At 36.2% G+C, this 144,179-nt stretch overlaps 1 protein-coding gene and 2 non-coding genes across 3 annotated transcripts; all 3 read right to left on the bottom strand.

The window, feature by feature from the left end:
* Positions 1–86,084: 86,084 nt before the first annotated feature.
* Positions 86,085–141,437, bottom strand: LOC141665436 (uncharacterized). Its single transcript, XM_074471420.1, has 6 exons — positions 138,830–141,437; positions 138,467–138,742; positions 130,827–131,696; positions 130,244–130,575; positions 86,523–86,618; positions 86,085–86,384 (listed from the first exon to the last, which is right to left on the bottom strand). The coding sequence occupies exons 1-6, from the start codon at positions 141,435–141,437 to the stop codon at positions 86,085–86,087; spliced, it is 4,482 nt and encodes a 1,493-aa protein (XP_074327521.1).
* LOC141669138 (small nucleolar RNA R71) lies at positions 89,260–89,366 on the bottom strand. The gene has a single exon (XR_012553430.1). It is a non-coding gene; the product is annotated as a small nucleolar RNA R71 (small nucleolar RNA).
* Positions 133,690–133,796, bottom strand: LOC141669969 (small nucleolar RNA R71). Its single transcript, XR_012554223.1, has one exon. It is a non-coding gene; the product is annotated as a small nucleolar RNA R71 (small nucleolar RNA).
* Positions 141,438–144,179: the final 2,742 nt, after the last annotated feature.

Genomic DNA, 144,179 nt, shown 5'->3' with positions numbered 1-144,179 from the left:
TCTTTTCAGTTTATTTTACTCGAGAAATGAAAATTCCACTCTGAATATAAAATTTGTCTATCATATAATAAGTTACATCAATTAATCAATCAACGATACCCAGTATATACCGGTTAGAGCAGTGTGTGGGGGGTAAGATATATCCAGACCATGCCCCTACTCCGAAGAGCTGAGAGGCTGTTTCCATGAAGATCCCTGACTTAGTGCAATAAATATATAGTGTGCTATATATATGCGTGCGAGAATAAAAGTAATACCTCATCCCATGGTTGTATTCACATGAGACTTACCCATGAGAAAATAACAGTCATCCAGTAATTATTAAAAGTTGTATAGGCATCAAAATATACAGAAAAGTCATTGAGGCACACAACCCTAAATACATAACAATAAGAAAAACTCTACAATCGAAGTCATTGCAAATCACTAGAAACACCTTCAACTACACGAATTCGTCATCGCCAAGAAACCCTATCTAAAGTCATGTCACCGGTGAGATTTAAAGCTTCCATATACAAACTTAATTAATCTACCCAACTCCTACGTGGTCTACCTCTCTTTCTCTTTCCCCATACTATTATATGCTCAACCCCCTAACCGGGGCTGATACATGACGTCGCCTAATATGTTCATACCAACGTAACCCACCTTTCCATACTTTCTTGAAAATAGACTCAATACCTAAAACTTGCTTAAAGGTGTCATTTGGAATATGATCTTCCATTGTACGCCCATACATCCATCTCAACATACGTATTTCTGCCGTCTCTAACCGCGTTCTTGAATTTTCCGCAATGGCCAACACTCTGAACCATATAATAATGTCGGTCAAACTGAAACTCTATAGAATTTATCTTTCAACTTCAAAGGTACATTCTGATCATACAACACCCCTGTGGCAACCTCAATTTAAGCCATCCGTCTTTAATACGATGAGTTCCATCTACTGTAATATCTCCACTGCTATCAATGACCGAACCTAGATACTTAAAACGCTTTGTCATCGAAACTCTATCTTCAACAATACAAAGTTCAGCCTCTGACTAATAAATTTCCTCACTAAAATTTTCCCACATGTATTCCGTCTTAGAATGGCTCAAACGCAAACCCTTAGCCTCCAATAAATCACGCCACTTCTCTAATTATACATTAGTCGCACTCCTATTTTTTGCTATTAGCATAATATCATCATCAAAAAGCATACACCATGGCACGTTAGTTTGGATTTCATGGGTGATCACATCCAATATAACAATTAAGAAATGTACTTAACACTGATCCTTGATGAAGGCCAACCTCAACCGGGAAAAACCTAGTATCTCCTATTGGCATTCGGACACATGTCCTTACCTCTGGATATCATGTATCACAAGTATATATATATATATATATATATATATATATATATATATATATATATATATATATATATATATTGGTGGAACCCCTTTAATTTATAGACACCTCTAAATAACCTCTCTCATTACACTACCATAAGATTTTTCAAGATCAATAAACACCATATGAAGGTCTTCTTGACGTTCTCGATATTTTTCCATGAGACATCGAATAAGATGTATAGCCTCAAGTATTGATCGGCCAGACATGAAACCAAATTGATTTGCTGAGATATTGACAACCCTGCGAATCCTGGACTCAATAAAACATTCCCAGAGTTTCATGGCATGAATAAGTAACTTAATACCACAGTAGTTATTACAAATTTGAGCACCCCTTTTGTTTATATATAGCGGTATTACAACACTTGACCTCCACTCACTTGGCATCTTGCCCGTCCGAAGCATCTTATTAAAGAGATTTTTTAACCATCTTATACCATCTTGTCCCAAAAAATACCACACTTCAATCGGTATCTTAGCCATACCAACTGCCTTGCCCTTTCTAATCATGCCCAGTGCTGCTCCTACTTCTTCGCTACTAATTTTTATCCCAGACCAGCTTCAACCTCCATAATTTATAAGATTTCTTGATCTCAAACAACTTCTCTCTCTCTGGATGCGTTAAATACATCATAAAAATATCTATTCCACCTCGCCTTAATCTCCTCGTCCTGTAACAAAACATGGTCTTCCTCATCCTTTATATACCGTACCGAACTAATATATCTACATCGCCTATTTCGCATTTTCGCAAGTTTAAAAATTCCATTCACTACCTCTTTGGTGTTATGATGTCCATACAAATCATTCTATGCCTTAAATTTAGCTTCTTCAATTGCCTTTTTAGCTAATCTATGTGCTACTTTTTACATTTCTTTCTTTCTCTCTTTATTTGCGCCGTCATGACATGATAGGTAGTCCAAAACATATTCTCTCTTTAACTACACTATCGTTTGTATTTCTTCGTTCTATCACCATGACTCTTTGTGAGAATTTTTTTGTTTGAAGTCACCCCTGTTAGGCCCTTAATCAACTGTAGAAAGGGGGGTGAATACAGTTAATACAATCAATTTGACAAAGCTTTAACAGAAGCAACAGTTTTTATATTAACAGATAAAAACTGATTACAAACGTACTCTCTCGAAAGGATGAACAAATATCCTTGAGAGCTGCTAGGTTATGCGAAAGATATAACAATGTTCACAATGCTTATAGCATAAACCTAATATGTGCTTTATATAGAGCACAACTACACAATGTATAAGGAATCCTATTCTATCAACAACAAGGAAACCTAATACAATGCTTTTGAGATAAAATCATTCACCACCTTGAGTTCCTGTTTCATTTTCCTTATCGAAGATCAACTGATGTGACAAATACCGATTATATCATCCGTTGAGATCATCATCCGTCGATATCATTATCCGTTGATATCATCATCATCTATTAATATAAGTTCTGATATGAACTTCTGATAATTTCTTCTTGATATCATCAATTGCTCCAAACAATCTCCCCTAACTTGTTCATTATGGAAATATGGACAAGTTCCAATTGATGATATCAAAACTATCTAAATGCAGTAATCAAGTACGCATATTCAATCTTGCTTTAGTGAATATCGGACTTTACTCTTCCTTCTAAACTGCTTCTTTAACTTGAGTAATGTCAGAGGTTAATTTCAATTTATCAGCCCAATCAGCTCCATAAATCTTCCTTCTTTGGTGAGCTTGGTTGATTTCTTCTTCTTCATATTTTTCTTCAGTATCATAAGCTTAAACTACTGTATAGATTGGATCTATCTGTATTTGAGATTTAGTTTCCTTAGATACTGATTTTTTCTTTACAACAGCTTTAGCTTTAGACTTTGAAATCTTTGACTTCTGTCATATCTTCTCTTTTCCTTTAAGCTTCTTGTCAGCAGTTACAATAACTTGTGATCTGAGAGATCATTCATTTTCTTCCTGACTAATTTCCCATATAACTACACCTCTGGTTGGTCTTTTAGAAGGATCATCTTCATAAAGTACTTGAGAAATAACAGCAATATCATCATTTTCTGTCTTCATGGAATTCTTGATGTCTTCCTCCATTTGCCTTAGTTGTTCAAGATCAACTCCAGAATTTTATATTGCAAAGATTCTTCTACTCACCTCAGAGTCAAATAATTGAATCTTTGGATCCTTGTAGAACAAAGTTGTCTTTCTTCCTTTTACTTTCAGAGTTTGAAGATATTGACTTGCTTCAGCACCAGCTTTTATCTCCAGAATACTTTGGTCTTCATTAGCAGCAATTGTGACTTGTAAAGATTGTTGCATATTTGTAGTCACAGTCAATTCTTCTACTCTTCTTTCATTCCTCTTACTCTCTCCGCCTTGTCTAGATTAAAATCTAGTGATTGCTTTTGATGAACCACCAACTCCAACTAGCTCTTTACCTCTTCTCCTTTCACTATCCTTATGTCTCTCCTTATTACCTCCGTCAGGATTTTCATCATCAGAATTTATCAATGTCAGTTGTTTGCATTTATATTTAATAATTTTCTCCCCCTTTTTTTGGCATCATCTCCAAGAAGTAGATAAATAATCATCCCCATTGAATTCTGTACTTATGTAAGTTGATCAGACATTTGAGCTTGTTTAGCTTCCAATCTAGCTTGAGTGGCTTTAATTGCAGTTTGCCTGAAAACTATTGGTGAAATTTGTTTCTGAATTTCCTGATGAGTAGTCATCTTTGAAGCAATCAATGATTCTTTGATCTGATTGATTTGAGTAGTAGTTGCTTCTTGAGCTGTATGTAAGGATCTGACAACTAAATTTGATGCTTTCAGATGATTCAGCATATCAGGATTCTTAATCTTCTGTTCTGCTGTTTCCAGATCCGCAACAACTTTTGTTTTGGATGTAGGATATGTATCATCTTTCCAATGAGCATTCCAGAGATTATCAAAATAATCCTTTATTTTCTTAGCATCTAACTCTTTGAGCTTCCGGTATCTCACATGCAGGCATATCTTCAGGTAAGAAAAAATCATCCTCAGGATCTAGAATAGCATTAAAAATATTAGCTTCTACACCATCATTAGATTCTTCAATAGCAACTAGATTTTGCACTAAATGTTGAACTTCATCACCAGCTTCAGCATGTAGAATAAAATTAGAAATTGGTGCAGTATATGATCCAGCAGCTTCAGAAGCTTCCACACCTTCAGCAGTTAACTCCGCATCTTCAAGTACTATAGATAAATGAATTGGAACTTTGAAATTCACTTCCAGGACCTCAGTTCCTGTAGTATGCTGTGGTGATTCTGAGATGAATGGAACTTTATGAATGGACTTTTGTGCTACTTCATCTTCAGCAACAACAAGGATTTTCTTAGGTGATGGAAAAGTAAAGTAAATGGACTATTTTTCAACAAAAACAGGGATTGTCTCATGTGGTGGAATAGTAGAATGTATGGACTACAAGAAAGTATCAGTACTTAGACTTGTAGGGAGATTAATAGCACTTGGTACATCAGAGTTTACTTGAGGTTCAACAAACTGTTGTTCAATATCTGTTTCCTTATTACTCTGTGCCCCTTATGAATCTGAAGTTGTAGACTCTGTGCAGACATTCAGTTGTGGTACTGATAAAATATCAGTAGACAGTTGAGATGGATGAATTCTGCCTTCAGTATCTATAATAAGAGTCACTACAGCAGGAGTAAGGCTTGTATTGCAACTTTGATGCAATGGTTCTTGTGTAGATGGAGAATCAAGAGTTGCTGGATGACTTTGACAACCAGGTTCTTATGTACTCTTTTCCACAATCGCAGTAATAGACTCTTGAGCAGTTTCAATCAGAGGCTCTTGTTCTTCCAAATCTGCTGCACCACTTTGAGGTGCAGGTTCTTGTGGGATTGGATTAGGAGATGTAGTTGTTGTACCCCTTTGAGATACATGTTATTGTGTGTTGATCCAGGGAAAAGTCCTTTCCCTTACAGCCTCTTGACTCTAGCTTCCACTTGCTCATGAGAGACTTCCCTCGCTCTCTTGTGATATTGTGTGACTAGAATTTCAGACAGTTCTCCAAGCGCCTCAGTAGTAGACTGGATGTTAGAATTTTGGTTTGATTCACTCTGTGTCTCCTCATCAATTTCCTGTTTAATCTGGAACAAGTGTAATTGTAATAGGCTTTGACCAATATTCTTTTCTTTGGTCTGGGATTTGCATCAGTATGTTAGGACCTGTCCAGTCCTTATATTTGTGTATATATATATATATGAATTCTTTTATTGATAAACATACACACAACTAGATGGTATTCGAGAGACCACCACTCTCCACAAACACACATAAGTCAATCTTATTTCTTTCTCTCTCAAACATATAAATGGCTTCCCTATTTATAACCCCAATCTCAACTCACAATCCCTAAATTAAAGCTAAAATATTATTATTCCCACCAAATCCTCCCTTTGAAATTCATAACTGATACACACACTAATTATTCAGATTCGTAACTGATTTAATATTTATTCTATTTATTATGTTTCCCTGGAAGTCGTCGATTCGATTTTCAACTTATTTTGTACTTGTCGTTGCCCCAAGAACAGAGGTGCTCTAATACCACTATTAGGACCTATTCAGGCCCACGCTTTGGATATATATATAAAAGAAATGAATTCTTTTATTGATAAACACATGCACACATAACTAGGTGGTATTCGAGAGACCACCCACTCACCACAAACACGCATAAGTCAATCTTATTTCTTTATGACTCAAATATATAAATGGCTTCCCTATTTATAACCCCAATCTCAACTCACAATCCCTAAATTAAAGCTAAAATATTATTATTCCCACCAAATCCTCCCTTTGAAATCCATAACTGATGCACACACTAATTATTCAGATTCGTAACTGATTTAATATTTATCTATTTATTATGTTTCCTAACACAGTATCGGCAACTGTGTCTTTTGCAGTTGACGGAATAACTGGTCTTGGAGAAGAATCAGATGAAAGGTTTGGAAATCTGGAAGATAAGGTAGTATTGTCCTCATCTGAATCTAATTCTAATCCAGAAAGTACAAGTTTCCTATTTACAATTTCTGAAGGTTTTAAAGAATGAGGAACTGGAGATGCTTCATTTTTTGTCTTAGCTACAGCAGGATTTGTAGCTCTTTTAGCCAATTCTTTCTTTCTTTTTACAACAAGTGTCTTTTGAGAGACACCTGAGGTGGCCTCTTGTCGAGATTTTTCTGGTGGTTAAGTTTGTGTTTGGATTTGTGTTTGAGTTATTGTGTTGGGGTGAGCTAAAGGGGGGGTTTCCTATGGTGATTTCCTGCAGCTTCACTCTGGTTGTTAAGCAAACCATAAGTATCAGGAAGCCTTGCTTAAAGCAAGTTTCTTGCAACTAGTGGTAATCTCAAAGGAGCTAAATTCAAACGCTTCTCATCTTGTGAAATTAAGTCGGAAAAAGCCCTTATTGTCAACTTAAACACTGACACTATTTGATTAGAGGGCATAGGTGAAAGGAATATGTCTTAAGTCCAATCATGTATGAGGATTTAGGAATAACTTTTATGTAATCTGTTTTGATTTCATTGATATTAATAAAAGACTTGTTTTGTTTTTATTACGGGCTTTATCTATTTAAGTGTTTAAATAAGATATACCATAGTTTAGAGTAAAGCTTTTTATGGATTATGATGAGATCATAATAGTGAGACCTAAAAAGATGATAACTCTAAACTTAAATAGTTCCTGGTCATAGGATTACTAACTGGTAATTAATAATCCGCAAAGATCGGTACATACTATTCTTGCTTCATTATGAAGGATATCTGTTCTCATAGACATTTGTGTGGTGACACTATAGCTAGTATGTAGGTGCTTATTATAGAATAAGTTCACTGAACATGACTCGCACAGCTGAACAACTGATGGAGTTCACTCACGTGTCAGCAGTTGTTCGCTTAGTGATAGTTGTACAAGTATCCTTAGACTTGAGGTCATCATAGTCATCTTGTGTACACTGAACTATGATTTGGTTTAGTTCTTAGTCTCCAGGGACAATTATTAGGGCTCTTCTGGGTATAGGAATTTATACACGAAGATAGTGTATGATCAATAAAGGATCTACCCCTTCCAGTGAAGGAAGCGAATGTTCAAGGCTGATCCACTTATGCTAGTTCAGGAATCTCTGGCCAGAGTGAATGAAATTAGAAAGGAGTTTCTAATTTGCATAGAACTACGCATAGTAAATGGTAAGCAAGTGATTAAATTAGATAGGCTTGACACGAGATCCATGCCTTGTATTTAATCGGGACATTGTAGGGTAGAAGGAGTTTATTGTATGGTAACTATTCACTGACAGGTTCTTGGTATTCTAAGCAGTGAATTCATATTATCCGGATAGTCGCGATATGTTGAGAAGCATCACTCACGATGTAGAATAAATATGATTAATTAATTAATCATATTTAATAAATTAGAGAATTTATATAAATAATGATAAAATAGTTTTATTATTATTTATTTCTACTACCGGCTTAATATTGAACCTACAGGGTCACACCAAAAAAAGAGAATGATTTTTTGGTGGAGGAATTAATTAATAATGGCTAATAATTATTTATTTGTGAAATAAATAATTAATTGGCAAATTTAATAATTGATTAAATAAGATTTAATTGATTATAAATTAATTAAGAAAAGTTCTTAATATTATTAATTAAAGGATTTAATTTTTGGAAATTAAATCAAGAGAGAGAATTATTTCTAAAGTGTTTAGAAAAAGGATTAATGATTAAAAGGTGTTTTACTTATTAATGAGAATAATAAATGGGATAATAATAATAATATTTATGGGAAAATTTCAGCTGAAAATTTTGCCTATAAATACACTATTATAGACCCTAATTTTATTCGAACCCACATCAAACCCGAAAACCCAAAAAGTTTGGAAAACCCAATTCTCTCCACCTCCTTCTTCCTCCTTAACATCATTTTCTTGGTGGATACCGGTGGAGTGCTTCACACTTGAGGAGCAACTGCTAAGGATCTCTGATCGTTGTCTCCGAATTATTTTTAAAAGGTTAGATTTGATCCCTCGAATTTTTATTCACGATTTATATGCTTTTATTTGGATTTTGTATGTGTAAAAGTGTTTTTCCATGCCCCGCTGCGTTAAAAATCCAACAATAGGGATATCAGGAAAATAAACATTGAAAATCAACTAACAGAATCTAGCATAATATACTATATTTCTATCAATATTTATCTTATCAACAATAAAAGACAGAACTACTCTACTATAATCATAATGTGAGCCATGAATTAGAAAGTACCTTATATGTTGTGTCATAATGGGAAAGGCATCTAAATTTGAAGATTTGTTGTTGAAGGCCTTTATGATGTAATCAAAGAAGAAACTTCATTCCTTCCTTAGCCCATTCTTTTTTAATTGACCAAGGTTCTTCAAATCATTGTCATATCCAATCTCAGTTAAGAATCTCCTCATTTCAGTATCATCTACCAGACTTGTGTATGAGGTATGAGTAGGCAACTGTAATGCATCCCTTACACTTTGAGGAGTTAGAATCCTTGTTGTATTGTCAAATTCAAATACAAGGCTAGGAGATCCATTAACTCCTGCATCATCAAATACTCCAGTCCTCCATATAGCAAGTACCTGGTCACTAGAGATTGTGGGTGGAGCTGTGAGAGCAAACCCAATCTCGCTGGATCTAAAAAAGTCCTTAAAAATGTGAAAATAAACTTTTACACTGTTGTTAGTCAGGATAGCTAAATAATTGTTAGTCACAAACTTTGTTGTGGCGCCCTCCAAACCCGGGTCAGAAGTTTGGGGTCCACACACACACCATATTTATAACCTGCTTATAACAATAATAAAGATAATAATAATATGCAGTGACCATACTTACCAACTACCATAGATCGCAACAGGTTAAAGTATGCACACAAGCCAAACACATCTACTTATATTACAAACCGTTCAAATTCCAACTATTCCAAACTCAGAACTGAGTATTAAACATTATTTCAAACTTTTACAAACTTAAATTATCCCAAAAGAAGCCTACTAGCTCAGCTCAATCAACCTAAACCCCTAGCTCTCGCGCTGGACTGGGGATCCTCGGTACCAACCGGTTCCTTCTAAACTGGAAAAGAACAGAAACAATATCGCACAAATGAGCTAACTAGCTCAGCAAGTCACAATGACAAAACTGAGAGTAATGATCATCAGGTTAACATGGTTATGATATCAAGTGAATAATGGATTATGATTTAGAATTGGATATTATATTTTCATGTTAAAAACCAAGGTTAGGCTGCTGATCAGTCACGCACTAACCCCGAGCAAAGCACACAGCACTGCTCTAACTACTGGATCCAAGGCACACTTGGCCTAACTTGACCATTATATGGTCTGACCACGAATCTGGTCCACAATTTTATAAAAACAATCCAATTCTAACACAATAACAGAATAAGCAATAATAAACAATAACCAGAATCATTAACAACATTTGATGTTCAATAATGAAATGGTTTTAATCTGCATAAGGATCAAAAGAGCATTTTCAAAGTTTGGATGCTAGGTAATGAAAGAATTGGATAACAATGAATCAATATTTCAGGGTTTCAAGGATTTGGTCTTTCAAAGCATAAATATAATGGTTTGAATGTGTAAGCAATCTAGTTCAGGGTTTGATATGTAGTTTATATATATTTGTGGAGTAGTATCGTATATTTGAGGTTCATATTTGGGTGTACAACAATTGATGGTCTAAAAAGAATCAGGTTTACGGCTCAAGATCAATAACTTGTAGTCAAGGTTTAGGGTTCAGTGCTTCAAAGCACTTGCAATATAAAACAGGAATATCAATCATGACAATATCTCGAGAAAGTTCAGAACACTTGCCTGGTACTAGCTTACTACATTGCACTTGCTCTCAATCACCACTGTTTTACTCCTTGACTATATGTTTCCCTTTTCTACGCCTTGTCTCTTCTGCTCACATATCATAAACATCTATCAATATTTAACTCATACGATTCTATTCGACACATGCTTCTATCTACCCTTCGTTTCACCCAAATCCGATTAACGGATTGAAAGTTACGCAATAAACAAGTAAACATCGAATATACACACCGACAGTCAACCAACAAGTCACATATTACAAATAACACATCACATAATCAATGATATATCATTTATAAAGAAGTTTCGGGTCATAAATAGGCTTTCAGATACTTAAAATGATTTTTAAAACATTTTTCGGAATTAAAACGGGCCGTTGGATCAATTTCGGAATAATAAACAAGATTCGGTTGGCCAATTCTGGCTTCAAAACAATTTCATAATAATTATCGAGCCTTGAAAATAATTTAAAATAATATTTTAAAGCTCGAAACTATTTTTCGGAATTTTTAAATCATTTTTAAATTATTAAATCTAATTAAATAATTAATTAAAATCAATTAATAATTAATTAAATCAATTAATCAATTAATTTTCAAATTAATTAACTAATTAATCAATTAAAAATTAACTAAAATTAATTAACTAATTAATTCAGATTTAATTTTTGAATTAAAAATAATTTTCGGAATTAAAATAATAATTTTTTGAATTTTCAGAAATTAAAATCAAATTTTTATAATTAAAATAAATAGGAAATATGATTTTTGAATATTTTTAAAACAGGAATCCTAAATTTGCAAACTCTAGAAACTTCAGGGACCAAACTTCATCGTCCCCAAAAGTCCAGGTACCAAACTGTAATTTTACAGGGGTCGCTGGAAAAACTTCGGGGATGGCCGGAGAATACATTTGCGGCATCCTTACCCCACCACAAGCTCCAGATATGATCTTCAGGCAACCAGGAATTGATTCATGCAATCAAAACATAACAATCATCCCTGTTATGGCCGAAAAATGGCCAAGAAATCGCCGGTTTCCGGCGAAACATCGAAAACTTAAAAAGACAACTCCCAACGATTCAAGCATCCTCTATTAACGAGCTATATACCAATCGATTGCAAATTTCATAAGGAACATAATCCACTATAAATCAACAGCTAATAACCCCTAAATAAAAAAGCCCCAAATTTCAATTGAAAACATTCATACGGGTTATAAACCTTAATTTTGAAATTCGAGAATTAAACCCACTTTTGAGCATGTTATTGAACTCCAAATCAGACGTATGACATATGAAATCATCAGGAAAACAAGCTCTATAACATGCAAGCATTAAATCATACAAACAATCATCCGAACAAAAATTCATATTTTTAATAAAATTAATTCTAAAATAAATAAATTTTCAGAAATTAAACCTTGATTTCTGCAGTGATTTGGAACACAGAATCTGATAGAACACCTCAAGACCTTTGGATTGAGTACTCGAGCTTTGAAAACAAAGATCAATAACACCTTCGTTTTGCTGTTTGTTTCTTGGAAGATTATATGAATATAGGGTTTTTCTCTGGAAAATTATATAATTATCTGTCTGCAAATGATTTTGATACGAAATAAAATACGGGAAAAGACTATTTATAATTACGGAAAATTAGTATCCCGTTGGATCATTCCGGATATAAAACGGTACATTTATTTATAAAAACTGATCTAACCGATATCGGTTTTCGGGATAATTATCCAAACCAGTACAATTTGTACTGCGGTCTTGGTCTCAGCGCCTGGTTACACGTACTACGAGGTGATAATTGGGATAGTTTAATAAAAAGCTCACGTTTATCAAAAATACGAGTTTTATTGATTTACCGAAACGAATATTGTATCGAAAATATTGCGGCGGGCCCCGCGCAGGACAAATCGTACGCCGGATCGAAAAAGTCGAAACATCGAATATGCTCGAAATATTACAATTAGGTTAGGAAGGAGTTCTCGGAAGAGTTTCGGGTTCCAAAAACGTAACAACGGATGACGTCGGTTGGTTCCCGTTTTTATAAAATAGATTTTAAATACTCTGAAAAAGATTTTATAAATTTCATATTATCCTTATAAATCCATAAATCAACATAAAATAATTAGGAAGATATGACAATTAACTATATTTTATTTTTGACATATAAAAATTAAAATAGTCAATTAATAATATTTTTAAATATCCAAACATATTTAACACTTAACAATTAATTCACAAAACAGACACTGAACACATATATTAATTATTTATTAGCAAAAATACTTACACGATATATCCCGGATATTACATCCTTCCCCCTTAAAAGGATTCTGTCCTCAGAATCTCCTAAGAAAACAAATGAGGGTACTTTTCTCTCATATCACTTTCCAATTCCCAGGTTGACTCTTCAACCTTTGGGTTTCTCCATAATACTCTTACTAGCTTTACCACTTTATTCCTCAATACTTTCTCTCTTTCCTCTAGAATTTCTATCGGACTCTCTACATATGACAAATCTGCCTGAAGCTCTGTTGGCTCATATTCTATTACATGCCTGGAGTCTGGATTATATTTCTTAAGTATTGATATGTGAAAAACATTATGAATGTGCTCCATGTGCGGAGGTAACGCCAACTCGTAAGTTACTTTGCCAACGCATTTTAGAATCTCAAAAGGTCCGACATATCTTGGGTTCAACTTTCCTTTCTTTCCAAATCTCGTTATTCCTTCCACGGTGATACTTTCAGTAATACCAAGCTTCCTTCTTCAAATTCTATGTCTTTCCTTGACTGGTCTGCATATTTCCTTTGACGGTCTTGTGCGGCTATCAATCTCTTTTGGATAATTTCAATCACTTTTTTTGTCTGCTGTACTAGTTCAGGTCCAAGTATTTTGCGTTCTCCTACTTCGTCCCAATACACTGGAGATCTACATTTACGTCCATAAAGGGCTTCATAGGGTGGCATCCCAATACTGGCATGATAACTGTTGTTATAAGCAAATTCTGCCAGAGGTAAATGCTCGTCCCGACTTCCTTTAAAATCAATAGCGCAAACACGCAACATGTCCTCGATTGTCTGGATCGTTCTTTCACTTTGGCCGTCCGTCTGGGGGTGATAAGCCGTACTCATATTTAATCTCGTTCCCAAACATTCTTGAAAACTTTTCCAAAATCTTGAATTAAACCTTGGGTCTCGATCAGATACGATAGACACAGGAACTCCATGACGAACTACAATTTCCTTCAGGTACATATGGACCAACTTGTCGAGCGAAAATCTTTCATTTATAGGCAGAAAATGAGCTGACTTGGTAAGTCTATCCACTATAACCCAAATGGCATCATGATTAGCCCTTGTCCTTGGTAATCCAACTATGAAATCCATGGCAATATGTTCCCACTTCCACTCCGGAATCTCCAATGGCTGTAGCAATCGACTTGGTCTTTGATGTTAGGCTTTAACTCTTTGACATGTATAACATCTGCTAACCCATTCCGCAATTTCCCTCTTCATATCTGGCCACCAATAATTCTCTTTTAAATCTCTCTACATCTTGGTACTTCCTGGATGGATTGAATACCTTGAATTATGAGCTTCCTGTAAAATTTCATTCTTCAGCTCCGTCACAGGTGGAATCCAAATTCTTGAAGAAAACCTAAGAATACCTTGATCATCCTTTTGCGTGCACAATTCCTCACCTACCAAACGATTTATATCTTAATCCATTACATCTTCCTGACACCTCTTTATTTTCTCCAGCAACTCCGGCTGAAAAGTCATACTGTACACTTTTGCTTCATTGGGCCTGCAAACTTTAATCTCCAATTCTAGTTTCTGAAATTCCTTATATATCTCTTCAGGTACTGATAACACATTTAACTTTTCCTTCCGACTTAACGCGTCTACTACAACGTTCGCTTTACCGGGATGATAATTAATCGAGCAGTCGTAATCCTTGATCAATTCTAACCATCTCCTTTGCCTCATATTAAGTTCCTTTTGTGTGAATATATACTTTAAGCTTTTGTGATCCGTGTAAATCTCACACTTTTCTCCATACAAATAATGTCTCCAAATCTTTAAAGCAAAAACTATGGCTTCTAGCTCCAAATCATGAGTAGGATATTTCTGTTCGTGTGGTTTCAATTGCCTTGACGCATACACAATCACCTTATCGTGCTGCATAAGAACGCATCCTAGTCCTTTATGAGAAGCATCGCTATAAATTACAAAATTCCCTTGATCGTCTGGGAGTGACAAAATGGGTGCTGTGATTAATCGTTGCTTCAATTTTTGAAAACTTTCTTCGCACTTGTCGTTCCATATAAACTTTTCATTCTTCCGTGTAAGCTTTGTCAATGGTGTTGCAATCCTTGAAAATTTTTGAACGAATCAACGATAATATCCAGCTAATCCCAAAAAACTTCTCACCTCGGTGGGTGTTCTCGGTCTTTCCCAATTTGTAATTTCCTCGATCTTTGCTGGGTCCACTTTGATCCCTTCCTTACTGACTATGTGTCCTAAGAATTGAACCTCCGATAACTAAAACTCACACTTTGAGAATTTAGCATATAACTTCTTTTTCCTTAAAATCTCCAAAGCTGTTCTCAAATGTTCCGCATGATCCTCTTCCGTTGTTGAATAAATTAAAATATCGTCTATAAACACAATAACGAACTTGTCCAGATACTCCTTGAAAATTCTATTCATCGGGTCCATAAACGCTGCCGGGGCATTGGTCAATCTAAAAGACATCACTAAAAATTCATAATGTCCATACCTTGTTCTGAAAGCTGTCTTTGGTATATCTTCTGGCTTGATCTTCAGTTGATGATATCCCGATCTTAAATCAATTTTGGAGAAAAACTTGGCTCCCTTCAATTGATCAAACAAATCGTCAATTCTGGGTAACGGATACTTGTTCTTGATTGTAAGCTTGTTGAGCTCCCTATAGTCGATACACAGTCTCATGCTTCCATCTTTCTTCTTGACAAATAATACCGGGGCTCCCCACGGGAATACACTGGGTCTGATTACTCCTTTCTCTAACAGTTCTTGCAATTGCTTCGCTAGCTCTTTCATCTCAACAGGCGCCATCCTATACGGGGCCTTGGATACCGGTTCTGTTCCAGGTGCTAAGTCGATTGCAAACTCAATTTCTCTATCTGGAGGAAGTCCTGGTAACTCGTCGAGAAACACGTCTCGAAATTCATTCACTACTGGAATGTCTTCAAGTTTTGCTAGCTCCTGACTTCTGTCAATCACATATGCTATGAAATGCTCGCATCCTTGTCGTAATAACTTCTTGGCTTGAATCATCGTTAAGAACTTCTTTACTTGTTTCTGACCCTTGAACGTTGCTATTCTTTCATCTGGCGTTTTCACCATTACCTTCTTATTTCGACAATCTATCTGGGCATCGTGCTTAGATAACCAATCCATCCCTAATATAACGTCAAACTCCCCTAACTTAAATGGTATCAAATCTACACAAAATTTACTAACAGAAATCTCAATCTAACAATTCCCACAAACTTGATTAACAGATATTCATTCTTGATTTGCCAATTCCACGGTCATTATTTCATTTAAATACTCAATTGGACAATTTAACTTACTAACAAAATCTTGTGAAATAAACGATCGAGTTGCTCCCGAATCTATTAACACTTTGGCCCATAAAGAATTCACATTAAGCGTACCTGCCACGACATCCGCATCCTGGATAGCATCCTTCACAGATATGTCAAAAACTCTAGCCCTTGAAGTCTCATTCACTGCTGGGGTAGATCCCATAATCCTCAATGCATTACTGACTGGGGCTGGTGTCTTGCAATCCTTGGCTATATGTCCGGGCTTTCCACATTTAAAGCATGTATATCCAATGGCGGGAACCTTCACTGCTAGATTCCGGATAGGCTGATCTTTATTTGCTGACTCTCTGGCTGGCTGATTTCGGCACTCCCTTGAATAGTGCCCTTTCTGGTTACATTTGAAACAAACTACATTCAACTTATTACAAACTCCCCCATGCTTCTTCCCACATACTTGACAATCTGGAAAAGTTAATCTCAACTGATTCGACTGATTCGCATTAACTGGACGGTTGCCCTGGCTTCCGTCGCCTGCATTTTGTCTCTTGAAATTAAAATTCCTCCCAGCCTGAAACTTGCCCTTCTTAAAATTTGGAACCTTCCCTGGTTGTGACTGACCTTCATTCCCTTCAAATTTCCTTTTCTTGCTTTCCTTTTCCTTCTGGAACATCTCACTCTCTGTCTCTGCGATCATAGCCTTCTGTACCACTCCTGTATAGGTACCCAATTCAAAAATGCCTACCTTCCCTCTGATCCATGGTTTCAAACCCTGCTGGAATCTTTTAGCTTTCTTCCTGTCAGTATCCACATACGACGGCACATACATTGACAATTCCTCAAACTTACTCTCATAATCTGCCACCGATATGTTCCCTTGCTTTAATTCTAAAAACTTCAGCTCCATCTGATCCTGGATAAACTGAGGAAAATACTTTTCTAAAAACAACTCCTTAAACCTCTCCCAAGTAATAACATCTGTACCTTCCAATGACTTCACCATCTTCCACCAATAGGTGGCTTCATTCTTCAAATAGTAACTTACAAACTCAACCTTCTGTTCTTCCTTTACTTTCACTAAGGCAAATGCCTTCTCTATTTCCTTTAACCAAACATTTGCTTCAATCGGCTCTAGGGATCCCTTGAATTCTGGTAGGTTTATTGCTTGAAAAGTTTTTAAAGTTACCTGGGGATTGGTCTGTCTTTGTTGTTGTTGTGCCAGGTGAACTGTTTGTTGGGCCAAAATTTGGAGAATCTGGGATATTGCTGGGTCCATGGGTCCTGGGTTCATATTTGGATTTGTATCATCTTGGTTGTTATTGTTGTTGGTTTCTTCATTCTGGGTATTGGTGCGGGTATTTCTTCTAGGAGGCATTTTTCCGTAAAGAATCAAAGAACTTATTTAGCTTTTAAACCAAATTCTTTGTAAAAAAAGAAAAGTTTTGTAAAACAGAAATATCTCATTTTTGAAAACAGTTATAACTAAGTAAATTGCATGCTTCTTTACATAATATAAACGGGTTAAATATCAAATTGGTCACTAAAGTGAAAGTGATATATCAATTCCTTCACTGATCTTAACGGGGTATCATTTTGATCACTAAAGTCGTATAATTATCAAATAGATAACTCCAAAAATGTGACGAAAAAATAAATATTATCATTTGTTAAGTTCTCCACATTTTTCGTCAACGCTACTATAATCAAATGAAAAGTTATGAACTCTAGTATTTTAGATAATATATCTAGATTTTAAAACTTTTATTTATTATTTATTTTTAATTAAGTAAGATAAAATAACTATAAAATTTAAAATAAATAGTAAATAATTTTTTTAAAATCTAGATATATTATCTAAAATACTAGAGTTCACAAGTTTTCATTTGGTTATAGTAGCGTTGAAGAAAAATGTGTAGAACATAACAGATGATAATATTTACTTTATAATCGCATTTTTAGAGTTATCTATTTGATATTTATATGACTTTAGTGATCAAAATGATACCCGGTTAAGATTAGTGAAGGAAGTGATATATGGCCTTCACTTCAGTGACTACTTTGATATTTAACCCTAATATAAACAGTTATGAAAAACAGGATACATGGTATCACAAGGGTATAACTGGTGCAATAAATAAGGTAAAGTAAAACAGGTGCAATAAAGTAAATGACAGTGCTGGAAAGGAAAAGGTACTGATATATATAGATCCAAAAGTTTTAGGTAGTACAAGCGTAAAGACGCTTCGGAAGTAAAAGCAAAAGGGTACAACAACCTACTCACTAGTCAGCATAGCTAGTCTATAAGTACAACCCAAAAGTCTACTCATACACACTACACACTACTATACATACTATATAACCATCATAATACTGCTCAGCATCTCGGAATCTCTAACTCATGGCAAGTCTAGACCTCCAATCTCCTCAAGCTCCTCTAGCACCCACTTAGCCCACTCCACTAGAAAATCAGGGGAAATGTCCTCATGTGTAGCCTCAGCAATCCTCACCGCAGCTGCTCTACAAAATGCCTGGAGCCTCTCTCTGAGTCGCCTCTCACCACTCCCAACCTCTCTGGTACGCATAATATGCAATAACTCCTTAATCTGACCCTGTAGGAATCGATGCTCCATAAGGAAAGCCTCAAACTGATGATATGGAACAGGATAGGAAGAGAACTAGAAAGGTACTCCTGTAAGTGAATGATCAGTAAAGCCCGAATCAGCAGGTGGGGGTCCTCTGATAGGTGGCCTCATGCCTGGGGGTGGAATACCCTGCAGTGGTACGGACTGCAACATAGGTGGAGGCAGTATAGCCAACACTGGTGGAACAACAGGACGTGGGTCCGAAGACGGTATTCCAACTGAAGGCTCTGAGTGATCAGCTGATACGGGAATAAAAGAGTCGGCCATCGTTGCTATCTGAAATCATATCGTAATATAAGAATCTTGAACCATAACACGAATTACACTAATACCTGTTATACCGAAGCACTCAACCTCTCGACGTTCTATCTTTCTATTCCTTACTTCTAATCCTAACCCTCTACCCATTCCCGTCATCCTAGGCTTGTGTCAGTGACTTATAACCTGTAGCTCTGATACCAAACCTGTGGCGCCCTCCAAACCCGGGTCAGAAGTTTGGGGTCCACACACACACCTTATTTATAACCTGCTTATAACAATAATAAAGATAATAATAATATGCAGTGACCCTACTTACCAACTACCATGGATCGTAACGGGTTAAAGTATGCACACAAGCCAAACACATCTACTTATATAACAAACCGTTCAAATCCCAACTATTCCAAACTCAGAACTGAGTAGTGAACATTTTTACAAACTTTTACAAACTTAAATTATCCCAGAAGAAGCCTACTAGCTCAGCTCAATCAACCTGAACCCTTAGCTCTCGTGCTGGACTGGGGATCCTCGGTACCAACCGGTTCCTTCTTAACTGGAAAAGACCAGAAACAATATCGCACAAATGAGCTAACTAGCTCAGCAAGTCACAATGACAAAACTGAGAATAATGATCATCAGGTGAACATGGTTATGATATCAAGTGAACAATGGATTATGATTTATAATTGGATATTATATATTCATGTTAAAAACCAAGGTTATGCTGCTGATCAGTCACGCACTAACCCTGAGCAAAGCACACAGCACTGCTCTAACTACTGGATCCAAGGCACACATTGGCCTAACTTGACCATTATATGGTCTAACCACGAATCTGATCCACAATTTTATAAAAACAATCCAATTCTAACACAATAACAGAATAAGCAATAATAAACAATAACCAGAATCATTAACAACATTTGATGTTCAATAATGAAATGGTTTTAATCTGCATAAGGATCAAAAGAGCATTTTCAAAGTTTGGATGCTAGGTAATGAAAGAATTGGATAACAATGAATCAATGTTTCAGGATTTCAAGGATTTGGTCTTTCAAAGCATAAATACAATGGTTTGAATGTGTAAGCAATCTAGTTCAGGGTTTGATATGTAGTTTGTATATATTTGTGGTGTAGTATCGTATAATTGAGGTTCATATTTGGGTATACAATAATTGATGGTCTAAAAAGAATCAGGTTTACGGCTCAAGATCAATAACTTGGAGTCAAGGTTTAGGGTTTAATGCTTCAAAGCACTTGCAATATAAAACATGAATATCAATCACGATAATATCTCGAGAAAGTTCATAACACTTGCTTGGTACTAGCTTACTACACTGCACTTGCTCTCAATCACCACTATTTTACTCTTTGACTATCTGTTTCCCTTTCCTATGCCTTGTCTCTTCTACTCACGTATCATAAACATCTATCAATATTTAACTCATACGATTCTATTCGACACATGCTTCTATCTACCCTTCATTTCACCCAAATCTGATTAACGGATTGAAAGTTACGCAATAAACAAGTAAACATCGAATATACAGACCGACAGTCAACCAACAAGTCACATATAACACATAACACGTCACATAATCAATGATATCTCATTTATAAAGAAGTTTCGGGTCATAAATAGGCTTTCGGATACTTAAAATGATTTTTAAAACATTTTTCGGAATTAAAACGGGTCATTGGATCAATTTCGGAATAATAAATAGGGTTCGGTTGGCCAATTTTGGCTTCAAAACAATTTCATAATAATTATCGCGCCTTGAAAACAATTTAAAATAATATTTTAAAGCTCGAAACTAATTTTCGGAATTTTTAAATCATTTTTAAATAATTAAATCTAATTAAATAATTAATTAAAATCAATTAATAATTAATTAAATCAATTAATCAATTAATTTTTCAATTAATTGACTAATTAAACAAATAAAAATTAACTGAAATTAATTAACTAATTAATTCAGATGTATTTTTTGAATTAAAAATAATTTTCGGAATTAAAATAATAATTTTTGGAATTTTCAGAAATTAAAATCGAATTTTTATAATAAAAATAAATAGGAAATATGATTTTTGAATATTTTTAAAACAGGAATCCTAAATTTGCGAACTCTGGAAACTTCAGGGACCAAACTTCATCGTCCCCAAAAGTCCAAGTACCAAACTGTAATTTTACAGGGGTCGCCGGAAAAACTTCGGGGATGGGCGGAGAATACATTCCCGACATCCTTACCCCAGCACAAGCTCCAGATATGATCTCCAGGAAACCAGGAATTGATTCATGCAATCAAAACATAACAATCATCCCTGTTCTGGCCGGAAAATGGCCAAGAACATCGCCGGTTTCCGGCGAAACATCGAAAACTTAAAAAGACAACTCCCTACGATTTAAGCATCCTTTGTTAACGAGCTATATACCAATCGATTGCAAATTTCATAAGGAATATAATCCACTATAAATCAACAGCTAATAACCCTAAATAAAAAAGCCCCAAATTTCAATTGAAAACATTCATACGGGTTATAAACCCTAATTTTGAAGTTCGAGAATTAAACCCACTTTTGAGCATGTTATTGAACTCCAAATCAGACGTATGACATATAAAAATCATCAGGAAAACAAGCTCTACAACATGCAAGCATCAAATCATACAAACAATCATCCGAACAAAAAATCATATTTTTAATAAAATTAATTCGAAAATAAATAAATTTTCAGAAAATAAACCTTGATTTCTGCAGTGATTTGGAACACAGAATCTGATAGAACACCTCAAGACCTTTGGATTGAGTACTCGAGCTTTGAAAACAGAGATCAATAACACCTTCGTTTTGCTGTTTGATTCTTGGAAGATTATATGAAGATAGGGTTTTTCTCTGGAAAATTATATAATTATCTGTCTGCAAATGATTTTGATACGAAATAAAACACGGGAAAAGGCTATTTATAATTACGGAAAATTAGTATCCCGTTGGATCATTCCGAATATAAAACGGTTCATTTATTTATAAAAACTGATCTAACCGATATCAGTTTTCGGGATAATTATCCAAACCAGTACAATTTGTACTATGGTCTTGGTCTCAGCGCCTGGTTACACGTACTACGAGGTGATAATTGGGATAGTTTAATAAAAAGCTCACGTTTATCGAAAATACGAGTTTTATTGATTTACCGAAACGAATATTGTATCGAAAATGTTTTGCCGGGACCCGCGCAGGACAAACCGTACGCCGGATCGAAAAAGTCGAAACATGTAATATGCTCGGAATATTACAATTAGGTTAGGAAGGAGTTCTCGGAAGAGTTTCGGGTTCCAAAAACGTAACAGCGGATAACGTCGGTTGGTTCCCGTTTTTATAAAATAGATTTTAAATACTCGGAAAAAGATTTTATAAATTTCATATAATCCTTATAAATCCATAAATCAACAGAAAAATAATTAGGAAGATATGACAATTATCTATATTTTATTTTGGACATATAAAAATTAAAATACTCAATTAATAATATTTTTAATATCCAAACATATTTAACACTTAACAATTAATTCATAAAACAGATACTGAACACATATATTAATTATTTATTAGCAAAAATACTTACACGATATATTCCGGATATTACATCGGTCTCCCTTAAAAGGATTCTGTCCTCAGAATCTCTTAAGAAAATAAATGAGGGTATTTTTCTCTCATATCACTTTCCAATTCCCAGGTTGACTTTTCAACCTTCGGGTTTCTCCATAATACTCTTACTAGCTTTACCACTTTATTCTTCAATACTTTCTCTCTTTCCTCTAGAATCTCTATCAGACTCTCTACATATGACAAATCTGCCTGAAGCTCTGTTGGCTCATATTCTATTACATGCCTGGAGTCTGGATTATATTTCTTAAGCATTGATACGTGAAAAACATTGTGAATGTGCTCCATGTGCGGAGGTAACGCCAACTCGTAAGCTACTTTGCCAATGCGCTTTAGAATCTCAAAAGGTCCGACATATCTTGGGTTCAGCTTTCCTTTCTTTCCAAATCTTGTTAGTCCCTTCCACGGTGATACTTTCAGTAATACCAAGCTTCCTTCTTCAAATTCTATGTCTTTCCTTGACTGGTCTGCATATTTCCTTTGACGGTCTTGTGCGGCTATCAATCTCTTTTGGATAATTTCAACCACTTCTTTTGTCTGCTGTACTAGTTCAGGTCTAAGTATTTTGCGTTCTCCTACTTCGTCCCAATACACTGGAGATCTACATTTACATCCATAAAGGGCTTCATAGGATGGCATCCCAATACTGGCATGATAACTGTTGTTATAAGCAAATTCTACCAGAGGTAAATGCTCGTCCCGACTTCCTTTAAAATCAATAGCGCAAACACGCAACATGTCCTCGATTGTCTGGATCATTCTTTCACTTTGGTCGTCCGTCTGGGGGTGATAAGCCGTACTCATATTTAATCTCATTCCCAAACATTCTTGAAAACTTTTCCAAAATCTTGAATTAAACCTTGGGTCTCGATCAGATACGATAGACACAGGAACTCCATGACGAACTACAATTTCCTTCAGGTACATATGGACCAACTTGTCGAGCGAAAATCTTTCATTTATAGGCAAAAAATGAGCTGACTTGGTAAGTCTATCCACTATAACCCAAATGGCATCATGATTAGCCCTTGTCCTTGGTAATCCAACTATGAAATCCATGGAAATATGTTCCCACTTCCACTCCGGAATCTCCAATGGCTGTAGCAATCCACTTGGTCTTTCATGTTCGGCTTTAACACTTTGACATGTATAACATCTGCTAACCCATTCCGCAATTTCCCTCTTCATATCTGGCCACCAATAATTCTCTTTTAAATCTCTGTACACCTTGGTACTTCCTGGATGGATTGAATACCTTGAATTATGAGCTTCCTGTAAAATTTCATTCTTCAGCTCCGTCACAGGTGGAATCCAAATTCTTGAAGAAAACCTAAGAATACCTTGATCATCCTTTTGCGTGCACAATTCCTCACCTACCAAACGATTTATATCTTGATCCATTGCATCTTCCTGACACCTCTTTATTTTCTCCAGCAACTCCGGCTGAAAAGTCATACTGTACACTTTTGCTTTATTAGGCCTGCAAACTTTAATCTTCAATTCCAGTTTCTGAAATTCCTTATATATCTCTTCAGGTACTGATAACACATTTAACTTTTCCTTCCGACTTAACGCGTCTGCTACAATGTTCACTTTACCGGGATGATAATTAATCGAGCAGTCGTAATCCTTGATCAATTCTAACCATCTCATTTGCCTCATATTAAGTTCCTTTTGTGTGAATATATACTTTAAGCTTTTGTGATCCGTGTAAATCTCACAATTTTCTCCATACAAATAATGTCTCCAAATCATTAAAGCAAAAACTATGGCTGCTAGCTCCAAATCATGAGTAGGATATTTCTGTTCGTGTGGTTTCAATTGCCTTGACGCATACGCAATCACCTTATCGTGCTGCATAAGAACGCATCCTAGTCCTTTATGAGAAGCATCGTTATAAATTACGAAATTCCCTTGATCGTCTGAGAGTGACAAAATGGGTGCTGCGATTAATCGTTGCTTCAATTTCTGAAAACTTTCTTCGCACTTGTCGTTCCATATAAACTTTTCATTCTTCCGTGTAAGCTTTGTCAATGGTGTTGCAATCCTTGAAAAATTTTGAATGAATCGACGATAATATCCAGCTAATCCCAAGAAACTTCTCACCTCGGTGGGTGTTCTCGGTCTTTCCCAATTTGTAATTTCCTCGATCTTTGCTGGGTCCACTTTGATCCCTTCCTTACTGACTATGTGTCCTAAGAATTGAACCTCCTGTAACCAAAACTCACACTTTGAGAATTTAGCATATTACTTCTTTTTCCTTAAAATCTACAAAGCTGTTCTCAACTGATCCGCATGATCCTCTTCCATTTTTGAATAAATTAAAATATTGTCTATAAGCACAATAACGAACTTTTCCAAATACTCCTTGAAAATTCTATTCATCAGGTCCATAAACGTTATCGGGGCATTGGTCAATCAAAAAGACATCACTAAAAATTCATAATATCCATACCTTGTTCTGAAAACTGTCTTTGGTATATCTTCTGGCTTGATCTTCAGTTGATGATATCCCGATCTTAAATCAATTTTGGAGAAAAACTTGGCTCCCTTGAATTGATCAAACAAATCGTCAATTCTGGGTAACGGATACTTGTTCTTGATTGTAAGCTTGTTGAGCTCCCTATAGTCGATACACAGTCTCATGCTTCCATCTTTCTTCTTGACAAATAATACCGGGGCTCCCCACGGGGATACACTGGGTCTGATTACTCCTTTCTCTAACAGTTCTTGCAATTGCTTCACTAGCTCTTTCATCTCAACAGGCGCCATCCTATACGGGGCCTTGGATACTGGTTCTGTTCCAGGTGCTAAGTCGATTGCAAACTCAATTTCTCTATCTGGAGGAAGTCCTGGTAACTCGTCGGGAAAATGTCTGGAAATTCATTCACTACTGGAATGTCTTCAAGTTTTGCTGGATCCTGACTCTGTCAATCACATATGCTACGAAATGCTCGCATCCTTGTCGTAATAAATTCTTGGCTTGAATCATCGTTAAGAACTTCTTTACTTGTTTCTGACCCTTGAATGTTGCTATTCTTTCGTCTGGCGTTTTTACCATTACCTTCTTATCTCGACAATCTATTTGGGCATCGTGCTTAGATAACCAATCCATCCCTAATATAACATCAAACTCCCCTAACTTAAATGGTATCAAATCTACACAAAATTTACTACCAGAAATCTCAATCTCATAATTCCCACAAACTTGATTAACAGATATTTGTTCTTGATTTGCCAATTCCACAGTCATTATTTCATTTAAATACTCAATTGGACAATTTAACTTACTAAAAAAATCTTGGGAAATAAACGATCGAGTTGCTCCCGAATCTATTAACACTTTGGCACATAAAGAATTCACATTAAGCGTACCTGCCACGACATCCGTATCCTGGATAGCATCCTTCACAGACATGTCAAAAACTCTAGCCCTTGAAGTCTCATTCACTGCTGGGGTAGATCCCATAATCCTCAATACATTACTGACTGGGGCTGGTGTCTTGCAATCCCTGGCTATATGTCCGGGCTTTCCACATTTAAAGCACGTATATCCAATGGCGGGAACCTTCACTGCTAGATTCCGGATAGGCTGATCCTTATTTGCTGACTCTCTGGTTGGCTGATTTCGGCACTTCCTTGAATAGTGCCCTTTCTGGTTACACTTGAAACAAACTACATTCAACTTATTACAAACTCCCCCATGCTTCTTCCCACGTACTTGACAATCTGGAAAAGTTAATCTCAACTGATTCGGCTGATTCACATTAACTGGACGGTTGCCCTGGCTTCCGTCGCCTGCATTTTGTCTCTTGAAATTAAAATTCCTCCCTAGCTGAAACTTGCCCTTCTTAAAATTTGGAACCTTCCCTGGTTGTGACTGACCTTCATTCCCTTCAAATTTCCTTTTCTTGCTTTCCTTTTCCTTCTGGAACATCTCATTCTCTGTCTCTGCGATCATAGCCTTCTGTACCACTCCTGCATAGGTATCCAATTCAAAAATGGCTACCTGCCCTCTGATCCATGGTTTCAAACCCTGCGGGAATCTTTTAGCTTTCTTCCTGTCAGTATCCACATACGACGGCACATACCTTGACAATTCCTCAAACTTACTCTCATAATCTGCCACCGACATGTTCCCTTGTTTTAATTCTAAAAACTCCAGCTCCATCTGATCCTGGACAAACTGAGAAAAATACTTTTCTAAAAACAACTCCTTAAACCTCTCCCAAGTAATAACATATGTACCTTCCAATATCTTCACCATCTCCCACCAATAGGTGGCTTCATTCTTCAAATAGTAACTTGCAAACTCAACCTTCTGTTCTTCCTTTACTTTCACTAATGCAAATGCCTTCTCTATTTCCTTTAACCAAACATTTACTTCAATCGGCTCTAGGGATCCCTTGAATTCTGGTGGGTTTATTGCTTGAAAAGTTTTGAAAGTTACCTGGGGATTGGTCTGTCTTTGTTGTTGTTGTGCCAGGTGAACTGTTTGTTGGGCCAAAATTTGGAGAATCTGGGCTATTGCTGGGTCCATGGGTCCTGGGTTCACATTTGGATTTGTATCATCTTGGTTGTTATTGTTGTTGGTTTCTTCATTCTGGGTATTGGTGCGGGTATTTCTTCTAGGAGGCATTTTTCTGTAAAGAATCAAACAACTTATCTAGCTTTTAGACTAAATTCTTTGTAAAAAAAGAAAAGTTTTGTAAAACAGAAATATCTCCTTTTTGAAAACAGTTATAACTAAGTAAATTGCATGCTTCTTTACATAATATAAACAGTTATAAAAAACAGGGTACATGGTATCACAGGGGTATAACTGGGGCAATAAATATGGTAAAGTAAAATAGGTGCAATAAAGTAAATGACAGTGCTGGAAAGGAAAATGTACTGATATATATAGATCCAGAAGTTTTAGGTAGTACAAGCGTAAAGACGCTTCGGAAGTAAAAGCAAAAGGGTACAACAACCTACTCACTAGTCAGCATAGCTAGTCTATAAGTACAACCCAAAAGTCTACTGATATACACTACACACTACTATACATACTATATAACCATCATAATACTGCTCAGCATCTCTGAATCTCTAACTCATTGCAAGTCTGGACCTCCAATCTCCTCAAGCTCCTCTAGCACCCACTTAGCCCACTCCACTAGAAAATCAGGGGTAATGTCCTCATGTGTAGCCTCAGCAATCCTTACCGCAGCTGCTCTACGAAATTCCTAGAGCCTCTCTCTGAGTCGCCTCTCACCACTCCCAACCTCTCTGGTACGCATAATATGCAATAATTCCTGAATCTGACCCTGTAGGAATCGCTGCTCCATAAGGTAAGCCTCAAACTGATGATATGAGACAGGATAGGAAGAGAACTGGAAAGGTAATCCTGTAACTGAATGATCAGTAAAGCCCGAATCAGCAGGTGGGGGTCCTCTGATAGGTGGCCTCATGCCTGGGGGTGGAATAGCCTGCAGTGGTACGGGCTGCAACACAGGTGGAGGCAGTATAGCCAACACTGGTGGAACAACAGGACGTGGGTCCGAAGAAGGTATTCCAACTGAAGGCTTTGAGTGATCAGCTGATACGGGAATAAAAGAGTCGGCCATCGCTGCTATCTGAAATCATATCGCAATATAAGAATCTTGAACCATAATGCAAATTACACTAATACATGTTATACCGAAGCACTCAACCTCTCGACGTTCTATCTTTCTATTCCTTACTTCTAATCCTAACCCTCTACCCATTCCCGTCAACCTAGGCTTGTGTCAGTGACTTATAACCTGTAGCTCTGATACCAAACCTGTGGCCCCCTCCAAACCCGGGTCAGAAGTTTGGGGTTCACACACACACCTTATTAATAACCTGCTTATAACAATAATAAAGATAATAATAATATGCAGTGACCCTACTTACCAACTATCATGGATCGCAACAGGTTAAAGTATGCACACAAGCCAAACACATCTACTTATATTACAAACCGTTCAAATCCCAACTATTCCAAACTCAGAACTGAGTATTAAACATTATTACAAACTTTTACAAACTTAAACTATCCCAAAAGAAGCCTACTAGCTCAGCTCAATCAACCTGAACCCCTAGCTCTCGCGCTGGACTGGGGATCCTCGGTACCAACCGGTTCCTTCTTAACTGGAAAAGAACAGAAACAATATCGCACAAATGAGCTAACTAGCTCAGCAAGTCACAATGACAAAACTGAGAATAATGATCATCAGGTGAACATGGTTATGATATCAAGTGAACAATGGATTATGATTTAGAATTGGATATTATATTTTCATGTTAAAAACCAAGGTTATGTTGCTGATCAGTCACGCACTAACCCCGAGCAAAGCACACAGCACTGCTCTAACTACTGGATCCAAGGCACACATTGGCCTAGCTTGACCATTATATGGTCTGACCATGAATCTGGTCCACAATTTTATTAAAACAATCCAATTCTCACACAATAACAGAATAAGCAATAATAAACAATAACCAGAATCATTAACAACATTTGATGTTCAATAATGAAATGGTTTTAATCTGCATAAGGATCAAAAGAGCATTTTCAAAGTTTGGATGCTATGTAATGAAAGAATTGGATAACAATGAATTAATGTTTCAGGATTTCAAGGATTTGGTCTTTCAAAGCATAAATACAATGGTTTGAATGTGTAAGCAATCTAGTTCAGGGTTTGATATGTAGTTTGTATATATTTGTGGAGTAGTATCGTATATTTGAGGTTCATATTTGGGTATACAACAATTGATGGTCTAAAAAGAATCAGGTTTACGGCTCAAGATCAATAACTTGGAGTCAAGGTTTAGGGTTTAGTGCTTCAAAGCACTTGCAATATAAAACGTGAATATCAATCATGACAATATCTCGAGAAAGTTCATAACACTTGCCTAGTACTAGCTTACTACACTGCACTTGCTCTCAATCACCACTGTTTTACTCCTTGACTATCTGTTTCCCTTTCCTACGCCTTGTCTCTTCTGCTCACATATCATAAACATCTATCAATATTTAACTCATACGATTCTATTCGACACATGCTTCTATCTACCCTTCGTTTCACCCAAATCCGATTAACGGATTGAAAGTTACGCAATAAACAAGTAAACATCGAATATACACACCGACAGTCAACCAACAAGTCACATATAACACATAACACGTCACCTAATCAATGATATCTCATTTATAAAGAAGTTTCGGGTCATAAATAGGCTTTCGGATACTTAAAATGATTTTTAAAACATTTTTCAGAATTAAAACGGGTCGTTGGATCAATTTCGGAATAATAAACAGGGTTCGGTTGGCCATTTCTGGCTTCAAAACAATTTCATAATAATTATCGAGCCTTGAAAACAATTTAAAATAATATTTTAAAGCTAGAAACTATTTTTCGGAATTTTTAAATCATTTTTAAATAATTAAATCTAATTAAATAATTAATTAAAATCAATTAATAATTAATTAAATCAATTAATCAATTAATTTTCGAATTAATTGACTAATTAATCAATTAAAAATTAACTGAAATTAATTAACTAATTAATTCAGATGTATTTTTTGAATTAAAAATAATTTTCGGAATTAAAATAAATTTTTTTGAAATTTTCAGAAATTAAAATCGAATTTTTATAATAAAAATAAATAGGAAATATGATTTTTGAATATTTTTAAAATAGGAATCCTAAATTTGCAAACTCTGGAAACTTCAGGGACCAAACTTCATCGTCCCCAAAAGTCCATGTACCAAACTGTAATTTTATAGGGGTCGCCGGAAAAACTTCGGGGATGGCCGGAGAATACATTTCCGACATCCTTACCCCACCAAAAGCTCCAGATATGATCTTCAAGCAACCAGGAATTGATTCATGCAATCAAAACATAACAAGCATCCATGTTCTGGTCGGAAAATGGCCAAGAACATCGCCGGTTTCCGGCGAAACATCGAAAACCTAAAAAGACAACTCCCTACGATTTAAGCATCCTCTGTTAACGAGCTATATACCAATCGATTGCAAATTTCATAAGGAACATAATCCACTATAAATCAACAGCTAATAACCCCTAAATAAAAAAGGCCCAAATTTCAATTGAAAACATTCATACGGGTTATAAACCCTAATTTTGAAGTTCGAGAATTAAACCCATTTTTGAGCATGTTATTGATCACCAAATGAGACGTATGACATATGAAAATCATCAGGAAAACAAGTTCTACAACATGCAAGCATCAAATCATACAAACAATCATCCGAACAAAAATTCATATTTTTAATAAAATTAACTCGAAAATAAATAAATTTTCAGAAAATAAACCTTGAATTCTGTAGTGATTTGGAACACAGAATCTGATAGAACACCTCAAGACCTTTGGATTGAGTACTCGAGCTTTGAAAACAGAGATTAATAACACCTTCGTTTTCCTGTTTAATTCTTGGAAGATTATATGAATATAGGGTTTTTCTCTGGAAAATTATATAATTATCTGTCTGCAAATGATTTTGATACGAAATAAAATACGGGAAAAGGCTATTTATAATTATGGAAAATTAGTATCCCGTTGGATCATTCCGGATATAAAACGGTACGTTTATTTATAAAAACTGATCCAACTGGTATCGGTTTTCGGGATAATTATCAAAACCAGTACAATTTGTACTGCGGACTTAGTCTCAGCGCCTGGTTACACGTACTACGAGGTGATAATTGGGATAGTTTAATGAAAAGCTCACGTTTATCGAAAATACGAGTTTTATTGATTTACCGAAATGAATATTGTATCGAAAATGTTGCGCCGGGACCCGCGCAGGACAAACCGTACGCCGGATCGAAAAAGTCGAAACATGGAATATGCTCGGAATATTACAATTAGGATAGGAAGGAGTTCTCGGAAGAGTTTCGGGTTCCAAAAACGTAACAACGGATGACGTCGGTTGGTTCCCGTTTTTATAAAATAGATTTTAAATACTCATAAAAAGATTTTATAAATTTCATATGATCCTTATAAATCCATAAATCAACATAAAAATAATTAGGAAGATACGACAATTATCTATATTTTATTTTGGACATATAAAAATTAAAATACTCAATTAATAATATTTTTAAATATCCAAACATATTTAACACATAACAATTAATTCATAGAACATATACTGAACACATATATTAATTATTTATTAGCAAAAATTCTTACACGATATATCCCGGATATTACATTTGCACCACCATTATCAAATAATTTAGAAGCAGTAGGTGAAGTCATGGTAAATTTTCAAGAAAGATTTACGAACAGGATTTAGGGTTTCAGAGTTTACGGCTTTGAGAAGGGTAAAGTAGTAGAGAGAGAATAATGAAAATAAGTAAAGTATTATCTAAAATCAAATATTGATTTTATATAACACTTCTCTCCACTAATTTAGTCACAATTCAATTTAATGGGACATGTGAGAATATATGATTGACTGTAAAAGTAATCATGTGAACGTGTGTTACTGAATACACAGTTCCCGAGAATAAAGTTATGCATTAAACGAACGTGTTTCATATCCTTACTCAACATGTAAACATCTATAACCATGAAAAAATACCCATTTGTGGCTAACTTCAATCCTGTAATTACAATAATGACTAAAGAACTATCTTCATAAAAATAGTTAATCAAAGTTTGACCATTATCAGAATGCAATCACAACTATCAAGATTTATCAGTCAACACTGGTTTGACTAATATCAGAATTTATTAACTACTGACAAAATCTATTAGTCAAAACAAGTTAAACTAATAACAGAGCATTTTACGCACAATCAGTAGTTCAACATATAGTTTTCATATAAGATCATGGAAGATAATTGCATGTTATCATGGCATCTACATTTAGCACAATAATCAATATCTAACAAGTACTGACACATAATAAGATACCATGCTTCAATATACCAGCAGTCTTAATTATCAGAGTTTGAGAATTATCCTGATATCATTCCCAATTCATTCACCAATCTTGTGAAAGTAGCTTCACAGAGAGGCTTGGTGAATATATCTGCTACTTGATGATCTGTTGGAACAAAGACCAATTCCACTGTACCTGCTTCCACATGTTCCCTTATAAAATGGTACCTTATGTTGATGTATTTAGTCATTGAATATTGCACTGGATTTCCAGTCAATGTAATAGCACTTTGATTATCACAATATATATGAATAGAAGAATAGTCTAACCCATAATCCGGTAGCTGATTCTTCATCCATAGAATCTGAGAACAACAGCTTCCTACAATAATGTATTATGCTTCTGTAGTTGATGTGGAAATTGACTTTTATTTCTTGCTATACCAAGAAACCAATCTGCCACCTAGAAATTGGTAGCTTCCAGAAGTGCTTTTCCTGTCTATTTTGCATCCTTCAAAATCAGCATCTGAATATCCAATTAACTTAAAGTCTGAATCTCTAGGATACCATAATCCCAGATTCATGGTGACTTTGAGATACTTAAAAATTCTCTTTACAGCTAATAGATGAGGTTCTCTAGGATCAGCGTGGAACCTTTCACATAGACAGGTAACATACATGATATCAGGTCTACTAGCAGTCAGATATAGGAGTGAGCCAATCATACCTCTGTAGTTAGCTATATCTACTGAAGAACCAGTATTTAAATCTAACTTGGTTGTAGTGGCCATGAAAGTTGATACAGTTGAGCAGTCTTGCATTCCAAATCTTTTGAGTAAATTCCTGGTGTATTTGGATTGATTTATGAAGATCCCTTCATCAGTATGTTTAACTTGTAACCCCAGAAAGTAACTCAATTATCCCATCATACTCATTTGATACATTGTCTCCATTAGCTTTGCAAATCTCTGACAGAGTCTATCATTAGTAGATCAAATATGATATCATCAACATATATCTGTACTAATAACAAGTCCTTACCATGGTATTTATAAAAGAGAGTTTTGTCAATTATACCTCTTGTGAGACCACTCTCTAGCAGAAATAGAGCAAGTGTTTCATACCAGGCCCTTGGAGCTTGCTTTAGTCCATAGAGTGCTTCATCCAGTAAGTAGACATGATCTGGATACTTTGGATCAATGAACCCTGGAGGTTGTTCAACATAAACTTCCTCTTCAAGTTCTCCATTGAAAAATGCACTCTTCACATTTATTTGGAACTTAAACTTCTTGTTAGCAGTATAGGCAAGAAAGATTCTAATTTCCTCAAGCCTTGCAACTAGAGAAAATGTTTCATCATAATCAATGCTTTCTTGTTATGAGTAACCCTTTGCAACCGGTCTTACTTTATTCCTTATGATAATGCCCTCACTGTCAGTTTTGGTTCTGAACACCCACTTTGTGCCTACTACAGATCTGTTCTTTGGTCTTGGCATAAGAGTCCAGACTTTATTCCTTTCAAATTCATTGAGCTCATCTTGCATTGCTGTGACCCATTCAGCATATTGCAGAGCTTCTTCAACCTTCTTAGGTTCAGTTTGAGATAAAAAATAATGGTAGAGACATTCTTTGTGAGTGGTTTTTCTTGTTCTTACACCATTGTCAGGGTTTCCAATGATTAAGTCAGGTGTATGTGCTAAGACCATTTTCTTGCAAATGAAAGTTGACTCCTTGAAGATGAACCTCCCCCTTGATCCATGAACTCTCTATTATTCCTTTAATTAGTACCACTATTGTTTCCTGATGCTCCCCCTGAATCATTGTTCTCATTGTTATTAGTATTTGACTTATCAGATTTTGATGAAAATGAGTCTGATGATCTTTCTACTGATGCTCCTTGAGTTGAATCACTTGTAGTAGTCTCTGGATTTGAATCATATTGCTCCCCTCAACATATGCTTCAGTTTTAGAAGATTTTTCACTGTTTTGTGGAATATCAGAGCTTTGAGTGATATCAGGATTTAAAAGTTCAGCATAAGGTACTTCATTTTCAAATCTCAATTAATCATGGTCATTTGCATCTTCTAGACCTATTATCTTCTTATCATCAAAAAATACATGTATGGATTCCATGACTGTTCTTGTTCTCAGATTGTAAACTCTGAAGGCTTTTGTAGATAATGGATATCCCACAAAGATTCATTCATCAGCTTTTAGATCAAACTTGGTCAGCTGCTCCGGATGAGTTTTGAGAACAAAACACTTACAACAAAAAATATGAAAGTATTTCAAATTTGGCTTCTTTCCCTTCACCATCTCAAATGGCATTTTTCCATGCCTGTTGATCAATGTTGCATTTTGAGTAAAGCAAGCAGTTTGCACAGCCTCAACCCAGAAGTAGGTAGGCAATCTTGCTTCTTCTAGCATGGTTCTTGCAGCTTATATCATAGTTCTATTCTTTATTTCAACAACTCCATTTTGTTATGGAGTTTAGGAGCATAAAACTCTTATTTTATCCCCTTGAGTTTGCAAGACTCTTCTACAGAGCTATTCTTGAATTCGGTTCCATTATCACTTCTGATGATCTTCACTTTGTATGTTGATCCTTTTTTCAGCCCCCTCACATGATCAAGAAGAATGGATGGATATTCATCCTTGGTGTGCGGAAAATAAACCCATATGTATCTTGTATATTCAACAACAATTACGGGTGCATACCTCTTCTTGGAAATTGACATAACATTCACTGGACCAAAGAGATCAATATGAAGTAAATGATATGGTTCAAGAATGGAAGATTCAGTTTTACTCTTGAAATATGTTTTCCTTTCCTTGCCTTTCGGGCATGAATCACATAAGCCATCAGGAGTAAACACTGTATTGGAAAATCCTCTCACAAGATCTTTCCTCATAAGTTCATTAATATTTTTAAAATTGAGGTGAGAAAGTCTTTTATGCCAGTTCCAGCTGTCTTCCACAGATGCTCTACTCAGTAGAAAAACTTCTGATTTATCTGTACTTATGGAGACCCTGGCTTCATATAAAATTATGTCTTACACCAGTCAATGCAATCTTGCCATCAGACTTGTTGACAATTTTACAATGCTCCTTATAGAAGTTGGCATGGTAACCTCTGTCACAGATTTGACTCACACTAATCAGATTATGCTTGAGTCCTGCAACTAGAGCTATATTTTTAATGATGACATTTCCAATTTTGGTTTTGCTATATCCCAAGATTTTTCCTAAGTTGCCATCTCCGTAAGAAATGTTTGGGCCATCCTTCTCCTCAAATTCTGATAGCGGGGATTTATAACCAGTCATGTGTCCTGAGCATCCACTGTCCAAGACTAGAGTATTCCTCATGTTACCCTTTAATTCAGCATTGTCAGCCTCAGCATCAGCATTTTCCATGAGAGCATAATTGATCCCATCATCTGAATCTGATGAATCATCTCAGTTTCTCTTCTTTGAGATCAAAGCTTATTTCTTCTCAGCTCTGGGTTTTCTGCAGTCAGCTGCAAAGTGTCCAATTCCATCACAGTTGAAACATCTCTCTTTTGACTTGTCCAGTTTTCCAGATCTTGATTCCTTCCAATCAGTATTTCTTCTATTGAAGCTTTTAACCAGTAGGGCAGCCATTTGATCCATGTCTTCATTGTTGTTTTGATCACTGTCAGTATTTGATTCATTATCAGTATTTAAGTCATCATCAGAATTTGATGATTCAGTATCTGACTCTGCAATCATGGCTTTCCCTTTGGAGTAGCTTGTCTGCCTAGCTTTCTCCTTTGGCTTCTCTTCAACCTTGAGTACAACTGGTCTAGATCTAGATCCTTTCCTCTTGCTTCTTTGCTCCATCTCTAGTTCATAAGTTTTCAGAACTCCATAGACCTCATCTAGAGGTATGTCATCAGGTTCATAGTTATCCCTTATTAATGTGACTTTAAAGTCCCACTTTTCAGGGAGAGCAAGTAGGAAGTTTGAGTCCTCCAAATCATATTCTTTGTTGACAAGGGATAAGTCATTCAGCAACTTCTGAAATATGTCATAGATCTTAGTTAAGGACTCGCTGTCCCTTGAGTCAAAGTGCTCATATTCTTGAGTAAGTACTGTCCTCCTGTTCTTCTTGATAATAGTTGTACCTTGAAACTTTACTTCTAAAGCATCCCATATCTATTTTGGTGTCTTATATCCAATGACTCTGTTGGACATAACACTATCAAGACTGTTGTGCAGGATGTGTCTGACATTAGCATCCTTCATGATAGATGAGAGATCTTCAGGAGAATAGTCCTTCCTTTCTTTGTCTATCATCTTATCTGGTTCTCCTGTAACAGAAACAACTACTTTCATTGGTTTATGAGGACCATCATAGATCCTGTTTAGATATTCAGGATCTGTGGCTTTTAAACATATGGCCATCCTGACTTTCCAGATTGGATATTCATGTATCTTTAGGATTGGTACCTTGATTGCTTCATACCTACTCATGTTGTTGTTAATCTATGATGTGGCTGGGGGTGGTAGTTTTGGATTCTATGTTTCTTCTTCTTTGTCTGACATTGTTGATTGATTTTCAGATCTTAAATTGTTTGTACGTTAACAGCAAGCTCTGATACCAATTGTGAGGCCCTTAATCAGCTTTAGAGGGGGATGAATACAGTTAATACAATCAATTCAACAAAACTTCAACAGAATCAACAGTTTTTATATTAACACTTTAAAACTGATTACAAACGTACTCTCTCGAAAGGATGAACAAATATACTTGAGAGTTGCTAGGTTATGCAAAAGATATAACAATGTTCGCAATGCTTATAGCATAAACCTAATATGTGCTTTATATAGAGCACAACTACATAATGTATAAGAAATCTTATTCTATCAACAACAAGGAAACCTAATACAATGCTTCTGAGATAAAATCCTTCACCGCCTTGAGTTCCTATTTCCTTTTCCTTATCAAAGATCAACTGACGTGACAAATACTGATTACATCATTCGTTGACATCGTCATCTATCGATACCATTATCCGTTGATATCATCAACCGTTGATATCATCATCATCCATTGATATAAGTTCTGATATGAACTTCTGATAGTTTCTTCTTGATATCATCAATTGCTCCCAACAACCCCCTGTTGAGCAAGATTGCAGCTGTATGTTTATCTCAACAATACTGGTTTGGATAACTCAACATAAAATAAGGACTTTGAAATAATCTTTGTTCCACTAGGATCAGTACAGATTATTTATTGGGTATATGCACAAAAGGTTTTGTTAGCTACAGTGAAGAAGACGTCAACAACGATCCGTATGAAGGTCATTAATATGTTCAGGCATCAGAGGAATAAGGTTGGATTCATTTGAAGCAGTTGTTAGAATCAATGTGAAGACCTCAAGGATTCCAAGTGAAGTTGGTTATATTTGGTAGAAAACTTAACAGTGGTTTGTACGGGTATAATACGAAGGCCTGAGAGCATAACTAGTCGTCTGTGAACCAGACCCGTGCACGAGACGTCAGTGGTCTGTGAAAGGAAACAAAGTATTATTTTTAGGAACACTGTTAAGTTGGTTTTTGTACTCGAAGAGTCTGGAAATATGTTGAGGTACAAAATCTTGGAGATTAGAAGGCCTGCAGATACAGAGGAGTACAACCCGAGGATTTACTGGATTTATTTTTAAATCAATGACTGATTTTTTTATTAAATGAATAAATGAAAATTATCTCATTTATATATTTAATTTTAGATCACAATTTGATTTTAAAATAAATAAATTAAAAATTGAATTTTTATTAAATGAATAAATTAATCTCAAAAGATTTATTTATTTAATTTAATGTCAATATTTAATTTTGGAAAATAAAATTAATGTTTGAATTTTATTTAAATAAATAAATAAATTTAAATTTATTTATTTATTTATTTTAAATGTCAAATACTGTATCTGTATATATGTAAGCTCGGGTGTTCAATTTTCTAATAGAAGAAACCAGGCGTAATAATACAGTGCATAAAGGAAATCACATGCATGCATATTTGGTTTGGAAATAAAGAAAACTAGAAGCAATTCCTTCTTATTGTGTTTATTTTATATGCAAGTTCAAGCTACACATGGTAAGGGGACCGCGCAAATTGGTATTCAAAGGAAACAAAGGCAATTAAAAGAAAAAGGGATCAAGTACTGAAAAACGGAAATGACAGCTTCGTTTTTATTGATTGCCACGTGGGACCATGCCTTCTAATGAAAAGAAACCAAACAAAACAGCTTTGCAGAAGTAGAAAACTTGGATTGGTTTCTTTGTGTGTCTGTGCAACAAAGTAAAGTAAGTCGCCACAGACGGAATTTTGTAAACAAAAAAAGCTGTTGTTCTGTCTCTTCACTCGCGCGTGGCGAGCACATGTGGCGACTCCCTCCTCCATTCCCTCCACGTGAATCAACACACTACTCCTGCATCTGTTGTTAATTCATGAATTAGAGTTTCCTTTATTTGTGAACCACAGTTGATCGCCATAGGCGAATCAATTTTGAAGGCAAATATGGCTATGTTTGATCGCCACAGAAATTCTACTAGTCGCCACAGAGTATTTATTTCTAATGCTACTCTCCTCTTTATCGCCATACAGACTGTTCTTGCAAGTTGTGCCATTTCAAATATATGGATAAAAATTGTCCACGTAGTCTCTTTATCTCTCTTACAATTCTACCACTACAAAACCAATTTTACAGCAGATTGGTTTAAAAATACTTCTCAGCAAAACACCATTAAAGCTCTGCATAATTTTTCTTGTAGAGTGGGTTGATTTCATTTATTGAAATTATGGAGAGATGTGCTGCCCAATTTATTTCACACCATTAAAGCCTTACAAATTTGTAACACTCATTATTTAAAGCTCTCTTGAGTGTATTTAATATCTTTTGATAGAAGCTTTGAATTTTTAGAGTGATAGATAGAACCCTAAATTGATTGCTATTATTTTGATTCTCTCTATATATGTTGCTTCGAATTATTTATATTCAGAGTTGTAAGCAAACCTTTATGGTTTAATTTCTTAATAAAAAGAATTATTCCGTGAATCTCTTAGTGTTTGTTTATTTCATTTTCAAGGTTTATTTTCCACTGCAATTAATTAACGAAAAATGAAGAACATACATTCACCCCCTCTATATGTATATTTGGACCTAACAATTGGTATCAGAGCTTATTGATCGATATACAGATCTGATCCGTTAGATTAGCAAGTTTTGTTGTTAATTTTGGTTGTACAGAGTCTGGGAGTGCTTTCGATGTGTAGATTTGATTTGGGTTTGTTGGTTTTGACTTGACTGGTTTGGTATTGTTGACTGACTAGTTTATCGCATTTTGAGATGGTTTATTGCAAATTTTTCCCAGATATGAAAAGATGAGTTCTCCGAAAGTTAGTAGTATCAAGGTTCCTCAGTTTGATAAATCGAGATATAATCTATGGAAAAAGAAAATGTTATTGTATATTCGGGCGTCGAATCCAGAGTATATGAGAGTATTGAGAGAAGGAAGACATGTGCCAATGAAGGATCATCCGGAGTTTCCTAATATGAGAATGTCATGTCCTAAAGCTGAATGGAGTGCACGTGACAAAGAATTGATAGCTCTGGATGAATGCCTGTAGCTTATTTTGGTGGATTCGATGGATGATGATATGAGTCACCAAATTATGGTCTGTGAGAGTGCAAAGCACATATCGGAAACCATAGAACTGCTTATGGAAGGAACTGAAGATGTCAGGCAGAATCGATTGGATATCTTCACTTCACAATATGAGGCCTTTAAGTCCTTGCCTGGAGAAAGTATAACTCAAGTCTTTGAAAGACTGAACAAGCTGTTAAACGAATTAAGTATTCATGGCAAGACTTATCCTCAGAGAGAAGTCAACAGGAAGTTTATGCTTGTCTTACCTCACCATCTAGAGAACAAGGCTTCATCTGTTCGTGAGTGTGTTGACTTCGAAACCATGACACTTGAGAAGTTGTATGGTAAGCTAAAAACTCATGAAATAGAGCAGGAACAAAGGAAAATTATCTATGGTGGAGAAACAGTTGATAGCAAGAATACTGAACTACTCAAGACAACTGCTCGTGTAGCTAGTGGAATCAAAAAGCTTGACATTACTGCTGAAAAGCCTAAGTCTAAAGCTGAAACGCTCTTTGAGGCTGAGATGGATGATGGAAACCTCTCTGGGAGTCCAAGTGATTACTACACCACTGAGGAGCTGCAAAGTATGGAAGATCCTACTATGGCCAACTTAGCTGGGATGTTCAGTAACATCAGGTTTAGAAGGATGCAAAGCTTTAGGGGTTCTGGAAGCAGCAACCGTGGTCAGAGGTCAAGTTCATCTTCTGGATTAGGTTACAAGACATGGATGGTTGATAGAAGCAAGTTCAGATGTTATAACTGTGATGAGGTTGGGCACTTTGCCACTGAGTGTAGAAAGTCTCAACAAGGAAAGGATAAAGGCAAAGCTTATCAGAAGAAGGACTCAGGTAGCTCAAGGAAGTATCCAGTGAAATCTTATATAGCTGAGGGGAAGAGCTGGGATGACACTGATGATAAAGAAAAGCAATATGGAAATCTTGCATTGATGGCAGAATCTTCATCTCAGGTAATATTTCCAACTATTCGTGCTTTACCTCCAGATAAATTGTGTGAGAATCAACACTGTGTCGCCTTCAGGCAGACTGTCCTAGTGTATGGAAATGTTGTTTCTCACCACTATCTTAAGGCATGATGCAATACAAAGGAATGCATTGAGCAACATGATGTTGTAAAAGAAATGTATAGAAACGTTAGTACTACACTAATATGTACTCTGCTTGATGTCGAAGACCTTAAAGTAGAACTAAAGAAAGTTAAAGATGAAAATGATAAGCTAGTTCTAGATAGGGTCAGTGTTAAGAATCTTAAGCAAACCAATAAATATTTAGAGCTTAAGATTACTAAGCACCTTGAGACAGAGGAAGAGCTTAGGAACAAGAATGCAGAATTAGAAACTAAATTGCATGCTTTTACTGATTCTGTAAATCTTGCTAACAAGCTCATAGCTGATCAAGTAGTAGGTGTAAAGGTTGGGATAGGCTTAGACTACGACGAACTTAGAAAATCTTCTAAGAAACGAGTAGTTGAAAATGAGCCTGTAGAGAAAGTTGTTAATCCCCCTAGTACACCTCATGTTCTTAAGGAAGCTAAGAAGCCTCTATTTAAAAAAGCTATTGTTGAGCCCTTTCATGAAGATAATCTTTATATTCATCATGAGATGCTTGTTGAGGATCTCGAGCTCTCAAGGAGACAAAAGGCAAAGAAACCTACGTCTGTTGCTAGTGACTCTGATTTATCTTTTGCCGGAGTAGGTTTTACTTCCATGAATAAGAAGAATAGAAGTAGAAATGGTAGGATAGGAAATAATGGCCCTAGGAACTTATGCAATAACTATGGTTCTGCTGGTCACCTTACTCATGCTTGTAGAAAGGTTAAAGTAGACAATGCTAAGAATGCTTATGTGCATAACATTCCTAACATGCCTAAACTTTCTAAGTGTAATAAATCTGTTTGCATGCCATGTGTAGTATCTTTCATGCACACTTATCTTGATTCCACACACTCATATAATACATCTCATAATCATGATAATCATGTTAGTAAGAACACTGGTAGATCAAAGACTGTAAGTCCTCCTAAAGCTAGGAAAGTGGCACCTGTCACCAAGCCCAAAAACATGTCTGTTGGTGCTTGTGAAAGTGACAAGGAAACAGTCAATGATAAAGAAAAAACTGTTAAGCCTGTCAACTCTGTGAAAAGAAATGTTATATATTCAAATGCTTCTAAGTCTTCTGGACCCAACGTAGTTTGGGTACCAAAGAAAACTTAATCACTTTTGTTTTCAGGGCATAAAGCATAAGAAGGTCATGTGGATTCTGGACAGTGAATGTTCAACGCATATGACTGGAGATAGAGCCCTGCTATCAAAGGTGGTTGAGAAAGTTGGCCCAGTGGTTACTTTTGGAGATGACAGTAAGGGTTATACTATGGAATATGGTTGTTTGGAAATTGGCAATGTCATCATTGAAGAAATCTCTCTTGTTGAAGGTCTTATGCACAATCTTCTCAGTATTAGTCAATTCTGTGACAAAGGATGTGAAGTGCTCTTCAAGAAGGAGAAGTGTTTGATCTCTAATCAGAAGAATGAGAAGCTGACTCTCAATGGAGTTAGAAAGGGTAATTTGTTCGTAGCTGACTGGAATTCTGCAGATGGTCAAGTAATGTATTTCTACAGTAAAGTCTCTCCAGATGAAAGTTGGTTATGGAATAAGAAGCTCTCCCACTTGAACTTCAAGACCATGAATTCTTTGGTTAAGAGGGAATTGGGTGAGAGGATTGCCCGAGATGGAATTCATTCCTGATGGACTTTGTGAAGCATGCGAGAAGGGAAAGTCAAAGAGGGCATCACACAAGAAGAAGACAATGAATGACATCACTGAACCACTACAACTCCTTCACATGGATTTGTTTGGTCCTGTCAACGTCATGTCTATGTCAAGAAAGAAATATGTCTTAGTGATTGTTGATGACTATTCCAGATACAAGTGGGTGTTATTCTTACATTTAAAGGATGAAGCACCTGATATAATTATTGATCACATCAACAAGATTGAGTTAGAAGCTGGAGTGCTTGTGTGAACAATCAGATCAGATAATGGAACAGAATTCAGAAATGCAAAGCTGAATGATTTCTGTGTCGAGAAGGGCATCTCAAGACAATTTTCAGCACCAAGGACTCCACAACAAAATGGAGTGGTTGAGAGGAAGAATCAAACATTGGTTGAAGCTGCAAGGACTATGCTTAATGAAGCCAATCGTCCTACTTACTTTTGGGCTGAAGCAGTTAACACTGCATGCTATACTCAAAACAAAACCCTGATAGACAATATATATGAGAAGACCCCTTACGAGTTAATGGCCAACAAGAAACCATCAGTGAAATACTTTCACGTGTTTAGAGGAAAGTGCTTTGTGCTTAAGGATGATGAGCATCTTGAAAAGTTTGATGCTAAAGCAGAAGAATGTATCTTTCTGGGCTATTCTATGGAGTCAAAGGCTTACAGGGTGTCTGTGATTAGTGATCAAAAGGTTGTGGAAAACCTTAATGTAACATTTGATGATGCCAAGCTATCAAGTATTCAGAAGGAAGATGACAGTGATAATCTTGATGTTCAAGATCTTTCTGATGGAGAAGATGAACCTGAAGTTGTTCCGGACAACAATGACAATGGCAATGATCCTGATGATCATAATTCTGATGCAGATTCTGAAGGTAATGGTCATGAGACAAGTCACACAATCTCAGGGACCAGTCCTCAAGCTTTAGATTTTATAGATCAAGCTGGCAACAACTGTAACGACCGAGAATTTTGCATCGTAATTAAGAAAGTAAAGTACGTGTTATGTGATGAGATTATAATTATGTGATTAAGTGGTAATTATTTGTCTTATCTGTATACTAGAGTTAAGGAGCGTGGATAAAAACGTTCCAATTTAAAGAGTCAGCTTAGAAGTCAAGCTGTGGTTTCGGGCCGTCAGGTAGAACGGAACCCGTCCTAATATGGAAATTAAATAATATAAAATGTGAATTATATGTGAAGTGAATGAATGAAGTATTTCGTCTTAAGAGACGTGTTGATTGGAAAAGGTAATGAGAAGCGTATTCGAAACGCTGAGCGTCGGGCCGTCAGGCTGAACGTGACCCGGTACGCGTAAAAAGGGAATAAAGATTAAAGAGGGATAGATTCTATGATCAGACCTGAGTCGTTATGTGACTATATGCGTGTGATTGCTTGACTGTGTGCATGATTATATGTTCTGTGTTAAGTTCTGTGAATTTTAAAGGAATTATGTGATTTATATAAGGGTTTATTTAACCTTCGTGCATTTTTATAAAATCATCTGAGATGGATAAAAACATGGGATTTGTTCTGTTATCTTCGTAGAGGTCTTAGAGACTTTTTAAAAATGATAAGTGAATTTAATTGTGGGTCTTTGCATTTTTAAATTGATTTTATGTGGAAAAGGTAATTATTAAAGGGAGTTTGCGAAATTCATATAAAATCAACCGTTTGCTCAAATTCTTATTATGAGTAATGGATAAAAAGCTAATTTCGAGGCCTATGCGTTAAAAATGTCATTTTCAATAATTCTCGACTTTCCGAGAGAGATATATTTTGTATTTGAATTTTATCGTATTTAAGTAAAAAAGAAAAGGGATGAGTGAGTAAAAGGAAGTTGGTAAATTACTAGATTGCCCTTGTTTCTAAGTGCTATATATAACCCACTTTCTTTTCTTTTCTTTCTTTTGTGCACTCATTCTCTCTTTTCTCTCTTCTCTCTTTCTTTTCTCTCGTCTCTCTCCCGAACACTCTCTCTCTCTTTCACTCCCTCTCGGCCCTCTCATCTCTCATCTCTCTCACTTGCATGCAACCCCCAAATCTTACTCAAACTCAAAGATATTGCTACCGTTAGCCTTTATTTTCGGTATACTTCTTGATTCCTATTTGCATGTAAGTATTTGCAAGTGTTTTGATGATTGATCACTATGGTTGTGTTTAGGAAAAACAATTTCTTGAAGCATAACTATAAGAGTGATTTTAAGAGGTTTTGGAGGTCATAAACTCGAGAGGAGATCCGTCATGGACTCTCTCAAGTTCGGCCACCACCAGCCATGATCCAAAGGAGAGCCGGTGGGTTTTTCATGATGTGATTGTTGGATTTTAATGTTGCATGTTATGATTTCTTGAAAACTTGAAAAAGGGTTTTGATTCTTTTGTTGAAAATTGAGTATGTGATTGGTAAAATGATTTCCTTGGTTGTAAAATGAATGTGTGCAAGTGATTGTTGCTTAGAAAATCAAATTTTATGATTTGCATGTGAGTTTTGCTTCGGCTTTATGCTAATAAAAAGGGAAATTGAATTTTGTGACTTGATCTTGGTATGAACTAAGCTTAATTAGTAGGAAATAGAGTTGCATGTTGATTTAAAAGAGGAGTTAGTGATGCATGTCAATGTTTGGTTCTTGGATTGTGAATTTTGAATGTTTGCCGAATGAAAATGGGTTTAGAAGAGATTGATTTGTGATTAAGTGAATGCATGCATGTTGAGTGAATAATTTGATTAAGGTTTGAGTCATTAGGTGATGTTTGGCTTTGTGCTTCGAAAATCTTGATGAAAATGAGAGCAATGACTAAGTTAAGGCTTAAAACAAGTTGAAAATGTGATATAAGACTTTGCATGTCAAGATTGATCTTTGTATGTGTGTTTTCTTGATAAACCCGAATGGGTTGAATCTTTAAAGTGGTTTGTTGTGAGTAGACTTGATTAAAGTAATTATGGATGGTGATTAGACTAATAAGGAATGAATTATTGTTGCATGCTAAGTTTAGGTTCGAATTTTTGAGTTAATAAGAAAGGAAATTGAATTTGGTGAGATAATCTTGGTAAACACTAAGTTTGTATGATTTAAAAGCAATTGCATGATAGTTTTAAAGGAGATCAATGAGTGCATGCTAGTAATTAGTCTTTGAGTTGAAACTTATGTTCTTGCCGAATGAAAACAAGATAAAAAGGGGATAACTTGGTGATTAAGTGTATGCATGTTGATTTGATGGATTGATTAAGTTGAAATCACTAAGTAGTGCATGGTTTGGTGACTTAATGAATGGAATGATTTAATAGGGGATTAAAACAAGAAAGAAATGTGGTATATAACCTTGCATGTCAAAATCTATTTTTGCATGTTTGATTCTTGATTGTGATAAGTGTTAAGGCCGAATAGGCCATAAGAAATAAAGGTCAAAACTTGCTTTTGGTAATTGAAAGAATGATTGAGTGTTATATGTGAAAATCTTTGATTTTGCTTGATTGAATTGTTGTTTTGATTCGAATTAAGGAATAAAAGAAAAGGGAATTAAGTCGATTGATATAAGTGATAATATGCACGTGAATGTTTGGTTGTAAAAGGGTCTAGTACTCGTAAAAGAGTAGTGTTAGTGTGATTTGAGAAATAGCCTAGGTCAAGCGAGTACGCTTTGATTGCTAGGTATATAAGGATATGAAAACTATGAGAAAGAATTGTGCTATGTGCTATGTGCTGTGTGCTTATTTGTATAAGCTATACTCGTATAGTTCGAGTCAAGAATATAATCGAGTTATCGTATAGAGTGATCGTTCCGGGAACGAGAGTTGGGAATCTAATTAAGATTTCTGGTTTTATTGTAGATTCGGAGCGTGAGGGCATTCGGGCTAGGAAAGGGAAAAGTATACTAGGTGGCAGTAGTTCAACCATCAGGAAAGCAATTTCAGGCAAGTAACTCTGATTACTTGTATAAATGATTGTAAAGGAAATGTTGTTCATACCATGTAGAGTATTGAACTGTTAAAGTATGAAACCCTTGCTTTATGAAACCCTGACATTGATTTGAAGTACCCTTTGTTCTTGATAACCTGTTATTGATAATCCTATTGATTTCACCCGTTGATAATCTGCCTTTCTGTTTAAGTTTCCTATAATGCCATGATCATATTGAACCTTAAAATTATCTTGGATAACTCTGTTAATGATACCCTGTTTCTCTTGATCGCCCTAATGATCCCTAAGTTATTTCTGATCCTTCAAATTTAGTACATTGTTATCCTTGATACAGAATTCTTGAGAATTGTTCTTTGCGTATCTTTGATTCACTCCTTGAACTTTGTTTCTTTAAAATCTGAATTAAGAATGAATTTCGACTTGAAAGAGTCCGAATGATTTCAAAGGCTTGGTAATGATAAAAATGAATTTTAGAAAACCTATTGTTTTCCAACTCAAGGTTTTCCAAATGAATTCCTGATGGATTGGATTGAGACGTAAGAGGCTAGTGGGACTAGTCCAGTCATGGTAAGAGGCTAGTGGGACTAGTCCAATTTAAGGCTGAAATTATGCCGAATGGTACCTTAAAGACCGGAATGGAGGTCGATACGGGCTGATCACCCGTATATAATGAAATGGAAAGATAAGTGATCCAATCAAGGGTTCTAAATGATTATTTAAAAAGGGAACTGAAACTTTTATTCAGTAAATTGATTTTGGAAATGAAAATGGTTCATACTGTTTTGAAAAGAGTTGATTATGTTAATGTTATTGTGGAGCTTAAAGCTCAGAACCCTGATTCCTGAAATTGTTGATCATATGAATGATTCTATATCTCGAAATACTGTTGCTTTCCTTTATCGAAAGATCTATTTTGATCCTATAATGATTTGTGTTGAATGTCGGCTTTCATCCTATTTCGAGTCTGGTTTCTTGAAAGCCCAGCTATTCTCCGGATACCTTTCCTTATCTCAAAGAAAACAAAAATGAATATACGGAAATCTGCCACCTAGATTAGCTAAAATAGAATGCCCTAGTTTGTTCAAAGCATATTGAGAATTGTTATTGTAGAACTGCTATTTAGTTACTTGTTGAGTTTTATACTCATTGTTTTGTCTTTATCTAACCATGGCAGATGGCCAGGCTTAGGCGCACTGCTCGTAAGAGCGTACCTGGTGGTCCCTACCGCGTTGAGGGCTTCCAGTTGCCAGAGCAGGTAGTACAGGTTATGAGTGAGCTCGCGCCCAGTAAGAGGTGTTTAAAGATACCATGGGTTATCTGTCGGTTCCCAGCTGGGATCGATATTGATTATTTAATAATATTTTGGGTTTGTAAGTTATATTCTGTTGTTGGTAGTTGTAATCTTGTCTCATACTTTATCCTGTTGATCCTGTTAGTAGTTAATCGGGGTTTATGCATATTTAATTAGTAGATTAGAGGTGTGTGAGTCCTCATTTCCTAACCCCGAGATTGAGGTCGTCACAAGTTGGTATCAGAGCTACAGGATCTAGTCCCTGAGACAAGTTAGGTTTTAAAAAGGGGTATTTTGGGAATATATCTATATCGCGAGAGAGTTCGACTCATGTAGAGTTGAGTTAGACTATTAGGTATAGTCTAAGGAAAGTGTTTGATTGGTAAAGCAGAAACCAGAGTTAGGGTGTGAGTTAGCTGGAAGCTTTATTTGACCCTAACATTGTTTCTTGGTTGCTGTTTTATGTTTTCTCTCAGGATCCTAGTAGTGGTAGTGACTCAGACTCAGAGATTAGCTTGACTGGTACCCCCGTGGACCCTATTCCACCCTCTCCAGAGGAGCCTGTATATGTTAGTTCAGACCCAGAGGAGGACCCTTCTGAGAGTAGTGAGATCCCTATGCAGATTTCACCCTTGAGGCCTGATTTAGAGACCCCTGCCCCTGAGCCAGAGTCGGAGATGCCTAAGACTGTTCCTGTCAGTATTGGTGGCAAGTTAGCCCAGGACCGAGACTTTGTGTACTCCCGCATTCCTGAGTTAGGAGCTTTGGTGGATAGACTAGCCAGGGAGTCTAGACAGTGTGCTTCTGTTATGGATGATGAGTGGCGAGTTCGAGTGAAGATGGTGGAGCAGGTTTCCAGGAGGAGATTGGATGAGGGACCATCCACTAGTGATGCTGATGCTGAGGCCCGGAGGCTGCATAAGATCATTCGCTGGATGTTGGTTGTGTTGAGAGAGATCCTAGATGATTAGACGGGACTGTTGGTTGAGCCCGTAGATTGTTGTTGTTGTTTTCAGCGCCGGTAGGCTTTGGGATACTTGGTCAGATGCCGGGATCCCTTTTTCATTTATCTTGTTGTATTTCAGACCAGTGTAGTAGTAGTAGTAGTTGGAAGTTAGGGGTAGATAGGGGGATGTTTTCCAGTTTTTCCTCTGTTTAACCCTGCTATTTATTGTACCATGTTTCAGAACCTTAGAATCCAAAATATTTCCTATGTAACCTCTGATTAAATAAATCTATTATCTTGTTTTCTTTTGTGCACCTTGATTATTTCATAAACTGTTCTCAATGCCATGTTTTAAATACAACCATGTTTTCGTACAACCATGTCTAAAGATCGTAAAACCCTATTCCGTGCCATGATAAAACAACACTGATATGAGAATTATGTAGTAATAGGATTGCATGTGCAAATTGGGTAAAACTTAAAACCCACAAAAGAGATTTCATAAAAATTGTTGTTATATATGCCATGCTATCGTATTGCTAAATAATTGCTCAATCAGGTTTGTAAGAAATGGCCAACTCACCAGATCACCAAGAAGAAGAAATTCCCACCCAAGACCCAGAAATAAACCCAGAAACCACTTTGATGAGCAAACTTGCTCAGTTTTTGCAACAACCTGTGGCCCCAAAAGTTGGAAATTTCAAGCACTTTCAATCTGTTCACCCTCCAGAGTTCTTAGGTTTGCCAGATCCGATTAAAGCACAGTCGTGGTTGAGAGAGATGGAAAAAGCCTTTGAGCTAGCCGAAGTTAAGGACGATAAGAAAGCTCAGTACGCAAGTTATTATTTGAGGGATGAAGCAAGTTTCTGGTGGGAGTCTTCTAAGGCGTTGTTGGAAGGCAAAGACTTATCTTGGGAGAAGTTTACTGAGATGTTTTTGGAAAAATATTTGCCAAGTTATATGCAAGATCAGTTGGAGATGAAATTTTTGGATCTTAGACAGGAGGAAATGTCGGTAGCAGAATATGAGGTGAAGTTTTCGGAATTGGCAAGGTTCGTGCCAGAGTACGTGAATACTGAAGCAAAGAAGGCTAAGAGGTTCCAGCAGGGACTTAAGCCGTGGATTAGGAGTCAAATAGCAATGTTGGAGATCAAGAGCTATGCTGCCTTGGTTCAAAAGGCAATGATAGTGGAAGGTGAGCGGGAAGCTGCTCGAAGAGAAAATGAAGGAAGAAAGAGGAAGTTTGAAAGCTCTGAGCAAGAGCAAGGAAGTTTCAAGTTCAGAGGAAAGTTTGGAAAGAATGGTGGAGGTCAGAACAAAAAGTTTCAGAAGTTTAGACCCGGGAATGGAGCTCAGAAGAACCATTTCCAGAAAGCTGGACAACCGGGAAAGGATAGCAGGCTCCAGATGCAAGAATGCAGGAACTGTGGAAAGAGACACCCGGGGAGGTGTAATAAGCTGGATATAACATGTTTTAAGTGCAACCAGAAGGGGCATTATTCTTCAGAATGTTCAAATGAAGTAAGGAAGCCTGATTTGGCTTGTTTCAAGTGTGGCAAGGTAGGCCATATGGCTAGAAATTGCAAGGAGCCTGTGCAGAAGGCTAATGTTCTCAGAATTGCTGGACCGCCGTCTCTCCCAGCACCATCAGCTCAACCCAGAGCTAGGACCTTTAACATGTCAATGAAAGATGCGGTGCAAGATGTGGACGTGGTAGCAGGTATGCTTGTTATAAACTTAGTAGAAGTAAAAGTTTTGATGGATTCTGGAGCAACCAGATCTTTTATTTCTGAAAGCATTCTTGATAAGTTAAATTGTGTTGCGTACCCTCTAGAGCCTAATTTGATTATAGAGGTAGCAAATCAAGAGAAAGTTATTGTTAATAAGATTTGTCCCGATTGTGATGTGTCTATAGAAGGTCGGTACTTTTCTGCTGACTTAATTCCTTTTAAGTTATGAGAATTTGAGGTTATTCTAGGAATGGATTGGTTGTCAAATCATGAGGCGCAAATAGAGTGTAAAAGTAAGAAAGTGAAGTTAAAAACCAAGGATGGTAAGGAAGTGATATTTAAAGGAAAGAGGCAAGAGAAGAAATTTCTAACGGTTATTGAGGCGAGAAGATTAATGCGTCAAGGGTGCGAGGTTTATTTGGCTCATGTCGTGGACGTGGAGAAAGAATCTGTAAAGATCGACGATATTCCGGTAGTAAGAGATTTTCCGGACGTGTTTCCTGATGAATTGCCTGGACTACCTCCAGACAGAGAGATCGAGTTTACGATTGAATTGGCTCCTGGTACGGAACCAGTGTCGAAAGCTCCCTATCGCATGGCGCTGGTTGAAATGAAGGAATTGGCAGCTCAGTTGCAAGAGTTGTTGGACAAAGGAGTAATCCGACCGAGTGTATCCCCGTGGGGCGCACCGGTGTTGTTTGTAAAGAAGAAGGATGGAAGTATGCGATTGTGTATCGATTACCGTGAACTGAATAAGTTGACGATCAAGAATAAGTACCCTCTACCGCGGATCGATGACTTGTTTGACCAATTAAAAGGAGCTTCGTGCTTTTCAAAGATCGATTTAAGATCTGGGTATCATCAACTAAAGATCAAAGCGGAAGATATACCCAAGACAGCGTTCCGAATAAGATACAGACATTATGAGTTTTTGGTGATGGCATTTGGCTTGACGAATACGCCAGCTACATTTATGGATCTTATGAACAGAGTGTTCAAGCAGTATTTGGACAAGTTCGTGATTGTGTTTATCGACGATATACTGATTAATTCCAAAACGGAGGAAGATCATAAGGAGCATTTGAGGATTTCCTTGGAAATTCTGCGAAAAGAGAAGCTGTATGCAAAGTTTTCAAAGTGTGAATTTTGGCTAAAGGAAGTGCAATTTCTTGGTCATGTAGTTAATAAAGAAGGAATTAAAGTGGATCCAGCCAAGATAGAAGCTGTAATGAATTGGGAAAGACCCAAGACTCCGACGGAAGTCAGAAGTTTTCTGGGATTAGCCGGATACTATAGAAGATTTGTGCAAGATTTCTCAAAGATTGCCGTTCTATTGACAAAATTGACGAGGAAGAATGAGAAGTTTGTTTGGACAGAAAAGTGTGAGGAAAGTTTCCAAGAGTTAAAGAAGAGATTGGTAACCGCCCCTGTGTTGGTATTACCAGATGATAAAGGTGAATTTATGATATTCAGTGATGCTTCCTATAAAGGACTTGGATGCGTGTTAATGCAACACGGGAAGGTAATAGCATACGCGTCAAGGCAACTCAAACCGCACGAGCAAAAGTATCCCCATCTATTTGCTTAGATTAGATTCTGGGGACAGAATCCTTTTAAGGAGGGTAGATTGTAACGACTGAGAATTTTGCGTCGTAATTAAGAAAGTAAAGTACGTGTTATGTGATGAGATAATAATTATGTGATTAAGTGGTAATTATTTATCTTATCTGTATACTAGAGTTAAGGAGCGTGGATAAAAACGTTCCAATTTAAAGAGTCAGCTTAGAAGTCAAGCTGTGGTTTTGGGCCGTCAGGTAGAACGGAACCCGTCCTAATATGGAAATTAAATAATATAAAATGTGAATTATATGTGAAGTGAATGAATGAAGTATTTCGTCTTAAGAGACGTGTTGATTGGCAAAGGTAATGAGAAGCGTATTCGAAACGCTGAGCGTCGGGCCGTCAGGCTGAACGTGACCCGGTACGCGTAAAAAGGGAATAAAGATTAAAGAGGGATAGATTCTATGATCAGACCTGAGTCGTTATGTGACTATATGCGTGTGATTGCTTGACTGTGTGCATGATTATATGTTCTGTGTTAATTTCTGTGAATTTTAAAGGAATTATGTGATTTACATAAGGGTTTATTTAACCTTCGTGCATTTTTATAAAATCATCTGAGATGGATAAAAACATGGGATTTGTTCTGTTATCTTCGTAGAGGTCTTAGAGACTTTTTAAAAATGATAAGTGAATTTAATTGTGGGTCTTTGCATTTTTAAATTGATTTTATGTGGAAAAGGTATTTATTAAAGCGAGTTTGCTAAATTCATATAAAATCAACCGTTTGCTCAAATTCTTATTATGAGTAATGGATAAAAAGCTAATTTTGAGGCCTACGCGTTAAAAATGTCATTTTCAATAATTCTCGACTTTCTGAGAGAGATATATTTTGTATTTGAATTTTATCGCATTTAAGTAAAAAAGAAAAGGGATGAGTGAGTAAAAGGAAGTTGATAAATTACTAGATTGCCCTTATTTCTAAGTGCTATATATAACCCACTTTCTTTTCTTTTCTTTCTTTTGTGCACTCATTCTCTCTTTTCTCTCTTCTCTCTTTATTTTCTCTCGTCTCTCTCCCGAACACTCTCTCTCTCTTTCACTCCCTCTCGGCCCTCTCATCTCTCATCTCTCTCACTTGCATGCAACCCCCAAATCTTACTCAAACTCAAAGATATTGCTACCGTTAGCCTTTATTTTCGGTATACTTCTTGATTCCTATTTGCATGTAAGTATTTGCAAGTGTTTTGATGATTGATCACTATGGTTGTGTTTAGGAAAAACAATTTCTTGAAGCATAACTATAAGAGTGATTTTAAGAGGTTTTGGAGGTCATAAACTCGAGAGGAGATCCGTCATGGACTCTCTCAAGTTCGACCACCACCGGCCATGATCCAAAGGAGAGCCGATGGGTTTTCCATGATGTGATTGTTGGATTTTAATGTTGCATGTTACGATTTCTTGAAAACTTGAAAAAGGGTTTTGCTTCTTTTGTTGAAAATTGAGTATGTGATTGGTAAAATGATTTCCTTGGTTGTAAAATGAATGTGTGCAAGTGATTGTTGCTTAGAAAATCAAATTTTATGATTTGCATGTGAGTTTTGCTTCGGCTTTATGCTAATAAAAAGGGAAATTGAATTTTGTGACTTGATCTTGGTATGAACTAAGCTTAATTAGTAGGAAATAGAGTTGCATGTTGATTTAAAAGAGGAGTTAGTGATGCATGTCAATGTTTGGTTCTTGGATTGTGAATTTTGAATGTTTGCCGAATGAAAATGGGTTTAGAAGAGATTGATTTGTGATTAAGTGAATGCATGCATGTTGATTGAATAATTTGATTAAGGTTTGAGTCATTAGGTGATGTTTGGCTTTGTGCTTCGAAAATCTTGATGAAAATGAGAGCAATGACTAAGTTAAGGCTTAAAACAAGTTGAAAATGTGATATAAGACTTTGCATGTCAAGATTGATCTTTGTATGTGTGTTTTCTTGATAAACCCGAATGGGTTGAATCTTTAAAGTGGTTTGTTGTGAGTAGACTTGATTAAAGTAATGATGGATGGTGATTAGACTAATAAGGAATGAATTATTGTTGCATGCTAAGTTTAGGTTCGAATTTTTGAGTTAATAAGAAAGGAAATTGAATTTGGTGAGATAATCTTGGTAAGCACTAAGTTTGTATGATTTAAAAGCAATTGCATGATAGTTTTAAAGGAGATCAATGAGTGCATGCTAGTAATTAGTCTTTGAGTTGAAACTTATGTTCTTGCCGAATGAAAACAAGATAAAAAGGGGATAACTTGGTGATTAAGTGTATGCATGTTGATTTGATGGATTGATTAAGTTGAAATCACTAAGTAGTGCATGGTTTGGTGACTTAATGAATGGAATGATTTAATAGGGGATTAAAACAAGAAAGAAATGTGGTATATAACCTTGCATGTCAAAATCTATTTTTGCATGTTTGATTCTTGATTGTGATAAGTGTTAAGGCCGAATAGGCCATAAGAAATAAAGGTCAAAACTTGATTTTGGTAATTGAAAGAATGATTGAGTGTTATATGTGAAAATCTTTGATTTTGCTTGATTGGATTGTTGTTTTGATTCGAATTAAAGAATAAAAGAAAAGGGAATTAAGTCGATTGATATAAGTGATAGTATGCACGTGAATGTTTGGTTGTAAAAGGGTCTAGTACTCGTAAAAGAGTAGTGTTAGTGTGATTTGAGAAATAGCCTAGGTCAAGCGAGTACGCTTTGATTGCTAGGTATATAAGGATATGAAAACTATGAGAAAGAATTGTGCTATGTGCTATGTGCTGTGTGCTTATTTGTATAAGCTATACTCGTTTAGTTCGAGTCAAGAATATAATCGAGTTATCGTATAGAGTGATCGTTCCGGGAACGAGAGTTGGGAATCTAATTAAGATTTCTGGTTTTATTGTAGATTCGGAGCGTGAGGGCATTCGGGCTAGGAAAGGGAAAAGTATACTAGGTGGCAGTAGTTCAACCCTCAGGAAAGCAATTTCAGGCAAGTAACTCTGATTACTTGTATAAATGATTGTAAAGGAAATGTTGTTCATACCATGTAGAGTATTGAACTGTTAAAGTATGAAACCCTTGCTTTATGAAACCCTGACATTGATTTGAAGTACCCTTTGTTCTTGATAACCTGTTATTGATAATCCTATTGATTTCACCCGTTGATAATCTGCCTTTCTGTTTAAGTTTCCTATAATGCCATGATCATATTGAACCTTAAAATTATCTTGGATAACTCTGTTAATGATACCCTGTTTCTCTTGATCGCCCTAATGATCCCTAAGTTATTTCTGATCCTTCAAATTTAGTACCTTGTTATCCTTGATACAGAATTCTTGAGAATTGTTCTTTGCGTATCTTTGATTCACTCCTTAAACTTTGTTTCTTTAAAATCTGAATTAAGAATGAGTTTCGACTTGAAAGAATCCGAATGATTTCAAAGGCTTGGTAATGATAAAAATGAATTTTAGAAAACCTATTGTTTTCCAACTCAAGGTTTTCCAAATGAATTCCTGATGGATTGGATTGAGACGTAAGAGGCTAGTGGGACTAGTCCAGTCATGGTAAGAGGCTAGTGGGACTAGTCCAATTTAAGGCTGAAATTATGCCGAATGGTACCTTAAAGACCGGAATGGAGGTCGATACGGGCTGATCACCCGTATATAATGAAATGGAAAGATAAGTGATCCAATCAAGGGTTCTAAATGATTATTTAAAAAGGGAACTGAAACTTTTATTCAGTAAATTGATTTTGGAAATGAAAATGGTTCATACTGTTTTGAAAAGAGTTGATTATGTTAATGTTATTGTGGAGCTTAAAGCTCAGAACCCTGATTCCTGAAATTGTTGATCATATGAATGATTCTATATCTCGAAATACTGTTGCTTTCCTTTATCGAAAGATCTATTTTGATCCTATAATGATTTATGTTAAATGTCGGCTTTCATCCTGTTTCGAGCCTTGTTTCTTGAAAGCCCAGCTATTCTCCGGTTACCTTTCCTTATCTCAAAGAAAACAAAAATGAATATACGGAAATCTGCCACCTAGATTAGCTAAAATAGAATGCCCTAGTTTGTTCAAAGCATATTGAGAATTGTTATTGTAGAACTGCTATTTAGTTACTTGCTGAGTTTTATACTCATTGTTTTGTCTTAATCTAACCATGGCAGATGGCCAGGCTTAGGCGCACTGCTCATAAGAGCGTACCTGGTGGTCCCTACCGTGTTGAGGGCTTCCAGTTGCCAGAGCAGGTAGTACAGGCTATGAGTGAGCTCGCGCCCAGTAAGAGGTGTTTAAAGATACCATGGGTTATCTGTCGGTTCCCGGCCGGGATCGATATTGATTATTTAGTAATATTTTAGGTTTGTAAGTTATATTCTGTTGTTGGTAGTTGTAATCTTGTCTCATACTTTATCCTGTTGATCCTGTTAGTAGTTAATCGGGGTTTATGCATATTTAATTAGTAGATTAGAGGTGTGTAAGTCCTCATTTCCTAACCCCGAGTTTGAGGTCGTCACAACAACTCAGGGGGAGCAGAACAAGGAGAAGAACAATGATTCGGTAGTCAGACTCAACTCAATTCTGGAAATGCTGAGTCATCAAGGGCAAGTCTACCAAGACATAAAGTATGGAGTAAAAACCACCCTCAGAACTTGATACTTAGTAATCCTTACAGTGGAGTCAAGACTAGAAGAGCTACAGCAAATGAATGTTTCTATTCTGGGTTTCTATCTTAAATGGAGCCAAAGAAAGTAGATAAAGCTCTTGGATATCCTGATTGGGTGATTGCTTTGCAAGAGGAACTCAATCAGTTCGAACGACAGAAAGTGTGGAAGCTTGTACCCAGACCTAAAGAAAAATCAGTGATTGGCACTAAATGGGTTTTCGGAAACAAGCTTGATGAGGATGGAATTGTAACAAGGAATAAGGCGATAATGGTTGCTAAGGGATACTCTCAAGAAGAAGGGATTGACTATGATGAGACCTTTGCACCAGTTGCTAGACTTGAAGCCATCAAGATGTTTTTAGCATTTACAGCACATTCAAACTTCAAGGTATATCAGATGGATGTGAAAAGTGCTTTCCTGAAAGTTGAACTTGAAGAAGAGGTCTATGTGGAGCAATCCCCTGGTTTCATAGATCCTGAGTTTGAAGATTTTGTCTATTTTCTCTTCAAGGCTCTTTATGGTCTAAAGCAAGCGCCGAGAACATGGTATGACACTCTCTTAGAATTTCTTCTTCAAAATGGTTTCACTAGAGGTGTTATAGATAAGACTCTATTTCATAAGAATCATAAAGATGATACCATATTTGTGCAAGTGTATGTTGACGACATTATATTTGGGTCTACGAATGATGCACTTTGTGCAAGGTTTGCTAAGCTTATGCAGAGTAGGTATGATATGAGTATGATGGGTGAGTTGAGCTACTTCCTTGGATTACCAGTGAGTCAGAAATTAGATGGTATCTTCATTTATCAAATGAAGTACATCAGAGACCTTTTGAAGAAATATCAGCTGGAAGAATCAACACCTGCAAAGACTCCAATGACAACTGCCACAAAACTTGATCAAGATAAGTCTTGTAAGATGGTGGACATCACTTATTATCGAGGCATGATTGGATCATTAATCTACCTGACTGCGAGTCATCCAGATATTATGTTTGCTACATGCTTATGTGCACGGTTCCAAGCTGATCCGAAGGAATCTCATATGATAGCTGTTAAAAGAATTTTCAGATATCTGAAGGGTACACCTAATCTAGGTATCCGGTATCCTAAAGATATGGGCTTTGATCTCATCGGCTACACAGATTCTGATTACACTGGTTGTAAGATTTGTCGGAAAAGTACTTCAGGAAGCTTTCAGTTTCTTGGAAGAAGATTGGTTTCTTGGTTTAGTAAGAAGTAGCATTCAGTTTCTACATCTACTGCTGAAGCTGAATACATTACTGCTGGTAGCTGTTGTTCTCAAATTCTTTGGATGACAAACCAACTCCGAGACTATGGACTTGATTTGAAGAATATTCCTATCTACTGTGACAACACAAGTGCCATAGCAATCTCAAATAACCCTGTTCAGCATTCAAGGACCAAACATATTGATATAAGGTATCATTTTATTCGAGAGCATATAACGAATGGAATTGTGGAACTTCATTATGTTCCCACAACGGACCAAATTGCAGACATTTTCACAAAGCCACTTGATCAAGTTACCTTCAATAAGTTGGTTAGTGAACTTGGCATGTTGAATTTGTCTAATTAATTGGAAATCAACAAATGTAATTTGGTGCGGGTAAACTTTACTACCCCGACGATGATGTTGTGAGGGGAAAGTAAGTTTATATATCTATTCATTATATATATCCATGTTTGTAAACTTGTTTTGAAGCTAACTGATTATCATGTGTTATATGTTATATGCTAGTGGTAAGTAAGTTAGAGTTCTTGATGCAATATATGAGTTGTTTGAATGTTTACATGTTATATGCTCACTTTGATGCAAACACTCTTGATATTGATATTTTTATATTAGGAGTAGATTTTAAATTGGTTCAGTCTAGTGTTGTCTAATCAATTGGTGCATACTTGTTGGATACACTCCTGGCATAATTAATGGCTAATATGACTTACAGGTGGATCCTATGTGTAACTCTGATGATCTTGCTATACTTATGTTTTGTTCTGAATATTTGATCCTGATATATTTCTTATACTCTAATTACCTTATGCATATATTATAAGCTTAAAATAATGTTCATCTCTTTCCTCTATAGTATTGATCTATATTGGACTAAATTCGAACTGTTTTGAGTTGATGAGATTTGTTTAAGTAGTATTGTCAAAAGAATCAAAAAGCATGATCATCTAAGACATCCTTCATGAATCCATATTATGGTAAGTAAAGGTAAAAGATCTTTGGTTCTGAAATCACTTTGTTCTTGATCATCAAATTCTCTAATATTGTACTTCGGATGTTTGTGATCTTCAACACCCTCAGTGGTTTTAGGAACTGACTAAGAGCCTATCACACCTCATAGGTTCTATCCCAAGTCAATAGAACCAAACACCTCTCAAACAGTATTCCATTACCTTACTCTGATATATTCCCAATATTTTGTTCTGATTCACTTAATTTTCTTGAGATATCAACTCAGTGATCAGACAAAATTACCATTTGGTTTTGGAGTTGTGTTAAGGATGAGGGAGATAGTGCCAAGAAGCACCACATAAGGAAGGAAATGTCAACCCTACAGCTCTTTCTCTCACAAGGGAGTGGAGTATCTATAACCTGAGACATCTGTAAGCCAATCTATATTCTCTCAAAAGGATATAGAGCTGAAAAAGGCATATAAACAGTTACTAGGTGCATTCTCCCAAAAGAATGTTAGCTACTGAAAATTCGCCTGTCAGCCAGGGCATCTGTATAAGAGTCACTACTCCTTGATTAAAATGTTTCCAATGCACATGTGAGATTCACACACACAAGGAAGGTATTGACGCAACAATCATTGTCAAACCATATAAAGGTTAATGGCAATAGGTTGAAATCATTGATCATGTTCTAATCATAATCTCTGATTCTAAATAAGAACATATGATCCTGGTTGGTTACTTTGATAAGTCTTCACAGACTTCAGAAGAAATCCTTGATCCCTAATGGCATATCGTTGATCATTGGTTATCTTCCCCGAATTCAAATCTGGATATGATTTTGACTTAGTCAAAATAGCAACTTGTAAATGAGGACTCAGATATCAACTGACAAGTTTATAAGGTATACTTCTTCATGGAAGTTGAGGGATATCAGAAATTCTGCCATTTAAAAGAATCCTAATTTCCCCTCTCAGAATGAACATTTCTGAATCTCTTGAATGAGAGTTTCCATCCTTGAAGGTGGAAGCCAACTTTTCTATGAAAAGGATTGTCTCGTAAGAACACTTGGATGTTTGGAGCTTTGAGTGAGTGACACACTGTGAAACTGAGTGACAAAAACTTGAGAGTAGAGTGGAGTGAAACACAATGTGAGATCACTAAACAGAAATCACACACTTGCACTGTGAGGAATGGTTACCAAATAGTCTCTTCACTTGGTTGGTTGATCCTAAGGTTTTACTCTGAATACATTTTGAAGGATTACTCAACTAAGGGGGAGAGATTATGAAGAGATTATGGACTGATAGTCTTTCTGTAACTAAGAAGAGGGATTTCTAACTTTATTGTACTAAGGAAGGGATTCTTCATCTTAGGGGGAGAGATTGTTGATTTTTGGTTACAAGTTCCAAAATGTTTTCTATGTGCTTTATGGGAAGATCTAAAGATTATTGAAGATAATGTTTGGAAGACGTATCTATCTGTAACTTTACATAAGGGAGAAAAGAAGCTGTTATCTGCTGAAGCTGAATGCATATAGAAGATACAGTAGATATCAGATAGTATTGTTTCCAAGTCCCGGATTGAAAGTTGAAAGCTGATTGAAGATTTTTGGATAAGGTTAGTTGAGTTCTCCTCCAAACTGTTGCTTCTCCATTATTATTTGACCGTCAGGTGTAACAGTCAAATAGGGGGAGATTGTTGAGTAATATTGAAGCTGTATGTTTATCTCAACAATACTGGTTTGGATAACTCAACATAGAACAAGGACTTTAAAATAATCTATGTTCCACTAGGATCAGTACAGATTGTTTATTGGGTACATGCTCAAAAGGTTTTGTTAGCTGTAGTGAAGAAGACGTCAATAACGATCCGTATGAAGTTCATTAATATGTTCAGGCATCAGAGGAATAAGGTTGGAGTCATTCGAAACAGTTGTCAGAATCAGTGTGAAGACCTCAAGGATTCCTAGTGAAGTTGGTTATATTTGGTAGAAAACTTAACAGTGGTTTGTACGGGTATAATATGAAGGCTTTTGAGAGCAGAACTAGTCGTCTGTGAACCAGACCCGTGCACGAGACGTCAGTGATCTGTGAAAGGAAACAAAGTATTTTTTTAGGAACACTGTTAAGTTGGTTTTTGTACTCGAGGAGTCTGGAAATATGTTGAGGTACAAAGTCCCGGAGATTAGAAGGCCTGCAGATATAGAGGAGTATAGCCAGATGATTTACAGGATTTATTTTTAAATCAATGACTGATTTTTTTATTAAATGAATAAATGAAAATTATCTCATTTATTTATTTAATTTTAGATCACAATTTGATTTTAAAATAAATAAATTAAAATTTGAATTTTTATTAAATAAATAAATTAATCTCAAAAGATTTATTTATTTAATTTAATATCAATATTTAATTTTGGAAAATAAAATTAATGTATGAATTTTATTTAAATAAATAAATAAATTTAAATTTATTTATTTATTTATTTTTAATGTCAAATACTTAAATTTAATTTAAGTATTATTTAATTTTGTTTTAATTAGCCAGCCAGATGTATCTGTATGTATGCAAGCTCGGGTGTTCAATTTTCTAACAGAAGAAACCAGGTGTAATAATACAGTGCACAAAGGAAATCACATGCATGCATATTTGGTTTGGAAATAAAGGAAACTACAAGCAATTCCTTCTTATTGTGTTTATTTTATATGCAAGTTCAAGCTGCACATGGTAAGGGGCCCGCACAAATTGGTATTCAAAGGAAACAAAGGCAATTAAAAAAAGGGATCAAGTACTAAAAAATGGAAATGGCAGCTTCATTTTTATTGATTGCCACGTGGGACCATGCGTTCTAATGAAAAGAAACCAAACAAAACAGCTTTGCAGAAGTAGAAAACTTGGATTGGTTTCTTTGTATGTATGTGCAACAAATCAAAGTAAGTCGCCACAGACGGAATTTTGTAAACAAAAAAGCGGTTGTTCTGTCTCTTCACTCGCGCGTGGAGAGCACGTGTGGTGCCTCCCTCCATTCCCTCCACATGAATCAACACACTCCTCCTGCATCTGTTGTTAATTCATGAATTAGAGGTTCCTTTATTTGTGAACCATAGTTGATCGCCATAGGCGAATCAATTTTGAAGGCAAATACGGCTATGTATGATCGCCACAGAAATTTTACTAGTCGCCACAGAGTATTTATTTCTAATGCTGTTCTCCTCTTTATCGCCATACAGACTGTTCTTGCAAGCTGTACCATTTCAAATATATGGATAAAAATTGTCCACGTAGTCTCTTTATCTCTCCTACAATTCTACCACTACAAAACCAATTTTACACCAGATTGGTTTAAAAACACTTCTCAGCAAAACACCATTAAAGCTCTGCAGAATTTTTCTTGTAGAGTGGGTTGATTTCATTTATTGAAATTAAGAAGAGAAGTGCTGCCCAGTTTATTTCACACCATTAAAGCCTTACAAACTTGCAACACTCATTATTTAAAGCTCTCTTCATTGTATTTAATATCTTTTGATAGAAGCTTTGAATTTTAGAGTGATAGATAGAACCCCAAATTGATTGCTATTATTTTGGTTCTCTCTATATTTGTTACTTCGAATTATTTATATTCGGAGTTGTAAGCAAACCTTTACGGTTTATATTCTTAATAAAAAGAATTATTCCGTGAATCTCTTAGTGTTTGTTTATTTCATTTTCGAGGTTTATTTTCCGCTGCAATTAATTAACGAAAAATGAAGAACATACATTCACCCCCCTCTGTATGTATATTTGGACCTAATACCCCCAATATCACTTTTGCTACATTTCGAATAGAGTTAGCCACGGTATTCCACATTTTTTCGACATCCTCTTCTTGCATGAGACAACTTTGAAGCTTCGTCTTAAACTCTTCAACTTTCAATCCTTTCAAATTTGGCCAGAGTATTTTTGGTATATAAAAAGTTACATATTAATTCGAAATCAAAATGAATTCAAACAACGCATATTACTCTTTTGGTTATCAATAAGTATTCCCGTAAATAATGAGCATTTTTTTTTAATTTTGATTACTACTCGAGGTTAAAACACGAGAATAAGATGAGTTTTAAAATCATAAATGAATAAGTTTTAATAGTATCTTAAATAATTAGATTATCATGTTGGTTATATTTTTTTTACTTTTTTCTGAAATTTATTATGTTTAATATGAATTAGACTAAATTAACCCGATTTATGCCACATTTAACCCGAGTTTTGCTCCAAACGAGGCTAGCATTTTAGTATGAAAGTTCAGTTCATAGACAAGTACGAGTACTTTTTAGGTATCAAATGCACACAGAGGGGGGGGGGTGAATGTGTTTTCTTGATTTTACTTACTTAAAAACTATGTTTGGATGTTTTCAAGATAATCATGTTAAAAGTGTTTGGCTACTTGAACTCTACAGACTAAATATTTGTAGTGATAATCAAATAAATGTAAAGACAGAAACACAATTATCAAAACTCACTTGATTTATATTAAAATCAAATAAATTGTGCTACAAATATGTGTTCTTGAATGATAAGAACTCGGCTACTTCTCTTTAGAGATACAAGATTTTTAGATCTGTTTTGTTACTCCTGAACTAAGGACCCATGACATGTTTTGTAGATCAACATGTAAAATTTACAGAACTTGGACTAAAATATACTAACACATTTTCTAAAGTTCTTTTGTCTATATCCATTTCAAGTGCAGCAAATCTACATATAATCTTCTAGGTCTGTAACCCTCCTGTGTCCAGTTCATCTTGGTCATTGATCTTGCACTCCTCAAGTTGCATATGTAGACTTTCTATTTCAGTGATAAAATGGTTTGTTGACTGATAATCTTGAATCTTCAATTTTGTTGTATTCGGTGATATGAGCTGTTATCAAGATTTTCATTACTATATAGAAATTTCTCATATCGACATGTAGAATTACTTATCAAAATCTCAACTTATCTACAAGAGTTATGACTTGTCGACATCTCCTATTCTCTATATACAGTTTGACTTGTCGACATCTCCAGTTCTCTATATGCAGTTTGACTTGTCGATATCTCCAGTTTTCTAGATGCAGTTTTGACTTATCGATATCTCCACTACTCTACATGCAGTTTTGACTTGTTGATATCTCCACGCCTCTGCATATATTTTTGACTTGTCGATATCTCCACTTCTCTACAAGTAGAGTAACATCTCTATAAATATAATGACTTCTCTATAAGTAGAGTGACTTCTCTATAGGCTTATCTGACTTTTCGATATAACTTGATATGTGACTTCTTGACATTTGACTTGGAACATTTTTCAATCCACAACATTATTCTTCACCAAGCAGTTTATCTTCATTCTGAGGCATGATCAGGCTTGATCTTCTTCTAGTGATTTATTCCTAACTTGTTGGTTATTTACTGAAAAATACTTCAGTCTAGTCTATATGAACATTTTTACAAACTCGAAAAACATCATTACAAAATACATAAAATTAAAAGTCAACTAAATCTTGGGATTATCAAAGTGACATAGTCTTGTTATGTAAAGGCATGTTGTAACGCCCTCAAACTCGGGGTTAGGAATGAGGACCCACAACACTAATAAACTAATATAATAAAGCAGCATAAATATAATAAACCCCGAATACTACTAGGATCTAAACATGATGAAGTATGAGACAAGATTTCAACTACCACCCAGAATATTATAATTACAACCCTTATTATAAATAAATCCAAAATATTCGATTCCGACTTGGAATCGACAGATAACCCAAAAGTATATGCTCCAGCTATTACAATTTTCACCAACTAACGATGCTTCCTCACATAGCATCTACCTGATCTGGCACCTGAAATCCGACGGGACGATAGGGACCGCCAGGAACACTCTTACGAGCGGTGCGCCTAAGTCTAACCATCTTCATTCTTAACTGTCAAGATTAGATCAACACAAATAAATGAGCAAAATGGCTCAGCAAGTAACTATTATACAATTCTAATATCAAAACATCATCGACATTCGCAATCTCAAAGAAAAAACTAACTAGGTGGCAGTATTACAACATATCTAGGAAAGGATTTTAGGTTAAGGATTCAAGGGACTTGAGGTTTAAGGTGATTATTATTCAATTTCAGGATCAAATAATAGGGTTCTCAATAGATTTCAACAATTCCAAGATGTTTTAATCAATAAACGACAGTTTCAAATCATTATAAGTCAAATTCAAGTTATAATTCAAGAGATAGTGCTTATTGCACAATAAAAACCTTTTTCATCATTTTAAATAATGTAGAACCCTTTTTGATTGGATTTATCCATCTTTTAAATATAATACGGGTGATCAGCCTGTACTTACCTCCATTTGGTCATTAAGGTACCTATGTCATTATTTCATCCTATATACTGGACTAGCCCCGCTAGCCTCCTAAGAGACTAGACTAGTCCCACTAGCCTCTTACGTCCATATCCAATCTTTAGAAACTCATTAGAAAAACCTTTATATTGGAAAACACAAGAGTGTTCACTAAATTCTTTTTAACATTACCAGTAATTGAAATCATTTTGACTCTTTCAAGTCAAAAATCATTCTTAGGTACAATTCAAGGATTCAAGGGGAAAATAAGCAATTGAAACGAGGATACGTAAATTGAGGAAATGAACAATTACTAAATATAGGTATTATCAAAGTCATTAACAATATGGTTCTCAAGAAATAATACGTTGACAAGCGTCAGGTTTACTGTTATAAAGATCTAGGTAACAAGGCTTAACAAAATATTAAAGATGTAACACCCTCCGAATCCGGGGTATAGATCTAGGGTATTACTGCCACTAATTACATTATTAAATCTGTACGATAATTATATAAATATATAATCACCAATTTTCTACTACTACCTAGGTTCTTTTAAGGATAGGGTATGAAAATAAGAACAACTAACTAACTTTATTACAACAGTCCAAATAAACCATCTCACAAACCTTCTTTATTACAAACCATTTATCTACATAAATTTTAAACTAAATTTCTTTTATTCAAACAACATCTACATCTGTTCCTACTACACCTGATCGGGCATCTCAAAACTCTCTTCTGGAATTGGAATTATCACCCTGGGTGCCAGAGGGTCCCGCGACCTGACCCGCTTCTTGACCATTCGGGTACAGATGGCTTTCATTCTCGACTTTAACTGAAAAACAAGGTGAATAACAATAATAGGGGGTGAGCCATAATTGCTCAACCAGCCTGCAACATATATATGTATATAGTATAAAGAGAGAAAGTTAAATGAACCGATAATCTGATTTCTCATGTAACCACATGATTCTGCAAGGGAATAATGAAGGTCACTATCGGCGAGTACCAAATGAATTAGACTGGACACAAAAACCAACATATGCACTACAACCTGCTGATCAGCCATGATATAGCGTGGATCTATACCCAACTGCATAGACCCACTAACATATAGGGTACCTAGGCACTATGGCCTAATAATCAAGGGTCCGGTTCATACACGACCCGTATCGTAACCATCCAGTCCATAGCTCAGCACCCGGAACAATTGGTATGCTTTCGATGTATCCCAATATCGGAATATATCGGAGTATATGTATATGTGTGCATATAACTATTGGAATATGATTAGATGATTCAATAAATTTGGAGAAATCAGGAATTGAAATGAATTATGAATAAAGAACAACAGTTGTGTATCAGTGTTTATGAACAAGAGTTATCAGGATATAGCTACCATGGATATGTAAAAGCAATTCACTATTATGAACTTAGAATATGGGAAAAACTTGCCTGGTATACGCTCTGCTTCAGGTATCTCACAGTTTTCTATTTCCGGCTTGATCCTCCTTGTTGGTGTTGTTTCTATCAAAGAAAGATATTCATTTAGTTGATTCTCATCACAATCGTATCTCTGACTGAGACCACGTAGCCCTTATCGTCTACTGATACGATTCTATCTGACCCATATACGTATTATCTAGCAATTAGGACTCAAGTAATCACGTAAATCATATAGCACATAAAGCAAATAATTAGTTTAGACTCACAAATAATTTTAGAATCGAAACCAGATCTATATACGCATTAACAAACAATATCTGACTCGTTTCCTAATTTTCTGGGATTTATTGGACTCGTATTTATAAATAATAAGGTCTGTAATCAAATAAATATCGTAAGCTGACTCGCTTCAGAAAGAAATTAAGATTTATAACTATTTTTAATGGATTCAGGTCATATTTCTGAGTCTAAGGGTTTTCGTTTTGATTGAATCGGATAAATTGTTTAATTATTACGCAATAAACAAGAATAATCAATTATCAGTCAATTATAATTAATTATTTAAAAATAATTGAACCTTAACTATATATTTAAATAATTATCTAGGAAAAATCAAATTTAAAAATAATTTTCCCTAATTTTTGGTATTAAATAGAATTTATTACAAATTATTCAATTAAATTGATTAATTATAAAACAATTAATCAATTTGAATAGATAATAAGTAATTAGGAAATAATAATTAAATAAATAAATATTTACATTTCCAAATTTCTAAAATAAATAGAAAACAAATTGAATTTATCACAAATTATTTTAGTAAATTGATTAATTATTAAATAATTAATCAGTTTAAATAAATAATTAACAAATAAGAACTAATTAATTAAATAAATAAATGAGTAAGTAAATAAATAAATAGATAATTTTTTGAATTTCCAAAATAAGAAAATAATTTAGAATTATTTAAAAAATAAATCAGATAATAATTAATTTATTTATTTGATTTTCTAAATAATAAAAATTGATTTTCTGATTTTTATAAAACAAAAATAAATTAGAAATTCAGAAACAAATATTTAGAATTCAATTCAGTACAAACAGGATCAAAACCGTGTCGACTTCGGGTCAAAACCGGGTCCACCCCGGGTCATCAAGAACACCGCCGACCACCACCCAGAAACCGGTGCCGGCGGGTTTTTCCAGCGAGCAAAACAACAACCAATAACGTGGTTTCGGGCTAGTTTTTCTTCGTTTTCGATCAACAACATCACAGGAACGACGGTTTTCCGAATAGCTTAAAACGGAAACGAAATCTAACAAACCCGATACCAAACAATTGCAAAGTCCACGATGTATACATTTATAACGCTTAAATTCATCTCAGTAACGTTAATTAAAAACACCCAAAATAAAATCAAACCCGAAAATTATGATTCTAAAATCGAATAATCCAAACACGAAATTGATAACAGAGAACTTCAGATTGGTTACTTACATGATTTATATGGTGAACAGAAACACGAGGAAATTGTTGATTGATTCTAAGAACTCAAAACCCTAATTGCAGAGAAATTGGGGAATTTCTTGAACTTTCTGAATTTTTTTATAATTTTAATTAATTAATAATTAGAAAATCAGTTATTTATAATTGTAACAAAAATATCCCTAATAAAAAAATTAAGGCTCTAATTATACATCTAATTAAATTAATTGGCCCTTAATATTATAATTTTTGGATATTAGTTTTGAATTTATAAATATCCAATAAATACAAAATATATTCCAAAAATTCCCGAAAATTGTGAAAAATACAAAAATGCAAAGAAAAATAATATTTGATAATTTCATGTTCCTATAAAATAAAATGTGATTTTTGTGGGGCTTTTAACACCGGGAGGGGCATAGAAAATTCGTTTTTCGCGAAACAAGAAAATTTATAAAATGACTGGATGTTCAGAATATCGCTATGGTATAAGCCATACTGGTCAAAATAAGGCCAATAATTTATATGAAATATCGGCTATTGAAACACTATTTGGGCCGTACAACTTTTGATATAAAAACATTTACTTATAATAAAACACCCGATAATTATTAGAACACATTCTGACCGAAACAGAATACACGTAGCACGTAATAGCTAGGGTTTTATAACTCAAAACACTTAATGACATAATAAAACACATAACTAATCTTTATTAAGATATAATACAAACGTAATTTCTCAGTCGTTACATCCTCTCCCCCTTATTAGGATTCTGTCCTCAGAATCTCGCTAAGAAAATGACTTGGATACTTTTCTAACATTTCACTTTCAAGCTCCTAGGTTGACTCTTCAACCACATGATTTCTCCATAAAACTCTCACTAGTGGTACAGATTTATTTCTCAATACTCTCTCCTGTCGATCTAAAATCCTTATTGGTTGTTCTATATATGACAAATCAGCTTGAAGCTCTATCGGCTCATATTCTATTACATGCCTTATATCAGGATTATATTTCTTAAGCATTGACACATGAAACACATTATGGATATGCTGCATATGGGGCGGTAAGGCTAATTCGTATGCAACCTTTCCGACTCTCTTCAAAACTTTAAATGGACCAACATATCATGGCTTTACTTTGCCTTTATTACCAAATCTAGTCAATCCTTTCCATGGTGATATCTTCAGTAATACATGTTCTCCCTCTTGGTAATCCACATCCTTCCTGGTTTGATCTGCGTATTTGTGTTGTCGATTTTGTGCTGCTTTGAGTCGCTTTTGGATAAGTTCTACTTTTTCCTTGGTCTGTTGAATCAATCCTGGACCTAGAATTTTGCGTTCTCTAACTTCATCACAACATGTAGGTGATCTACACTTCCTTCCATATAAGGCTTCATAAAGTGGCATTCAATGCTGGCGTGATAGTTATTGTTGTACGAGAATTCTACTAGCGGTAAATGTTCGTCCCAACTGCCTTCAAAATCTATTGTACATACACGTAGCATATCTTCAATTGTTTGAATCGTTCTTTCTCTTTGTCCGTCTTTCTGCGGGTGATAAGCAGTACTCATGTTTAGTTTAGTACCAAGGCATTCCTGAAACTGTCTCCAGAATCTCGAATTAAAACGTGGATCTTGATCAGATACAATGGATACAGGAACTCCATGTCGCATCACTATCTCCATAAGATATAGATGTACTAACTTGTTAAGCGAGAACCTTTCGTTGATTGGGAGAAAATGTGCTGACTTTGTTAATCTGTCAATAATAACCTAAATCGCATCATGGTTTGCTCTGGTTCTCGGAAGTCCTACTACGAAATCCATTTCTAGGTGTTCCCATTTCCATTATGGAATATCCAGTGATTATAATAATCCTGTTGGATGTTGATGCTCTGCTTTGACTCGTTGGCACTTATAACATTTACTGACCCATTCAGCTATTTCTTTCTTCATGTCTGGCCACCAAAAGTTTTCCTTCAAATCTCTGTACATCTTTGTGCTCCCGGGATGAATTGAATATCTTGAGTTCTGAGTGTCTCTTAAAATTTCTTCTTTCAATTCCGGTACATTGGGTATCCAAATTCTCGAGGAAAATTGCAAGATTCCTTTGTCATCTTTCTGACTTTTAATTTCTTCTCCTTTCAAGTTGTCGATTTCATGATTCATTACTTCCTCTTGACATCTTCTAATCTTTTCCAATAATTCTGGCTGGAATGTCATGGCATAGTTCATTTCAGTGGATTCTTCAGGAATACGGATTTCAATTTCCAATTTATCAAATTCTCTGATCAATTCTTCTAAGGATGTCAACATATTCAACCTTTTCTTTTGACTTAGTGCATCTTCTACAACATTTGTTTTACCTGGATGATAGTTGATTGACACGTCGTAGTCTTTGATTAGCTCTAGCCAACATCGATGTCTCATGTTGAGTTCTTTCTACGCAAAATATATTTTAGACTCTTATGATCCGTATAGATTTCACATTTCTCTCCATAAAGATAATGTCTCTAGAGTTTCAATGCGAACACAATGGCGGCTAGTTCCAGGTCATGCGTCGGGTATATTTGTTCATGAGGTTTCAGTTGTCTAGAAGCATACGCGATTAAGTTGTCGTGCTGCATTAATACACATCCAAGTCCTAAGGAGGAAGCATCGTTGTAAATGACGAAATCTCCTTGATTATCTGGTAGCACAAGTACAGGTGCGGTAACTAGTCGATTCTTCAGTTCTTGAAAACTTTCTTCACATTTTTCATTCAATACAAATTTTTCGTTCTTTCTGGTCAATTTGGTTAATGGCGTAGCTATTTTCGCAAAGTCTTTAACAAATCTTCTATAATAACCCGCCAAACCCAAGAAACTTCTAACCTCTTTTGGGGTTTTGGTCTTTCCCAATTTAAAATAGCTTCAATCTTTGCTGGGTTGACTTGAATTCCCTCAATACTAATTATGTGACCTAAAAATTGTACTTCCTTTAACCAGAATTCGTATTTCGAAAACTTTGCATAAAGCTATTTTTTTTCTCAGAATTTTCAAAGTGGTTCTCAAATGTTCCGCATGTTCTCTTTCAGTCATCAATAAATACAATGATAAATTTATCCAAGTACTTTTTGAACACTCTATCATTAAATCCAGAAACGCCGCTAGTGCATTAGTCAGTCCAAACGCCATTACGAGAAATTCGTAGTGTCCGTATCTTGTTCGAAAGGCAGTTTTAGGAATATCTTCCGCCTTGATCTTTAACTGGTGGTATCCTGACCTTAGATCGATCTTTGAAAACCATGTCGCTCCTTTCAGTTGATCAACTAAATCATCGATCGGTGGTAAAGGATATTTATTCTTGATAGTTAACTTATTCAACTCACGATAGTCGATACATAACCGCATATTGCCGTCTTTCTTCTTTACAAACAATACCGGTGCACCCCATGGGGATACATTAGGCTTTATAATTTCTCTATCTAAAAGATCTTGCAATTGCGTTGCCAGCTCTTTCATCTCAACTGGTGTCATTCAATACAGAGCTTTCGAAACTGGTTCGGTACTTGGTGCCAAGTAGATGGTATACTCGATTTCTCGATCGGAAGGTAGTCTTGGAAGTTCATCTGGAAAGATATCGGGAAATTCACATACTACGGGAATGTCTTCAATCTTTGGGGCTTTCTTTTTATGTATCCAAAACATAGGCTAAATAAGCTTTACATCCTTGGCATAGCAATCTTTTAGTCTGCATCATCGTTAGGAATCTTTGCTTCTGTTTTCCGCCTTTAAATGTTATCATTGCATTTTCTTCAATTCGCATATTCACTTTCTTATTCGCGCAATCGATCTGGACATTGTTACAAGATAACCAGTCCATTCCTAAAATAACATCAAATTCTCCTAACTTGAAAGGTATCAAGTCAACCGAAAAATGATGTCCTACTATTTCGATATCGCACCCTGGACATACTCGATCTACCGCAATTTTGTAATATCCGGCAAAAAAAATTATGTAAATATTATATGTTAAATAAATAGATATTATGTGTTTTATAAATTTAAAGTGATTATTGCCATGATATTAGATGTTACAGTTGTTATGTGTGTTTCTGTGCGGGCCAAAAAAATTTCTTTTGATTGATTAATATATGTTTAAACTGCAAATATATGTCTGTAATTTTGACCCGTATTTAATTATGTCTTTATCAATGTACCTGTTTTATCTCGTTTATGTGCAATGGGATGTATTTTAAGTGTATTCGGGTTTTTTCTGTTAACTTAAATATCGTTTTTTTTCGAAAATAGACGGACCGGGACCCATCGGGAAATTAAACCCTACAAATTATGTGTTTTTTTATTTTTATAAAAAATTTCGTATTGCAAATACCCAGTATTTCTGCATTTTTGAATTATTCGCATATTTTTGGGAAATTTTGACATTAACTTTGTATTTAATTATTTTTAAAATAATTCCCCGTAATTATTATTTTGGGGCTTAATTATTGTAATTTAGGGATAAAAACACCCTTAATTTGTTTTGGGGTATAATTTCTGTAAAAATAAAAATACCAGCAGATATATTTATTTTTTCATTTTTTTCATAATTTTCAGAAATTTAAGAACAATTTTGGGGGTATAATCTTGTTCTTGACACAAAACACTTGATTTTGAGAGATTTACTGAACCTCTGTTAACGCTCTTGTAATTACTCCAATCCTCTCGAAGAGACGGATCTTTTGGTACCAAAATCACAAACTGAGGTGAGCTGATGATTAAAATCGATTTTTATATTTTTGTTCTTGAAATTGTTTTTGATTTGTGATGATTTTTGGTTGATTTGGATGTTACCAGTAGCTTTAGAATGATGTTTAGGATCGATTTATGTATTTGGTTGCATCTCCTTTTGCCTGATAGCAACTCAGCCTCTAACTCTGTTCACTCTCTTCCCTCAATCCTAGAAGTGATTGTACAACTACTAACTCATCTACACTTGTAACAATTGTTTAAAATTTAGTTTGTGTAGTGAGTACCAAAAGATAGGTTTATTTTCTTTTATTATTTTTAAAAATCTAATTTGATTTAATTATTTATAATTTATTTTAGTTAATTATTTATGAATCTAATTAATTGATTAAAATCATTTAATCAATTAATTTCATTTATAAATAGTTAAATAAATGTAAATTATTTATAATTAATTCAAATAATTTCTAAAAATTATTTTAGGTTTTTAAAAATTATATTTTGGTATTTAATAGTCAATTAATATTATTATTAATTGATTTAATTCCATTTATTTCTTATTTTATTCATAATAAATAAACCGTTCGTCCGTTTAATACGAAACGAACGCGTATAGACTCGGAAAAATATTACGCTTTCAATAAAAATACCTTTGAGTCATAATTTCTTTTGTATTGCAATGACATTGATTTGTGTATCAGTTTGAGACGGTATATGATCGTTAAATATTATTAGTGACCCGATTTTAATTCTGAACGTACTGAAACCTATCTTTTAACGATCTGACTTATGTATTACATGAAATATGTGATTACGTGTTATATAAATACCATGATTACGTGCTATGTGATATGCATGCTACCTGTTTACAGTTTTAAAATGCCATGCTTAGTTATAAACGAATGGGTAGATGTCAAGACATATAGTTATGTTGATTGAGTTTGGTTCTGTCAGTTAAGATAGCCCTTTTATTTATAGAATCAAGTAGCAAGGAGTGCAGTCAAGTACTAGACGGAGTTGGTAGCCAGCAGTTATAAGCCAGAGTTTTAGTGAAAGTTATTGAGCATACCAGGCAAGTATTCTCCCCTATTCTAAATTCAGAATAGCTTATCATTTTACATATTCAAAATATAAGAACTGTTTATAAATACTCGGATAGCGCATTGAATATGAGTACTCCTCTATTTATTGACATTCTCTTATTCTAGCAATCATTCTGCTAGAACCAATCTTTTGATTTGATAGATAGTGAATAACTATACTATCCAGATATACTCTATACAGTGAAACATTGAATTGAGATTAGCGAATAACTAATTGTTCTGGTTATTTCGCCATCAGTTGTTCAGATAACTCCGGACCATGTGACATGGGGAGTTGAATAGATAAGGTTGTCATTGATCCGACTCCTTTAATTAAAATTTATTTTGTGAATTGATTATTGGTTGGCGTAAGAGGCCGAGGCACCGTTCCAGCGTGAGCTATTATACGAAAGTGTAATATCTTACTAGGCGAGTATATGCCTTATTCATGGATATCCAATCGGTACGGTATGGCTGCGGGATATCGATACTTATATTTACGATATGGCTATGGGATACTCGTGCTGTTTCATGACTGATCATCAGGAACAACATGGTGCATAATTGTGTTTGATTAAAATGTCGCTTAAACTTTAAAGTTTATATCAGCTTTGATTTTTACTTATATATTGTTATTGTTGTTCATTTACAAACTACATATCACTTGTTGAGCATCTCTTCGCTCAGACTTTATTATCAATCTAATCTTCCAGCTAAGCCAGAGTAGGCTTGAGTTCCAGGTTTGATCAGAAGTCAAGTGCTTGTAGATAATTTGGTTTGTTTTCCAGGTAGACTGTTTTGGGACGCTTGAATAGTCTAGAGGTTTGTAATAAAAATTTGAATAATTTGTAAAATTAATTAGACTTATGGTTTGTAATAACTGTTAGTTTGTATTAGTTCCTGTTCCATACTATAACCTGTGATCAATCCAGTTGCATGCAAGGGGTCATATTTATTGTATTATTCCGCTGTGATTATTTTATCATGGTTTATTGGCTACTGACCCCTAAACCTAGACCCCGGGTTTGGAGGGCGTCACAGGTTGGTATCAGAGCTACATGTTATGGTCACTGAAACGGGCTTAGGATTGTCATAGGTGAGTCAAAGGAAGATCACATAAGATAGGCGCGTGTAGTTTAGCTCTTATAGGATTAAATTTAGGTTATTGGGCTGGGTTATAGTTAAGTTGTTTAGGTTTCCTATTTTGCGTTTAGTCTTAGGCCTTTGTGTTATTGCCTTGCTATTTTGTTGATTTTGAGGAAGGTATGAAGTGTTGAAAAAGAGGTTGGAAGGTTGTGTTGCAACCCTATCCACTGTTTGTTGGTTTATTTGAGATTTTGAGCAAGGGTTAAAAGGTTTGGATAATTTTTCATCAATTTTCTTTGTGTTATTATTCTCGAGATAATAAGCGGGATTATGTGATAATCATGTCGTTTGTGTTAATATGGTAGCAAGTTTATGATATTTTGAGAAGAGATAATGTTTGAGAATTTTGATATGCTAAGGAATTGCTACATATTTGACATAATGCTTGACAGATTATTATATATGTTGCTTGTTTTCTTACCAGAATAATGGCACCAAAGAGAAGGAATAATTCAGGAGAGGATCGTACCGAGAGTCGGACAGATCCAGCGATTGTCTAGATGTTGGGACTGATGCAACAACAGGTATTGCATCTTACGCAGCAGCAACAACAGTAGCAACAGCAATAGCAGCAGCAAGCAGCAACACCACCTGCAGTGACTTTTAAGCAGTTTCAAGCTGTGAAGCCACCTGAGTTCAAGGAAAGTGTTGATCCTGTGGAAGCCAATGCATGGCTCAAGGAGATGGAAAAGGCTTTTGAATTAGTCAGAGTAGGAACTGAACAGAAGACCAAGTTTGCAAGCTACTTTCTGAAGGGCGGGGTGAACTATTGGTGGGAATCCAGGTGAGCATTGGATGGAGGTGAGTTTATAACTTGGGAAAGGTTTACTGAGCTGTTTCTGGAGAAGTATTTCCCGAGGTATATGAAGAATCAAATGGAGATCAAGTTCTTGAACCTAACCCAGGGAGATCTTGCTGTCACTGAATATGAAGCTAAGTTTACTGAGTTAGGGAAGTTTGTGTCGGATCAGGTTGACACGGATGAGAAGAAAGCCAAAAGATTTGAACAGGGATTGAAATTTTGGATTCAGAATAGGGTGGCTATGTTTGAGTTGGCTTCATATGTGGCAGTGGTTCAGAAAGTAATGGTGACTGAAAGTAGGAGTGACATGTCTCAGAAAGGAAAGGATGGGAAGAAAAGGAAAATAGAAACCTCGGAAGGAGGTTAGCCGCAAGGTAATTTTCAGGGCCGTTTCAACAAAAGGCCAGAGTTTCAGGGTAATTGGAAGATGGGATTCAGGAAACCTCCATCAGGAAGTGGAGGACAAGGCAACCATTTTCAGAATTCAAATCAGCAGAGGCCCAATCGTCCACCAATGCCAGATTACAAGTTTTGTGGCAGAAAACACTTTGGGGTTTGCAAAGCTAATTATGTGTGCTACAAGTGCAATATGAAGGGACATCATGCATATGAGTGCCGTAATCAGATGCCAGAAGTTACATGTTTCCGATGCGGGAAGATAGGACATTACGCCAACAACTGTAAAGAGCAACCTCAAGGTGCAAATGTACCACAGATCATATGACCATCCTCTCAGGGTGTGCTAAGGATTGAGGGGGCACAAGTCAAGAACCAGCCAAAAGTTAGAACATTCAATATGATTATGCAGGATGCTGTTCAGAGTTCTGGCGTGGTTGTAGGTACGCTTCTAGTCAACTCCGTAGATGCTAAAGTTTTATTTGATTATGGAGCTACAAGGTCATTTATTTCTCAAAGTTTTGTCGATAAGCTGCATTGTGAAGTTAAGTTGTTAGAACAAGCATTAATGATAGAGTTAGCTAATAAGGATCAAGTTCCCATCGACCGAGTGTGCCGGAGGTGTGACATCGAGATAGAATGACATCATTTATATGCTAACTTAATACCTTTTAAGTTGGGAGAATTTGATGTTATCTTAGGAATGGATTTGTTGTCAGAAAATGACGCTCAGATTGATTGTAAGAATAGGAAAGTGAGATTTCAGACCTTGAATAGCAAGAAGAAGATAATATTTCGGGGGAGTAAGCAAGAGAAGGATTTATTAATGATAGTTCAAGCGAAGATGTTATTACGTCAGAATTGCGAGGCCTATTTGGCCCATGTGATACACACTAGTAAAGAAGTTCCAACACTAGAAGCAATTCGAGTTGTCAATGAATTTCCAGATGTCTTTCCAGATGATCTTCCAGGATTACCTCCCGACAGAGAAATTGAATTTGCAATTGATTTAGCACCTGGAACAGAACCAGTTTCTAAAGCTCCGTACCGGATGGCACCAGTGGAGATGAAGGAGTTAGCAACTCAGTTAAAAGATCTTTTGGAGAAAGGAGTTATAAGACCCAGTGTATCCCCATGGGGCACACCAGTGCTGTTTGTCAAGAAGAAAGACGGGAGTATGTAACTGTGTATTGATTATAGAGAACTAAATAAGATGACCATTAAGAACAAGTATCCGTTGCAAAGGATCGATGATTTATTTGATCAACTGAGAGGTGCTGTATGGTTTTCTAAGATTGATTTAAGGTCCGGATATCATAAACTAAAGATTAAGCCAGAAGACATTCCAAAGACCCCATTCAGAACCAGATATGGGCATTATGAGTTTCTAGTGATGGCATTTGGATTAACCAACGCACCAGCAACTTTCATGGATCTGATGAATCGAGTATTCAAGAAGTATGTGGATAAATTCGTGATTGTGTTCATAGATGACATTTTGATATATTCCAAGACAGAAGAAGAGCATGTAGAACATTTGAGGGTAGTTCTGGGGATACTATGACAGGAGAAATTGTACGCAAAATTTTCTAAGTGTGAATTTTGGTTAAAAGAAGTACGATTTCTTGGGCACGTGATTAGCAATAAAGGAGTGGAAGTGGATCCGGCAAAGATTGAAGCCATAATCAACTGGGAGAGACCAAAGACACCAACAGAAGTAAGAAGTTTTATGGGACTAACAGGTTACTACCGAAGATTCATGCAAGATTTTGCGAAGATAGCTAAGCCATTGACAAAGTCACCAGGAAAAACTAGAAATTTGAATGGGATGAAAAATGCGAGGAGAGTTTCCAAGAATTAAAGAATAGATTAGTATCTTCTCCGGTGCTAGTCTTGCCAGATAATCAAGGAAATTTTGTGATCTACAGTGACGCGCCGTATAAAGGATTGGGATGTGTTTTAATGCAGCACGACAAAGTGATAGCCTACGCTTCAAGACAACTGAAACCACATGAAGAGAAGTATCCGACGCATGATCTTGAATTGGAAGCTATAGTGTTTGCATTGAAGATATGGAGGCATTATTTGTATGGAGAAAAGTGCGAGATCTACACGGACCACAAGAGTTTGAAGTATACTTTTACCCAGAAGGAATTGAACATGAGGCAAAGAAGATGGTTAAAATTGATCAAGGACTAGGACTGTACCATCAACTATCATCCAGGATAAGCAAATGTGGTGGCCGACGCTCTGAGCAGAAAAGAAAGTTTAAAAATGATCACTTCATTCGAGGAATTGATCAAGGAGTTTGAGAAGCTTGAAATAGAGGTCAGTACCCCAAGTATGTCTACAGAGGTGTTATGTGCAATGTCATTTCAACTAAAATTATTAGAGAAGATAAGAAGATGTCAGGAAGAAGTCATGAGCCATGAACGAGACAGTTTGACAGGAGAAGAAATAGGGAGTTAAAAGGATGATAAAGGGATATTAAGATTTTCTTCCAGAATATGGATACCCAACGTAGCCGAGCTGAAAGATGAAATTCTTCGAGATGCTCACAACTCCAGATATTCAATTCATCCCGGAAGTACGAAGATGTACAGAGACTTAAGAGAAAACTTTTGGTGGCCAAGCATGAAGAAGGAAATTACAGAATTGGTGAGTAAGTGTTACACTTTCCAGTAAGTCAAAGTGGAACATCAAAGGCCCAGTGGACTGATACAGCCATTGGACATTCTAGAATGGAAGTGGGAACATATTGCGATGGATTTTGTAGTTGGATTACCGAAGACCAAGTCAAATCATGATGCTATTTGGATTATTATTAACAGATTGACGAACTCAGTGCATTTTCTTCCAATCAACGAGAGATTTTCAATGGATAAATTGGACCAGTTATATATGAAGGAAATTGTAGTTCGACATGGAGTTCCAGTATATATAGTTTTAGACAGAGATCCTCGATTTGATTTAAGATTTTGGAAAAAATTTCAAGATTGTCTCGGAACGAAACTAAACATGAGTACCGCGTATCATCCGCAGACAGACGGTCAAAGTGAAAGAACGATTTAGACTATAGAAGATATGCTAAGGGTATGTGCTCTAGATTTTGAGGGAAGTTGGGACGAACATTTTCCATTGGTTGAATTCTCCTACAACAACAGTTATCATGCCAGCATTGGAATGCCGCCTTACGAAGCTTTGTACGGGAGAAGATGCAGATCTCCAATATGTTGGGAAGAAGTGGGTGAGAGAAAGATTTTGGGTCCAGAATTGATCCAGCACACAAAGGAAATGATAGAACTCATTCGGAAAAGAATAGTAGCGGCTCAAGATCGTCAACGCAAATATGCTGATCCTGCCAGAAAAGATATGGAATTTGAAGTTGGTGAAGCAGTGCTGTTGAAGGTTTCACCTTGAAAGGGTTTATCAAGATTTGGAAAGAAAGGAAAGCCGAGTCCGCGTTATGTTGGCCCTTTTGAGATTTTGAAGAGTGTGGGAAAGGTTGCTTACGAGTTGGCATTACCACCTCACATGCAGCATATTCACAACGTGTTACATGTGTCAATGTTAAAGCGTTATTTTCCTGATTCGAATCATGTAATAGAATACGAGCCAATCGAGATTCAACCAGACTTGTTTTTAGTATAAGGACCAGTGCAGATTTTAGATAAGAAATAAAGAGTGCTTAGAAATAAGTCTGTCTCTTTAGTGCGAGTCTTGTGGAGGAATCCCAAGGTTGAGGAGTCGACCTGGGAGTTGGAAAGGGAAATGTGATCCAAGTATCCTCACTTGTTTTCCTAGGCTGATTCTGAGGACAAAATCCTGTTAAGGGGTGAAGGATGTAATATCCGGGAAAAAAAATTATGTGAATATTATATGTTAAATAAATAGATATTATGTGTTTTATAAATTTAAAGTGATTATTGCCATGATATTAGATGTTACAGTTGTTATGTGTGTTTCTGTGCAGGCCATAATTTTTTTCCGATTGATTAATATATGTTTAAACTGCAAATATATGAATCAGTCTATAATTTAGACCGATATTTAATTATGTCTTTATCAATGTACCTGTTTTATCTCATTTATGTGCAATAGGATGTATTTTAAGTGTATTAGGGTTTTTCAGTTAATTTAAATATTGTTTTATTTTTCAAAAATACACGGACTGGGACTCTATCGGGACGTTAAACCCCACAAAATATGTGTTTTTTATTTTAATAAAATTTTTCGTATTGCAAATACCCAGTATTTCTGCAATTTTGAATTATTCACATTTTTTTGGGAAATTTTGACTTTAACTTTGTATTTAATTATTTTTAAAATTATTCCCCGTAATTATTATTTTGGGGCTTAATTATTGTAATTTAGGGATAAAAATACTCTTAATTTATTTTGAGGTATAATTTCTGTAAAAATATAAATACCAGCAGATATATTTATTTTTTCATTTTTCTCATTATTTTCAGAAATTTAAGAACAGTTTTGGGGGTATAATCTTGTTCTTAACACAAATCACTTGATTTTGAGAGATTTACTGAACCTCTGTTAACGCTCTTGCAATCACTCCAATCCTCTCGAAGAGACGGATCTTTTGGTACCAAAATCACAAATTGAGGTGAGCTGATGATTAAAATCGATTTTTAAATATTTTTGTTCTTGAAACCATTTTTGATTTGTGATGATTTTTGGTTGATTTGGATGTTACCAGTAGCTTTAGAATGATGTTTTGGATCGATTTATGTATTTGGTTGCATCTTTTTAGTCCCGGATTGTGGAAACCGTGTTCTTGAGTTTTGGGTTTTTTTGATTTGATTTTTATGACTGTTCTTGAATTTAAGTTAGTAGTTGATGATATAGTTAGTTTTCAAATGATCCCAGCTTTATTTTGACACTAGTAACGTTGTTTTTGGTGGCGGTTTGGTCGAAATCGGAGTTTTCCAATTGGGTTGCCGGACGTGGGACTGTTCTTGGCCGGAGATGGCGATTGAGAAATCTGGGATGGAGGTTGACTGCAGAAACACATTGCTGGGTTTGTATGGAATGGTTTGATGTTGAAATCGAATCAAAAACAGCTCGATTTGAGGGCGTTGGGGTCACCGGTGTTTGGCCGGACGTCGGCCGGATTCCGGAAAACCCAGTTTCCGGCGACGTGTTTGTCAACTCCGGCGGTCCCTCCGGCCACTCCCCACCGCCCTTTGATCTGTTTTCTTGCTTTGGCTGTTCTAAATTTCTGTTTTTGCATTCCTGTTTTAATTTTAAATGACAATTCATTTTTCCAATTTCTAAAAATCATTTATGTTATTCAAAAAAATCAATTACTTATCATTTTAAATCCTAAAAATTATTTACTTAATTATTTTAAATTCCTAAAATTATTTTCTTTTATTATTTTTAAAAATCTAATTTGATTTAATTATTTATTATTTATTTTAGTTAATTATTTATGAATCTAATTAATTGATTAAAATCATTTAATCAATTTATTTCATTTATAAATAGTTAAATAAATGTAAATTATTTATCATTAATTCAAATAATTTCTAAAAATTATTTTAGGTTTTTAAAAATTATATTTTGGTATTTAATAGTCAACTAATATTATTATTAATTAATTTAATTCCATTTATTTCTTATTTTATTCATAATAAATAAACCGTTCGTCCGTTTAATACGAAACGAACACGTATAGACTCGGAAAAATATTTCGCTTTTAATAAAAATACCTTTGAGTCCTAATTTATTTTGTATTGCAATGACATTTGATTTTTGTATCAGTTTGAGACGGTATCTGATCGGTAAATATTATTAGTGACCCGATTTTAATTCTGAACGTACTGAAACCTATCTTTTAACGATCTGACTTATGTATTACATTAAATATGTGATTACGTGTTATACAAATACCATGATTATGTTCTATATGATATGTGATATGCATGCTACCTGTTTATAGTTTTAAAATGCCATGCTTAGTTATAAACGAATGGGTAGATGTCAAGACGTATAGTTACGTCGATTGAGTTTGGTTCTATCAGTTAAATAGCCCTTTTATTTATAGAATCAAGTAGCAAGGAGTGCAGTCAAGTACTAGACGGAGTTGGTAGCCAGCAGTTATAAGCCAGGGTTTTAGTGAAAGTTATTGAGCATACCAGGCAAGTATTCTCCCCTATTCTAAATTCAGAATAGCTTATCATTTTACATATTCAAAATATAAGAACTGTTTATAAATACTCGGATAGCGCATTGAATATGAGTACTCCTCTATTTATTGACATTCTCTTATTCTAGCAATCATTCTGCTAGAACCAATCTTTTGATTTGATAGATAGTGAATAACTATACTATCCAGATATACTCTATACAGTGAAACATTGAATTGAGATTAGCGAATAACTAATTGTTCTGGTTATTTCGCCATCAGTTGTTCAGATAACTCCGGACCATGTGACATGGGGAGTTGAATAGATAAGGATGTCATTGATCCGACTCCTTTAATCAAAATTTATTTTATGAATTGATTATTGGTTAGCATAAGAGGCCAAGGCACCGGTCCAGCGTGAGCTATTATATGAAATTGTAATATCTTACTAGGCGAGTATATGCCTTTTTCATGGATATCCAATAGGTACGGTATGGGTGAGGGATATCGATACCTATATTTACGGTATGGCCGCGGGATACCGGCGTTGTTTCATGACTGATCATCAGGAACAACATGGTGTATAATTGTGTTTGATTAAAATGTCGCTTAAACTTTAAAGTTTATATCAGCTTTGATTTTTACTCAGATATTGTTATTGTTGTTCACTTACAAACTACATATCACTTGTTGAGCATCTCTTCCCTCATACTTGTTTATTAATCTAATCTTTTAACTAAGCCAGAGCAGGCTTCAGTTCCAGGTTTGATCAGAAGTCAAGTGCTTGTAGATAGTTTGGTGTGTTTTTCAGGTAGACTGTTTTGGGACGCTTAAATAGTCTAGTGGTTTATAATAAAAAATTGAATAATCTATAAAACTAATTAGAATTATGGTTTGTAATAACAGTTGGTTTGTATTAGTTCCTGTTCCATACTATAACCTGTGATCGATCCATTTGCATGCAAAGGGTCATATTTATTATATTATTCTACTGTGATTATTTTATCATGGTTTATTGGCCAGTGACCCCCACACCAGAATAAATAGAGTTTTCCGCCCAACCTAGACCCCAGGTTTGGAGGGCGTCACAAATTTGATCGTCATTTTTTAACTTTATAATTAATATTTCATTTAACCGTTGGATTTCATAATATAACTTATGAATAAATTCTTCAGAAATAAAAGATCTTGTGGCTCTAGAATCAATCAATATTTGTGCTTCTAAAGAATTCACAGGAAGCGTACCTGCAACCACGTTCGGACTCTGCACAGCTTCTTTCATTGACATATTAAAGGTCCTTAACCTAGGCTGATTCTGCTGTGGTGGTGGAGGTAATGCCAAAACCCTTGGAATACTGGCTACCATTGCTGCTCCTTTACAATCCTTAGCAATATGTCCCTTTCTTTTGCATTGGAAACAAGTGACCTCTGTCTTCCCTGTTGGGCATCCCTAGAGTAGTGTCCCTTATGCTTGCATTTGAAACACGTGACATTCGGCTTATTACAAACCCCGCATGTTTCTTTCCACATGTTCTGCAGTTGGGTATTGGTGGTCGGATGACCCTTTGCTGGTCTGGGGCTTGGAGTGGGTTACCCGTCCTCTGATTGCCTTATTCTATCCTTCTAAAATTTGCATTTGTCCGGGCTTGAAATCCCGGCCTCTTGTTGGAACGATTCTAAAAATTTCCTTGTCCTTTTTCTTTTTTGGACGCCTCACTTTTCCCTTCAATGATCATAACTTTCTGAACCATGGCCGTGTAAGTTGTCACTTCAAATACTTCCACTCTGCTAGGAATCCATGGCTTCAATCCCTGTTGGAATCTCTTATCCCACTTCTCATCGGTATCTACCAGCTCTGGAACAAACCTAGCCAATTCAGTAAAGTTGGCTTCATATTCAGTGAATGACAAATTCCCTTGCTTTAATTCCAGGAACTTAATTTCCATCTAGTTCTTCATATCGCGGGAAAAATACTTTTCCAGAAAAAGCTCGGTGAATCTATCCCAAGTTACGACACCGTCGCCTTCTAGCGCTTTCTTGGACTCCCACCAGTGTTAGCTTCCCCTTTCAAGAAATAACTAGCAAAATCCGTCTTCTGATCTGCTTCCACTTTAACCAATGTGAATGCTTTCTCTATCTCTTTCAACCAGACCCTAGCCTTGGTGGGATCTGTTGTACCTTCAAATTATGGAGGCTTTACTGACTGAAACTGTTTAAAGGTAACAACAGGTACAACTGGTGGTACTTTTGGCTCAGGACGAGATGGCTGCTGTAACATCTGTTGCTGGAACTGTTGTTGTTGTTGCTGCTGTATTTGCTGTTGCATCAGGTGAAACATTTGGTCCATGTGGTGGTTATTGTTGTTTTGACCTTCGGTATTATCATTGGATGACTCAGTTCTGGTCTTTCTTTTTAGTGCCATATTTCTGATAATAAAACAAATGGTTCTTTTTATAATAATTTGTTAAACAGGTGATAATAAATAAAGAAACAACTTGTCTAGTATTAAAACAGGGAATCTAAACAATTGATAATGGAAAGAAAATAATTTGACATATATCAAAACGAGAAATTAAAACAGTTCAGAACTTAAACAAATCTTTTTCAAATAATTTCAAAATTTGGAATAATAGATGGTACAACATTGTTTTAAATAAAACAGAATTTAAGATATTGGAAAAACTGTAAAACAGTAAAGTAAATGTAAATTCTATAAAGACTGAAATTTAAATTAAAAGAAAAAGTTGAAAAAGTTCATTTTATATATATGACACCAGCTCCAGGTGTTAGTGCTTGATACAAAAGGGTCTACATCCGATCTGTCATAGTTACTGCTGATATATGTCAAAACTAAATACTACACACATACAAGCCTAATCACACTTTACTATGCTACTTCTTTCTACATATGTCACATATAGCACAACACCTCTGACTGACTGGCTGATCTCAAAAACCTAATGGCACACGGTTTATCTCCTATCGGATCGAATCTAAAATTGTCTCCACCAACCTCATGGCACGGTAGTACACTACGTCAGTACGAATGTACTCCTGGCTCAGTTCTCCAACCTCCTGTGAAGCGGCTCAATAAATCTTCCTGAGCCTCTCTCTCATAACATAATTCGGCTGTAAGGCTTTCACGGGATCATACTCTCGGCTCTCAAACAAACCAAGGATCTCGCTGCACTGAGCCCTTCACATCTGCATATCCTCTCTCATCCTGGCATACTGATGATACGGCACTGTCCGCGGCTCTCTAAGGTCTATCTGTGATCCCCGGGAAGGTAAAGGCACAGGCAGATCAATAACCTGCTCATCCATGAACTCAGCAGGTAGAAACTGGTAAATCCCTGGCACTGGGGCATAGATAGCTAGGGGAGCTGGGAATAACACCGGTGGTATATGTGGCTCAATTAGTTGAGGATCTGGATGTACCTCTGGCTGCTGAAATGGAATCTTTAGCTCTGGCTGCTGCAACGGTATCTCTGGCTCTGGCTGCTAAAATGGTACCTCTAACTCATCCAACTACGGAAAATCGATCAGGTTAGGTATCTCAAGCATCAGGAACTCGAGAGGTGGTATCTGAGGTATCTCGGGCTCAAAATATGGGAAAAAGTGTATAGGATCAGGTACCTCTAGAACTGGTGGATCCACAGGTGCTTCTGGAGGCATTGATACTGGTGGTACCGTTGGTCCAGACACAGTCCTCTCAGACGAAGATGAAGCTATCTGAAAAAATAACCATAACACAAGAGTGATCATTTCCCATTCCTAGAACTTACAATTTCCTAATCTAAGAAACTAGCAAAATCCTAATACCATTATCCCTATCTTATGTGATCTTCCTATCTTATCTTAACCTTAATGTTCTTGTTTCGGGGACCAAAACCTAAGCTCTGATGCCAACTGTAACACCCTCCAAATTCGGGGTATAGATCTGGGGGATTACTGCCACTAATTATATTATTAAACCTGTACAATAATTATATAAATATATAATCACCCATTTCCTACTACTACTTAGGATCTTTTAAGGTTAAGGTATGAAAACAAGAAAAACTAACTAACTTTAATACAACGGTCCAAATAAACCATCTCACAAACCTTCTTTATTACAAACCAGTTATCTACATAAATTTTAAACTAAATTTCTTTTATTCAAACAACATCTACATCTGTTCCTGCTACACCTGATCGAACATCTCAAAACTCTCTTTTGGAATTGGAATTAGCACCCTTGGTTTAAAACCCTTGCTACACCAGAGGATCTGTTGAGTGGCATTTATGTCACTTTATAACTCTCCGTAAAGCTTTGAATTGGTGTTTTGTACTCAAGTTGTTAGTGTTTTTAACGTATTTTTTAGTGTTTATGCATTTAACATAAATTTAGGTGAATTGGCATTATTTTGATGCTAATATGGTGTTAATATGGTGTCTAGAATAAAACCTCGTGAAAAGACCAACTCAAATCAGCAAGAAAAGAAAAAAGCTGAAATTTATCCAGAGAGTCAGCGCGCCCGCGTTGTAGAAGCGCGCGCCCGCGCCAGGATGGCAGAAGTACACCGCGCCCACGCTGGTCAAGCGCGCGGCCGCGCCGGGTCGGGATTTCAGAATCCTGATTCTCTTCTGATTTTGATCTAGAAGACTTCTACTTTGCATGGGCTTCTATATAAACATAACTTAAGGTCGTTTTTTACAAAAAGACATACCAGAGCTTAAGGAGAAGGCGTAAGAAGACCGTAGAGCAGAATTCAACCAAAGCGAAGAGGATCTAGTTTATTCTTGTGATTCTTTATTTTAAGTTGTAACTTTGGATGTTAGTTTTCTTCCTTGTGAACCTATACTCTTGTTTCGTACTTGGTTTATTATTTATTCAGTATAAAGACTATGTTTATTATAGCATGCTTTCATCAGAACCCACGTTGATGATTAGTCCGATTAAGGGCTAATCGTTATCGTGGGGTTCTAGCGGATTTATTTATGGATTTCTTTAGTTAATTCGTTTCGATGCTTTAGTGTGTGGTGATTGTTTGATAACCTAGTATTGATTGTGCTTATTCATCTTATAAGCGTCGCGAACTTATAATATAGTGTGTTAATCTTTAATGACGTGAAAATGAATTTAAGGGTTTAGAACTTGCCATGCTAGCATAGGTTCATGTATTTATTATGCATGACTCGTAGGTAATTTTAACCATCTTACTTGCCCTATATAATCATGATAGATAACTTGTGCATTAAACCGTTATGTTGTCAAATTCTATAGACATATAGGGTCTCAATATAATTGGTGTCTATTCAGCTTCTATCTCTTTTGTGGATGTCTGGTAGTATGGTATTCGTACAACGAAAGTTGGCATTTATCAGTTTTATGTTATCTGATTAGTGTCATCACCATTACATGCTAAGGTTAAGAATGAAAAGGCTATTGAATGAAGTATTTAATGAAGTTAGAATCTCATGTTTGTGTCATACAGTATTCAACTCTCTTTACTCTCTTAGTTAATGTTCTTTAGTATAATCTCTTAGTTAATCTTAGTTATAAACAACCTCAAATTGTTATTCATCTTAGCATTAAATAATAACCATACCAGTGTTGCATAAGTACATTGATTAAAATTAACCTAGACCAGTCCCTGTGGGAACGAACTAGAAATAATTCTATATTTCTTGCGATCGCGTATACTTACGTGAATATTAGCGCATGTTCTAGCCCTAACAAGTTTTTGGCACCGCTGCCGAGGACCCGTGTTAATTTTTAGTTTATGTGTTTGTCATCATTGGTCGTTAAAATTCAGTGACTCGGACATTGTTACTTACTTATTTCCTTGTCGTGTTTCAGGTACTCTAGCGAGCGTTTATACATACGCGTTCTTGGTCTCGTAAGGGAACACTGGATCAAGCTGAGGAAGAAGTTGTAGTAGAGAAGAAAGTTGAAGAAGAGATCTTAATTGAGAAGGAAGAAGAAAAACTTATTGCAATGGGAGAACCATAAGTGAATCCGAAGGCTTTGATGGATTACTCTCAACCGAAGATCAATGATATTCAGTCTAGCATTGTTCGACCAGCCATCTCGGCTAATATCTTTAAGATCAAGTCGAGCACGATTCAGATGATACAGAACTCAGTTCCGTTTGGGGGTTCTCCGAAAGAAGGCCCCAACATGCACATCAGAGATTTCATCAAGATCTATGATACTTTCAAGTTTAATGGAGATTCTAAAGATGCTGTTAAGTTGAAGCTTTTCCCATTCTCTCTGCAGGATAAAGCGAAGTGCTGGTTACATTCTCTACCACCAGGGTCTATCACCAAATGGGAGGATTTTGCTCAAAAATTCTTAACTAAATTCTTTCTTATGGCTAAGACTACTGTGATCAGAAATGCACTTACTCAATTTGCTCAGAATTTTGGAGAATCTTTATGTGAGGCTTGGGATCATTATAAGGAGATGCTTAGGAAGTGCCCTCACTATGAGATGCCTAACTGGATGATCAATAACTGCTTTTATAATGGATTGGGTGCTACTTCTAGACCCATGCTTGATGTAGCATCAGAAGGAGCCTTGTGGGCTAAAAGCTATAATAAAGCTTATGAATTAATTGAACCGATGGCTGCTAATGAATACCAGAATCCCACTTAGAGACTATCTCAGGGCAAGGTAGCAGGATTTCTAGAGTTAGATGCAGCTACTGTTATAGCTGCTCAACTTAAAGCTTTGACGATGAAGGTGGATTCTCACTACTAGAAATATGGGATCAGACATCGGTTAGATTAGTTTCCCGATATGAAATGTTTGATCAGACATCGGTTAAATTAGACCCCCCGATGTGAAATTATGGATAAGTGTTAGGTCACACACACTGTAGAGGGGGGTGAATACAGTGTATAGCACAATCAAATCGAACTCTAATAACTCAAGTAACAGAAAACAAACTTTATTCAAAACAATAAACTCTGTTACAGTATGGAACTGTCCTCTCTCAGTGATGAGCAAATATCACGAGAGCTGCTAGGGTTACAATGAATAATCTTCTCGATAATGATAACACTTATAGTGTAAATCCTATGTCTGTGTTTATATACTACACAGTTACAAGATAATCGCTAATTGATATGGAATATAATTCTGCTTCCTAAAATATATCAATCAGATATCTTTTCTTCCAAGTATTCCATTCTTCACGGAATTCCTTCTTCATGCATAACTCTTCTTATATTTGTCTAGATCTTCTCTTCCTGTAAATCACCTGCCTTCCTTATCTGAATATTTCCTTTAAGTCCTGATATTATCTTCTGATAAATATCTCCTGAACCTTAAGTACTGATGACTTAAGTTCTGACTTCAGTATAAGAACTGATTTCAGTTAAGTACTGATTTGTCCTGTTTAAGTAAGATCTGGAAAACTAAACATAAATCATATTAGACATGATATTATCAAATATATCTAACAATCTTCCCCAACTTGTAAATTAGCATAATATACAAGTTTAACAGATATTTGATGATGTCAAAAACATTAAGTACAAATGCATGAGAATTTGACTAGATAACTACAACTTACAGTCCTTAAAGCTTTACCAACTTTAACTTCCAATAACAACTTCAGTCTGTATACATATCAAAATTTGAGCAGTTGTAGATCTTGACGTGGCTTCACTTTCTGATCTCTCTGATGTCAGGAGTTGTTCTGAGATAGTTCTTTAACAAACATCTCTCAGCATATCTGAGTTCATCAATCATCCTCCTTTTAGCATCTTTAAGTTCTGCAGAATCTTCACCAGTTTGAAAGATTGCAGCCCTGAGATCATTAATTTTAGCTTTCCTTATGTCCTGATCCAGTCTGATCAAATATGCCTTGTCAGACTCAAGATTGAATTCCACAGCCTTGTAACCCAGAAAGGTAGTTATAATCTTAGCAAAGTTAGGCTTCATCTCAACAATATCACCCTTGTGATCTCTGTACTTTAGAAGATATGTGCTGTCAGACTTTACAGAATAAAGCCTTTTCTGTCTCTGAATTTGACTTTTCAAATAGTTTGCAGCGCTTTCTGTTATTTTGTCTTTCACTTGAAGTAAGAATAATACATATTCCAATTCTTCAAAATACTTCAGTGGAATGGCATTTTCCCTTATATGATAAACCCTACCATCTTTCATGAAGTACAACAAAATGTGTTCTCTCAAGTAGGTATGATAAACCATCTGTACAGATTCTAGTTGATTCAATCTTTCAGGATTTGCTCCAATACCTGGTTCACTTAAGGAAGTTGGATCATTGGTTGTGTTCTGTATTCTTCTTTCATCAGCACTACCCAATCCAGATTTATCTCTTGCTTCCTTTCCAGTAACCACTCTTGCTTCAAAACCACTTGCAGCAGTCTTCAAAGGTTGAGTCTGTTTGGCTTTGGTGAATCCTGGTAGGAGTATCTTTGAAGGTTTAACATGAGCAATGTCAGAGGTTACTTTTGATTTATCTTCTGATATCAAGTTAACTTGAGCTATGTCAGAGGTTACTTGATTCTTTGAAATATCAGAACTAACTATATCTTTACTCTGAACAACTTGAGCCACGTCAGAGGTTGTCTTAGAAATTTTTCTTGAAGTTAGAGCAAGATCAGCATCTTCAACAGTAATTTCTTCATCCACAGGAGGCACATAAACCTTGATAGGTTCACCAACTTTCTCTTTGCCCTTGGACCTTGGATCTATCTGCAATTGTGATTTAGCCTTGGTTGTTTCAGGATTTGTTCTTTCTTTTATCACAATGCCTTTGGCCTTTGGAAGTTTCTTTTTACCAACAGAAGCTTCAGATTTAGAATTGACTTTTTCTGACTTAAGTCTAGCTTCTTCTTCCATCAGACTTTCCAAGTCCATTCCTGGATTTTCTTTCAGAAATAACTGTCTTGATATTTCTTCATCAAGATCCAAAAGTTCATCAGAACTTATCCTTTTACCAGTAGCAGAAGTAATTATTTTTCCAGCATCAGAACTTGTCATGTGACTTGTAATTTCAGCTCTTCTTGATGAGAAACTTCTACCTTGACCATGACCTCCACCCATTCCAGAGTTTCCCTGGTCATCTTTTTCATCATCCTTCCCCTTCAGTGTCTTTACAGTTTTGCATTTGGACTTAATTACTTTCTCCCCCTTTTTGGCATCAGCAGGTAAGAGAAGAGAGACAAGCAATGCCACTGAGGCTTGGATTTCATCGAGTTGAGATTGCTAAGAAGCTTGATTTTTCAAAATATCATCAATCTGAGACTGTTGCTTCTCTTGGGTCTTCTCAATGTAAGCAACTCTGTCAAAGGTAGGTTGGAAGAATTTTTCTTATCAATTTTCTGAGTCGTTTCTTGCTTGAGAAATTCTTCCTGAATTTTATGTAACTCTGCATGAGTTGTTGAATGGAGACCTTGCAGATGTCTAGTACTCAATGCAGTGACTCAAAGCTGTGTCTTGAAATCATCATTAATTAACATTTCATCAGATTTTGCCAAGTGCTCAGCAAGAATCTTTTCAGATGGAACAAAGGTAACTGAGTTCCATTCCTTAGTCCACTCATGTCCTCTAGGAGTTTCACTCCAAGGTACTGGTGCTGCTCTTGTAACAAACTTGTTAACTAGTTCAGATTTATGAACAGTTTGTTGAGATGCATGTCCTGAAGGACCAGCTTCATCAACATCTGCATTAATAGCAGCATTACCAGTATCATTAGCATTTGAAGCATCAGAACTGACAGAATCAGCATCTTCTGATAGAATAACGGTATAAGAAGCAATTGAGGCTTCAGCATCATCCTCTAAGTGCTGATCTGTTTCCAAGTTCTGATCAACAGCCATATCCTGTTGCTCACCTATATTCTGATCATCAACATCTAGATGCAGAGAAGGTTTTGTAGACAATTCTGGAGTTTGAGCAGCATCAGGAGAAGGTGTTGTTGATGGATTAATTGATGTTGGAGCTTCTAAGTAGAGAACCTCAGGCACAACCAGATTGTGAATAACAATTTCAGCACTTGTGCCTAGGTCTACAGGAGATACAGTTTCATGTACAGGAGACACAAATGGTGTGTTTTCCTTATCTGAAGCAGCTTCCTGAGTTGGGGATAATGAAGAGGGAGATGCAGTAGCTTCAGCAAATTCTGGTTCTTTTGAGATCAGAGATTCCTGATCTCCTTCCTTAGCTGCTGCTTCCTCATCATCTGAAGCTGGCCTTTTAGCTCTCTGTTTCTTGTATCTCTTTGAAGGTGGGGATTCTTTGGGAGTTTCAGCAGAAGTCATTCTTCTAAGCCTTTTGAGAAGCTTAGATCCCCCAATTCCAGAATCCTTCTGAGAAGGGACCTTCTCAGCTTCTTTAATAACAGGTTCTAATGCAGAAACCTGTTCCTCACTGTCTGACTCATCTCTCAGAACAATCCTCCTTCTCTTCTGTGGTGTCTGAGGAATAGACTTTATCCTCTTGGGCTTGGAAGATGAAGGCTTCACAGTAGGTGCTGAGGATGAAGGTTGAGCTTTCTGTGAAGGTGTGAGATAAGTTTTGAGATATGTTCTGAGAGAGGGTTGAGGTATAGATGTATGTGTGGTATGTTCTGATGGTTGGTGTGGTGTTTGGGATGTGGTGGTAGGTTGAACATCAGGATAAACAGATCTATAGGTTTGAGGATCAGCATTTACCAGGATCTGTTTTACAGACTGAGGAATCTGTAAAGGTCTAACCACCGTTTTCTTAAGGTCAGCATTTGCCAAGTCATTAAAGGCCCGTTTTGCAAGTTTAAAGGGTGGAAATAAGTCAGTGGTAGGTTGGGGTTCATCAGCACAACAGAAATTATATATAAGCTGACATAATCTAGCAAAGTAGACAACATTCCTATCCTCTGTCATCCTATCCCCTATAAAACCTAGCACAGCACTTGCAAAATTAAAATGAGTTTGGTTAATAATAGCATACCCGATGTGCTGACTCATTATTGGAATGACATCAAAGTTGGAACACTTATTTCCGAAGGCTTTAGTGATGCAGTCGAAGAAAAAGCTCCATTCCTTTCTGATATGTGCTCGTTTCAACTGTCCAAGCTTAGAAAAACTCTGCTCATACCCCAAATTGGCCATGAGCTGCTGTAGAGCTGGTTCCTTCGGTGTTGAGAAAATGCAGCCTTCTGGTAAATGTAAAGCCTTGCGAACTGTTCCAGGAGTTACCACATGCTCATCATTATTGACTTCAAAAATAATGTTGGGAGTACCAGTTGCACCACCATTATCAAAATGCCCAGTCCGCCAAAACGTCAGAACTTGTTGGCTTGAAAAGACTGAAGGCTGAGTCAATGCATACCCAATTTCACTGTGTGCAAGAAGATCTTGCACAAAATGCAACTCAGATGGAGCTTCATCATGGTTTAAGATTGCAACACAGTTGTTAGGAATGAACTTGGCTCCATTTATGATCAAATCCTTAAGTACCATGAGAAAAATTGAGAATTAAGTTTGCTTGTAATGTGTTTGAGAAATTGTCTGTATGAAAAACAACGTCAGGAGATGAGAGAGACTAAAAGTAAAGAAAGAGAGATAAAGTTTAAAAGTAAATAAAAGATTGTATAATCTTCTCTCTCTCTTACTTATACATGGTTAAAAAAATAACCGTTGGACACCTGTAAGACATGCAACAATAATGAATAGTTAATGTAACACCCCCAAATCCGGGGTCGGGGATTCGGGTTGTCACGAGTTCCATTTCCCTCATCAATACTTAATCTTAACAGTCAACCAACTACTGAGTACTGTGACCCCACAATACACACACACACACACCACAAGTTATAGTCTCAGAGATGAATACCAAAAATAACACAAGTCATTTTATTCCAGAATTATAAACCGTTACACCTTAAAAGGGTTTCTGAATAAATTTACATTTCTTTGCAATTATTACAATTCATATAGATACATAAGTCTGGTACATCAGAAGTTGAAAGTCTAGCCTATTGGTAATTTCTACCTCAGCTACAGTGGCATCAACGCTTCCAGAAAACTGTGGAACATTTCCTAACCGCTTGCGAATTGGAAGCTTGGTCCTGTTCATCTTTTCTATCTGTTGTTGTGTGATGAAAGAAGAAAGCAAGGGTGAGCAACAAGCCCACCGAAATAATATGTATAATAATTAACAATATATGAGCATTGTCATAATACTCATGAAAGTCTTGGTCAAGAAGAAATGAACCAAGCTGGTATCTTAACGCGACCAAGTCGCAAAATATTCAGTATATATATACATATATACTTTTCACAATCTTTGAAATCCTCTGACATGTATAATATACACAGAGTTCCAGTTTATAACTGTATAAAAATATCGTTGTAAGGTGATCTCATATATCTAACCTTGTCTCAACGTTTTTCTGAAAATTTTTGACACGCACAAGATAATCATTTACTAGATATAAGTTTAAAAGATGAAGTTACAAGATACTCCAATATACTTATATCTTTTCCAAATACTACTTGAACTACCACCGTTCAATGTATAAATAGTTCATCCCATAGATTAAGCTACAAGACAAAACTTGTATAGAATCAATCTTTAAAATATCATCAAAATAAAATGAAGTTACGAGATACTTCATTTGATGCAAACATCATTTTGAAAACTTGACCCTGCCAACACTCAACAATCGCCCAACCGTAGCCTTTCTATCGAAGTGCTATGGGTAGTGTTGCAGAAATATCCAATTGGATGATGAACTCATTACGGGAGTTTGCCGCACCAGGAAGACCACTTACGATGATCAGTCGTAGTAGTGTAACCCCACCATTTTCTACATGTAGAGGAGAACCTGTCGGATTTACTTGTCAACCAAACACTGGACTCCTAAGGAATGGACCGTCTTAACGGAACTTCCGGGCCATTTGGGCCAATATAATAAGGCTGGGCCGGCGCCACTCGACCACTTACGCCACTCCTAGTTCAGATGAAATCCATGACCCTGAAACGTAAAGCTCGTTCTCCCTTTCCCCAAGTAGAAACTTGTTGATACGGCTCCACTAAGAATTCGTATCTAGTTGGAAAGGAAAACTCACCGATATTTCCCAGGCGATGCCTGTTAATGGATTAACTTGTTCCCAGGATTTTACTTCCCGAGAGTTGGGTAATTAATCAAAAACTCTTTTGTCAACACAGCAACCTTGTTGCGAATATAAAAACACACACCACGGAGCCGGATCCCTCAGGTTTTGAATGAGTATTTAAATCCCCTTCGAAAGGAAGATCTTAAATATAAAAATGGGTTTTGGGATCCGCTCTAACTTTCAAAAATCATTTTGAAGACTCGAAAATATTTTTAAGAATGTTTGAAGTAATGCTGATTTAATGAAATAAATCAGTCCCGATATATTAGAAATATCCGAATATTATTAATTAAATAATATTCCCATAAGGATGATCTTTTTAAATATAATCGAAGTAGAAGTTTTAAAACTTATACTTGAAATGAATATTAAATAACCAAAGATATACTTATACGAAAGTACTATCTTTATTTGTATAATCAAAAGTAAGTTTGATTATCGACACATTATTCTTTAATAAAATAAAGAATATTAATTGGTAAATAATCGGAGTCATAAGTCCTCGAATGAATATTCAAATAATATTCATTAAATAAAATAAACGGAGTCATAAGTCCTCGAATGAATATTTAAATAATATTCATTAATAAAAATAAAGTTATCGAATAAACCTTATTCGATTAATAGTTTTGAAAACTATATCTCTCTATATATATATATAAATATGTATATATAATATACTCGGGAACATCGACTCCCGGTTTTAGAAAATGTTCACCTTTAGGTCCCCTATACTAAGGGTATACACAACTACTGCTTATCTCTAGCATAGGTATTATGCAACTATAAGCATTGAAATCAACAGATAGATAACCAGATTACGAAACAGACATGCATATATATACCATATCAGCATGCTTCAATATATCGCAAAATTTGCTATTAACCAACATGCATCTATCACAAGATAATGCATATACATATATACATCACAACAACAGTATAACGGGTAGAAAACTTGCCTGAGTGTTCCCGGATAGACTTAAGCTTAGAGTGGGTCCGATAACCTATGAACAACAACATAAGTTGGAATTAAACCCCGGTCGCTTAAGAAACTAGACTTTAATCAATTGAACCTTAATGTTCGCTTATGGTCAATTCTACGCTTAACGAATCACATAAGTCGTTCAAGTACCCTCGGCTCCACCATTTTTAATAAATTAACCATTAAGAATTTTAAGGCGATTCTTTCGCGAGTACTCTACCAACTGCCTAATACACTTTGCATAATTGTTTCATACTCCAATTATACATTTAAGGTCCTTAGACAAGGTTTCAAAGTAAGGCGAGGGGTAATGGTTCGGTCGTGAAGCGCCGTTACTTAAAACGGTCGTTTCTCCTAAACCGTACATCGGATTCAAACGAAGCACATATCAAAACGAAGCTCGTAACATGAACTATCTAATCATGGAAATGGTCAAAACCTAACAGTGAGTTCACGGTTCCTGATGTTAATAACAAAAACAGTGTAAAGTAAATCGGGCATTACGACGGCTATGTTTACGCGTTTACCAAATTTTATACTACTCCAATTCAATCCACAATCAACCCAAAATCATTGTTACAACCAAACTTCATCCATAAACTACTACAACAGCCCCAATATCTCAAGGTTTCCACTTTATACTACTTCTCAATCATGAACTAAAAGTTTACTTAAGTTCATTAACTAATTACCAAGATTTACCATTCCAAAAACATCACAAAACCAACCAATCTCTAAATACACAATAACCATGCCTCTCATGAACCATACCAAACATACTAACTCTAATTTATACAAAAGTAGGGCTAGGGTATGAGATTATACCTTCCTTGGTGAGTAAAAGTAATTAGGGAGCTTGGAATCACCCTTGAAAATCCTTACCAAAGCTATATCTAAACAAAAACACAAGATCAAAATTTCAAGTTCTTGAAAAACACTATTCACCAAGAACTTTGATGAATTGATTAGCTATGATAATCATGGAATCTTGAGCTTAAACTTATGGCTCATCTAAGTTATGAATTATGGAAGCTAAAGAAACAAACCTCTTGAATTATGAAGGTGTGTAGCTTAAGTTTTGAAAAATTTTCCTTTGCTTTTCATGGAAAAGCCGAGAGCTTCTTGAAGAAAATGGGAGTCAAGTTGTGTTTTTGTGATTTGTTTTTCTTGCCTTGGTTGTTTGCTTTTGTTTTGATTAATTACTTTTAACCATGGTGAAATTTGTGTGGTTTATAATCAACCAACACTTCCTTCTCTTTTGGTCATGCTTATGTCATCTTCCCATATCATCCTCCCACACTTGTCCTCTTCTTGTTGGTGAGATGACATCACCCTCCACTAACTCTTTGATTAACCCTTAATCACTTGGCTAATGACCGCTGATCTGTTATACGGTTCGCTTAACTTTCGTTCTCGTTTATCGTTTGAGGGATCATACCCGGGATCTTATTACTTGGGTTCCCTTAACCTTTCTCAATACATTCTATTCCTTTTATGATCCTCTCTTATAATCCTTGAATTTAAATCCTTTTGATCCTGTTACCTTATACTCAATTCTTTCGGTATCTAGTGAATTTTCGGGAAAAATCAAAGTGTTCGGATTTGGATTCTGACGATCTTTACATACACTTATATACCACATAGGGTACTAATAATATCTCAGAAGATCAATAAAAGAACCCCTACATAGTGTGGTATGAAAAGTTTTCTTATTCAGCATAATCAGCAGAATCATTATTCATAAGGGTTTCAAAATTTCCAAAAATTGGGGTTATTACAGTCTCCCCTCCTTAAAAGGATTCCGTCCCGGAATCAAAATAAAAAACAAATAGGGATACTCTCTGAGTATTGCACTTTCTAACTCTCACATAATTTTTCCACATTGTGGTTCTACCATCAAACTCTAACTAGTTTGATAACCCTTCTCCTAAGCACTTGTCCATTTTTGATCTATAACCCTTCCTGGTTGCTCCATATAGGTTACGTCTGGTTGCATGCCTATGCGTTCATATGCCCTTATTTGTCTGGCATCCAGATTACACTTTCTTAACATTGATACGTGGAACACGTTATGAACTTGTTACATGTTCGGGGGTAGGGCTAGCTCATATGCTAACTTCCCAATACGTATTAATACCTCAAAGGGTCCAACAATTCATGGGCTTAGCTTTCCTTTCTTTCCGAACCTCATCCATCCTTTCCAAGGGAATACCTATAACAGCACTAGGTCCCCTACTTCCTCTTCCTTGTCCTTTCGTGTCAAATCAACATACTTCGTGTTCCCATCTTGGGCTACTACCAGCCGTCCTCTGATTAAATCTATTATATCCTTGGTCCTTTGGACCACTGCTGGTCCGAGCATCTTGCGCTCTGCAATCTTCATCCTAACATAAGGGAGATCGACATTGTCTTCCCTCAAGGATCTCATAAGGCGATACCTCGATACTGACATACGATCGATTATCGTGAGAAAACTTAATCCGCGTTAAGTGTTCATTCCAAATTCTTTCAAGTCTATTGCATAGAATTTCATCATAGCTTCTAGCACTATAGCTTTTGCTTCTCAATACCCATTCTTTTCTAGTTCGTAATCGTTACTTTCTTCCGTACATGATACTATTCTAGATATACCTTTAATCGCTAGAGTTTTATAACCTCTTAATAATCACGTTAACCTTAGTATCACAGACGCGTTAGAATCGGAATACCACCTTACTTGGTACCACTTCATCTCTAGCTGCCTCCATCTTCGAAAGCTTGATCCATCATATAGAAGTAAAGGAATTTGTTGAGAGATCACTATAATCATGAACACTTGTTCTATTGCATAGTTAGTACAGAAGGTGACCAGCCTTTAGTACTTGACAAGCAATTAAACAACATGTGGTATCCTACTAGGCTTCTATCACACAGATAGATAGTCATTCGGCAATACCTCCCCTTCTGGAAGGGTTGTTCTTCTCAGCTTACATGAAATGAAAAGAAGAGAAAAGAATGAACTGAAGAGAATTGTATATACGTAAAAAAAATTATCGCCATAAAATATCTGGCTTGGAATCTACCTCTGAACTATAGAGGTTTGTCATAGGAGAATAAAACATATACGTATATATATCAACATCAAGTATTATAGCATCGTATTTCACATGCCTAAATATATATATATATATTTTTTTTTTGCTATTCCGTCCATCGTTCTATGGACCCATGCTCTTCCTCGAGCTTATAAACAAGCACCTTTAAACTCCCTCGACATCGTAAATCGAATCTGGGATCTCATTCTAGACATCATCGTTACTAAAATTCTATGCTTGCACCGCAACCTTCTTCGTATAGTAATACGACTCTCTATTGATAAGAAGGAATAAATATTCAATAGGTAAATAATCGACCTAGTTTTTCTATCAAAGATAACTTATACGTCAACACGACCCGATTAGTGGTACTCAATCTCAACATCCATTCCAATACAACTCTCACGGTTGTAATCAGCTCATTACTCGCAGAATCATTGCTGCATTACTATGGTCCACCACTGACCTACTGTAGTCATTCATTTTCTATGAAATCTTAATAGCTAACCATACGGAGTCCATACATGTCGTATCAAATTCTTTTAAGGAGGCAACATAATCACCATTCCATGATTCATGAAGAACACCCCTGAACTTGGCGTACATATGACATGAAGCAGATAAAATTGCAGAAGAGTTTCAATCAAAGCAATGATAGCAGGTTAATACCATTATTAACCATATGTCTTTATTGGGAGACATGCATCTCAAAGGTTCATTTAGTCATTTCGTAACATAGTCCTGGCTTATCTCAAGATAAGACTTTCTAAGATAGGAAGCTCGATCACAACGCTACATGAATTAAATCTTTACCAAACTACTATTACGGTTGAGTATCGCACAATCATCAGAAGGAATGTCAATCTTTCACACCATAATACAACCTTCACGACTTTAACCATCATCATTGTATTACTCTGACACGAGCGCCTATAATTGCTCTCTTACACTTAGAGTGTCGGCCACCTCATTGGCCTTTCCTAATAGTAATAGTTCCTTATAATCAATGTCTTTTGAACGATCTCCAACTAAATTTCCTACCTCATTTTCAAATCACTGCTTATGTGAAAATGCTTTTCTTAAGTCCTTGTGACAAAATAAGTAAAAAAAAATTACCATTTTTCCCATAAGTCACTGCCTTAGTCTTTAAATGTAAACATTATCATGGCTGACTCTTGATCATACTTAGGACGTCTTTTATCTTGGGCCCTTCTTGCTTTAATAATTCTGACCTTCATTGGTTCAATCTATACTTCTTATGGTTCAACACGTGCCCACCTGGCATTATTATAATTATGTCATATTTTCTTTATCAAAATTTCTATTCTTGAGAACTTTGAATATTACCTTTTTCCTTGTAAAACCTCTAAGGTTATCCTTAAATCCTTCATCAGGTACACCCTAGGCACAGGGCATATCAAGATACCATTTACTAATACCAGAATTATTGTCTATATAGTTCTGAAAAATTTATCCACTAATCCTTAAAGGTTGTTGTTACCTTAATCCTTTCCAATTTATACTGTCAAAACTCATACTATCCCTATTAAGGGTGAAATGCCAACCTTTATGCATTCCCCTAGGATTTATTCTAAGTTACAGATGTCCTATCCTTAATTCCACCTTTAAAAAGGTACATGCATCCTTCCATGGATAAATCAAGTCATATATCCCTGATAAGGGTGTCTTATTCAATCATTCCCACCCAGATAGTCTATACCAATTTCACAATAGCATCCTTATTCAAACTAAGGTCAACCCATATGGCCTTCAAAAGATAACAATGGTTACCCGCTTTTCTTTCCTAATTTGGTAATGATAACATGGATGTTCTGGAAGATATTGGTCGTGTTCAACGTGAATATCTTCTTAATAAATCCTCATTTTCTTTTGTTGTTTATCTCAACAATCATCTCAATGTTGGGATGTCTTTCATACCTGGCGTCTCCCTTTCTGGGTATCAAGCCACCGGTCTTACACTTCACATTCTTGAAGGTCACTTCCTTCATCCAATTTTCCTAATTTCTTACTTCCTTGTCTCCTCAGTCTATCCGCGTCTCATTATTTATCCTTCGAACTATCTCAAGGTTTCCTCGAATTCTCCCAACTTAAAGGGGGTACAATATGTACATCTATTATGCCTTCAACCATCAACTTTAACTCATAGTGAATCATCCTCATACTGACGATCACATACTTTTCTATTTCTATTACTATGATTCTTTAGGGTTTCCTCATACCCAACTCCCTTATCATTCCTCAAACTCTATTGCCTTTATATTCCTTTCCACTTCAATTTCTTTTTATTTTCCTTTCTCTTACAATCATTTCATGAACCCACTAATTATTTACTTCAAACATCACGTCGTTCTGGGATTCTTGTCCTCCGAACGAATCTTTACAACTTTTACAACTTAGATTCATAATTCATCATACTCGTCCGCTTTTGTTCTGGCTCTAAAGCTTTTACACTACCTCCATAACCTTGCGAAGTACTTTCCCGAAAACAATTGTCTGAACTTTAATCAGTTTATTATAACTTCTGGCTCCGTGCCTTTCTTGGTCTTTCATCAGTGGGTGGTCTCTCTCTTAGGAGGGTAAGTGACAAAAACAGTCTTTTGCGCTTCATCAATCATTTAGAATATAAAATCATTCCTTTATTTCCTTTAGCCAGGCTCTTGCCTCGGCTAGCTCAGCTTGTTCCTTGGAACTCTGAGAGCTTAGCGACTTAAAGGTCCTGAAAGAATTTCCCACCGCATTGCTTCCTCAAGGTGGTGATTAGGGATAAAAGTATAAGTTTTGTTTAGGCAGGTCCATGAATTGCCCCATAGGAGTACCGTCCTGGTTCTCCCTATCTTGCTCGACTTTTGTTTTCTCCGTATGAAATGTTTTCTCATCTTCCCCATAATCGGGGTCATCCTACATGTTTTTAAATCTTCATTTTCCACTTCATTATGTTATGGGTTCCTTCTATCTTGATGGCGACCTCCATGACTATCACATTTAGGGTTTGCTCTAAATCTTATTCCTCAAACTAGCTTTCATCTAAGATATCATCTTTAAGCTCTTGAACATTTGGAACCCAAATTCTGTAGGAATACCTCATTATCCCCTTATCATCTTTCTCGGTATTAATCTCTTATCTATTTGTTGGCTCTCTGCCTTGATTCATCACTTTTTCTGGCACAATATGTTTTTTTCCAATAATTCGGACTGTATTACAATCTCAAACAGCTTTTCGGTACCGGCTCTGGTTACCATCACTTCTATTTCCATTTTCTCAAAATCTCTTATAAACTCTCCCAAATACATTATCATCTTGAGTCTCTCCTTTTTACTAAGGGCATCAGCCACCACATTGGCTTTCCCCAAATGATAAAGAATCTCCCAATCATAATTCTTGATTAGCTCTAACCGCCTCCTCTGGCGTATGTTGAGCTCTTTCTACGGGAAAATATACTAGAGCAATTATGGCTTAGGTAAATCTCGTACTTCTCTCCATACAAGTAGTGCCTCCAATCTTTAGGGCAAAACTATTGCCACGAGCCCAAGCTCATGGGTGGGGATATCGAATTTTATATTCCATTAATTGTCCTGACGCGTACGCGAGTACCTTGTTGTGCTGTATAACAGCAGCCTAATTCCTTATGCGAAGCATCAATACAAATCACAAAATCTCCTTTTTCCATCCGGCAATGCCAACATAGGGGCCATCACCAATCTTTGCTTCAGTTCCTGAAAGCTGTTCTCACATTTCTCTGTCCATCACCAATCTTACGAGTAAGCCGCGTTAAAGGGGCTACTATCTTTATAAACTTGAACGCACCTCCGGTAGTGACCGGCCAATCCTACCTCTGGTAGTTTCCTTAACCATGGTCATCAATTCCTCAGTGGTCCTTTATTCATTCTTGTCAGGATCCTCCACGGAATCCTCCTCAGCAACAATCTCTTCTAGGACAACATCCTCAACCGCTACATCCTTAATATGAACATCATCCGGTCCTGCGTTAGGACGCTCTATCGGATCCACAATCTGATCTCCAATAAGTAATAAAACAGCATCGCATTGTTGCTCCTCAACCTCAGGGTTCAGAGTCCCACTACCATATACGATAATGAACTACGCTTCTATCACGATATTTATAAGGGTTCCCATAAGGGTTTTAACTGTCAGTACTACGTTAGGTAGTCCGACTATGAACTTGGCAAGAGTTCTTAATTATCTTAGTGAACTTATTATTTTAACGTCACTTCGTCTCTGAGGTTTATAACGCTTAGCTCTGATACCATTTCTGTAAAACCCCCAAATCCGGGGTCGGGGATTCGGGTTGTCACGAGTTCCATTTCCCTTATCAATACTTAATCTTAACAGTCAACCAACTACTGAGTACTGTGACCCCACAATATATACACACACACACCACAAGTTATAGTCTCAGAGATGAATACCAAAAATAACACAAGTCATTTTATTCCACAATTATAAACAGTTACACCTTAAAAGGGTTTCTGAATAAATTTACATTTCTTTGCCATTATTACAATTCATATAGATACATAAGTCTGGTACATGAGAAGTTGAAAGTCTAGACTATTGGTAATTTCTACCTCAGCTACAGCGGCATCAACACTTCCAGAAAACTGCGGAACGTTTCCTAACCGCTTGCGAATTGGAAGCTTGGTCCTGTTCATCTTTTCTATCTGTTGTTGTGTGATGAAAGAAGAAAGCAAGGGTGAGCAACAAGCCCACCGAAATAATATGTATAATAATTAACAATATATTGGCATTCTCATAGTACTCATGAAAGTCTTGGTCAAGAAGAAATGAAACAAGCTGGTATCTTAACGCGACCAAGTCGCAAAATATTCAGTATATATATACATATATACTTTTCACAATCTTTGAAATCCTCTGACATGTATAATATACACAGAGTTCCAGTTTATAACTATATAAAAATATCGTTGCAAGGTGATCTCATATATCTAACCTTGTCTCAACGTTTTCCTGAAAATCTTTGACATGCACAAGATAATTATTTACTAGATATAAGTTTAAAAGATGAAGTTACAAGATACTCCAATATACTTATATCTTTTCTGAATACTACTTGAACTACCACCGTTCAATGTATAAATAGTTCATCCCATAGATTAAGCTACAAGACAAAACTTGTATAGAATCAATCTTTAAAATATCATCAAAATAAAATGAAGTTATGAGATACTTCATTTGATGCAAACATCATTTTGAAAATTCGACCCTGCCAACACTCAACAATTGCCCAACCGTAGCCTTTCTATCGAAGTGCTATGGGTAGTGTTGCAGAAATATCCCATTTGGATGATGAACTCATTACGGGAGTTTGCCGCGCCAGGAAGACCACTTACGATGATCAGTCGTAGTAGTGGAACCCCACCATTTTCTACATGTAGAGGAGAACCTGTCGGATTTACTTGTCAACCGAACACTGGACTCCTAAGGAATGGACCGTCTTAGCGGAACTTCCGGGCCATTTGGGCCAATATAATAAGGCTGGGCCGGCGCCACTCGACCACTTACGCCACTCCTAGTTCAGATGAAATCCATGACCCTGAAACGTAAAGCTCGTTCTCCCTTTCCCCAAGTAGAAACTTGTTGATACGGCTCCACTAAGAAGTCGTATCTAGTTGGAAAGGAAAACTCACCGATATTTCCCAGGCGATGCCTGTTAATGGATTAACTTGTTCCCAGAATTTTACTTCCCGAGAGTTGGGTAAGTAATCAAAAACTCTTTTGTCAACACAGCAACCTTGTTGCGAATATAAAACACGCCACAGAGCCGGATCCCTCAGGTTTTGAACGAGTATTTGAATCCCCTTCGAAAGGAAGATCTTAAATATTAAAATGGGTTTTGGGATCCGCTCTAACTTTTAAAAATAATTTTGAAGACTCGAAAACATTTTTAAGAATGTTTGAAGTAATGCTGATTTAATGAAATAAATCAGTCCCGATATATTAGAAATATCCGAATATTATTAATTAAATAATATTCCCATAAGGATGATCTTTTTAAATATAATCGAAATAGAAGTTTTAAAACTTATACTTGAAATGAATATTAAATAACCAAAGATATACTTATACGAAAGTACTATCTTTATTTGTATAATCAAAAGTAAGTTTGATTATTGACACATTATTCTTTAATAAAATAAAGAATATTAATTAGTAAATAATCGGAGTCATAAGTCCTCGAATGAATATTCAAATAATATTTATTAAATAGAATAAACGGAGTCATAAGTCCTCGAATGAATATTCAAATAATATTCATTAATAAAAATAAAGTTATCGAATAAACCTTATTCGATTAATAGTTTTGAAAACTATATCTATATATATAAAAATATATATATATATATAATATACTCGGGAACATCGACTCCCGGTTTTAGAAAATGTTCACCTTTGGGTCCCCTATACTAAGGGTATACGCAACTACTGCTTATCTTTAGCATAGGTATTATGCAACTATAAGCATTGAAATCAACATATAGATAACCAGATTATGAAACAGACATGCATATATATACCATATCAGCATGCTTGAATATATCGCAAAATTTGCTAATTAACCAACATGCATCTATCACAAGATAATGCATATACATATATACATCACAACAGCAGTATAACGGGTAGAAAACTTGCCTGAGTGTTCCTGGATAGACTTAAGCTTAGAGTGGGTCCGATAACCTATGAACAACAACATAAGTCGGAATTAAACCCCGGTCGCTTAAGAAACTAGACGTTAACCAATTGAACCTTAATGTTCGCTTATGGTCACTTCTACGCTTAACGAATCACATAAGTCGTTCGAGTACCCTCGGCTCCACCATTTTTAATAAATTGACCATTAAGAATTTTAAGGCAATTCTTTCGCGAGTACTCTACCAACTAAGGTCCTTAGCCAAGGTTTCATACTCCAATTAGTCATTTAAGGTCCTTAGCCAAGGTTTCAAAGTAAGGCGAGGGGTAATGGTTCGGTCGCGAAGCGCCGTTACTTAAAACGGTCGTTTCTCCTAAACCGTACATCGGATTCAAACGAACCACATATCAAAACGAAGCTCGTAACCTGAACTATCTAATAATGGCAATGGTCAAAACATAACAGTGAGTTCACGGGTCCTGATGTTAAGAACAAAAATAGTCTAAAGTAAATCGGGCATTACGACGGCTATGTTTACACGATTACCAAATTTTATACTACTCTAATTCAATCCACAATCAACCCACAATCATTGTTATAACCAAACTTCATCCATAAAATACTACAACAGCCCCAATATCTCAAGGTTTCCACTTTATACTACTTCTCAATCATGAACTAAAAGTTTACTTAAGTTCATTAACTAATTACCAAGATTTACCATTCCAAAAACATCACAAAACCAACCAATCTCTAAATACACAGTAACCATGCCTCTCATGAACCATACCAAACATACTAACTCTAATTTATAAAAAAGTAGGGCTAGGGTATGAGATTATACCTTCCTTGGTGAGTAAAAGTAACTAGGGAGCTTGGAATCACCCTTGAAAATCCTTACCAAAGCTATATCTAAACAAAAACACAAGATCAAAATTTCAAGTTCTTGAAAAACACTATTCACCAAGAACTTTGATGAATTGATTAGCTATGATAATCATGGAATATTGATCTTAAACTTATGGCTCATCTAAGTTATGAATTATGGAAGCTAAAGAAACAAACCTCTTGAATTATGAAGGTGTGTAGCTTAATAATGGGATTGAAGTTGTGTTTTTGTGATTTGTTTTGCTAGCCTTGGTTGTTTGCTTTTGTTTTGATTAATTACTTTTAACCATGGTTAAATTTGTGTGGTTTATAATCAACCAACACTTCCTTCTCTTTTGGTCATGCTTATGTCATCTTCCCATGTCATCCTCCCACACTTGTCCTCTTCTTGTTGGTGAGATGACATCACCTCCACTAACTCTTTGATTAACCCCTAATCACTTGGCTATTGACCGCTGATCTGTTATACGGTTCGCTTAACTTTCGTTCTCGTTTATCGTTTGAGGGATCATAACCGGGATCTTATTACTTGGGTTCCCTTAACCTTTCTCAATACACTATATTCCTTTTATGATCCTCTCTTATAATCCTTGAATTTAAATCCTTTTGATCCCGTTACCTTATACTCAATTCTTTCAGTATCTGGTGGATTTTCGGGAAAAATCAAAGTGTTCGGATTTGGATTCTGACGATCTTTACATACACTTATATACCACATAGGATACTAATAATATCTCAGAAGATCAATAAAAGAACCCCTACATAGTGTGGTATGAAAAGTTTTCTTATTCAGTATAATCAGCAGAATCACTATTTATAAGGGTTTCAAAATTTCCAAAATTGGGGTTATTACAGTTAATGGGCACAGGGAAAACAGTAATCATTACGTATCACATGCAGTTTTTCAAGGAAAAACCGTTCCACTTACGAAGTTATCCCGTTAATTGAGGTAAGTCAGTTTTAATTCAAAATTTAAACTGTTCCCACTTATTTAATCATTGTCACTGCAAAACCAATATTCTTTAAAAATATTCAAGTGTGAGAATGACCAAAAAAATAAATCAAGTAAATAAGTACTGACATTGCAGAATCAGAACTTAATTTATATTAGAAATTAAGATGGTCATCAGAATATGGATATATCAGGATTTGAAAATGCAGTAGAATTTGATACATTGTAGAGACAAAATCTTGCTGAAATAAGAAATTCCATTAATATATTAAGAGAATACATCCATGAAATTGAAATTACATCAGAACATTACAAGACTGTCCTAAGCTTCTAAACCTAACATCAACAGCTTTTATCCTTGGCTAAGAAGTCGGACAAAGCTGACGATGAAGAAAAACAGGAAGAAGAAAACTAATTATTTCTTCTTCTGACTCTCTACAAAAAGAATAGCGAGTCGAATGATTCGCTCTTGTTGGCAGAGAGCTTCCAGCCTTTCTTCCTCCAATCGCTCCAGATGGCGATAGTAGTCCATGTAAAAGAACAGGAGGTGTGTGAGAACCTCCTGGGGAACCGAGTCCCAAATCTCATCAGGAATGACAGTTACATGCCATTCCTGCTGCCAGTTCTCACAGCTCAACTCCATGTTGAAGGTCTCATAGTTTAAAAACATATTGTAGTTAACCATGATTGTGTTGGTATGAAGGAAAAGAGAGTGAGTATATGAGAAAAGAAATGATGTGTTGGCTGATTTGAGGTGTTGGTTTATATAGGAAATAGAATGCCAGGAGACGCAAGGAAATTTAATGCTGATAGGTAGAAATAATTCTACCTCGTCTCCCGAGACTGGGAAGAAGAAAAACAGGCATTGGAAGTGTAAAACAGGGTTTAATGCGCACAAGAAACAAGTAAATATTACTGTGCATGTACGTGTTCCACTAACCCTAATTATATTGACTGTTAATATTCTACCCAAACATATTCTGAATTAAAATAAGACTGTTGCAGATTTTAACCACAAATAAGTCAAGTAAAGAATCAGAATTTAATATCAGCACTTAGACTTATAGCAGAACTTAGAAGTCATCAGAACATGATTTCTTAACTCAAAAAGTGAATGCCTATTTCCGTAATTCTTCACACAAATTCTGATGTTGATTCTTCAGAACTTAATCATCAGAACTTCCATTAGAACTTGTCCTCAGAATTTATGCAATTTGACACATAAATGGTTCATCTAAAACAACATTGAACGCCACAGTAATTTTCATCATTTATATGGAGTGTAAGTGTGTGCATTAAGGAAAATATCAGACAAAGAGTAAAGTCTGATTCACTTCAGTACATCTTAGAAATAAGGCATAACTAAGAACTTTACTTAAAATCTGTCATTATTCTGAGGCCTACTTTTGAATGAGTTCATGCATGAGTCCACCTCAACTGTTGTTGTGCTTATTTTATGCATCTTTTGAAATTCCATTTTACAGTGGCTTCTCAGTGTAAGTGAGTTACGACTGCTTATCAGAATTTATGCTATTATCAGAGTATTTCTCCAGTAATCATAGAGTGTGAAAAGTCACCAAGAAAAATATTTATTTTTGCTTTTTCTGATGCATATTACTTAATACCAGCAATACACTTGGGTCGTCCCTTCCACATTTTTACTCTAGATCTCAAAGGAGTACCTGATTTTTATTCCTTGTTTCTTTTCCTTTTTCTTTTGATAAGTGAGGTTTATCAGCACTTAGTACATTCAGCAGATTTACTAACATCAGAACTTAAGAGATGAGAAGCATTATTCTAGTTTTTGACTTAGTAATAAGATAGACAAAGCAAACTTCACTAAGCTCAATATCAGAATTTGCTTGTGTCAATAGATTTCCACATAAATAATTACTTCTAACATGGGATCTCTAGTATGTTAAAGACTACTGGGCAGCATCTAGCACAGTTATCCTCATAGGATTGAATAGTCACAGAAACAGTCAGTTCACTATCAGAGTTTAGAAATTCACATCAGACAACAATCAGTACTTAAGCAATTTTCAATTAAGCACAGAATACATAAAGAGAGCTGTAAATACTGATCATAAAGTCTGATGCATCAGAACGAAACTAAGCAGATTTAGTGAAAGAACCTGAAACCATTCCGAGTTCATTTACCAATCTTGTAAAAGTAGCTTCACATAGTGGTTTTGTGAAGATATCTGCTAGTTGTTGATCTGTTGGAACAAAGTGCAATTCCACTGTACCTTCATCCACATGTTCCCTTATAAAGTGGTAACTAATGCTGATGTGCTTTGTCATTGAGTGTTGAACTGGATTACCTGTCATAGCAATTGCACTTTGATTATCACAGTAAATAGGGATTTTAACATATGTTAACCCATAATCCAGTAACTGATTCTTCATCCAAAGAATCTGTGCACAACAGCTTCCTGCAGCAATGTACTCTGCTTCTGCAGTTGATGTGGAAATTGACTTTTGTTTCTTGCTAAACCAAGAAACCAATCTGCCTCCAAGAAATTGACAGCTTCCACTTGTGCTTTTCCTGTCAATTTTGCAACCTGCAAAATCTGCATCTGAGTAACCTATTAGTTTAAAATCTGATTCTCTGGGATACCACAATCCTAGATCAGCTGTTCCTTTAAGATACTTGAAAATTCTTTTCACAGCTGTTAAGTGAGGTTCTCTTGGATCTGCTTGAAATCTTGCACAAAGATAGATGGCATACATGATATCAGGTCTACTAGCAGTTAAATAGAGTAGAGAGCCAATCATACCTCTATAATCAGTAATATCTACTGATTTACCAGTATCCTTATCCAGTTTTCTTGCAGTGGCCATGGGAGTGGATGCACTTGAATAATCTTGCATTCCAAATTTCTTCAGCAAATTTCTGGTGTACTTGGTTTGACAAATAAAGGTGCCTTCTTCATTCTGCTTGACTTGAAGGCCCAGAAAGTAGCTAAGTTCCCCCATCATACTCATTTGATATCTTGACTACATCAGTTTGGCAAACTTCTTGCAAAGTCTGTCATTTTTAGAACCAAAGATGATATCATCAACATATATCTGAACCAGAAGTAAGTCCTTTCCATGGTTGAGGTAGAACAGTGTTTTGTCTATAGTTCCTCTGTTAAATCCACTTTCCAGAAGAAACTGAGCTAATGTCTCATACCATGCTCTTGGAGCTTGCTTAAGGCCATAAGTGCTTTATCAAGCCTGTAGACATGATTAGGATATTTGGGATCTACAAAGCCTGGAGGTTGTTCAACATATATTTCCTCCTCCAATTCTCCATTGAGAAAAGCACTTTTCACATCCATTTGAAAGACAGTAAACTTTTTGTGAGCAGCATAAGCCAAAAATATCCTTATGGCTTCCAATCTAGCAACTGGTGCAAATGTTTCATCATAATCAATTCCCTCCTGTTGAGAATATCCTTTTGCAACCAACCATGCCTTATTTCTTGTAATTATGCCATCTGTTAGGTCCTAATATGTTTGTAGAAGGGGGGGTTGAATACAAACTATACCGTTTAATCGAATAAAGTGCGGAATAAAAAGGTGAAACTAAATTCAAGTTAAATAAAACTTTTATTAAACTTGAAAGGTGTTACAACAACGGTATCTGTTACAAGGGATTAATCTCAAATCAATTATTACAAATCTAGAATAAATTCGACATGAACTTTTTCTATTTTTGCAATAAAAAGATCAAATGCTAAATGCGATTTGAGATTAAGTTCTAGGGATTTTGATCCGCTAGATTGTTACACAAGAACAAGATAAATAATTCTAGTGGTTTGGATTTAACTTTACAATCTAGAATTTTGATCTTGAATAAAGCAGATGAAAAATGAAATGTTTTGCTTTTGTTTCTGCTGTGTTCTTGACTTGGTTTTTTTTGGATGATGATCAGAATGAATGTCTTCTGCTTCTTTTATCAAAACAGCCGAATGGAAATGAACTGCAATGACAATCCCTTGGCTCAGCAAGATAATCGGTAGAACTATCTTTAGAGCTAGCAAGACAATCAGAATGAACTAGCAAGACTTTCGGTATGACTATCAATTGTCATACCGATTGTCATAGTAGTTCAAATCATATTGTCTTACTGAATTAATAATAGATTTTAATCTAATAAAAATTCTGAAAACCCTTAATATTAATTCTGAATTAATTAATCAATTAATTCAATTAATCAATAAATTAATCTTTGCAGATATAATTTATTTTCTTAATTAAATTATAAGACTTAATTAATTAATAGAGAATTAATACTAATCTTGAGCAGCAACCATTCTTCTGAATATCTTCTGAAAATCACTGAAAATTATGAATCAATTCCACCACTTCAATGTTGACACTCGATGTACTGTCTGGTTCATGAGTGACTAACTTCCGTGACGTTTCTTCATGACTTGACCTTGATACTCTTGATTTTCTTCAGACTAAATCCTTGTAATTAATTGATACCCTGACGAGATCTCTGTCACTTGATTAAATCCACAATCTTGATTTATATCACTGAGGCTTGATCAATTTCTTGAGCTTCTTCCAGTGAATTAAGTAATCAAGTCTGTAGATGAACAATGCTTCTTAATCCTTTGACATATGTTACTCTGTGAGATCTCTCTGACGATAGATCCACTATTTACTTATTACATTCTTAATTGAGTTGAGTTAAATCCTCGAATAAACAAATAGGCTATGACATATGCCTTTCACCATCACTATCAGTTTTGTTTCTGAACACCCACTTTGTACCAACAACAGATCTGTTCTTTGGTCTTGGCACTAGGGTCCAGACTTTGTTTCTTTCAAATTCATTTAACTCTTCCTGCATTGCTTGCACCCAATCAGCATCTTGAAGAGCTTCTTCCACTTTCTTTGGTCCAGTCTGAGAGAGAAAAGAATTGTAAAGACATTCACTTGAAGTAGCTGTTCTAGTTCTGACACCTGCATCAGGATTCCCAATTATTAAGTCAGGTGTATGTGATTTAGTCCACTTCCTTGCAGATGGAAGGTTTTCTCTAGAACTGGATGCTCCCTCATGATCCATGCTATCTTCATCAACATTTTCTGATGTTCCCCCTGAAACTATGCTCTCTGAGTTGGATTCTTCAGAATTTAAGTTTTCAGAATTATCAGAACTTGGCTTATCAGAACTTGACGAATCAGAACTTGAAGAGCCAGATGTATGTTCTGATGCTTCTTGAGATGTGGTTGTATCTTGAGTTTGCTCCCCCTGCATAGGTGCATCTTCCTTTGGCATAGTCACCACAGTTTCAATAACATCAGAGTTTAATCCATTAGAGTTTGCAGTATCAGGATTTAGACTGTCAGGATTTTCAGTATCAGAATTTAAGTCTTCATTTTCAAATCTCAGCTGATCATGATAATTGAAATCTTCAAGTCCAGTAATCTTCTTATCATCAAAAGAGACATTGACAGATTCCATGACCACTCTTGTTCTCAAGTTATAGACTCTGAAGGCTTTTGTGGAAAGTGGATATCCAACAAAGATTCCTTCATCAGCTTTTAGATCAAATTTGGATAGATGTTCAGGATGAGTCTTAAGAACAAAACACTTGCATCCAAATATATGAAAATACTTCAGATTTGGATTCTTTTTCTTCACCATCTCATATGGTGTCTTTCCGTTCTTGTTAATGAGTGTTGCATTCTGAGTAAAATAAGCAATCTGCACAGCTTCAGCCCAGAAATAGGTTGGAAGTTTTGCTTCATCAAGCATTGTACGTGCAGCTTCAATGAGAGTTCTATTCTTTCTTTCAACAACTCCATTTTGCTGTGGAGTTCCAGGAGCAGAAAATTCCTGCTTGATTCCATGGTTTTTGCAGAACTCTTCCATTATCAAATTCTTGAACTCAGTACTATTATCACTTCTTATTATCTTCACTGAATCTTTGACTAATTTATCCAGTTGCTTGACATGATCAATCAAGATAGATGCAGTTTCAGTTTTTATGTGCAAGAAATACACCCATGTGTATCTGGTGAACTCATCCACTATGACCATAGCATATTTCTTCTTTGCAATAGTTATGACATTTACTGGACCAAATAGATCAACATGTAGTAGGTGATAAGGCTCAAGAATTGATGATTCAGTCTTGCTCTTGAATGAGGATTTCCTTTGTTTAGCCGTCTGACAAGAATCACAAAGGCCATCAGGAGCAAATACTAACTTTGGCAGTCCTCTCACAAGATCTTTCTTGACTAATTCATTTATATTGTTGAAATTTAATTGAGAGAGTTTCTTGTGCCAAATTTAGCTTTCTTCAATTGATGCCCTACTCATCAGACAGATTGTAGAACCATCAGTACTTGTTGAAAGCTTGGCTTCATAAATGTTACCACGGCTGTATCCTTTCAGAACAACTTTGCATGTAGATTTACTTACAACTTCACAGTGTTCTTCAAAGAAATCCACATGATAACCTCTGTCACAGATTTGACTAACACTCAGCAGATTGCGTTTAAGTCCTGAGACCAGAGCTACTTCTTTAATGATGACATTCCCAAGATTGATATTTCCATATCCCAATGTTTTTCCAATGTTTCCATCTCCATAAGAAACACTTGGGCCCGCCTTCTCCACAAAGTCTGATAGCAGGGCTTTATTTCCAGTCATATGTACTGAACATCCACTGTCCAGAACTAGGATGTTTTTCCTGTTGCCCTGCAATCACAAAGACCACTAATGATTAGTTTTAATGACCCAGACTTGCTTGGATCCTTTGGCCTTATTAAGTTTGTTAACATTTGCAGCGGATTTAGCATCAGAGTTTATGTTAACATTTTTCTTATCAGAATTTACACTATCAGACTTTGAATCAGAACTTGCACTAGAAGGAACAATCGTAACTTTCTTTAAAGAAGGTTTTATTTGATAATAATCATAGTACAAACTATGATACTTCTTACAAGTATAAATGGAATGCCATAAACTACCACAATGAAAACAAGGATTTTGTGGCTTATATCTAACAAACTGACTCTTAACTCCTGACTTTGAAGGTAAGGAGTTTATGTTCTTATTCTTCCTGCAAAAAGAAGCCAGATGGTTAGAACTTCCACATTTATGACACGTTTTTCCAGGAGCATCAGGAACAGGCTTATAATCATTGCCTTTATTCATACCTTCCTTTTCATTCCTATTTTTCCTAGGTGATTTTACCTTGTTTGCATTCTTAACATCTTTCAGCATATGCTTAAGCTGCTTCTTTGTCATTAAGCGTACGTTTACTTCAGTTGTCTTTTCCTGTTTTAGTTTGTCAGAAGTTAATTCTTTTTTAACTTCTGATTTCTCAGTATCAGACTTTACAGCTACAAACTTAACAGGTTTTAACTTTGGTTTTTGTTTAACAACTATAGGCTTAATATCTACAGTTCCTTTATCATTCTTATCATTTCCATAACCTAAGCCCTCTTTCCAGTTTTCACTACTTAACAAATTCTGAGTTGTTCTACCAGAGTTAGTCCAAGTCCTGATAATCTCTCTTTCCTTTTCTAACTCATCTTTTAGAGATTCATTCATTTTAAGCACTTCATCCCAAACATAGAAAGCATCATCTCTATCTTTCTGAGTTTGATGGAACATGACTAACTCTTTTTCTAAATAATCATTCCTCTTTTTACAAGCAAGATTTTCAGAAGTTAATCTTTCACATGTTAAAGTTTGATCTCTATAGCTAATGAACATGGTTTTAAGATATCTTCTCAACTCATTAATATCATCAGTATGAAAGGCATAAGTAGTTTGAGGTACCTTTAACTCAGCAGCTTCAGAACTGTTTTAGCACTTGCCATATCATCATTTGCCATCAAGGCATAATTCTCCTCACTTTCAGAATCTGAGCTGTCTGTCCAGCTTTTGTTCTTTGTGACAAGAGCCTTGCCTTTGTCACTCTTCACTTTCTTGCAATCAGGAGATATGCGGCCTTTCTCACCACAGTTGTAGCATTTGACATTTGTATAATCTCCTCTGTCAGACTTTCCTCCTCTGCCCTCAGATTTTCTGAAATTCTTCTTATCAGAACTTGCACCTTTCCTGGAAAACTTCTTTCCCTTCCTGAACTTTCTGTATGCAATCTTTGTGATTCCTTTCACCATAAGGGCACACAGCTTCATCATCTCTTCATCAGCATCCGTCTCAGGCAAGCTTTCAGATTCTGAGTCATCATCACTATCAGTTGTTGATGACTCGGTATCAGACTTTGTGAAAAGAGCTTTACCCTTGCCTTTCTTTGAGGTAGCTGCCTTGGGGGATTCTTCTTCAGCCTTAAGAGCAACTGTCCTTAACTTTCCTCCTTTCCTCTTGCTTCTTTGTTCGATCTCAAGTTCATGAGTCTTGAGCATCCTATAAATTTCATCAAGAGTCGTTTCATCAAGATTATAGTTGTCTCTTATTGTTGTTGCCTTCAAATCCCAGCTTTTAGGAAGAGACAACAGGAATTTAAGGTTTGTATCTTCAAGGTCATACTCCTTATCAACTAATGACAAATCATTCAAGAGTTTGACAAATCTATCATATAAATCAGTCAATGACTCATTAGCCTTTGAGTCAAAGTGTTCATACTCTTGAGTGAGTATTGTCTTCCTGTTCTTCTTAATCATATCAGTTCCCTGACATCTTGTTTCCAAGGCATCCCATATCTCATTTGCAGTCTTGCAGTTTATTACCCTGTTTGACATTACATTATCAATGGCACTATGCAGTAAGTGTCGTACCTTAGCATCCTTAGCAATTGATGCGATATCTTCAGCAGTGTAGTCACTCTTCTCCTTTGGTACTGACTTTGCTGCTTCACCTGCAACTGCAACAGCGAGCTTGGTTGGTTTGTGAGGCCCTTCCTTAATTCTATCAAGATATTCTGGATCTGTAGCTTCCAGAAACATAGTCATCCTCACCTTCCATATGGGATATTCAGATGGTCTCAATATGAGAACTCTAATTGTCTCATATCGGCTTTGGATTTGTGTCTTTGGAGGTTCTTCAGTTTTGGTGGGCTTAGTTGGAGTTTCTACTTCAGACATGATTGTTTTTGGATCTTAAACTGTTTGTGTGTTAACAGATAGGCTCTGATACCACTTGTTAGGTCACACACACTGTAGAGGGGGTGAATACAGTGTATAACACAATCAAATCGAACTCTAATAACTCAAGTAACAGAAAACAAACTTTATTCAAAACAATAAACTCTGTTATAGTATGGAACTGTCCTCTCTCAGTGATGAACAAATATCACGAGGCTGCTAGGGTTACAATGAATAATCTTCTCGATAATGATAACACTTATAGTGTAAACCCTATGTCTGTGTTTATATACTACACAGTTACAAGATAATCGCTAATTGATAGTCTTTAAGAGATTGTGAATCGAGCTGGCAGATTTGAAGACAGTCAGACTTAAAGAATCTTACCTGATGAGGATTATTGACCACTTGAGGACTAGCCCTGCTGGCAAACTCTTTGAGCCTTTCTCGAAGAACTTCATTCAATTCTGAGCTTCTTTTGACTTTGTTGAGAAGAACCCAAATCTCTGACAAAGAACGATTCTCAAACAGATGAAGTGACACCTTGAAAGATCCTTCGCTCTGACAATATACAAATATGCTCATCTCATTTAGGGATCTGTCAAAGGCAGGTGTGATCCTTGAGACTTCAGTCTTTATAGCATTCATGTACATGTCATTGTTTGGATTAGAGATCTCCTGCTTGTCCAGAAGATGTAGAAACTGTCTATCATTATTTGTGCTCAGCTGAGGCATATCAAGTACTCTCCTAGCTTCATCCCATTTTTCACCAATCTTCAGTCTGACATCTCTTCTCCTTTCTTGAGCATTAATGTCATGAAGACGTTGCTTTTGAAGAGTTTATGTTCTTTGTATGTCTTTCCTCATGTCAATGATTTGGGAGACCTTTTTGAGTTCAGCTTCTTTTCTTTTCATCTCTGACTGCTGCTGCTAAAACTCTTTCTCAAACAGAGGATCCACTGGAACTTCCTCTTCCCATTCTCCAAAATCACTTTCCTCCTCAACTTCAAAGAAACCATCTTTATCTCCCAAGACTGGTTCAGTGGGAACGTCACAAATATCAAAGTCATCCTGTTCTCCACTATAGTAGATATCATCAGGCTTCCCTGTGCCTCCAGCAAATGGCTCTTTTTCTTTTCCCTTATCACTTCTTCCTTTCTTCTCCCCCTTAGTTGAGGAATCCTCTACAGACTTTCCTTTAGATCCTCCATGACCTCCATCACCTCCCGAGCCTGAGCCTCCACCAGACGACCCTTCAAAGAAAGTCCTTTGTTCTTCATTAGGGCAGTGAGAATTTTTGATCATGTAGTACAGGTGCTTCATCCCTTCATTCAGATGTTCCATACCCGTCTCTATCTTCAGAAATCTGGAGGAATCCAGTGAATGATTCATTTCAACCAAGTCTTCAAGAGAAGTCTTGTATGTAGTGAGCAGAAGTTTGAAATGTCGTCAGCTGATAACGTTGGAGATTCCTGGATTGAGTTAAGCTTTGGTACAACAGATGTCTTCAAATCTGATATTTCAGTCCTGATAAGAGCCAGCTGATTATTGACAGAGGTGGAAGAAGAAGACCGTTCAACCACTTGTGCTTTGAATGATTTAGCTTCAGCCTGACTTTTTGCAAGTTGTTCCTTGAGATCAGCAATTTGAGCTAACAGATTTCCAGTGTTTGTGTCTGTGTGTGCGCTCATCTGAATATCTCTCCTGTTTAATTCACTCATCTCACGTGCATGTGTATCTCTCAATATAATTGCTCGTGAGGAGTCTTCCTAATGCTGATCTTTTGTACCTGCATTTAAAATCACCCTAGCCTCTTCAAGAGAGGTCAGTGGTGGTGCAATGGGAATTCGCGAGTCCCGATCCTCAGTCAAACCTATCATTTCATGTGAAATAGATGTCTGAATTGCTTCAGGGATAGATTGACCGAGTTGCCCTCCACTTTCTCCAGATAAATCTACGAGTGGAGAATCCCGTGAGGGAGCCAAAGGTGTTGGATCTGGGAGGGGAGAAAATGACTCTATTAAAGGTGGCTGAGAGTCAGATTTTCCCTCAGAAGCATGTGACTGCTCTTCTGCCGTAACTATGGCAGGCACTATAACCGACTCTATGTGCACTCCTCGCTCTGTGTCCTGAGTAACATCTGTGGGTATGTATGGTTCCATTGTGAGTAATGGAATTGTGCTTGACTCAGTACAAGATGTCATGGCCCTATGGCGAATTTCAATAGATTCATCCTGTTGAGAGGATGTTTCTAGTAACTGTTCAGTGGCCATTTGAAAGTCCATGTCCTATTGGGAGGACAAGGATGGGCTTTCAGATGCCTCAGTAAATGGTCTTCTTTTCTTCGGAGGAGGCAGAGCTGAGGGTTCATTCACATCCACCAATACACTACTTCCTATTAACCTTCTGGGTAACATTTTAGACAGTGGGGGAGAGGTTGAGATAGATTGTGAAACTGTGTTTGTCTCTATGACCTGGGATTGAAGCTGTGGTTCTACAACTTCATGGTCAGCCCTATCAACCACTGGGGGTCTTTCAACAGAAGTAGGAATGGAGTGAGATTGAGGAATTACTACATGTAATGGAAGAGCATCTGATATTGGAGGAGCCTGGGTGGCTTGAACCACTGGAGGTTGAGCTTGCTGTTCATGACCGGGAAGATTGAAAATAGGTAAGGGAATATAAGTGGCCATGAAAGCAGATACAAGTACTGGAACTTGCATGAATTTGAAAGTTGTGTCTTGGCGGGTGTAAATCTTTTTGCTTACAAGAGGGGGTTCGGTTACTGCTGAGTTAGCAAACAGAGCCTTATGCTCAGGTGTGAGAAGATGATCTTCTATAAGCATGAGAAAACGAGCATAGTAATACGAGACCCTACGATTTATAGAATGATCACGTAAAGCAGTAGTGAGACGTCTCAAGAGAATGGGTAAAAGTAGTTTGCCAAAATTGATCCTTTGATTGAAAACAACCGCAAGACCAATATACTGCAGAGTAGAAGTGATGTTGTGAAAGTTGGATTTAGTGCAGTTGGCAAACACTTTAGAAAGTGTATCGAAGAAAATGTCCCATTCAGACACCAAATTGGATTTTGAAAGTTTGGTTGAATTGATCATCCCCTGATAGTGAATAGCATGGAAAAAGTTTGAAATATCATTTTCAGAGGGCAAATTACAGAAATTGTCCATAGGAAAATTTAAAGCTCGATTGACGACTGTTTCATCAACCACATACTGTGTGTTTGCCACGGTGAATGAAAAATATTTAAAATCATCGGCCACAGTAGAGGTTGTGCAAATCAGTCTTAGCAGATCAACATTTAAAATCACATTTGATTTAATAGAAGAGCTAACAATCGAATGGTCATTTAAAAATCTAATCCACGACTTAAATTTTTCTACATCACATTTATCTGGATTAAAATAACCAACCTGATTATGCGCGACAATTTGGAAATTGAGAGCCATTAAAAGTATAATAAAACACACACTTTCAGAATTTTAAGAATAATATTAAGAAAATTCAAATAAATAAAAAAAATTTAATAATTCAAATTAAATCAATTATATCCGAAAAATTTAGAAAGTAATGTATCTCGTTAAAATTCTTAATTCGCAATAACAGATCTGAAAAACTCACAAGACACAAAACCAATCAGATTGTTTTGGGGGAAAAAATGATTGAAAGAAATAACTGAAAAAAAAATTGGGAAGCACTTCACTCTTGTATGTATACAAGTGTATGTATATATCAGAAGAGTGTGCTGAGTAAAAACTCGAGCAAGAAACAATGGTGACTGTGGTTGAATCGGAGAGAGAGAGAGAGAGAGACAGTCGAAGAGAGACAGACGGATGTTTTAAAATAAAAGAGAGAGAGAGAGATGTAAACTAACAAAATAAAACAAAAAAACATTGACTATGTAGTATAACTGGTATGACAATCCGGGATTGTCATACCGATTGTCATACCAGGCAAAATCAAATTAGAAAATAGAAGAAATAAAGTAATAAAATAATAAATACTAAATATATATAACTGGTATGACAATCTGATAGTCATACCGATTGTCATACCAGTATAAAATAAAAGGAAAATATTTATATATAAGGTTTATAACTGGCAAGACAATTGATAGTCATACCGATTGTCTTGCCAGTATAAAACTATACTGATTAACAAAATAAAACACAATTAGACTGAAATGACTTTCAGCAAGACAATTTCAATTGTCTTGCCGATTGTCATAGCAGCATTAAAATCAAAATAAATACACATAAATAAATATATATATATATATATATGTACTGAAATGATTTTCAGCAAGACAATTTCAATTGTCTTGCCGATTGTCATTTCAGTAGAGAGACAATTAAATATTTACAGAAAATATTAACAAATATGGAAAACTGAAATAAAGTCTTATATTAATAGTAAAAATTCAGAAAATATTTACAAAAACAAAGACAATATTTCAGAATTAATTATTTTCATTCCAAAAATAGATTTCTGTTGAATTTTAGAAAGTAAAATTCATAGAAAAATATTTTTAGTGAAAATAAAATATTCTGAGATATTTAAAATTAACAAGTAGAGTAAATAAAATAGATGAGATAATAAAAATTACATAGAAATAAGCAAGAAATATTGGAAAATGATAAAATAAATTTGCAAATGAATTTTTCATTTATGAAAAATTCATTTGTAAATTCACTCAAGAACAGATTTCAGATATTCACAAGTTTAATCACTAAAGCTATTCAACATACCCAATTTACCAACTAATTTGGTAAATGTGGATTCATCAAGAGGTTTAGTGAAAATATCTGCTATTTGTTCTTCTGTTGGAACAAAAAATAGTTCAACAGTACCATTCATGACGTGCTCTCTAATAAAATGATACCTGGTGTCGATGTGCTTTGTCCTCGAGTGCTGGACAGGGTTGTTGGTGATGGCTATTGCACTTGTATTGTCACATAAAATAGGAATTTTGTTCAATACAGAGCCATAGTCTCGTAGCTGGTTCCTAATGCCACAAGATCTGAGCACAGCAGCTTCCAGCAGCAATATATTCAGCCTCGGCCGTTGAGTTGGAAACTGTTTGCTGTTTCTTGCTGTACCATAAGACTAGCCTGCTACCTAGGAATTGACAACTCCCTGAGGTGCTTTTCCTATCAACAACACTTCCTGCGTAATCTGAATCTGTATATCCAACAAGGTTAAAACCAGATTCTTTAGGGTACCAAATACCTAGATTTGGTGTTCCCTTAAGATATCTTAAGATTCGTTTAACAGCAACGAGATGAATATCTCTAGGATCCACTTGGAACCTTGCACATAAGCATGTAGCATACATAATATCTGGTCTACTTGCAGTAAGATAGAGTAATGAGCCAATCATACCTCTGTAGCTTGTGACATCTACCTTAATGGAGTTTGCACATGGTCCAAGCTTGACAGCTGTAGTTGACGGAGTCCTTGCTGATGCAGAATCCTCTAGATTGTACTTTTTGAGGAGTTCCTTGAGATACTTGGATTGAAAAATAAAAGTTTCATCTAACCTTTGATTTACTTGTAATCCAAGAAAGAACTTCAGCTCTCCCATCATGCTCATTTCAAATTTGCTGTGCATTAACTTAGCAAATCTCTTACAGAGATTATCATTAGTAGACCCAAATATTATATCATCCACATAGACTTGGACTAATATTGTATCATTCTTATGCTTTTTAGAAAAGAGAGTTATGTCTATGACACCTCTAATAAAGCTATTTCAATAAGAAATTCAGAGAGAGTGTCATACCATTTTCTCGGAGACTGTTTGAGTCCATAGATAGCCTTGAAAAGAAAGTAGACAAAATCCAAATGATCTGGATCTTCAAAACCAGGAGGTTGCTCTACATATACCTCTTCATCCAGCTTTCCATTCAGAAAGGCACTCTTGACATCCATTTGATAAACTTTAAAGTTAGAGAATGCTGCAAATGCCAAAAATATCCTGATGGCCTCTAGTCTAGCCACTGGAGCATAGGTTTCATCATAATCAATGCCTTCAGCTTGTGAATACCCTTTAGCTACCAGTCTTGCTTTGTTTCTTATAACCACACCATCTTCATCTAGTTTATTCCTGAATACCCACCGAGTACCAACAGCTCTCTTGTGTGTAGGTCTAGGTACCAGTTTCCAGACTTGTTGACTTTCAAACTGATTGAGTTCATCTTGCATAGCAATCACCCAATCTGGATCAGTCAGTGCTTCCTCAATCTTCTTAGGTTCCATCTCAGAAAGAAATCCTGAGAACAGACACTCATTTTGAGTAGCACATCTAGTTCTGACTCCAACATCTGGATCACCAATAATCAACTCAAAAGGATGAGCTTTATTCCAGACAGTCTGTCTTGGAAGATTTGATCTTGATGATTCGCCTTGAAATTCATTGGGATGTTGTGTCCTACTAGATGATCCTTCAGCATCTCCCCCTGAGTTGTTGCCATGTTGACTTGAAGATTCTCCGACAGTAGCCGTGGTATCTCCATTGTTGCCAAAGTTTCCATCACTATTACCTTGAGTATCATCATGATTAACAGGTTCTTCACCAGCAACAACCTCAGGTTCTTGACCATGTTCTGATTCTGAATCTGACATATCATCAAACTTCAGTTTCTCAGAAGGATCTTCAGTTTGGATACTAGGGAGTTTAGTGTCATCAAATGTAACATTGACACTTTCAGTTACTTTGTGTTGATCAATGATATACACTCTGTATGATCTTCTTCCATATCCAACAAAAATACCCTCATATGCCTTTGCCTCGAATTTACCACGACGATCATCTCCATCCTTGAGCACGAAGCATCTGGAACCAAATACATGAAAGTATTTGATAGAAGGTTTCTGTTCATTCAAAATCTCATAAGGAGTTTTCATGAAGTCTTTGTTGATTAGAGTTCGATTCTGAGTATAACATGCAGTATTGACAGCTTCAGCCCAAAAGTACATTGGAAGACGTGATTCACTTAACATCGTTCTTGCAGCTTCAATCAATGTACGATTCTTCCTTTCTACCACTCCATTTTGCTGAGGGGTTCTAGGAGCTGAAAATTGTCTAGTAATCCCTTTGTCTGTACAGAATCCATTGAGAAGTGAATTCTTGAATTATGTTCCATTATCTGACCTTATTGCTCTAACAGGGACATTAGAATCTAACTCAATCATCTTGATATGATCAATCACAACTTGTGGTGTTTCATCCTTAGAGTGAAGAAATAAAACCCACGTATACTTGGAATAATTATCAACTATCACAAGACAGTAACACTTCTTTGACATCGAAAGGACATTAACTGGTCCAAATAAATCTATGTGCAATAATTGCAGAACACCAGTTATGGAAGATGTGTCAGTGCCTCTATGGCTTGCTTTCTTTGACTTTCCTTTCTGGCAAGCCTCACATAGTCCTTCTGGGGAGAATTCCAGCTGAGGCAGACCTCTGACCAATTCTCTTTTGACAAGAGAATTCATTGTTTTGAAATTGAGATGAGAAAGTCTCTTGTGTCATAGCCAACTCTCATCTGACGATGCCTTTGCATAGAAACAATTGACTTCAGGATTGCTTCCAGAGTTCATGTCAGCTACGAACAGATTTCCTTTCCGGATTCCCATCAAGGAGGGTTTTTCACTTTTCTTGTGCAGAATCTGACACTTCAGCTTGTCGAATAAACATTGTAGCCGTTGTCACAGAACTGACTAATGCTAAGCAGATTGTGTTCAAGTCCTTGCACAACATACACATTTTCAGTGATAACATTTCCAGCTAGCAAACAGTCATATCCCTCCGTTAAACCTTTGTTGTTATCTCCAAAGGTAACCACTTGGCCAGCTTTCTCAACCACATTTGATAGCAGGGCTCTATCTCCGGTCATATGTCTTGACGATCCGCTGTAAAGAATCCACACTACCGGTTGTACCTATTTAATGCCCTGCAATACAAATGGATTAGACCTTCTTCGGAACCCAAGCTTGGCTGGGTCCGGCATATTTGTAAAATTGGCCTTTATCAGGCAAAACAACATTCTTAATTTTAATATTCTCAACTTTCTCAATGACTGGACATTTGACCTTGTGAACAGCCTTGACAAATTTCTGTTTAGGCTTAGGCACAAATGTCTCCTTTCTAGCTTTAGGAGGACTAGCAGTCTTAGACCTATCATGCTTTCTATTATTCACATGCTGACGAGGAGTAGTCTTATCATTAGAAACATGCTTACCATTAAAATAAGCATACATCAGATTAAAAGCACAAGACATACAATCAGGAACACCACATGCTTTATGAGAGGGATTAACAATAGGCAACTTATGCATGGTAGACATGGCATTTGTGTTATCCAACTCATGTGTGTCTGAGTTAGTCTCAGTTGCTTTCACAACCTTGACTGGAACTTTTGACACACTTGACTTGGAGACAGCTTTCTCATTAGCATTATCTTCAGCACGGATTTCTTCTTGAATAATAAATGAGGTCTCATCAAATGGTTCAGCAATTGATTCTTTATAGAGGGGTTCATCAACACCCTTAAGCACATGTGGTACTTCCCTGCCTTTAGCACAGACATGAGGAGGGGAGTTATGCCTAATTTTCCAATAGCAGCATTGTAATCATAACCTATTCCAGATGTTTGATTAACAACTTGCTTATTGTAAAACTCTTTGGACTTCGAACAAGAATTAAAGTAAGCTTTAACCTTAGCCTCAAGACCGGTGATCTTGTCTTTGAGAATAGTTTCAAGTTGTCTATAACAGTCAACTCTATTCTCTAGAAAAGATACTTGTTCTTTTAATTTATCTTGATTAATATGCACAAGTCTTAATTCATTGACCTCTTTCTCAAGGTCTTTGATTTGTTGATTTAACAATTCATTATCACGACGAGCACAATCTAAGGAACCTCCTAGATGATAAACTAATTCAGCATCAGTAAATTTTACCTCTTTTCTTGACGATGAGGTATTTGCATCACTAGCCATGAGAGCAAGATTCCCAACTTCTTCATCTTCACTGTCAATATCATCCCAGCTTCTTCCCTTTGCCAGGTAAGCCCTTTCAGATTTACTCTTCTGATTAGAATCATAAGAGTTCTTCCTAAATTATTTTGGCTTCCTGCATTCTGTGGCAAAGTGTCCCAACTCATTACAGTTGAAGCATCGAATGGTGCTTCGATCAACCATCCCTGTTTTGTACCCACCACTACTGGTGTTAGAGGATGAAGATCCACCTTTCTGGAATCTGTTGTAGTTGGACTTGTACTTGAACTTGGGATTCCTTTTAAATCTGACATTTGAGAATCGCTTGACAATCAGGGCCATTGACTCATCCTCCAATTGCTCCAGTTCTTCCAAGGAATAAAAATCATCTCCTGATTCATTTGTAGTAGGAGGATCAAATTCTGCTACTATCACATTTTCTTCAACCTTGGAAGACTGTACCATTCTTTCTGACTGTTGAGATTGTTGATGTTGTTGATCTTCAGCTACTAGAGCAGTAGACGTGCTGACCACTCTTCCTTTCCCGTAAACTTCCTTCTGTTGAATCTGCTCCAACTCATAAGTCTTTAACACACCATAGAGCCTTTCCAAAGAAATCTCACTCAGATCTCTTGCTTCTCTTATGGCAGTGATTCTATGTTCGAGATGAGTTGGCAGTATTAAAAGGAACTTTTTGTTGACCTCCCTGATGGAATAGTATTTACCATTAATCTTCAGGTTGTTGATCAATGCATTGTACCTCTCAAACACTTCAGTGATTCCTTCTCCTGGATTGGATTTAAAGTATTCATACTCAGAGGTTAGGATTTCTAACTTGTTCTCCCTAACTTCCTCTGTGCCTTCATTAATAACCTCAGTAGTTTCCCAGATATGTTTGGAATCTTTACAATTCATCACATGTCTATTCATCAAGGGATCAAGGGAATCTACTAAAATTAATTGAAGGCTAGCATCCAGGGAGGCTTCTTCTTTTTCAGCAGGAGAAAAATCCTCAGGATTCTTTACATAAGTTCTAGCTTTGGTGATCACCACATCATTTTCTATTACCTCTGGTTCAATAACCATTGGAATTTTTGGACCCTTCTTTAACACTTCCAGATATTTGGGATTAGCAACTTGTAAAAACAATAGCATCTTCTTCTTCCACATGATATAATTTTCTTTATCAAATAGTGGAATTTTAACGGTTTTAACTTTTTGTGAAGTCATTATGAATTTTTGAATAAATAAAAATTCAAGGAGTGAAAGAAATACAAAAGTCTAGGATCTTGATTTGTTCGTTAATCAGAAGGCTCTGATACCAATTGTTAGGTCCCAATATGTTTGTAGAAGGGGGGTTTGAATACAAACTATCCGTTTAATCGAATAAAATGCAGAATAAAAAGGTGAAACAAAATTCAAGTTAAATAAAACTTTTATTAAACTTGAAAGGTGTTACAACAACGGTATCTGTTACAAGGGATTAATCTCAAATCAATTATTACAAATCTAGAATAAATTCGACATGAACTTTTTCTATTATTGCAATAAAAAGATCAAATGCTAAATGCGATTTGAGATTAAGTTCTAGGGATTTTGATCCGCTAGATTGTTACACAAGAACAAGATAAATAATTCTAGTGGTTTGGATTTAACTTTACAATCTAGAATTTTGATCTTGAATAAAGCAGATGAAAAATGAAATGTTTTGCTTTTGTTTCTGCTGTGCTCTTGACTTGGTTTTTTTGGATGATGATCAGAAAAAATGTCTTCTACTTCTTTTATCAAAACAGCCGAATGGAAATGAACTGCAATGACAATCTCTTGGCTCAGCAAGACAATCGGTAGAACTATCTTTAGAGCTAGCAAGACAATCAGAATGAACTAGCAAGACTTTCGGTATGACTATCAATTGTCATACTGATTGTCATAGTAGTTCAAATCATATTGTCTTACTGAATTAATAATAGATTTTAATCTAATAAAAATTCTGAAAACCCTTAATATTAATTCTGAATTAATTAATTAATTAATTCAATTAATCAATAAATTAATCTTTGCAGATATAATTTATTTTCTTAATTAAATTATATGACTTAATTAATTAATAGAGAATTAATACTAATCTTGAGCAGCAACCATTCTTCTGAATATCTTCTGAAAATCACTGAAAATAATGAATCAATTCCACCACTTCAATGTTGACACTCGATGTACTGTCTGGTTCATGAGTGACTAACTTCCGTGACGTTTCTTCATGCCTTGACCTTGATACTCTTGATTTTCTTCAGACTAAATCCTTGTAATTAATTGATACCCTGACGAGATCTCTGTCACTTGATTAAATCCACAATCTTGATTTATATCAATGAGACTTGATCAATTTCTTGAGCTTCTTCCAGTGAATTAAGTAATCAAGTCTGTAGATGAATAATGCTTCTTAATCCTTTGACATATGTTACTCTGTGAGATCTCTCTGACGATAGATCCACTATTTACTTATTACATTCTTAATTGAGTTGAGTTAAATCCTCGAATAAATAAATAGGCTATGACATATGCCTTTCAGATATGTTGAAAATATTTGAATTTTACATAATTATTAGAATAAATTTAAAATTATATGAGTTGTGAACGGAATGTTGTGTTAGTGGAGAAAATAATATTGATTAACAATTTTGTAATAAAAATATATTACATAATTTAAGAAAATTTAAAAAATAAGCCTTTGGCATTTTTTATAAGCAAGACTCTGACATTTTTTAGAATACAATGAAAATTATATGAGCTGTGGACGAATTTAAGTGTTTGCGGGGAAAAAATATAATTTCTATAAATCAATAAAAAAAATTTATTGTATCACTAAATAATTTAAAACTAATTTAATTTAATTTAATTACGTAATAAGTCAAATGAGATATGTTGAAAATATTTGAATTTTGCATAATTCTTAGAATAAATTTTAAGTTAAATGAGTTGTGGACGGAATGTTGTGTTAGCGGAGAAAAAAATAGTGATTACTAATCTTATAATTATAATATATTACATCATTTTTGAATATAATACGTAAATTTTTACAACTTTAAAAGTTAAGACTTTAGTATTTTTTAAAGTAAGACTTTGGTATTTTTTATAATATAGTTAAAATTATATGAGTTGTGGACGAATTTTTGTGTTAGCGGATAAAAAAAATATTTCCATAATTTTATAATGAAAATATTGTACTACTTCGTTTCACTTTTCATATCTATAAACAATAAACGAGGACAGATGCACGAAAAATAACCAATGCAGTTAGTTAAATATAATAATATATTTAAATGTTAAACGAGGACATATACATATAAAACGGAAGCAATTCGTTAAATTTAACAAAATTTTATTTTTCTTTCTTAATTAGGTTCGTAAAATAATTTAATATACTTATATTAATTTAATAAATCTGGAAAAAAATATCGTAAAAAATTAAGAAAATAATAAATTTGTTCAGGTATCCAGCATATACACAATGGTATTAAAGTATGAATGCGAAGTGATATGGAAAATAATTGCAAATAAATCTTACCAGATCAATCCCATCACCTTGCAAGTCTGCACTATTTACGCTAATACGGTAAGCTTCAGTTTTATTCAGGAAACCATCACAAACTAACATAGCAACAGATTTCTGAAACTGAATGTTTCCATAGACAACCATGAATTCTTCGTCTTTCCATTTCGGGTTATTTAACATCCACTCATTTGGTTCTATCGTCAGGTAGTTTATCTCAATTGACGCTTCCTTATATATCTTGACATTAAAGACCTCATCTCCATTATAATCAAATAAAACAAGATTATATATCGCAATTCCATAAAACTCCATAAAGCAAGTAAGACCACATATTTTTCCAATTTCTGAATCATATCGAGCACGTCATTTATGTGTTTTAACGTTAAACTATAATATCAATTTATTTTTTTTTGAATAAAATCGAACTTGCATTAAATTATCAAATCCAGATCCAAAGCATGAACAAGAAAATTAGGTGGAGTGACATACCACTCCCCTACTTCTGACATAGAACAAGTAGCTTATGCGAGCACATGAGCTACATTATTCGCAGATCGATAAGCAAAACTAAATAGCACTGGACTTATGTGCTTACTTAACTCAATACAATCTGTCACAATAGTATCAAACAATGATCTCCCTGTGCTTCCATTGCATGTATCAGCCAAAACATACGAATCTGTTTCGAACACACACTGTTTATAACCTCGTGTCGTGACCCACGAGAGAGCTTCTTTCATTGCAATCGCCTCAGCCTCACGGGGTTTCCAAGCACCTGGTATCCTCAAAGCACGAGCTGCAACAAAACCTCCTCGATCATCCCGGATCACAACTGCAACTCCAATACTTCCATTCATAAATACTGTTGCATCCACGTTAATTTTTAACCAGCCATTCAAAGGTAAAGACCAAACACGATCCCCAGTTTCTCCTCTAATTCGCCTGCTTTCTTCCCTCGCTTGTGCTTCTGTCCACTCTTGCAATAAACAACTAGCCGTATTTTTAACACCAAATACAGTCCCATTTGCACGATCCCAAATCCATCTGTTTCTCCTATACCATAGACTCCAGCATAGCATAGCCACCTCCACACATTGCTCTCTGGAACCTTGCTGAAATACCCGTTCAAAAACTGCTTTTGGGCTCTCATGTTCAACACAGTACACCAGCATATCTAATCCCACTGCACGCCACAATGTCTTTGCAAATTCACACATAAACATTACATGTATGCTTGTTTCAGCTGCACGATGACACCATGGACATGTAGCTTCAACATTCACATATCTCATGAATAATGCTGCATTAGTAGGTAAGCAATCCTTACAGAATCTCCAGATCAAGTGTGTCACTTTACTGGGTAGCTTCAACGCCCAGATCTTTTTCCACATTCTTGTATAATCATCTGTACATTCCCCTTGCATAGCTCTATAACAGCTCTTGACCGTAAAATCTCCTTTATCCTCTGATAAGTGGCATTTTATACCACTTAGAACGTCTTAAAATGGCTTAAATTGGTGTCTTGAAATCAAGTATTTTGTGTATTTGATGCGTTTTTCTAGTGTTCATGCATTTCAGGGTATTAGTTGCATTTCGGGGAAGGAATCATCAAGAATAAGCCTTGGCATGTGTTCACCATTGCGAGAGGAAAGGAACGGGCAGATTACGGCGAAGAAACGGAGCAAACTTGGATTTTTTCCAGTGGAGGCCTGCGCGCCCGCGCAGCTATGCTGAGCGGCCGCGCAGCAACCTGCGCGCCCACGTAGCTATGCTGAGCGGCCGCGCAGGGTCGGGAATTTTGCTGAATTATTTTAGACTTCTACTTCTGTTTGGCTTCCAACTTCTATGTAATCTGAGTTTTATGGGACTATTATATAAGTAGATTTGAGACGTTTTCACAGGGGGGATATTAAGAAGAAGAAGATTATGTTTTACGCAAGAAGCGAAGGAGATACCAAGGAGAAGACCTAGAAGCACAGAACAACTCTGAAAAAGAAGATCTTGTTTTCAACTTGTGATTCTTTAAATTAGTTGTAACTTTGGATGCTCGTTTTTGTTCTTGTTGAACCTAGATCTCGTTTATTCGTACTTTGATTATTATTTAGTTTATTAAGACCTTGTTTATACCATGCTTTCATTGGAACCCATGGTGACGATGAGTTCGATTATGGGCTAATCGTTGTCATGGGATTCTAGCGGATTTACTTATGGATTTCAATAATTAATTGTTTCGATATCTTGGTGTGTGGTGATTATATGATATCCTAGTATGGTTGTGCTTATTCGTCTTATGTGCGTAGCTAACATATAAGATAGCGTGTTAATCTCTATTGAAGCGACAGTGAATTTAGAGGTTTAGAACTTGCCATGCTAGCATAGGTTCATGTACGTGTATGCATGATTCGTAGGTAACTCTAACCGTTTTACTTGCCCTATATAATCAAGATAGATAACTTGTTCTTAAACCGTTATGTTGTCAAATTCTATAGACATATAGGGTCTCAATATAATTGGTGCCTATTCAGCTTCTATCTCTTTTGTGGATGTCTGGTAGAATGGTATTCGTGCAACGAAAGTTGGCGTTTATCAGTTTCGTGTTATCTGATTAGTTTCATCACCATCACATGCTAAGGTTAAAAACAATAAGGCTATTGAATGAAGTATTTAATGAAGTTAGGATCCCATGTTTATCATATATATTAATTTAACCTCAATTCTCTTAGTTAATGTTATTTAGTATAATCTCTTAGTTTAATAAAAACCCAATTTGTTATTTGTCTTAGCATTGAGCGATAACCATACATTGTTGCATAGGTGCATAAATTGAACTTAACCTAAACCAGTCTCTGTGGGAACGAATCTGATTTATATCTTATACTACTTGCGAACGCGTATACTTGCGTGAATATTAGCGCGTGTTTTCGCCCTAACAAGTTTTTGGCGCCGCTGCCGGGGACTCGGTGTTAATTTTTAGTTTATGTGCTTGTCATCAGTGGTCGTTAAAGTTCACTGACTCGGATTCTTTTACTTTCACGGTTTATTTGTTTGTGTTTCAGGTACTCATTACAATGGGAGATCCAGCAGCACGAACGAAAGTCTTGATGGATTTTTCTCAACCCAAGATCAATGACATTCAATCTAGCATTGTCCGGCCAGCTATCACAGCTAATACCTTTGAGATCAAGCCTGGCATAATTCAATGGGTACAGACTTCAGTCCAGTTTGGGGGTTCTCCAACGGAAGATCCCAATACACACATTAGGGATTTCATTGCAATATGCGACACCTTCAAGTTCAACGGTGTTTCTGAAGATGCTGTGAAGCTGAGACTGTTCCCATTCTCTCTGAAGGACCAGGCTAAGAGCTGGTTACACTCTCTACCAGCTGGTTCGATTACTACTTGGGAAGATCTTGCTCAGACGTTTCTTACTAAATTCTTCCCTATGGCGAAGAGAGCTGCACTCAGGAATGTTATTACTCAATTTGCGCAGCAAACGGGAGAATCGCTAAGTGAAGCTTGGGAGCGCTACAAGGAGATGCTTAGGAAGTGTCTTCATCATGGAATTCCTGATTGGATGATCATCACTTGTTTTTACAATGGGTTGGGAGCACAGTCCAGACCCATGCTCGATGCAGCATCAGGCGGAGCATTATGGGCAAAGAGCTATAAGGAAGCTTATGATCTAATTGAACTGATGGCTGCTAATGAATACTAGTATCCAACCCAGAGATATTCACAGGGCAAGGTAGCAGGAGTTCTTGAAGTGGATACAGCTACGGCTATCACTGCTCAACTAAAGGCGTTGTCTATGAAGATCGATTCTCTGGCTAACTATGGTGTTAAGCAGATAATTAGTGTTTGTGAGCTGTGTGCAGGTCCGCATGCGACAGAACAATGCGCTATATCTAGCGACTCAGCTCAGTTTGTGAGCAACTTTCAGAGATCGCAACAACCAGTTCCAGACACTTATCATCCTGACAACTGGAATCATCCTAACTTCAGCGGGAGCAACAATCAGAATGTGATGCAACAGCCATTCCAGCCGTTTGGAAATAAGCTGTTCAACTCTCTTGGTTTTCAGCAACAACTCCAACTTCAACAACAAACTAATGATGCAGGTCTATCTTCGAATGAAAAATCTGAATTGGAGGAGTTGAGGCTTATGTGCAAAAACCAGGCTCTTATATGCCAAAGCCAGGCTGTTTCTATCCAGAATCTGGAGAACCAAATAGGGCAAATTGCTAATGCCTTATTGAATCGACCACCAGGAATGCTTCCTAGTGATACAGAAGCCAATCCAGGAAAGAGGGAAGTTGAAGAACATGTGAACGCCATCACCTTAAGGTCTGGAAAGGTCGCAAGCCCCCAAACAGCAAGACGAAGAGCCTGAAAAATCTCAAGATTCAGAAAATGCAGTTGTGGCTGAAGAAGATGTGTAGAAGGGAGTAGAGGTGGAACCAAGGAAGACTACTGTGGAACACACTCCTCCTGAGGGTAATACAGGGGAGAAGCAGATCTATCCTCCACCTCCTTTTCCTAAAAGGCTGCAGAAGAAAAAGCTGGATAAGCAGTTTGAGAAGTTTCTGGAGGTGTTCAAGAAACTTCATATCAACATACCTTTCGCTGAAGCTCTTGAACAGATGCCTAGCTATGCGAGGTTTATGAAAGGTATTCTCTCTCGGAAAGTGAAGCTCGATGACTTAGAGACCGTTGCTCTAACGGAGGAATGCAGTGTTGTGCTGCAACAGAAGTTGCCTCCGAAGCTTATAGATCCTGGAAGCTTCACTATTCCTTGCACCATCGGAAACTTGTCGTTCGACAAGTGTTTATGTGATTTAGGAGCTAGCATCAATCTGATGCCCTTATCTATCTTCAAGAAGCTTGGTCTGCCTGAGCCGAAACCAACATACATGTCATTGCAACTAGCTGACCGTTCCATCGCTTATCCACGAGGTATAGTGGAGGATGTCTTGGTCAAGGTGGATAAACTCTTCTTCCCTGCTGACTTTGTAATTCTTGATTTTGAGGAAGATAAGAAGATTCCCATTATCTTGGGAAGACCATTCTTGGCTACAGGCCGAACTATGATCGATGTGCAAAAAGGAGAGCTTACGATGAAGGTTCATGATCAGAAGGTCACTTTCAATGTGTTCAAGGAAATAAAAGTACCCACATCTAAAGAGGAGTGCTTTAAAGTAGAGCAAATTCAGGTTTTGAATGCACCTCTGTGGAAGAGGAAGTTGGATGTGCCATTCGATTCTCTTGGGTTAGCAGAGCTGAAAATTTCTCAGGATCGTCTCGAGTCATCTATTGAACATGCTCCTACACTTGAGCTCAACCCACTAACAAATCACTTCAGTTATTCATTCTTAGGTGCACCCCCTGACAAGGGGTTGGGATATATCTTTGATGATGTAGAGGGTAGCCGAACGGATCCTCCAGTGCCTATAGAGGGTTCTTCTCATGTGCAGCAGGTAGTTGATAGGACTGGTGTTGGTGACGAGCAGTACAGGCGAGTAATTAGGCGTATGAAGGCCATGCACGACATTCACCGTCAGTTTGCTGCAGATTTGACACATGCTTTCGGTACTGTTGTTCGAGACACTGGTGGCGAGGTTGATTGGCCACCTGATCCTCCACCCGACGAGGGTGAATCTCCCGCTAATTAGGTATGCCTGAAATCCTTATTATTGCCTTCAATGAGGACATTGAAAATTTTAAGTATGGGGGTGGTAGTTAAGGAACATTGTGTGTGTGTCATTTAGTTGCATATTCATGATAGTTTAGTTCATATAGTTGCATAATTTATGCCATATAGTTTTTTTTTATGAATGTCATGTAGCTCATGCATTTACCATGATCCCTTTTGCAATGATGTATCGACTGAATTGTGATATTGATGTGAGTGTAGTGATAGCATTAAAGTGATATTAAGTTGTGTAGGTTGATATGCATGCTAGAAACAATTGTAAGTCCACTAAGTCTTAGAGAATGTGAAAGGGCTAGATTGTGTTATGATTTGGTTGTTTTCAAGGTCAATCTACTTATTATGCTTAGAATTCGATTATAGGTTCTTAGTGATAAAGATATGAAAAAGAAAAATTTTGGAGAAAAAAATATGGAAGTTGTTGCTAGTTGTGGCTAGGCGTCAAATGGCTAGTAGCCAGCTCGCGTATGTTGCGAGTAGTCTAGGGTTGAGCAAGATGGAGCGAAACGCACTTGCTCAGAAATTAAAAAAAAAATTAAAAAAAAAAAAAAATTTGGCATAATTGATCAAGAGTGGGCTCTTTGGTATTCGAGTTATTAAGTTCTTAGGGGACTTTGTGCCTAGCGACCTAAGGCTTTTAGAGTCTGGGATCCGCTAACCTAACGCTCGTTACATGGATATCATTGTATAAGTCTTTTGTGGACCTCACTCATTGCACGGTCAAATAAGCATTTGAGTTGTAAATAAAAAGCACGATTCCGTAGTATGCTCCAGAGTTCTTGTAGTGTTGTATATCACTTTGTGCCTGGAATTTTTATTCTTTGTATAATCGTAGGATTGCCTTGAGGATAGTCTAGTCATAGTAATTGGTCTAGTTCCGAAGCATATCTGTTAAGCATTTGCACACACCACGTTTCTGGCTGTATGTCCGTTTGCATGAGTTTATTGATCTTTAGTTGTCTAACTGCATTCGTTGAGATGTGGCAATTTGTTTGATTAATTGTAGTAAGGGGGATCGCTGTATTTTTATATAGATTGTATTCATTCATATTTTTATTTGTTTTTGAGTCTGTGACGCTTGAGGGCAAGCATCGATTTAAGTTTGGGGGTGTGATGAGTGGCATTTTATACCACTTAGAACGTCTTAAAATGGCTTAAATTGGTGTCTTGAAATCAAGTATTTTGTGTATTTGATGCGTTTTTCTAGTGTTCATGCATTTCAGGGTATTAGTTGCATTTCGGGGAAGGAATCATCAAGAATAAGCCTTGGCATGTGTTCACCATTGCGAGAGGAAAGGAACGGGCAGATTACGGCGAAGAAACGGAGCAAACTTGGATTTTTTCCCAGTGGAGGCCTGCGCGCCCGCGCAGCTATTCCAACTTCTATGTAATCTGAGTTTTATGGGACTATTATATAAGTAGATTTGAGACGTTTTCACAGGGGGGATATTAAGAAGAAGAAGATTGTGTTTTACGCAAGAAGCGAAGGGGATACCAAGGAGAAGACCTAGAAGCACAGAACAACTCCGAAAAAGAAGATCTTGTTTTCAACTTGTGATTCTTTAAATTAGTTGTAACTTTGGATGCTCGTTTTCGTTCTTGTTGAACCTAGATCTCGTTTATTCGTACTTTGATTATTATTTAGTTTATTAAGACCTTGTTTATACCATGCTTTCATTGGAACCCATGGTGACGATGAGTTCGATTATGGGCTAATCGTTGTCATGGGATTCTAGCGGATTTACTTATGGATTTCAATAATTAATTGTTTTGATATCTTGGTGTGTGGTGATTGTATGATATCCTAGTATGGTTGTGCTTATTCGTCTTATGTGCGTAGCTAACATATAAGATAGCGTGTTAATCTCTATTGAAGCGACAGTGAATATAGAGGTTTAGAACTTGCCATGCTAGCATAGGTTCATGTACGTGTATGCATGATTCGTAGGTAACTCTAACCGTTTTACTTGCCCAATGTAATCAAGATAGATAACTTGTTCTTAAACCGTTATGTTGTCAAATTCTATAGACATATAGGGTCTCAATATAATTGGTGCCTATTCAGCTTCTATCTCTTTTGTGGATGTCTGGTAGAATGGTATTCGTGCAACGAAAGTTGGCGTTTATCAGTTTCGTGTTATCTGATTAGTGTCATCACCATCACATGCTAAGGTTAAAAATAATAAGGCTATTGAATGAAGTATTTAATGAAGTTAGGATCCCATGTTTATCATATATATTAATTTAACCTCAATTCTCTTAGTTAATGTTATTTAGTATAATCTCTTAGTTTAATAAAAACCCAATTTGTTATTTGTCTTAGCATTGAGCGATAACCATACATTGTTGCATAGGTGCATAAATTGAACTTAACCTAAACCAGTCTTTGTGGGAACGAATCTGATTTATATCTTATACTACTTGCGAACGCGTATACTTGCGTGAATATTAGCGCGTGTTTTCGCCCTAACATCCTCCAATAACCAATACCAGGAATCTGCAGAAATATTCATGGACAGAGGAATACGCATGATTAGCTCACAGTCTCTAGTTTCCAACAAGTCTGTTATAACTTCAACATCCCAATTCCTCCCATCATCTGTCATTAAATTGCTAACCTTTGCATTACTCAACTGTTCATACATAGTCGTTCTAACATATCCATTTACCACATCTGGCAACCAAGGATCATGCCAAACCAAAGTATTCTCTCCATTACCAACTCTTCGCCGAGCTCCAGTTTTAACTAGTTCCAGTGAAGCAAAGATTCCCCGCCACACATAGCTAGGATTATTGCCCAACTCTGCATCCAGTAATCCTATTTTAGGATAGTACCTAGCTTTCAGGACTGCACTGATTAATGGATTTGCCTCTGTTAGAAGACGTCAACCCTGTTTAGCCAACATTGCCATATTAAATTTTTTCAGCTCTTTCAATCCCAAACAACCAAACTCCTTTGGCACACACAACTGTTTCCATGTAATCCATTTTATCCCTCTTCCCGCAGCACCATTACCCCATAAAAACGCATTCATTTTCCTTTCACTCTCATCACAAATCGAATCAGGTATTAGAAATAAACTCATCCAAAAATTCGGAGTAACTTGTGCTGCTGTTTTAACCAAAGTCAATTTCCCAGCCTTCGATAAATCCTTATTACTCCATGCTTGTAACTTGCTTTGAATCTTATCACTTATGAAGCCAAAAACCTCCTTTTTACTTCTCCCCACATACATTGGCATTCCTAAATACTTCCCAGGTCTTTCTTTTTCATTCACTCCCAAAATCACACAAATTCTCGTTCTCTCCATGTCACAAGTATTAGGGCTAAAAACTATATCAGATTTCCCAAAATTTATCATCTGACCTGATATTTTTTCATACTTCTGAAGAATACTCCACATATTCTGCGCTTCCGTTTGCTTGGCCTTGAAAAATAAATAACAGTCATATGTGAATAGTAAATGTGTTATGCTCGGAGCACCTCGCGCCACACGACAGCCATGTATCAATCTATTCTCTTCATATCTATTTAGTATCCCCGTCAACCCTTCAGCACAGATAATATACAAGTATGGGGATATCGGATCTCCCTGCCTAATCCCTCGTGATGGCCTCACATCCCCAAACACCTTACCATCCCTCAGAAAACTATATGAAACTGTTTTAACCAACTGCATGACTCGCACTATCCAGTTTTGAGGAAAGCCCATTCTGTTCATCATCAACTCAATATATCTCCACTCCAAACGATCGTATGCCTTAGAAATATCAATCTTCAAGGCTGCTACACCATCATTGCCTTGAATTTTCCTGTGGATATAGTGATTTATTTCGAAAGCAAGTAATGCATTATCCGTCAATAGTCGTCCCTCAATAAATGCAGACTGATTATTAGATATAATCGATCCAAGGCATGATTTCAATCTGTTAGCTAGTACTTTCGAAATGATACGCATGACAACATTACAGAGAGATATAGGTCGCAAGTCAGCAACCTGCTTTGGGCACTTCACCTTTGGAATTAAACACACCAAGGTTCTATTAACTTCATCTGGCAAACTTCCATGCTCAAAAAATTGTCTGCAAAACTCGAAGACATCTTTACAAACCACATTCCAATAAGTTTGAAAAAAACATGGATTCAACCCATCTACACCAGGGGATTTCTCAGGTTGCATAGCAAAAACTGCTTCCTTCACTTCCTCTTCCGTTAACTCTTGCATCAGCTCATCGCGTTGTTCATCCGTTATTTGGTTAAAACGAATACTATCTGACATTTGTTCTCCCTCATCCGACTCCAAAAAAATATTTTCAAAATACCTAGTAATAGTATTTTGAATCCCCTCCTCCGTATCTTGCCAATCACCATTCGCATCTTTTATTCTTTGAATTCTGTTATGCTTCTGCATTGTAGTTGTAAATTTGTGGAAAAAACGCGTGTTATTATCGCCATTTCTTAGCCAATATTGCTTAGCCCTTTGACTCCAAAACACCTCTTGTTTCTCTAGTAGCCTCAGATAGTTCCATCTTGCCTCATTATACAGACTCACACCACCCCTATCCCTTCGAGATTTCAACCGCTGCATCTCCTTTCGATAAAATGCTAACTTGGATTTCAAGTTTTTTATTAAACCTCCCCCCCATTCTTCTAATCTCTGACAGCACCTAGCCAACTTACTTAGTAAATCATGTTCTCCATCATTATGCCAACACTCATGCACTATGTTTCTGCACTCTTTTTCCTGCACCCACATGTTTTCAAAATGAAACCTGCGACCTTTAGGCATATACACTTTTCGGTTTAACTGCAAGCATAACGGCATATGATCAGATGTCGATACTTCATGTACTCGGACTTCTGCATTTGGGAATAACTCAGTCCATTCTTTATTTGCAAAGCCTCTATCCAAGCGTTCAACCACCCACTTATCCGTCCCCCTAAACCGTTCCCAAGTAAATTTATCACCTTTATAACCCAAGTCAATCAGTGCACAATCATTTATAGCTTCTGAAAAACCATTGAGTAAAGCACGAGGGTGATTATGTCCTCCCTCCTTTTCATCAGCTGTCATTAAATCATTAAAATCACCAATAATACACCACGGCAACAAAGAATCTCTCTCCAGCTGCCTTAGCATATCCCAAGCCTCAGTTCTTCTCCCTCGCTCTGGAAAACCATAATATCCCGTATATCTCCACATACCCAACTGCTCATGACTGACCTCGAAATCAATAAAATTTTGACTGTTATTTGTTACCTTAATGTTTCCTTCGTTCTTCCAAAATAAGGCCAAACCTCCACTATGGCCTCGTGCTTCTACAGCAAAACAACCGATAAAACCTAATTTATTTTTTATTTGTTCCACTCTATTCTTCTTGCACAAAGTTTCACTCAGAAAAATAAAGCTGGGCCTGTAGAAGTTATTTACTTCTTTGAGTAATCTGACTGCCCGTGGGTTGGCCAGCCCACGACAGTTCCACGCAATTAAACTCATAATCCTAGGCGGGCCTGGACTCCAGGACCCGCCACTTGCAAGTTTAAAGACCCATTCTTTTGATTTTCAACATTTAAATTATCTTGATAATCTTCCTGTAATTTCTCCACATTATCTTCCACTCTCTTTCTTTTTGAATCGCACACAACATTATCTCTTTCCATATTGTCCTCCCCTAAATCATCGCTTACAGTATCTGTCATATTGACCTGCATATTTACAGGCCTAAAATCTCGCCCTGTAACTGAAATTCCCCCTTATCCCCGTGATTTTCTTTAACAACTCCGTCCACCTCCATGAATCTCTCTTTCCCCTGTTCACCGTTCTGGACCACCGTTGACACTGCAGCTCTCTTATCCATCTTCGTCCACATACTACTGTCAGCCCCTGTATTTCTTAACCATCTCGCACCAGTATTCAGTTTCGCAGCATTTTTTGTTGGAGCACGAAGCCATACACCATAAGCTCGCTCAACAATCTTGTCAGGATTTGCATAAACAATACTGCAGTCTCGTTCTGAATGTCCCAGGATACCACAAACAAAACAAAACGTGCCCAGCCTTTCATACTTGAAATTAATCCAACTCCAGTTATCCCCTTCCCTTTTTATTTTCAACCTTCTTTTTAATGGCTTTTCCACATTAACCATCACTCTAATGCGTACGAAAGTCTTCCATACTCCATCTAGCGTGTTGGCATCCATGTGTATAAACTCCCCTATCGATACCCCAATACTCCTCAGTATATTCTCAGATAAAAAACCTTTTGGAATATCGTAAACTTGAACCCACATTGCCACAGAATGCAGTCGAACCGTGCTTGGATCCTCACCATCCACTAGTTGATGTAAAATGAGTGTAGCTTGTTCAAATGACCAAGGCCCTCCGTCAATAGCTTTTTGCATATCCATTTTATGAAAGAATACGAAAGAATATCTCATACCTCCAATATCATGAACCTCCATTCCTTCTCTTGGCCTCCATAGCGTAGTCATTACATTTTGCATAGCATGAAAGTTTATATTCTTTTCCGTTAGGAACCTACCAATGAGGACATAGGTTTGTTTCTGTTGCACTACTTCCGTGTTTGCCACAATGATTCCCCCTTCATCTTCTCCATCAATAACAAGACCTTCGTATAACTCCTCTAACGATTTCTCCTGTCTTGTCATTCGTAAAGATCCGTAAAATGATAATGATGGTGTATGAAATGATAATGATGGAATATGAGATGATAATGATGAAAGATTTTCTTCTACAGATGATTTGAAATAAGAGGCATATAAGAAACTGTCAATTTTGACAGAGAGAAAAAACTGTCATGATGACAGAGAGTAAGTTGACAACTATTTCACTTTTTATAATAATAATATCAATTTATATTTCAAAATAAACGGAACCTAAATAACTGTAATAAATAAATTAAATAAAACTAGAAGATAACCGTTTATGTTATAAAAATTACAAACTTCGAGAAAAAAATTCAAAATTGAAGAAATTTGAGCGCGCGTAGCGCGGGTAAAAAGTCCCTAGTTTATTATTAACAGGTATTAAGAAAAGTGAAAGTTTCTTAAAAACACAAAGAGATTCTTTGGCATTTCTGTTTAGCTTACAAGTTTATAAGATAAGTCAAACAGTATCTTACCTTTGTAATTTAACTTTCTTGTCTATTAAGAGAATTAGAAAAATCCAGTTCTCTTGGAAAAAAAGAAAAAGAAAAATCCAGTTCTAACCCAGTCAAAGGTTGCGAACTGACTTTTCTAATTGATGTGTACTTGATCAAGTGGAGACCCTAGATCGAATAATATAGCTTATACAATAAGTGGTTGGACTGAAGAATCGGGTTAAGCGGATAAGAGTTTAAAATTTGATACCTGATATCACCTGTTTAGTTCGAAAATTGAATGGTAATGATACCCTAACCTTGTTTTTGGTTAATAAGCTCAAGCTCATGGGAATCATGAAACAAAAGTTGCTCTTGTAAACAAAAGTTGCTCTTATTAAACGAACAGAAGCTGCTGGACATCATTGTGCTTTTCGTATTTTTGAACAAGCTTTTCCAGCCGGCTGCTTGTTAGACCAAATTTATAGCCTAATAGGAAATGCCCCATGGCCACTTAATCACTTGAAACTCACTTGAAACAACCCATCTTTATTAAGCTCATTTGATACCGGAAAGTTTAGCCAAACATGATCCACAAAATTCTTGGAATCAGGAGATATTATGAGGACCTGTCAATAAAACAAAAGAGGCTCAAAATGTCAAGAAACCTTAGAGGGCGTTTGAAAACTTGCATTACATTTCTAATGAGAGATTTCAAATGACAGGACAGGATTTGAGTTGTCATTTCAAATTCTCACGTTTATACTTATATTTGAATGTCCTGGATTTCAAATGAAATCTAAATCCAAATTCTCAAACAGCTTATTTGATCAAATCCAGAATATTAAATGAAATCCAATTTCCCAAACGGGCACCTCCAACAAGCTGCAGTGGGTGTATACTTAATTTCATCATGTACATTGCTACAAATTCCATTGAAAAAGGAACATACTTTGGCCAAAATTCATATTACAATCAGTAGCAGCAATATATTAAGGGCATTCACAAAGTTTCCAAAAGAAATATCAATAAAAAGCCATTATACATGAATACCATACGTTTTAGAAAAAGGTACAAAGATTTTATGGTTTTGCAATAGCAAACCAATCCGTTCAGAAAGACTAGCAACCAACGACCAAT

The sequence above is a fragment of the Apium graveolens genome, chromosome 6, assembly GCF_009905375.1.
Source record: "Apium graveolens cultivar Ventura chromosome 6, ASM990537v1, whole genome shotgun sequence".
NCBI classification, from domain to species: Eukaryota; Viridiplantae; Streptophyta; class Magnoliopsida; order Apiales; family Apiaceae; genus Apium; species Apium graveolens.
The sequence above is the reverse complement of the archived record's forward strand: the minus strand, read 5'-3'. Positions and strand labels throughout refer to the sequence as shown.

What these genes read in the sequence shown, in the direction of transcription:
- LOC141665436 (XM_074471420.1), bottom strand. Translation starts at nt 141,437, where the DNA reads ATGAGTTTAATTGCGTGGAACTGTCGTGGGCTGGCCAACCCACGGGCA. An exon ending in AGACTGTGAGCTAATCATGC is followed by an intron (nt 131,697 to 138,466) that starts GTATTCCTCTGT and finishes GCCACTTATCAG; the next exon opens with AGGATAAAGGAGATTTTACG. An exon ending in GACAGATTGTATTGAGTTAA is followed by an intron (nt 130,576 to 130,826) that starts GTAAGCACATAA and finishes GATATGATTCAG; the next exon opens with AAATTGGAAAAATATGTGGT.